This window comes from Mycetomoellerius zeteki, unplaced genomic scaffold (genome assembly GCF_001594055.1).
Source record: "Mycetomoellerius zeteki isolate Tzet28-1 unplaced genomic scaffold, Tzet1.0 scaffold98, whole genome shotgun sequence".
Lineage (NCBI taxonomy): Eukaryota > Metazoa > Arthropoda > Insecta > Hymenoptera > Formicidae > Mycetomoellerius > Mycetomoellerius zeteki.
Genome location: NW_017258021.1, coordinates 762,885 through 879,390, shown reverse-complemented (window position 1 = coordinate 879,390; position 116,506 = coordinate 762,885). Strand labels below are relative to the sequence as shown.

Sequence of the window (116,506 nt, the reverse complement as noted above, 5' to 3'; positions counted from 1 at the left end):
TCAGAAAATTCATTCTCCAAGAAATTTAGAAAACGGTCCCCATTTAATCTTGCAGGTAAAAAAAACGGTCCCACTAAAACGTCGTTCCAAATTCCAAGCCAGACATTAACAGAAAACTCTTGCTGAAATTTGTATTCTCTAACAGACCTGGGATTTTGATGAGCCCATAATTCCTTTGATTAATTATTCCACCTCTGGTAAATGTTGCCTCATCTGACCACATTATTTTAGATGGAAATAAAATATCATTGTGGCATGTCTGAAGGTACCAGTTACAAAAGTTCAATCTGTTCCAATGATCTTGAGGTAATAAATTTTGCACTTTTTGAATGTGGTAGGGATAGCGATTATCTCCTTTTACAGTTCGCCAAATTGTTTGTGGTGACACTCCCAATACAGCCGACGCATTCCGAACGCTGGTCTCAGGATGATTGTCAAAATGTTGTAAAATACGATTCCCTGCCTGCAAATCTCTTCGTAACGCTGCTTGAAATCGGTTGTTTTCTTGTCGAATTGAAAATGTTCCAGTCTCTCGCAATCTATTAAATGTCAACATAAACACTCTTCGGTTTGGCACTCTTCTGTTTGGAAATCGTCGTGCATATTCTCGCACCGCCTTTAAAGCATTACCGTTGCAGAAACCGTATACAAAAACCATATCAGCATATTCACTATTAGAATACGTACGCGGCATATTGCAAAAGACAAAATTCATCTACTGTTAAAGGCTTTCAAAGAGCGACTGACAAATTCATAACAGAAAGTGGAAAATGTAATCAAATATGTCGGTGCTAGATATGGCAAGAAATGTAAACATTTTTTTTCGATTTCTCTGAAACGGAGCAAAAACGAGCATATGTCTATAGGACTTTTTTTCTTAGTTTTTTACTCCTCTACACGCTCCCGAAGTTTTGCCATTTAATTTGGAAACACCCTGTATATTCTGTAAGGCGATGTCGATTATAGTTTACTTCCTCAGTCATGAATTATGGAGCTTACATAACTTTAACACGATATAACGCGGCGTAACGTCGTCCGACTTTACCTCCTTGCGTACAATTTCTTCTCACGCAACACTTAGGGAGAGTAAATTCGCTCTCTTTCCCAACGGTTAAATTTTTTTTCCCTACAAAAAATTTTTGCGATAATTTACGGCACGTTGCAAAGTAAGCTTTCTGTGTTTACTAATATCTTTGTAAGTGCAAAAGACTAATCCCGGAGAAAATTGAAATGCTGGATATACGTAAAAATGAGAATAACAGAACGCATTCACAAATGATATGAGTGTATAAATTGTAATAACCATCATATGTAAGAGTTTTTTAGTATGTACCCATAAAACTATAGCGACCAATTATAACAATTAGTATTACATTTTAGAACGCTGAACTATGATTAGATAAGCTTATAGCCTTATGGTTTCGATCAAAATTTTTTTTAGATGCATATAATAATCTTAAGATACAAATTTTCCTATTATGATGCGTATAACTTAAAATTGTTTAATGCTCGTTCAATCTCGTGATCAATCTTGGTGTATAACATCTGAAAAAGAGTCAACTGACGAATTTTTATATCAGAAAGCCAGATGTTACACGTATCTGCGGAGTGCTAAAAGTCCCTCCAAGATGAAGCCATGTAGCTCTCTATATTCGAGAAGCCGTTTTTCAAAGAAAGTCTCGGCGCTATGAAACGAACCACGAGACTTTCAGCCCTTCATAAGTAGCAGTAAAGTCCACCTATCAACAAGCCGCCGCGGGTGTTCGTTAAGCGCGCGCGTCTGTGTACGTCGAGATAGGAAAAGGATGGTAAATATTATCTACGGTGAGAACGAACCGACACTCTCGCTGCCGTCTACCCCTCATTCAAGTCTGGTGGTATCTTATGATATTGAGGGGGATCGGAGCATGCGTGCTAGGGATTACTCACTTTCGCCAGGTCGACCACCCCTGGAACGTATGACGGTAACGTATTTTCGAAGGGCACGCAGTTTACTCTGTTTTCCACGTGATTGAAACGAACCATCCTCTCACCGGAAAAATAACGACCGAAACAATCGCCCCTATATTATACCTACTTCACCAACTAAATCGTCGATGTTTGTTTTCATCGATGAAACCTATAAATTATTTATGACGAAATCACTCATACAATTTGTTTCTTATAATAATATGTAATTATAAAATTTGCAAATATTATCAAAAATTCTTTAAAGAATAATAATAAGTGTCTAAAAAATGTATAAATTATACGAAATAAAATACAATATAAATAAATCATATATTATATACTGAGCGTTTCGAAAATCGTGGTACAACCAGTAAGAAGATGATTGATCATGGAAAAGTAAGTCGAAAATATAGAGTAAAATTTTTCCGTATAGATATTTTCAATCAATTTTTCAATTAATAAAATTAATACATTATTGAAACTTATTTTTTAAAGTATAGGAGACTGACATAGAAATAACAGTGAATAATTAGATTGAGTGAACCAAGCAGATTGTGGCTAGTCAAGTGACTAGCCTGCTTGGTTCACTCAATCTAATTATTCACTGTTATTTCTACGTCAGTCTCCTATACTTTAAAAAATGCAATCATGAAGTTGGCCTCCCCAAATTTGTTTTTTGAATAATTTTTAAAATGAAAATGTGCAAACGAAAATTCTAAATGTGCATATATGTGCAAACGATGAGTAATCGCGAATGAGCTATAGAAACTTTATTTTTTTTTATGTTGGGGGGGCTAACTTCACGACGGTAGTCAAGTGCGCGTGTACTTAATAGGCTTTCTACAATAACCTACTACCTAAGTTTTAAGTCTTAGCCATAAGAAATTGACCAATCATAATCAATTCTTCTCACATTCGACTCTGATGGATTAATTTCTTACGGCTTAAAACGTAAAGTTTAGATAATGGCTTATTACAGAAATCTTATGATGAATACTCAAACTTAATTCTTTTCGAAAACAGAATTTTATACGGAAAAATTTTATTGTATATTTTTTATTTACTTTTATATGAGGAATCACCTCTTTTCTATCGTATATCACGATTTTGTTTAGCATCTTGGATATTAACATATGTATATAAAACTGCCTAAGCTATGTGAGCTATCTTATTCAAAAGTGATACAATTTAAAAAATTAAGTATAAGAAAAGAACAAAAACGACTTTTTGACAGAAAATTATTGACTAATCAAATATTTGATTACTAATAAAAATATTTTTTAAATAAAATTTAATGCTATATTTATCATCTTCGATAATTACAATCCTCAAAAATTCACCCTTCTAAGTTATGACAATTTTGATGTTCTTTTACGAAGTTAAATTAGTTCACTTTTGATGATTGATGAGATAATGTTTACTTGACTCATTCATAATAACTCGAAAATCACATTTTTTAAGTTGTGTCACTTTTGAAATGATGGAATGATATATAATTTATAAGACAATAAATCAAGACACATAAATGATAATACTCTCGCATATGATTTAAAATTAAATATGCTTGGGCGAGCAAGTTACGTAGCAAAAAATAAACGTTTTTGATAGATGTCTCTTCATAAATAGATTGAATCTATTCCGGAATTATACGCTTCAATGAATCGATATATTTGAAAAGAGTGGTTTTCCTCTTCAGTCCGTTTTACGCTACTCTAAGACACGTATTGTACTGCCGATCCTTGTTCCCGACAGAGCATCTAAAGTGATCAATCAGAGAGGTTTCCATGAATGTGCACTCGGCGCATTCATTCAATGTACTTTGCTCCTACTATACTGACGCGCGACGGCCGCAAACTAAGCTCACGCCTTCTCAGTTTCTCAGCCGCAAGGCGACACAATAACGAGATCCGGATTGTTTACAGTGATGAAACGTACACGCTGTATGCGTCATGGCGACGGGTCTAAATCGGGATGAGAGGACAACGGAGCCGTTGTACGCGATTTGGAAACAGGCGCTCGGTCTCCCCTGTTACCCTCTCTCACGCCTCTCTCAGGGCGTAATAATCCTTTCTACAATGAGCGCGTGCGACACGTGTGTGTACACGGATAACCCTGTCGTCTCTGTAGTGTCTCACGCTCTACAAAAAACCCGAGACTATCAATCTTAATTACACTGATCGGTGATCATTCTACGCCGAATGGGCACGATACCTCGTGTAAGCGTATGCAAAAAGTACAGCGCAAAAAGTAATGGGATAGTTGGAAATTTAACGGGGGCCGTCACGTCTCGTTTTGAGAGTCAATATTGCGTTATACGAGTTTCGTTAATATGGCTCTTTTAATTAAACTTTTCATTGTTGAAAACGTTAAAATCAAGGGGCGGTGAATACAATGGCTAGGAAAGCTTTATGATCTCGTATTGCTGCTTATTTATGACATCGTTATTTCTCGCGTCAATTTATACAAAAAAATATATAGGGTAAAAGACCATATTACTGACAGTGTATACATTACTGTCAATCAAAATTAAAATGCATTTTGAGGTGGAAAAAATCTTACATTGTTTTATTAATTTTTAATAGAATTTGTAATATATCTAATTATTATTACAATAGTTAACTGAAAATGAAAACCAATCCTTTAATTACAAATAAAACTTAAAGTTCGAGAAACGCATTTTTCTGCAGAATTATATCCATTTTTATTAGTGAAGTTGTTACAAAGATGAGCAATTGTAGAAAAATTTGATCAGTAAGTCAAACAAAAACTCATTTTTCTGATGAAATAATGTTGAAATAAAAAGAAAAAAATTAAATATTGAAAAAATTTATTAATTTGTATAATTCATTAATGCCAGTAATATATTCACTTTTTTGTATTTTTCCTAATACTCTCAACAGTATTATAGTCATCAATCACGAAGTGAGCATAATACTGGCGTCTCGTAAAGACAGATAATACAACTTCAATGTGTTAATATCGACGTGTGTGTGTCTTTAGATACCTAAGACTCAAGGTTGCTCGAATCATCGAATATTTTCGAAGATATTATTATTGTAACACTATTATTCCAATACTAAATATGTTAGATATTATTTTAATACACCGGATATTATATTCTCAAATATTATTCTTAAAATATTATTCTCGGATATTATTCTCAAAATTAAAATCGTTAAAAAAAATAAAATGTAGGCTATCTACGTTATTACTTACTACTATTATTACTTAAAAAAATGTATTTTATGAAAAAAACGTAGTTTCCAGATGATTAATTTTATGTTCCATTTATTAATATGAATTATATTATTTTAATATACATATTTTAATATGTATACATATGTATATTATTTCAATAAAAACATTTAAAAATATTTCAAAAGTTAAAATTATTTAATTACTTATTATCTAAAACACAAAGAGGGACCAAGTTTACAGGTACAATAATTTAATATGAAAAACTGTCAGTAATGCATTCATCTGCTTGCTAGTATTACAAACAACGAAATTTTAAGGCTACTAGTATTATTAGGTGCAACTAAGTTTGGTCTTTATTTTATTAAATAAAAAAAACAGTTAATTTTATTTAAACTCTTTTATTTTATTTGCAAAGTTCATAACTGAAATAATTAAAAAAAAGTATTTTTAATACTTTTAAATTATCATTAATTGTATAAATATACTAAATCAAATATTACTAAACGCTTAATATGCTAGTAATATGATCTTTTACTAATAAAAAAATATTTTTTTGTTTTATTTAATGATTGAATCGATCATGATATGAAAAGATTCTATTTTTATCACTTTTAACGTTTTGTATAAAAAGTATCATGTACGCGAAAAATTCTTTGTTCTATATATTTTCGAATTAATTGAATAACGTGAAGTAAAATGAATATAATAGGTACTATCCAATTATTTTCAAGGATGGTTTTTATTATTCCGTAATTCTTCGAAGATCATTAAAGTGTTCTATAACAGATATGCTTTGCAGATATCGCGTTATAACATCTCTTGAAGTAAAAATCCGTTTCAATTAGGAAACTTGTTAAAATAAACTGTGCGTGTTAATAATTAAGATTCTTAACGATTTTACCTTTTAATAATATACGTTACGTTTGCATTGCACTTATCCTATATCCGAAATTTATTCACTGCATACTTAACCCTTTGAGAGCGAATTAAATGACTCAGTCGTGAACGCGATCATTTCACAATCGGATATGCTCCGAGTGCTCCGTCGAATATATATGAAGTTACGAGTTACGACATTTAGCGCAATATTCTTTTTACGAAATTAAACTTGATTTTAAAAAGAAAAAAATGATATTGTCGCAACGTAGACGTAATACTTTAGAAAAACATTTGCATGGTTTATCACGTACCTGAGCGTTAAGCAAATATTTCTTGTACCAAATAAATTCTAAAATGTAAACAAGTGTGTGCAGACCGTTCGGCGCCAGATAGGTTCACTGCACTCTACATTTCGTCAATATTTTTGTATTGTCCCATGAGACCCCCGTAGATCCCGCATACAGTCGTTCGATCTGTCTGCCATTCTATGCGAATTTATCTATCTAACGTTGCGCACAATTCCACGTATTCGGCAAAAATGTTGACCCATTGAAAATCCAGTAAAAAGTTTAGTAGAGATCTCTTATCAGTTGCACTTTCAAAATTAAATATAATTGTGGAGATAAACTGCTGATGTAAAAGCTTTATTTTTCCATAATATTTCCGAATATTATATAGAATTTTTTTAATTATTTCTGTATCTATATATAATATAATAAATAATAATAATGTGTATATAATGTGTGAGTGCAAAAAGTATACAGGGGAGATCTTATCTTTTAAATATCTTATTTTTAAAAAGAAAATATTAATTAGAAATCTGCAAAGAATAAAATAGACTGTATATTTTTCATAATTATTTTATCTAAAAGGAATAATTAAAATATATTATCTTAAGAATAATTGAAAATGAAAAATTGTATTATTTGGACGCACAAAAAGTATTCCTACAGTGCAGTGAAAGAAATTTAGCTTCTAATTGTAAGATCAGAAGCATGCGAAGTCTTTTTGTTCATGTTATAATACAACCAGAAAAAAGTTTCTTCGATTAAAAAAAATTTATTTGAACCAAAGAAATTTGTGCATTACTATATACTTACAATTTAAAAAAAGTGTCTTTGATATAAACGTCATTTTTTGAAATCAAATAAATTTGTCTTTGATTTGAATGTCATTTCTTGAAATCAAGTAAATTTGTATTTTCCTCAAAGAAATTTTCACTTCGACTTAAAAAAAATCAAAGAAAAAAACGATTTCTTCAATTTAAGCAAAATTTTCCTCTGGGTGTAGGAGAGAACGTAGATTATATAAAATTGCTGATTAATTTAGTTCATCTTTTTACAAATAAGACATTTTTTATAAGAACTTCCTCTGTATATGAATACTTCGGTTATCAACTGTACACGGAGAGAATTTTTTTTTAGAGTTTACTCTGAAAATATGATAATCGTGGGACAACATTGTATTTCGAAGAGTTTTAATGTAAATCTCTCTCATTCATTAATAAAACTACAATAAAGTATAAAATAAGTTTGATTAATTTTACTAAAGTGCATAGTAAAAATCTTTAAAATATTGTATTGTATCACAACTACTATATTTTAGGGGTAAATTTTAAAACAAAATTCTCTCCGTACACATTTACTGTATATAAATGTGTATATACTATATATACTATATATATGTATATATGCTATACATAGTAAATAGTTATTATTTATGCGTGATGCATAAATTCACTGAAGAAATTTTTCTTCTGGAAAATCGAATAAACCGCTAATTTTTATACACTCATTCTTATTCATCATTTTAGTGGTACTTATCAATTTCTACTACATTGACCTTGTAAAGTAGAATTCTTCAGCGGTTTACCTGCGCGCTGCGGTATGTAACACTATATAGATGGCAATTCAAAGAAACAAGATAACGTTTCAACCATAAAGTTTATACATTTTAACTTCGTATACTTAATATCACTTTTTTCTTAATGAATACACTTAAAATCAATCTTTCTCTCCTGAACGAATATTTAATATAAGACATTTAGGAGGTACTCATAATAAATTCGAAGTTTTGCAATAGAAATTCGAAGGTTTGTACCTCTTTTTCTGGTTGATAGAATCTTTGTTCAATTCGAATAATTAATTAGATAGTGGAATTTTTTATCAATTCGGAGTCACTTTTTAAATTGTAATATCGGAAAATTAATATTCTTCACGAGCTATAAATAAAGCAAAAAGAAAAAGTTTTTTGCAAATTAAACTATTCAAATTAAATATAAAATTAAATATAAATATCTCTCTCTTTCTCTTAACGTCAGCTTAAAAATTTATACGTAATTTATTTCTTCTTGAATAAATTCTAATTTAAGATATTTATAAATATTTACAGATATTTATAGTTAAGATATTTACAGAATACTAAAAAAAACTATTGAAACTTTTATTAAAACTTGACTCCAGATTCATAAAAAATCCACGATTAAATTAGATTTCTCTGTGACGCTCTGTATAAACGTAATGTGATTCACACATACCTCTCTTGTGAAGGAATCCCGAGGCGTCCGGTGACGTTCTACGGCGATACGCGGATACAGTCAAATTCTCAAATACTGCGCGAACACTCTCAAATCACCACTGCGAACGATTCCATCGACAATAATCCGACAAGCAACAACAACGACGGCGCGGTGGATCACAAATATCGCAATACGCGCGTATTTACATTCCGCGACTTTTACACGACTGTTATCGGACGACAACTGTGTCGAGGGGGATGCCTGTAGGCCACGACTCACGTGTCCGCGATCACGCCGTTACACTGGCGCGGTTTGTGACTTTTTCGAAATTTGAAACAACGCACTATTTACTCACTGCACTATCAGACATACAATACCACCGTCCTCGGGCGTTCGCGGAGATCGAGATTCAATCGAAGTGTCCTACGGCGAATGATTGCAGTTTCGTAGCGGTGTTTACTTCCCTCGTTCTTGACTTTTTAATTTCTTCTTTTTCTTCTTCTTCCTTTCGATCGAGATGTCGCGAGGTGTCGGAATCGTGCGTACGTAACGCACCAGGTCGGAACACGGGCGCTGCTGCTCCGCAATTGTCAAGAGCTCCGAAGTAGTCCGGAGATGGACCAACGCAGCTGCGGATCTCGCGCTGCGTTTCTCGCGCGGAGAAGGAGACGCCGAGGGAGTGGAGGAGAGTGGGGGACGGAGACGGAGGGCGAACCGATAAGAACTCGCGTGGCGAGCGTGGCCGATCGTCCCGCGAAATCCCGCGAGTCACGTTCGCGATGTCCAGGCACGGAAGGGAACACCGAAAACGCGTACGAGAGTACCGGCAGGTGTACCTCGGCGGACGTCCACGCTCGCTCTGAAAGGGTGCTCGGCGGCTTTGATCTCGTGCGCATCCGCGCCGCGCATTACGCTCACATCATTGGCCCGACGAATCGACACCGATCTCCCACCATTGACCCCGGGCCGGCAGGGATTCTCCTCCGACTCCGACGGGATTCTGCGATGACTGCGATGCCTACCTAGGGCCTAGGGATGCCTGAGGACGCTCCATGATATCTGAGTATCGATACTCCGATTCCAATGCCGTTAACGAGCGTCGCCGGCATCGATGTCTTACTTCCGACATTTAGACAGACTAATTCTTTTCTCTTTATGAATCGCTCCAGTATACGAACGCCGCTATTAAAAGAGTATCGTCGTTTTATGACGAGCCGTCTACTGTCGAGCGATAAATACTTGGATTCGTAATGCAGGAACATTTCTTACGACGGGGTCTCGTAAATGGAAATTCTTTTATTATTGTGGAATTACACGGAGAGGTTTTTCGCCGAAAAATATTCTCTCGGCTGTCTAGTTATCCTACTATTATTCATTCGCCTTCCTCTATTATTCTTCTGTACCAGTCAGCATCGGACGTAAAATGCGCGATGTAATATAAATTTATTTAGCACAGATGTTTCTGCTTGAAAATTAATTATAAATAGACTTTTTGTCTCAAGTTATTTCCAAAACTAAGATTTTACTTTGACTGTTTTTCGTGCTTACGTATATAATTTTGTTAAGGTAAATTAATAAGTTTTTTAACTAATTTCGAAAGCAGAATGAAAATAGAACTTTGAATTAATTTCTCTATTTCGCTAAAAGAATTAAAAAAACAGCAGCAAGATTATAAAAGCTATTAAATGCAAATGCAATATAATAAGAAAACGGGAAATTAAAAAAACTATAATAAATAAATACATAAGTATATAATATCTTCCATAATAACGTAAGCGTAATGTAAAAAAATGTTTTAAATATTATTAATAGTTAATATCAGCGCGAAAAGTGCTTGATCAATGAAGTAATAAATAAAAATTTTTAATATTCATTTTTTAAATAAGTTCATTTAAAAATACAAAAATAAATGTAAAAAAAAATGTGTCAGCAAAACAATTTATACAAAAAAATTGTGATAAGAAAATTATCTAACTTTGAATAAGTCTGAGTAGTTCCGTGTTAGCGACGTTGAGGAAGAAAAGTAGACAAATGGGAGACATTGCAGAGACGTAGCACCTAAGGCGAGAAAGAAGAAGTGATGTTCGTACTATTAACCCGGGGTGGTAGAAGAGAGACCTTTGCTGCTCCAGGATCTTCGTTGAGCGCCATTACGCCGAGAATAAGAAATAATTGCATGGTACAGAGGGTCAAAGTCGTGAGAGCGACCTGCTGCTTGTGATCCGCCACAATACCGGCAACCTTTAATCTTGTCTCGTCCCTATTTCTCTCCTTCAGTTCACGACTCATCTATCTTATATCCTTGTGTACTGACCGTAAATACGGAAGCTCCAAACCGATTTTATCGCGACGGACTGAGCCGAAATCAATTGCTTCCTTATATACCGCGATAAATTGGAAGGTTCGATGATGGTGTTACCTCTCTAAGACCTGTTAACTTTTCAATATATAGTTTTATATAAATCATTTCGCTGAATCACGACCACAGAAAGTATATCTATTAAACGTCCTTCCTCTTATCATCAGAAGTTCATCACTGTTAAGATTGATCAACATTATGTAACTATTACGATGATTTCTGATAGTGAATTTATTCGTTTATGGAACTGATTATTAGACATTCGATTTTTATGCAAATATTTTTTGCAGACATAAAATATGCAAATTTGCACAAATATGTAAATATCCACAATATGCGCAAATAAATATTCATTTTTAAAATACGTTTTTAATGACACAAATTTCTATTTTTATGTTAGTTTTCTAAATCTGTTTTCTAAAAAATATGAAATTGAATAAGAATCTGATGTCTACTGATTATTAAAACTATTAACTATATAGTTGTGCCGCAATTCCTAAAACCTTATTTAACATTTGAGTAAATAAATTATTTTTTCTCATAAATTCTATAATGTTAGCTGCACTGCAGTTCTTAAAAACTTCTTTAACAAGTTAGAATAAATACAAAATTTTCTTTTTTCAAAAATTCTATACACGCGCATATGTTATAGTATATATATATTATGTATATATTATGTATATATTTTCATTTTATTCAGTAATACATTTTATAGATTTATTTCTTATTGTATAGTAAATTAATATCACAAATAAGATATAGATATTTTTAATGTCGTATATCGACGTTAATATAAATATTGACAACAATAACTACGTTAAAAATACAGGTATTAATTTATCTGTTGTAAAGTATGGATGCTAGTATGCTTATCTACTGTAAATATTTGAATGTATTTGCAGCAATTTACGCTCCGTTGGTAAAGAAATAGCATTCGAATATAGACATATCAGTTGGTAAAGAGAAAGTTTCGATTATCGATATTTGAAATACTGAAGAGTATCGACATTTGGTATTTTGTACCGACTGAGTAAATTCTTGGACATGTGACAAATTAAATATTATTCTATACATAAATAATTTGTATTCATGGAATAGGATTATATAATTTGAATACTATTAGAAAGATTTTTATTTATCATATGATTAAAACACATTTGTCCATCGTGCAATCAGATTACAAGAGATGGTGCTGATCATCTTATTTAGTACGTATTGTTATTTTATTGGTATTTTATTTTATGTCTTTATTGAAGCAACATCTTACATATGAGCGTAATTGAAGAAATTTATTCATTTTTTAAATAATTTATAGTTATTTAATATATGTGTAAATTACGTTTTAATTAACATAAATATAAACACAACTTTTTAAATAAAAATTATTTCATAAATATATTTTCCATACAGCCATAAATTAATATTCATATATTATTAATCCATATTAATTATATCACAAAAAAAGAACGAGAAGATATAAAGAAATGTAATCAAAATAAGTTATTTTAAATGGAGACTACTCATATTACATATATATATTATTGCTAAACTTAAACTGAGGTTTATGAATCATGAATTAATGCACATAGCTGAAAGCTTTATACAGCTAGGCTCAATAAAAGCGCAGTTCCGCGTTTTACCCAGAAGTCCGAACCTTGTGTTCCAGCTTTGAGATCTACAGCAACTACGAACGCAGATCTCATTTGGTCGCCGCTCCTCTGGGGGTAATAATAACAAGGACAGCTGTAGAACTCTGCGAAAGTTAAGCGAATGTTGGTTGTAATTGAAAGTCTGTTTCTTCTAGCAACCAGTGGCGTATTTGCGCGCGAAGGAAATCTGCAGAACGCAGTAAAATGATTTTGATATTTGCATGGTTTTACCTTTGACTTTCTTTTTAACTTGCTCGACAGGTCGAAAATGAATCACCGGCATGTTGTATACAAGTTGTATGGGTGCGGGCTCGATAAGAATGCCATTCTCTTTATCCCAGCCAGCACCTTCCAGAAAAATAGATCGTACGTATACACCCTCCTAAAGTAACATTATACAATTAATAAACTAAAATGTACAATTGTTCATAAGTATTTACGATTATTAATATGATTATTAAGTTACTAATTGTAATATCACAATTAGTAAATGTAATATACCTTTTGCAACGAGTTTATCAATTTTCTACAATGCATGTAAAGAACGATTTTGCTGAAGTATCTATATAAAAAATTAGTTAAAAATATATATATCTGAAAATATTAAAATAATTATGTATTAAGATACTCAAGCTGGTTGCTAGAATATCAAAATTGTTTGCGACATTGCTTATTACGTTTGAATTTCCTGTATTCAGTTCCATAATTATTTTGATAACCAAGTTACTTTCGAATCTGTATTTAGTTAAATTTTTAGATACTTTAATAAAATCGTTCTTTCTGTGTGGAAAGAATCTATGGAAAGAATATAAAACACAGCGAATGTTATTTATAATAAAACAATTTTTCGCTAATTTTACACAATAACATACTCTCTAAATTCTTTGGAGTGAAATCTTGTTCCAAAGAGTGAAATTTCACTTTTCAAAGTGAGATTCACTCTAAAAATTTTAGAGAATAATTAATACATTTTATTGCTTATTCAAAAATAATCGTAGCTAAGAAGAATAGAATTTTCATTTCAAACTTTTTTTCTAAGCCGGACAATTACAACTTACAATGAACAGCTTATATGTATAAATGTATTATCCAATAAATACTGTTATTCAAGCAAGGAGTATAAGCTTCTTATAGTAAAATAGTGCTCGATATTAGTCGTCCTAGAGACTGGTCCGATGAGCAATTAGTCTAATCGCTTGTAGTTACCACTGGCGGCTCGATTATAGCAGACTCATCCGTTGAGAAGACAGTAAATTCCCACGACAACGAATCGATAGATACGTTCCACAACCTCGCCGAAGTTTGTAGTACCGCAGTAAGGAATCCGGTTGGAAATGTATACGCAGCTAACCAGAAGAGCAATGGCGGATGAGTAGTTTGAGCCCAATTGGCGAAGTGCTCGACTCGATTGATTAGATCCCTCGTCCAGGCGCCAAGCAGTTTCAAAGACGGATACGTGGTCAGCCATAGAGACGGTACTCTCCCATTGTATATGCATGTGAAGATTTCTTCTAACTCTCGCGACATCAACACTGATCCCTTAATTCCACGTTGAAGGTCCTTAAGACTATCGTTAATTTTTATCAACAATGCGTTATATCGTCCAATCTCTTGAAGAAGCACCACTTCCAGCGGTGTTTTATGTGGCCCTATCAGTTTCTCCGTTGTTTCATAATCGATTGTTTTCGGTATTTTTGAGAGAATATCGCTCGCAAGTTGCATTACCTGCGAGACACGAAAAGATTGAAATAACTCCATTGACCCAATATGAGATAACTCAAAAAAATTAATAAAATTACGATAACAGAATATCCATAAAAGCACACACAGAAATATCAAGAGTATTTGCATTAATTCAATAATATAAAATCTAGCACATGCTTATACGGAATGATTTACTGAAATAAAACATCTAACTAAAAATTACATCCAGCTGAAAACTTAACTAGACATATGAAAATAATTTTGTTAGATTAAAATAATTGTGCAGAACTCTTAAGCTAATTGCTAAAATGGCAAAACTTTTTACGGCATTGCTCTCATCATGCTTAAATTTCCAACAAAATTATTTTCAGATCTGTGTCTATCTAAATTTTTAGATATTTCAGCACAATCGTTCTTTCCGTGTACTTACTCTCTTTCATGCTACTATTTTATTTTTCGATCGACCCGGAAAGACATAAGCTTTAAAATCGATAACTCCATTTATTTACCTTTTTCTCCTTATCCTCGTCCATTTCGATGCTGACCGTCTGTACTTGAAGACTCATTAGAGTTTGAAACATGTTTCTGGCTTCCATTATTAGACAAGTGATATCCGCGTTTGGATGCTGACCAAACGCTTCTGGCCTGTCGATATTCGGCAGAATCGCGATAAAGTCGCGGTAGGACTCTAAGGAGCCGTCGCGAGGCACGTAATAGGTGGGCAGTGATGACAAACGATAATGGGGGGTAGTCAGGACGTCTTCTGTGAAATATTGCTGGATGTATGTCATCAACAACCGGCGATCCCAGTCGTCGGTCACATGACCACCATAACAGACACCTGCTATGAGATATTTCAAAGATTCCCATGGTGTAACTGGATATTCATCGAGGTAAACTTGCAGCAGGTTCTCGGAAACCTGGAACAGATATTCCGCTATTATAACGATTGTGCTTCTCTATCATCGGGCGTTTCTTTGACGAGACGAATTTAAACGTTACGAGAAACGTTATGGCTGGAAATTCCTGAGATACCGTCTTTCTAAATAGATTGCAAATAAATAAAAACCTTTCTACGTTCGCGCTACTCGCAACTTTTGCTCGAAAATACCTCGAAATCGGAATCGTTAAAGCTGTAGACCACGTTCCAACCGAGTTGCTGGAATTTCTTCCGTTCTAGAAGAATAGAGTGAAAGAAGATCAGCGTGAACAGCAGCTTTTTATATTTAGACTTTTCTTGGCACGAGTCGAACTGCGTTTCGGTGATTAAACTGTAAAGGCGCTTCATGTTCGCTTTTAATCCTTTTGGTGGTTCGGTAGTAATTTTTATCCCGGCTTGAAGGATCGATATAGGAAACTGAGGAGTCGGGCTTGAACTAAGCCATAATCTGTAAAAGAATTAAACGCTCACTTTCGAAACATTTGCATTATTACATCTAGTAGAGTTAATAAATAATTAGATTTTGTAATTACATTTTTTATAATAAATTTTGTTAACAGTTTTTATTTTATTCATTTTGCTATACATAAAATAAATTTAAAATTCTTAGTACTTTTCTTGATTTCTTTCGGTATTACTATATTGCGTGAAAAATAGCGTGAAGAATATAAGACAGTATTTCATAACTTTGGCATACCTAAATCTTGGATGTAAAGTTTGGCTGGAACTGAGCGTTTCCACGATTTTATCGAGCTTGGGCATCCAACTGAGCGAGAGGTGGCAATTCGCAAGAAATACCCAAGACCCTTCTTTGGCACCAATCTCTATCATGCTGTGTAGAGAATGAAATAATATGAAAATCACTGAATGAAATTTTATACCAAATACTGATCCTTACTGTGGACATTAATATTATTAAGATGTCATGCTTAAAACCTTTTTAAATTTTAGTTCACACTAAGAAGTAAAATACAACATCTTCAAGTCTTTTAACTCAAGTATCTTAAGTACAGGTATAAATATGTTGTACAATGTATGAGCTTTTTATAATTAACCTCGTAGCAATAGGAGCCTGTCCCTGACCGAGCGATAACGTTAAGAAATTAGAAGTCATGCCCTGATTGTCCGCTAATTGCATCAGTACACCGGTAGGATCCACACCGGGCGAAAGAATGAATATCAATGATGTCCGCGCTACAGAATCATCTAACGCTGCTTTTAGATCAAGCACAGGAGGTTCTACGAAACTCTGACCGAGATTGCGTACGATATAGGTCATGATACAGAAAGATATTCTGTCAGGTCGACAGCTGCGGATGAATAACATTTTCTGAAATTCGGTGCACCCATCCTCCCATTCGCCGACCAGCGGTGTAGCTTCCGGCTCTGTGCTAATGTACCTGTAGATGTTAAACGAGTTTATAAGAGAATATATATATTACATAAAAATATATTTTTGACAGATAGTAACATATTTATATTGAAATAAATAATTATAAGTATGTATAACTTTTTTGTACTTTTGTCAGAATAAGAAAAAAAGAAATTGGTATATTTGTACATATCCTGTGGATGTTGAATGGATTTATAAATATTTTCATGTTTTAATATAGAATATTTTAATATAACATATTTTCTGTCAAAAATATTTTTAATGAACAGTAACATGGATATAAAAAAAATAAATAATTAATGTATTAATATATACATATAATGTCATTTTTCTTATTTACTTTTATCGTCCGAATAAAAAAGGAATTGTCATATACGTAATTTAATTCTAATTTTTCTAACTGATTCTTCCTCAATAAAATTTAAAACTCCCTTTTATGTCCGTATTCGTAGTCAGACCTTATATTTAAGGCTTCCTTAAATTTATCTTTAGATATTCAGTAGCTAATAAAATAATTCGTAGAGCATCTGAAGATAAATTTAAGGAAGTCTTAAATATAAGGCCTGACCCAGTGAGAAATGACAATGGAATCGACGTCGAATCGATGTCGATTTGACATCGATTCGACGTCGATTCCATTATCATTTCTCACTGGGGACTATGAATACGGTCAAATATCTTAAGTATCTTAAGATAATTGACATATCAACATTCTTTTCGTGACTTTATTAGTACAGTTATGTGCAATTTAAACATACAAAGCTAAAAGAAGAGTATTGTGAAAATGGTCCGTCAAAAAAAGCTAAAACGTTGAAATAACGTGATGAAATAACAATGTGACATTGTACGACGTTGTACGCACCAATTGTGCCAATCTCGCGAGAGCTGCTCGAAAGAAGAAACGAGTCCGTGAAATCCAGGCAGCTTGTCGAGTTCCGTGATGTTGTCCCAAGTTTCATCCGGCAGCCACGGCACGGGTTTGTCCGGCTGATTTTCTCGGTCCAGTACGATCCCGCCGCGGAGCAGAAACGCGTATTCTCCTGGGATGATCTTACCTTGCGCATCCAATATCTTGACACACATGTGGAAAGAGAAGAGTAGTTTGTGCTGCTCGAACAGACCTCGGCACGTGTTCCTATTCGCAAAAATAAAATCCGTTAGATCAGTTTGTTTTTCTCTAAAACTGCACATTTCTCCTTCTATTTCGAAATATTCGCAAAATAGAAGGTTTGTAATGGCGTCACATTACATTGAAAAAAACATGTGCGCGCGCATCTCGAACTCAACGTTTTCCCAACATTGATTTATGATACTGTATAAAAGATAAGAGATTAATAAAAACAAGATACATTTTTCATTAAAAAAGTTTTCTCACCCAGATTATACATTACGTTATTATACATTCTCATTTAAATTAACGTTAAAAAATTCTTTTGAAAAATTATCGTTGGGAACGATATTGTACATGATTTTATGGAAAAGAGTGTTATGTATCCTATAATTATTATTTTCTAATGCAAATTGATGACAATCAAACAGTAAAAAAAGACAAAATATTCAGAAATTTTAATTGCAATTTTTTATTATTAATGAAAAAAATGGAGAATTAAGATTTTATAATAAAAAAAATTAAAAATTTCTGTACTCATTTACCTGTAGACTGCATATGTATGATAATCATTTAAGCTGTTGATTCTCTCGAACAAGTTTATTTTTTGGGGGCTTTTGTCAATGGAAAGCATAAACAGTGCGTTATACGCGTCGAGGGAGAACTGATACATGGGATCGATAATGTTCATGTCGTTCAAGATGAAAAAAAGAATCGAGGCTCGCTTCGAGCACGGTTGATATCCTTTTCTCGCTAGATCTATCTCTTTTTCTGTCTTTTCAGCAACAGCCAGAGATTCTTGAATGGAGATAGACGTTTCCTTTGATGTTTGGAGGGTATTCAACAAATCTAAGTCATCTAAAAGAGTTTCTCCCGCTACGCTCAGCAAACTAATAGAAAATGAATTGACATATTTTGTTATCTTTGCTAATGTAAACAGTATTAAGAGTTGAAAACAACTAATATATTACATTAGTTTATAAGTTTTTATATGTAAGAACAGAGTGGGACATTTTAATCATCCCAAGGGAATATCTCAGAAACTAAAAGAGATACAAGAAAAAGTTTCATATGAAAGTTGTAGGTTTTCTTAGGGGAAAGAAGGTGGATATAACGGGTTTTAGATAGGAGACACTATCAAGGCCAGGTCAGGGTCAACATGAATTTTTTTAATGGAAACCCCAATTTTTTATTACATATTCTTGTAGCACACCTCGAGAGCTTTCCAAACGCGCTATAATAAAATATTTTTTCATTATATTATTGTATATTAGGCGATTAAAATGCCCCATCCTGTATAAAGTCTGTTTTCGAAAGGTAATTTTCGGTGCTAAGTCCAAATCTGCTATCGAAATATTTTTATCAGGTCCGGTTTTTGAGATAAAATAGATATATATAAGACAGATATAAGATTTCACAGATAAAGATATAAGATAATTATACATATATAACGTTTCTTAATTATCATCAAATCCTAGTAAAAATGTTTGCCTTGCTCATCACTTATCACACTCAAATTATTCGGAAAAAAAAACTGATATACTATATCCTACATTTAACCCGACGGAATAAGATTAAAATTTAACGCCCTAAAATACGTTAAAAAAAGTTAATTTTTTTTCTTTTCCTGCACTAAAAATTATTCAAAATTTGTAAACTAATGTTATGTGCAGAATAAAATACATTGCGCGCACGCGTGTCTGCACTTCTAAGCGGAAAACGTTTGAACTTAAAGCTTATGGCAATTTCATCGATCTTACTGAAGTATTTTATCCTCTAGTTCTTTGAGGGTCTTTTTATTGGATGCGATTGTGAGAACCAGATTGTCTTTCTGTTCTTCGAGTTGCGGCTTCTCTTTCCTGACTACAATTGCTAGGAGCTGCGCTTCGAGCCCTACACGCAGGACACAGTTATATTCTCTAATCTTGTTCCATCTTTCTCTAAAGTATACGGTAAGACTATTAGTTACCCTGCTCCTTAATGGTAAAGTTGCATAATGTCGTTTTAGTTGAAATCTCTGGAGCATAGTGGGGATTCGAGAGTTTCGTAGTTATAAACAGGCGGAATTGTTCATTGTAAGTGATCATTTTATCGTTAAATCGGATCATCACCTGATTATCTGCAGACATAGAATAACGGAAATGAAACAAAATTTATGCTGTATCTGCGTTTTATGGTTACTCTTTTCTATAATGAATTAATTATATTTGAGTTAAATGTAAAAAATGAAATTGATTTTCTTGTATTATTTTTCTTTTTATATAAATAGAAATTTTATATCAATAATCATTACTAATAGATTATTAGTAATATATATATATCACTATCCTTTAATTTTAACGATTAACTAAATTTTTTAATTTTCTGCTTTAAACTTTTTTGTACAAATGTAATGATTGCATTACATTTGTACAAAAAAGTACATTTATTTGTACATTCTTGCAATTGTGCAAGAATGTAATTGTATGATACCATCATTAAAATTCTACCTGATTTAATGAAAGCTTTTTGAAGAATCGGATTCAAACCAGGATCGAGAGTTTCGGTGATATTTTCGAGCAATACGGGGTGTCCGAACTGAATTGCTTTTTCTAGAACTCTCATAAAGTCCGCTTGACCAAAGTCGATTACTTTCAGTGACTGCAATTGTAATTGTTACATTAAAATGACAAAGTAAATTCTCTGATTTCACCCGTTTAAAATCGTTTTTCTCTGTCTCTCATATTAGATATTTAATTTATCCATTAAATCCAACATTAATGACGTGCATATTGCTGGAGGGCCTAGTTAGTTTCTTTGACAGATATCGGTATCGCGAATACCGGGCATTTACGTTTTTCGCTTCCATATTTTTGATCCACTTCACTGCCTGACATTGCGGATCGATTACGAGAGGCCAACGTGTTCCCCGTGTCACTATGATGCCGTTCTCTATGCTGAATCCATCGGATGGTAATCCTTGAATGTTCCACTCTCTGATTGTCGACGGATCAGCTAGGAACTTTTTCACATCTAAATTTGGCGATGTTGGTATTCCTCTGTTATAAACCTTAACCGTACGATAAATTACATTAATCATTTATTCAAATTATCATTTGAAACACTAATCGCTTCTATAATATAATAAAACTAAAAGTGAGATAGATTAAATATATTTTAATCCGGAAAAGAATTATCTGATCAGAGATCAAGTTATATCTGGTCACAGATAGGCTCAGACATGACTTCTCATGCAGTTTTGATCATATATGCTTATTTATATTATATATATACATATTAAACATTATACATAGCGTATAATCTGATCTTTGATGCCTCATGTCCGCACAGATTGGGTCATATATGTTCATATATGGTTACATTGTAACTATATAAGGGTGTAATCCGATCTTCAATATCTTATCTCTTTGAGCAGATCAGTCACATATATTCAAATATGAGATGTAATCTGATCTTCGATGGCTCAGATCGAGCCATATTTGTAATTGAATTTCTTTGAAACAATCTAGATCTAATTATATCTGTTTAAATATAATTACATTTGTACTCGAATACCAAAATACTTTGCATCGATTCCTTCATATTTTTTAATCATACATATATTACTGGTACGTATTATTGATTAGCGAATTATGGAATAAATTCTGATCGGAATTATTCAATTATTCTCTAGATTTCTATTGTGTTTTTTTAGAGAAAACAATAATTCCAATCGGAATCCATTCTAACTTGTTCCATGATAGATGCCCAGATACATATGGTAAATAATTATAACTAATCTCGGTAAAAAATTTGCTATATTAGTCATATATATAATCATATGTGACTATATAAAATTCTATAATATAATAAAATTCTATAATAAAAAATATAAATAAAATTATACGTAATCCATTACATAATTATATACATTTTATATAATGCTGTCTAATTCTTGTATATAATTATACAAATAAATTTCTTATTATGTATTTACATATAAATGTACATAACATTTTGTATATACATTTTAATACATGTTATACATGAGAAAAGTTATTCCAGATGTTATTCGACATATGTGAAAATCAGTAGAAGCTATAAATATTTTGATTCATTTGTGAAAGGAATATATTTAACATATTCCATCTTTTTAACATTATTTTTGACCAGATATATCAGCTATACATTCATTAACACTCAGTGTTTATGAATAGTCGCAGTAGCAGTTTCTATACGATATATCGCAGAGATTAAGCAGCGTTAGATGTAGTTTCGAGTGACCGCTTGGAACCATCATATATGAAATTAATTACCAAATTTAGGGAGAAACGTTTTTTTAATCGTAATTTTATTGTGTGTATTGTGAAATATGATGCTAATCAATAATTATTTTAACAATATTAAAACTGAATTAATTATATATAAAAAATTATTTTACCGGGGTTAGATATATGTATTATATATTTATATTCAGATAGAGACAATTTATAAATCTGGCCAGATTTGTTAAACCAAATATGATCATATCTTGGCAGATCTAATTCTTTTTTTCCCGGAAAGTTATAAGACATAAATATAAAAAACAAAAATTAAATCTCTATTTTTTAATTAATAATACTTATTGCAAAAATGACCGAAGTTGCATATAGTATATGCCATTAATTTGAAAATTTTACGTAAAAAAATTTTTATATGATTTGATGAAGAATTACGAAGAAAAAAAGGAAAACGAATTTTCAATTTACCTCCTTAGACCAAATGCCTATTAGTTCCTGTCTGTAATTGGATACAAACGGACCGAGGTAAGACACGAATCCGGTGGATATCAAGCAATCACCCGGCAGCCAGTCGAAAGACTCGGTTAATGACGCTACAGTATTTTCCCATAGAATTCGTTCATCAGACAAGCGGTCCACCAACATCCCGGCTCGCTCTAATTTCAGCTTTAATAGTTTAGCCTGAGAGAAAAGAGAATGTAATTATAAAATTACATTCACATGAAATGCATTTCAGCGAATGCAAACAGAAACGTTTGATAAAAGTAAAAGAAAAATACAAGTGTTAAAATATTTATTAAATACATATTTCTTTTATTAATATCACGGCTGATTAATTTTATCAACAGCATGTTAAAACTTATTATTAAACAACATACATATTAAAAATTGTTATTGCGAACATCAAAGATCAAAATTTCATTGTAGAAATAACTTCGTAATTAATCTGCGCTACATCGCGGAATAGACCTCGTTCTCTCATCATCAATATGGATTCGCCGGATTCGCTCGAAGGAATACATCTTGTCGATGGAAATGCGAGTAAATGCAAGCTTCTGCAGTTACTAAAGCACAAGTTTGTTAACTATAAGTGTTACCGGTGGACGGAGTCGGATTGGACCAAGCCGACTTCCTTCACCAGACCGTGCTCTCGGCTTTATGCGAGGTCATTTCCGGTGTTCTAAAGCAAGTGTAAGAAAACATGGGTGTACTCGCCAGCCTAATCAAATCCTCCTTTTCTTTCATCTTCGCGTCGTACATTCGTTGTAATTTCTCGAGCTGCTCGCGTGAGTTCTGCAGCTGTTGCATTGCCTCCTTTAAGGCCATTTCCTTCTGTTTCAGCGACTCCAACGCGATCTGTAGTTTTTCCCGTTTTGGCGCTACGATTCTGCAATACATTGTGAAAGTCTAATCAAATTTTCTACAATGGCAGAATGACGCAGTGCAGCGGATGAAATTAATCAATTAAATAATAGTAATATGTTACTTTAAAGATCTGTTTTATGTATTACATAAATATGTTACTCTTTCAAAGAAATTTAATACCGCAGGTACTAAATAGTCGTGATAATTAATTATCTATTTTAAATATTAAAAGCACTGTTGTTACCGTAAAATCAATTAGAATAACTTTAACTCTAATTTAAAAAATGTCTAAATAGCATGTATATCCAAAATCAGAACATAAGACATTTTAAAATAATGTCTTTAAAACATTTTTTAATTTTAATCTTATATCCTGATTTTAACATACGTGCTGTTTCGGCGTCAAAGTTATCAAAATTTGGACCAAAGTTATCCCATTTTATGATAAGGATTTTTAATATTCAAAATAAGTAATTAATCACTAATCAATTTAATATTTACAGTATTAGATTTCTCTAATGGAAAGTCATACATATAAAAATAAAGAAAAGAGAAGTTCGACAGACACATACGTTATGAACTTGCTTCTTGATTTGGATAAGTTACCTGTATAACTTGCCGTAATTTTCCATAGCTATCACCCACATGCAAAGTGACTTAGCTGCAGCAGACACCACACCGACCTTTATAGGATCGAATTCAGGATTGGACGTGTACTTGGCTATTGTTCGTAGAACTCTGTCCGATATATGATCTTTGTCGAAGTCACGAAGCTAGAAATCAGATCAGAGCGAGTTAGTTGGAAATGAATGAGCTTGTCAGTCGCAACATTGTCGTTCACCGTATTAATGAAGTTCACGTCACTAAGTTGGCGCTTTGCTTCCGCCCACGAGGGTTCCGAGTTTTTTAGGATCATCACCGCCTCCATCACCATTTCGACTTTCGGCGGCGGACGCGTGAAAGATTTTATTTCAGCTAAATCTTTCTTGCTTAAAGTTTCCAACGCCTAAAATAATTTGTCATTTCTTTATCACGTAATGTTCTACTTAAAATCTTATTGTTTCAACTCTTAAACACCGCACTATATGGAAATAACACACTGCGGTATTACATACCCACTTAATTCGATTGCTTATAATTTTCATAAAAATAAACATCCTGTAAAAAAATTTGTTTCAATCAAAATACTAGGTATTACGAAAGATAATAGTACCTAGAAAATTTATATCTTTATTTATTATTAAAAAAGACATGGACTCGTATTTAGAACGCGTTTTTATCGATAAATGCGTGATTTTATTTCTATAATTCTGTAGTACATGTAACGTGAACTTAAATGTGCGCTAACATCGTTATAAGCGCGTTTTAAATATGGACAATAAGCAACGGAAAGTATTGGAACAGCTTTGAAAAAAGAAAGCCGGGTATACCATATTAAAAAGAAATTTAAGGGATAAATAAGCTTTTTAGATACATTCAGTTCTTTGATAAAATTCTTTATAAAAAATAACTTTCTATGAAAAAGAAGACAGTTATCTCTTTTCATTCTCATATTCTCAACCGAAGAGATACATTCTTTTGACAATAAAAATTTAATTATCGACCAAAATCCTTTTATTCTTGGTCGCCTATAATCCAAAGTCATTGTTATCTTAACATTACGTATTCATAGCATTATAATATCAAGAAAACTGAATCGCTTAATTAAACATCACATAAATTAATAGTTAAATATGAGAAAAAAAATTAGAGAAGAAAATTTTAATATATTGTTTAAAATTGAATGATGTTTTTAGAAGAGAGATAATTCAATAATGACCTTGATGGCCTCGTCCAAGGCAGGTTCGACAGTCTCCAGATCAGCCCTTGCAAGCTGCTCGAGCTTTTTAAATTCTTTTTGCTCCTCGGCGATACGAAGTGATTTGGCGGTGATCTGTTTTTGTGTTTCATCAGCGTCACGGCTTTGGTTTGCTACGCGCATTGCAAGCGTAGTACGGTTAAAAGCGGCGAACGATGCAGGCGGATACCGTATGATTAATTAAGTGCACGAGGAAAGTTAGAACCAGGGAGAGCGTTAAAAGCAATAAGTTTTTATAGATTAATCTGATAAACGCCGTTGATAATATATCACTGTCGCGTGCGCCGTGTACCTATCGTTACGAGGAATTCTTCGCACTCCCTCGTAGATTTATGAACTTGCTGCTGAGTGACTTCGAGCTCCGCCGCCATTTCTTTAACTTTCACCCGGGTATCGTCGATCTTCGAGAGGCCGCCGTGAAGTTTGTTCGCTTGATCTGTTAAATCTTGTCTCTTTTTCTTTAACATCCTGCGTGATTCGAATACCACCTCTATTTTATTTTTATCGAAAAAATACTGAGAAAACCGCAATAAATATTGTTTATATCAGATGTAATTATGTTGTTTTAATATCGGATTTAAAATGTCGGAAATGTCTGACAGTGTTATCGACATAATGGTGTATGGACAATTAGTTTCATGATTGTAATATATATGCACATTTATAATACTATAAATAGCATTTATAATATTATAAATAGCATTTACACGGAAAGAACGATTTTACTAAGATATCTAAAAAATTAACTAGATACAAATCTGAAAATTTTGTTGGATAATTAAAATAATTATGTAAGACACTCAAGATAATTTCTAAAATGTCTAAATTTTTTATCGCGTTGCTCATTGTGCTTGAATTTCCTACATTTATTTTCATGGCTCAATAAAATTATTTTCAGATTCGTATATCTAGCTAAATTTTTAAATATTTGTGTAAAATCATTCAACCGTCTACTGTATGAAGACGTAATTTAACGAATGTATCCTTACAAACTACTGTTTTGAAGTTACCGTCGCGAAAGTAATTGTCCGGACAATTACAGTATCAATGATTTCTTTAAATCATTGTTCCGATATATGTTCAAAATTATGATTTTGTGCACGCATAATAATTTATATTTATATTTGAGCAACTAATTGTGGAACTAATGTTGTCTGCACACTCTAGTTTAAAAAATGGCTTGAAAAAAATCATCGATATTATAGTGCACTGTCCGGACAATTAGTTACATCACTGTATATATATATATATATATTTATGTGTATATAGTATATGTTTGTGTATACGTATATATATACACATATATTCATATATCGCATTTGTTCAATACTCACTCTTTATAACCGACTACCAGCTCGATAAAATTCACGGGAGTCACGTAATTGTAACGCTTCATTTCAGCGGCCATTCTGTGAGAGAACTGGGACACGGTGTCGTGGATCAAAGAGAATGATGCTGCAATTCCATCGCGCATTCGGTCCTGCAACGGTGGCAATGGAATGGCCGTCGCGGATTGTCGCGGTTCCTGCAGAAAAGTGCATCCTCGTAACGTTCGCGTCCGTTACAGTCGCATAAATTTTTTAACCAGCTGTATCCTATATCTCTATCGTTACTTCGTGCTTGCTGGACGTAATAAAATGGTTCCGTATAAAATATGTTCATTTTATGCCAGGATTAATATGATACTCATTCGCTTCATCGTCTAATATTCTCCAAATTAAAGCCAACTGCATTTAATACATGATTATTTCAGATGCGTGATTATCTATTCCATTCGAAATTTTTATTCGGATTATGACGAGAAAGTATCTTCGTTTTGTGATATTAAAAAAGGGACGTAATAGCTCCAAGAGTCATAAATGCATTAAGACTAAAAGCTGCATGAATAATAAATAATCTAGAAATGAGACGCCGTTTAAGAAGAAATTCTTACAAAGAAATGAAAGAAACTCATTACGGTAGTTATACATATATTAAAAATATATGAAATTTTATGGATTTATTGATGATGGATTAAACATTTGTTTGATGTTGATTAAAGTATTTGCCTAATTGCGACAATATACTTCTGCGTATTTTTTTCGCGCATCGTGTACTTTTTGATACAATTTTATTTGCGAAACCTGATACAAAACTTTCCTGGGCATCTTGGCGAATTATGAATATCAAAAGCATTTTTGAGGTATCCAAGCGACCAATCTCAGCCTCGGCCGATGCGATGGAAAGAAATGCGCCAGACGTCCGCAGACGTCATCAGGGGCAAACCGTAGATGGGAAAATAATCGGATTCGCTGAAATGGTCGGCAAGAAGAACGGGGAGCAGGGGAGAAGAAAGATAGGGGTGGGAGGAGGAGAAGAAGATTGGTGGTAGGAAACGTGCGTTGATCGTAAGAATCGAATCGAATGGAATCGATCGCGCGGAAAGGGGAAGGGCGTACCTACCACTTTATTTTCGCCGGTGATAGTGAGCGTCAGATTGAGATTCATGAGGAACTTGTTGCCAACTTCGAGGAGAGCTTCTCTCGGCCATTCCAAGAACCAATCGATGGTCGTGCAATTGATCAGGGAAGGGTACTGCCGTAATCTGTTCCTGAAGGCATCGCCGATCGGGCTCATGCACAGGATCAAATGCATATTGGCACGCGCCCTCTCGATCAGGAAGGAATATACCGTCTCAGTCGTTGGTGTCTTCCCATTCTTCGTTACTTCCTTTGATAGTCTATTTTTAATCTGGGAAACGTAATATATCCTGGAATAATACCCTTCTGTACTATTTTCACAGTTTCGTAGTTGAATTATTGTTAGACAAATGGAATTTATATCATTATTAGAACATTTAAACTGTCTGAATTGTACATTATATATGTGCCGTATTAAATATTTTCACTCTTAAATTATCCTTAATATGTGCAGCTATTCGTATCATTTATGTGAATTTATCTACACTTTTTATTTACATACGCTTATAATTATTTAAAAAAGTATTATCTCTGATATCATTAAAAAATTTGTAGGAAAAATGTATTTTTCTGTATTTGTTTTAAAAATAATTTAATATAAATTAAATATAAAAATATTATTACATATAATATTTTAAATATAATCTTCCAATTTTTATTAAAAAAATATTTAAAAAAATTTTATAAGATTACATTGCTTTATAAAATGATCAATCCAATAATTCGATTAAAAATGTTTTAAAAGTATTGATTTCTAACATACGATAATCTCGGTGATCTATAATGGACTATATTGTGTTAATAAACAGAGCAATATGTATTTACGCACCATTATATTAAATATGGTATTTGTATAATTAACATTCTTGTGATTTTAATAATACAAAAATTTTCCAAGCACTTTTAACGTATTTTTCATGATACAAGATAAGCAAGAAGAATACGAGACAGAATAATTAAATGAGATATAAATTTCATATGGAATTGGAAATGGCACTTCCGTTATCCTTTTAATTTCGCTGATTCTCTTTTCTAAGAGAAAACGCCCTAATAGAGTAACATCACGGATTATATACAGATGCAGATGAAATGACAGTGGCCGTGGAGCGTATTAACCGACTTACGTCCTCCATTTCGTCGCTCTTGTAGAGATTAGCCACTTCGCCAGTACTCAGCATATTGTTGACAATTTCCAGAAACTGCTCCTCGACTACTTGAGTATCGCTGAAGAGGAAACTGGTCGGTTTGTTCTCCACCCCGGTTATTGAGTATAGAGTCTTGAGATCCTCGCGAAATTCCGGCGTCCTATATTGCGCCGTAACGGCAATTTGATAGGTGGACAAATCGCACATGTAACTGCTGATACGCGAAAGTGATTGTCTGCCGCTACCACCGATTCCAACCAGAAGAACATTACCGCAAGGCTGCAAAAAAACCAATCTCAAATTTATAACGCTATTTAAATTAAGAATCAATTACCGAATTTAATAAAAAATATCGTGATACATATATATGTATAAAATATATAAAATTGTAATATCATCACTGTACTTTTAACAAGATATCGTCAGATAAAATGTTACCGTTATAAGGCACGTCACGTGAATTACTAACCTGCGATATTACACGAACAATACGACATACATGTTCAATCGCATCGCGAAACAGAACGAGATCGAGGTGCACTACGTCAGGAGAAACATTGTACTCATCCATCTGTTCTTCCACGTAGCGCCTTATAGAACCAATATCAGGAAGGTCTTCGTATATATCCCAAGCATTCATGAAATTGCCTGTAGACATTCATTTCAAAATGTCTTGATTTCCAAAACATAATAAAGCTAATAATAAAATAATAATAATAATATAATAAACGAACAAAATAATAATAAACCAATAATCCGACATACATTAAACATTAATATTAATAGATAGCTAATGAACAGAGTTAATGTTAAAGGTAGGGGTATTGTGCGCGTTTACCGAAAATGGGACATCTTTTTTCCGGACAGACATTATGGAAGGTCAACTCGAAGTACTTTCCGAGCTGATCGTTCAGCTGAGTCACGAACCACTCTCTGTCCCTGAAAGAAATTGCTCAGCATTTTTTTCTCCTGTATTCCAAGCCAAATTAAGTTAATACCCCTTGAGCGCTTACTTCTCGTCAATAAGGCGATCGCAGAAAACTCGGAAACTCTCGTGGACCCACAATCGTAGGAAGGTCTGTCTCGAATACTGATAGTCCTTATGGCTGCGCAGCAACCCCTGGAAGATCTGTCGAGGATCGATAATTTTTGTATCTGCTGTTGTATCTACTTTCGTGCGATTATCGCCAATTGCTTGTCGATTTTTAATCGTGATACGATGTTTACCTTCGAAATATCTCGCAAGTTAAATAAGTAATGCATCTTTGTTGGAGTAGGAAGCATCTTCTGGATCACATTATTATATAGATCGATCGAAGCGAACGTTATCTCATTTGCTGAAATAGATAAGAAAACATTTTATGTAATTGTCAAAATGCAATTATGTTCAACCGTAGTTATTTTGAGCTTACATATTCCTTTTACTTCAGTGTAAAATTCAGAAAGTTGTTGTTTCAATATCGTGCCATAAATTCTTATAATCTGCTTTTCATTTGGAAAAGTCATGTTAATGACATTGAATTTCGTAACTAATCGATTCGTGATGACATTGCGGCCTCCACCAGGTGGTCCCATGGCAGTTATTAATTGTATCCTCTCAATGTATCTTCTCATTTGCTTCTGGCGATCGTACCTGTCGATTTTATATATTTGTATAAAACAGACTTTTCATTTTTACATATTTCTTGCGTTGCGCTTTTTTACTTTTTTTCAGGTCTTTTGTCTTTTTTCTCATTTTCTTATAATTTGCATATTATAATATTACCAAAATCCATAATCGATCCACTGCCGAATCAATTCCAATGGTGGTTGCGATCCGTATTTTTCTTTCATGGGCATATTAAAATCATCCATGAAAACAATCATAGTCTTACCACTCGTAGGAACATAAACTCCTTTCTTTCGTTTCTCCAGCCTGTTTTCTATTGCATTCTGAACCAAGAGAGTCAATGTAAAACGTTCATTCAATATTTAAGACTATTATCCATTCAATATACGTTCAGAGCCTTACCTGTACGTTACCGGATGTAGTTTGGGCCGACATATTTACAAGCAGAACAGCGTATTTTGTGTCGTCTAGAAGCTCAAGTACCGAGTGGATAGTGGACGTTTTTCCTGTACCCACCGGACCTACTACGAGCACCGGAAAACCATTCGATAGAAGAGAACTTACGATGTAATCGTATCGTATCGTGTCTACAGTAGGTACTATTATCTTGTAGAATGGTAAGCTATATATTGAGTCAAGGATATATTAGATTTCGACAGGAAATGATATAACTATCAGCGCTTAGCAATTTTTAAATTGATGGGCATAATTAAATACGATTAATTTAACTTAAAATCGTTCCTTTACTTCAAAAGTGATACAACTAAAAAATTAAGTTTTTCAGAAAAGAGGAAAAACTATTATTCAATTTAACAGAAAATTATTAACAAATCAAATAATATTGGTAAAAAGAATATATTCTTAAAAACGTGATCAAATATCATTTTTGTCATTTTCGTTTCACAACTTTCAAATAACCTTTTTTAAGTGTGTTGTGACGATTTTAATATCCTACAAATAATTATAATAAATTTGGAATTCACCAAAAGTAACATAATTCGAAATATTACTGACAGTTTATTTTGGTCAGCTAAAAGACTAAATTTAAAATAAAACATTTCCTTTTTCAAACTTTGATCACCAAAACTATTTTAATTCTAAAACATTCTATGTAGAAAACTCTTCCTTTTCTTTAAAAACCTTAAGAACCGACACAAGTGTTACTTGCAAACGAACTGTGAAGTTAACTTAGTTTACTTTTGATGACTGATAGAATAATTTTTAAACTTCATTCATTCATAATAATAACTTGAAAATTTTTTAATTGTATCAATTTTAAAGTAAAGGAATACGACTTAAAATATAGAAATTACATCAAATTCACAAAATATTCTAATTTTGATCTAATTCTAAAGTTAAATTTATATCATAATTAAACGATTTAACACTATAAGTTACAATCGATCAAAAATATTAAAAAAGATTACAATTTATTATATATCTTTTAATGAAATAAAAAACAATTCACACTTTTTTAGATTAAATTAGAATTTCATGACATATTAATTGAATATTATCATTTACCCGGCTTGAAATTTCCACGCGGGCGGTAATTTTTCTTCCCATAAAATAAAAGTCCGCAGACGTGCATCCACGTAATATTCGTAGACTGTGTCCCGTAACGGAAAGAAATTTTCAATTTCTCTTATGAATTTATCCATTTTCTGGCGACCGTCCTCATTGACCGAGGCGCACAGTGACCATATCATGCTGCAATGTAGAACTGCATGTAGCTATTTAGTACTCTCAAACACTATTACCATATCATTAACTTAGAACTTATAGTTTAATATGACTTGCAAACCACCGGAGAGAACTGCAATATCAGTGTCACTTAGAAATGTCCAGGAGCAACTGCTAATATTCGAACTCGTGCTTGGATGGTGGTTGCGAATTTGTAATTTTGTTTCATCGAAGTGGGATTGTTGCATCCCACGTAGTTCGCCATCAAGATGCGTTTATTTAAAAGAAATTTAAGAGGCTAAACGTACCAAAAGAAAAACCATATTTTACACATGTTGGAGAAAACATCGCGATCCTCGCCTAATTCCACACCGTTTTGCGGAGTCGCAAGTACTTCGAGAAGTTTGCAAAGCGACTGAACGGCATTTAATTCGGTGACAGGCACGACTTCCTCGCAATTCCGTCGCTTAAATCTTAGAGTGACATTGACGTGACTCTCGAACAGCCGATTCATCTAATTGAAAAGTAATGGAATTGTTACGCTTCACTGGATCATAACTATAATTTTCAATCAATTTTAGGAAGGTGTCTCTTACTTCATCGACGAAGTCTGATTTAGCGCTATACTTTTGCAACCACGAATCGACATAAGGTCGCCAACCGAAGTTCTTGTAATCATTATAAATCATGCCCGCTCTGGAGATCGACGCAGGAGAGGCGGCGGCCAAGTCTTGCACCTCGAAGAGCAACGTGACTTGATCGGGCATAACGATTCGATCGTTATTTACCAGGGTTAGTACCTTATAACGCAATGCTTTTATTTTCAGGAAAAGCACTAGTTAACCTTATGCAATTTCACCCCAAGAAAAAAGAGAGGAGAAGCAAAGGATGAACGAAGTATACCTTGTTGTCATCCATGACACTGTTCATGTTCTCAATCCAATCAACGTCCACGGGTCCGTCAAAGAGGATCCACTTTTCGTCGGGGGTATCCTCTATCAAAAGAGCGTTGAATTTTATAGCATGTTTCCCAGGCATAACTCGCGTTAGCGAAACAAGCTTCTATTTTAATGATTTTGCTTATATTCTTTCTTCTTTCCATTTTATTTTCATTATATAATCATAATTATAAAATCCCAAGGGTGATACTTTTATATTACCTAATTGATGTGTATGATGCAATACTAATATTTTATTCTGTGCATTTTTATTCCATATTTGTAACGAATATCTCTTATAAAATTTGCGAATTTGCATAAATGGCGTTTTTCTCTTTCAGAATTTATATTTAAAATATATCTTCTACATAAGCAATTCTGAATTATGAAATGAATGGAAGGTACTTTCTATTTAATGATATAAATTAACGCAAACATTGTTTTATCTTTCTTATAGCATTCAATGAATAACAAAGATAGAACAACACTTATGTCGATTTGTCATCAAATGGAAAACTTCCAAATATATATCACTTTACTTAAAAAATGACACAACTGAAAAATTAAGTTTCTTAGGAAAGGAAAAAGTTATTTTCCAACTTAACAGAAAATTATTAACTAATCAAATAATATTTACAAAAAAATATATTCTTAATATGATCAAGAATCACTTTCTAGAAACTGACAAGAATCACAGTAATAACTAATAAAAAATCACGTTTCTTTAATTGTGCCACCTTTGAAGTAAAGAAGCGATATCTTAATAGGTAGATCTTTAATATTATAGGTACATCTTAAATATCTTTAATAATCTTTTGTATAAATTATTGGATACATGGTTTCTCAGTGTCTAACATACTTATTACATTACACATATTACATCGCAATCAATCAAGTGCTTTACCGGAACAAGTTTTCCGCATGATGGACGATATCACTCCGTCGAGCCATTCTCCAGTGAAAAGATTGTACTCGCCGTAGAGTTCACCGAGACTCAGTGCCTTAGGATTAATGGGATGTACGTGAACGGTGTTAAAACCCGGCTTTCCATCGCTCTTCATTGTCGTCATCGTATTCTGTAAAATCTTCCACGTTGCGGTTTTTGCGGTGTTTGACGTACCGACGATCATCGTTGAGTGACGCGAGCTCTTCGTTTCGTATAGTTCTATAACTTTCGTCACCATCATGGGAATTGGCTGCAATCAGGATAATGTAGGCGATTGATTAATCCTAAGGTAACCAGCTAAATGACTTATCCAGTGATTAATTCGAATAATTTCTATAATTATGTTTTTGCTAACGTTGAAGATTAAATTAAAGATTAGAATTGTGATGATCCGAGAAGGATATTAGTTTAACATACACAAATTGATATTTGTAAGCGTTGGATCAGCGTAAAAAATTTCTCGATAAATGCTCGATAAATGTCCTTAGGGCTGACATAAAAATGCGTTGGTCGCTTCCAGCAAGCGAGAGTTACGTTATATATATCCTTCCTAAGTAGATTACCTGCAGCTTCAACTTGATTGCCTCGCTGGTTATATAACTGATAATTTCCTCGTAATCCACGGTCGGTACGTCTACGTTGGGGAAAAGATCTATGGTGATATCGAGGAATAGTGGTAGGTCATCCGAGGTAAGCTTGGCAACATTCATATCTTTCATGGCGAGGATAATTATCTAGATAACATTCAACTTGGCTAATGCAAGTTCTTGATAAATGTTCGCATAGCACAAGAAACTGTTGCGTTTCTTTATAAAGGTTTCAGGTAAATATAGTAGCATAAAACATAACAAATAACTTGAATTTATATTATTCTTCTTCTTCAATATCTGAGCAACATTTTGTTGCTTTTGGGATAATAGATAGTAAAATTCTTGCAAAAGATTAAATTCATTCGAATAGTCACCTCTTCATCAGACAAATTGGAATACAGTCGTTTCTTTTTGCCAGCATATCGGGTCAGCGTTACTATACCTCTCAAACCGAAATCGTAATGATATTGCTTACTAAGCTGCTGCTGGGCGAGTGAGTACAAAGTAAAAATCTACAAAGGAAAGTATTATGTAGAATTTTCAGGAAATCTGATATCGAAGTAATATTGAAATTACTTTAAATAAGTACAAAAAATGACTTAGAAGTTATTATTGAATTATTTAGTCTATTTAACTTTATTTAATATTTATATAATATATTTAATATTTGACTATCAAAAATAGTTTCATAAATATTTATTGATATTATATATATTGTATTATTATTATTATTATTTATAATTTACAAAATTGAAAGGTTTTCTACAAAAACCAAAAAAGTCCATTTAAAAAAAATCTGGATTATGGCGCCAAATCATTTTCTATTAACAGCTTTATATCGTGAACAATTTTGTTCCGGTAGAAATTAAACAGAAAACGGGAATTATAAAGCCGTCCACACTTGCAGCAGAACATCGCAACTGTAACACCGTTGAGTAACATCCATCGTAACATCAGTGTACACCGCGTAACATCTGACGCGATATCGTCGTGTGTTAAATATTCGGTGCGATGTTACGGGATCCACACATTGCGTCAGTGTTACGCGACGACGTTGCCGTTACAGGAACTTTACACGTTAAATAATACTGTCAGTACCCAGCAAATGCTGACAATGTTAATGATGATCGTGTGTGATGAATTGATGTAGAACATTGATAGTGAGCCGAATTTCTTCATTCTCTAGCATTAGTTGCATCACAACAATACTGATGTTCAAGAATCAAATTTAGATCACCATTAATTAAAAAAATTCGTTGATACTGATAATATTAGTGACCGTGAAATTCCGCGTTATAATATTTTTTTGTAAGTGTGGACACTGCTTAAGGGTTTAATATTTGCAAAAAATGTTTTTGTTAAGAACAATTTGTAAAATTTTGTAAATAAGAAATAAAACATTACTGTTTTATATACTTTAAATAATGTTTCCTTCTTTACATTTATGAATTATTGCTGTTATAAGAGATATAGGATAAATAGATAATAATATTAATAGACAATATTAAATTTCTGCAAAAACCAAACAAATCCAGAATTATTTTTTTAATGGGTCATAAAATATGTATGAAAATCTATAATTTTGTTTTTATACCCATTGTATGTTCGGAAGAAAATTAATATATTTATATAATGAACGGTTTAAAGATGTGAGCTTTTTATTTCATGAAAATTTAATTTTTTAAACTTGTTTGATTTTTATAAAAAAAACCTTCAATTTTCTATGTTAAAATTAAAAGTTGTTTAAAATTTCAAGTACTTTTCTGGCTAACGTGCGTATGTCTCGAAAACCTTCGCCGAATAGGTTGATTTCAGCAATCATGCAACTATCCGGCACCATCATCGAGATTGGTCGAAACATAGACTTTAAATTGTCTGGAAGCTCGGTACGTCCGGCGTAACCAGGATTCATTGTGATGAAGATGCCGCAGGTGTGTACTAGAGGTATAGCAGTGCCGTCGAGAATGAACCTCGTAAGTCTCTGGGCGAGAGCGGTCAGTATCGATAAAATCTGTTGCGCCACTACTGATAACACTTCGACATTAATTCTGCGATTAAGAAAAAGGTATTTGTAATCTTTCTCTATCTGTCTTTTCATCTGCAGTTTTTTTCATTCGTCTCATGGTAAGAAAGCTATTCGAGAAACTAATTAACTTTATGTAACGAAAAATAAGAGTCCTTCACAGAAATCCAATACTAGCCAATTTGATACTGAAAGGTGATGATTAATTATTTATTTTAAATATTAAAGCTGAACAACGATACAAAATAAGTAGATACTTAATTACTACCTTCCAGTATTAAGTTTCTGTAAGGGATGAAATAGATAATTTTTATACGTTCTACAATAATTAAAGTAAATATATAATTTATCTTTTTTAGTACACGCATTATCAGATTTTCAAAATCATGCGTTTTAAAAAAGTTCGATAAGGTTTATGTCATTTCGTTTGCGAAAATATCCATTCAAGGACTTCGAGAATATTCACCGATTGAATTCGTCGAAGCATCCCCAGGCGCCAGTTTGCGACAGTCCAGAAAATAATCTGCCCATACTTTTGTAGTCCAGCCCTTCTGAACAATTTTGCACGATTACGTTAAAACCCAGCGCTTTTCCCAGGTCTTTTACGGTCTCAGTTTTTCCGGTACCCGCAGGTCCCTTTGGGCTACCACCGCGATACAAATGAAGAGCAGTTGTCAACGTGATGTAACATCTGCATGAGACATAAATGCAAAAAGTTATTTTCATTACTTAATATGCGATAATACGTGACATATATGCGGGAAGTGAAATTAACAAACGTGAGCGCTTTAAATACTCACATAATTTACGATTACCAAACCGTATAATTGTTACATTACTTTGTACGTATTTTAATGTATTATAATGTTACGTTTTATAAATGTTCAAGCGATAACGTAAATGTATATATTGTCGCGTTTTATTAAACACAGGGATTATGTTTCTTGCCCGTATGGGCACGACGAGGATCTTCATGTAATTTACGGCGAATTGGCGGAATATCCCGACCATCAGATCCGTATTCCGAGAACACAGCTGCAATTCTGGCATTCGATTCGAGGAATACATCAGAGGATGTGCATATGCTCCGACACGGTTTGGGATTTAATGCGTCTATTCGAAACACAGAATAGTTTATCCACCTTCGAAGAAGGGAAACGGGAAGTATAAAAGGCACGGAAAAGATTGAGAGTCTCTCCTACATGGTCGGAACGCCGTGGAAAGTGGAGCGCGTTGTCTTCTTTCCGCAAGACAAATCTTTAGGACCGCGAGAGTGGATAAACGTATCGAGATGGCAATCGTCTATAAATTAAGGCAACAAGAGCGGTAGCCTTTTATCACGATTAAATCGATACCACGTTAAGCAGCAAAGAGCAGGATGTCGCTTGTTCTGCGTATATGTTTACCCTTTGATGTACAGCGCGCCAAGTGTCCTCCTTTCAAAGCTGCTCTTGAGATCGCATCGCATTGTCATTACACCGCATATTACATCGAGGGCTGCATCGAATTATATGGCTATGCGTATCCGCGATATTACGGGTCGCATCGATTGAAATTGCATCTGCGCGAACTCTACGCACAAAAGGCATTTTGCGGTGAGCATTTCGCAAAATGTACATTCTTTTGTTGAATACGATTAATTTTAAACATACCATAAGTATTCTTGACAACATTATACGATAATTTAATTTTTTAAATATTTGTTATAAATTTTTTAAATAGATATCTCCTACACGCGTAATCATTAAGAAGTACATAAAAATTGGATCAAAGCGTTTAACTAAATAGATATTTATGAAACTTTCTCCAAATGTTTTACTGAGTCACAGAATTATACTAGTGAAAGAATTTTATGTAAAGAGATAATCGGGAGAACCAATATAGTGACTTAGAACACAGGACTGTGTCACAACCTTTTGGACAATGTTTCTTTTCGGCAATTCCATTTATCGATTCTTTAATCTTGCGAACTTCGTAGAGTGTTCTCTTAGTCATTTAAATGGTTTGCAGTCTTTTGGTTAACATTTTCCAAATTCCGAGAAGGGTGATCTAATTTTATTTGTGCCTTCATCATCTCTACATAAAATCCTTCCACAAATATGATTCTACGATCTAGAAGAACATTTGGTGAAAGTTTCATGAAAATCAAATTAGTTGAACATTTTGAATCGAATCATTTTTGTATACTTTTTTATTAATTTTATTGATTTTATTTATTATTACAAAATAACACAATATTTAATTTAATTTATTGCGTACGAATAAGTTTTGCATGAAAATGAGAATATAAATACATAAATGACGATCAGGCAACAGTATTATTATTATTATATAATGCCAGATATTTTATACAAAATATTTATATAAAATATGAGAGACAGAAAAGAAAAATCGAAGAATAATAAAAAAGATATCTGTCTTTCTGATATTTTTAATGATTGCATTACTTTCTCTTATAATTCGGTATATATCATCAGATTTAACCCTAGCTATACACACTCTTTTTTTTACCCTTGACATACACACTCTGGTCTTTCGGACCCCATTCATATTTGTTACCGTAAAAATGAACATATTTCAATTAATTTTATTTTCAATCGATGGAGAATTGATTAAGGAATAAGTCCATGATGTGTCAAAATCGATAGAATTAAGGAGCTTCAAGATATATATAGATTCAAAGAAAAAGAAAAGTTCAAAAATATGAAAAAATCTCGATTTAGCAAATTGCACTGGGATTTTTGGGACTCCAGTGTGTATAGCTTATAGGATTAAGATCTACCGAGTATATTTAAGTTCTTTTGAAATAAGAATCAGATTTAAGTTTTTCTAGGTATAAAGAGCACCTCGCAGCTTGTTTGAATTAAACGATCATTGCATTGCTTCTACCACATGTGACATTGTTCGCTAAGATACAACTACGTGAAATATGATGCGTGATAAGTATATCATGAGTTTACGACCTTAATCATGTAACATGAACTATTTGGTGCGATCAGTATCGCGAGAAGTTCCCTCATTAAAATACAACGGCGCACTTAAAACTTTACCTAATCGGACATATGTAGAACGGTGTCAAGCAATCGCCGTAATCGTCAGCCTTGCTGATCTAACCAGGGTTGTATTACACCACCAATGTGTCGAACAGTAAGCATTACCCACGCCGTCGTGTGTTACCCACGCGCGTGACAGACGAAATTACGGCTGGCCACGATCTGGTGCCAACTACGTGACTAACTATAGCGCACGAGCGATAACTACTGAGAAACTTCTGTTTCAACATTGCTAAACGTGGCGGAGTACGGCGACCGACTAAATACGTCTCAACGCAACGTCACAAAGTAATTTTGCAAATGGTTCCGCAATCGAGTGCATGTACGTATGCCATTACTTGTACTTACCATACAAATTCACTTGGACGACTTATACTTTTACAGAGTATAATATTCATTGTATAAAAAGTTTGAGTGAATTGGCGATATCGTGTACTTCGATAAAATCATTTATCTTTTTTAATAATAATTTAACGAAAAGTACCATTCTATTTTCAGTTAAAATTGCACAATATTTTACTCTCATCTAATCAAATATTAAAGAACTTTGCCATTTTGGGCTTTTCGCATATATGGTAATAATGAATCGCATACCGATCAATAGAGGAATGATAGACTACTGAATATCTAATTCTGCTGAAAAGACTGCCAGAATTAACAAATCAATTTTTTAAGATTATATAAAGATCATCGCTATTTTTAAAATAGAATAGAATTATTTTTTTATATAATATGATTTCTCTAATTATTTTGCATATAAAAGTATTAAAGTAATGTTATAAAAAAATTAATAATTTACGAGATATTTTATATTTTATTCTGGCATCTTGACATCTTGAAATGAAATATGAAATATCTCGTACACTATATTCATTTTTTTGTTATTATATCTTAATACACCAAATAACGGAATAAATCAATTGGTATAAAGAATTAAAACTTATAAAGAATTTAAACAAGTTGCTTTTTAAAAATTGCATACTGCAAAATGTATAATTTCTTTGAAAAGCAACTATGTATTTTCTTTTAAACCAATTGATTTATCTTATTGTTTTATGCATGAATGTATTAAGATACAGTTTATACCAAAAAATTAATAAAAGTTTACGAGATATTTCATATTTCATGTCAAAATGTGCCAATGTGTCTAATGTTTCAAAGAGTATATCTCTGTACAGCGTCAACTTAGAGTATTATAAAACATTTTAATCTTCTAACAATATAATCTTTTATTTTTACTGAGTTTTGTTACGTATAGAGCCAGATCCTATCTAAAAAAGGATAAGGTTTTTTGTGTATGTAAAGATCGTTCAGTTTTACATCAAACAGTTAAGTTGCATAAAAAATCAAACTTGAAAAAATAAATTGATACTACTTTTTAAAAAATTTACTTGTTAGAAAGAAATAAAGTGAAGATAACTAAAATAACAATTGTAAAACAAACATCTGTTTAACTTTTTCCAATTAAATGAAATATTTAGAGAAACATACCGATCCGTGAGGGGAGTTATTACAAGTCTTCCGGTGTTACCCAGATATTCGTGTCCGTATGTGAAACGAGTGTTTGTTTGTCGAACAATGCAATCTTCGATATCCGTTTCCCAATAAAATCTTAGCTGCGACTGCCACTCGAAATCAGTCACATCTTTACAATCTGGAAAATTTGGAAAGTTTGCTATTGCCTTTTCTCGATTTCCCGTTCATTTTTCATTTGGATTAACGTAAAGAACATATAAGAATAAACAAGTACTAGAAATGTTACATAAGCCGAATTATTGTTTTATAATATTAAGGAGTAACACCTATGTAAAATTTTCAAAAAATCGATAATTTTTTTCCTTTTAAAATACACTTTAGAGTCTCAAAAATGAAGTGTAAGTGGTTTTATTGCGATACATAATTTTTTCCGAAAGTTATAGGCTCCTAAAAATTCAATTGTTAACTTAAAAGTATTCACATTCAAAACTTTAAACACGTTTTTCTCAAAACAGTATTTTTTGAGTTGGCTAGTAGTAGGACTTCAAACAATTTTTAACCTATTTACTTCAAATTTTAACAGTATTTAACAAATCATATTTTCTAAAAAAATACGTAGAATTTTTTTTATAAGTTACAAATTCAGCTGATTTTACTCGACTATTTTTTTACAAAAATTAAACTTTTTGTTTGTACTTCCGTCATTTTATCAAAAATCAATATTTTCAAAAACGGCTACGTATTTCTGTAGATATTTGAGTAAAAAAAATAAAAATATTTGTTTTTTTGTTCTAAATAAAAAATTACGACACTTGTGCTGCTAGCCGCGGAACACCATGCTATTTCGACTCTATTACGCTGCTGCAGATCCGCCATTTTGATAAATAAAATTCTGAAAAAATTATTTTTTGTACTTTTTTATGTGTTTAATAAAATTATAAAACTCATTTTTTAATAGCGCGCGCGCGCATGATTCATTAAATAAAAAAAAATTCCCAAACGTAGACCTTATTTACAGCCGATTACATAGATGTTACCCCTTAATGTTGCTGAAAGTATAATAATCTAATTTCTTCTTTTTTAATTTAGATTACAAAACGGAAAGAAAGACTTGGAATGCCGCGATTTTTGAAAAAGAAATTTTAACGTTCAAATTGTAAATGCATTATTATTATCTTACATGGAAAGAACGATTTTTTGTTGAAGTATCCAAAAATTTAACTAGATACACAGATGGATACACATCTGAAAATAATTTTGTTAAACCATTAAAATAATTTCGTAGGAATTTGAAGTATAATGAGCAATGTTATAGAAAGTTTTGACATTTTAGCACGCAATTTAAGCACTCTATATAATTAGTTTAATGGTTCAAACAAAATTATATCCACATCTGTATCTAGCTAAATATTTAGATACTTCAGCAAAACCGTTCTTTCCGCAAGAACTAGCGAAAAAGAATCAACGTATAAAAAAGTTAATATGTGTTAAAAAGAGCAAGAACTTTTCGAAGTATATTTTTGCCGATTTAATATTAAAAAAAAAAAACAAATCCACTCTGTCACATAAGTATATTTTTTACAGTATTCTTTTTCGAGGTATCGATATACAAATTTACGAGAGAGAACGCGCCAGCGTTTCCTCACTGCGGTGCATCATATCGCCAACGATATAATGCCAGGACGTGATGCGGTTGCGTCGCATGGTTCTATAAAGTCCGTAATTTGTTGGTTACATCCGCGTGTACACATTGAGTATACGTTGGTGAAACAAACGCATAGTGAACAAATATTGCACAAAGATAAAAGATATGATCGTGAAGATAAAGCATACGAATTGAATTTGATACTCACTCATTTTGTACATTTTTTCGATGACATCTCTCGCGTGTATCTCGATAACGACAATAGCCTTGAGTTTTAATCGATCCAATCTGCTCAGATTACCTCGTATAGCTTCAGAGTATTTGTCTAACGCCTGATTCTGCCTCTTCCTCAGCTTTCGCAATGGCTTCTTTGAGTCCATCATTCTTAAGTGCGTGGGTAAATCAAACAAAACTAATTAGACTTAATGAAATATCTAATGTATAATTTTGTGGCAGCACTACCTTTATACAGGATGCACACAATGAATATCTCCAGTATTTTGAAATAATCAGAAATAAAAACGAACATAGACACACGTTTCGGGGTATTTTATAGTAAAGAGTAACTAAATAATTTTTTATAAAAAATTACCAAATTTTCACATGAGTACCTATATAATGGAGGAAGGATATCGAGCAGGTATTCCACTTTATGCCAAGTGCGCTAAAGTATGTCATTAATTATGATACTGAGAATAACTACAATTCATTTGCATAAAACATTCACGTTCGGTATCTTGATAGAATAAACTATTGCCTTTGATATATAATACTTCCAGAAGAAGAAATCCAAAGGAGTAATATCAAGAGAACGAGATGACCAGGAAACGTACCTGGAGTTCTAAAGCTGCTCATGCTGAAGTTAATAATATTTTCATAAGAAACTTTTTCAGTTATCTTTTACAATAAAAATACGTATGTGTATTTATTTTTATTTCTTATCATTTTTCAAAATACTGAAAGTTCATTATATGTACACCCTATATAATTTATCCAATCGTTTTTTTTTTTTTTTATAAAAGCCTTTAAAACCTCTAGAGAAAAAATTATATTTATATCTTTTTTCAAAGATATTGTTAAAGTAATGTAAATATTGTCGCCTTCTCTCTACAAAATTATTAACATAAGGTTTCTCATGTTCTTGTAAAGTTCAACGCGTCAACTGAAATAAGAGTAAGATGACGACATAGCATTGCAATACACTTTTAGCAATATTGTTTCGCGCCATCCGACGCATCTAGCGCGTCCCTATTTTTTCCGACCACGTGCGCCGTCTTTCGCGTTCTTTTTCCAAGATACTCATGCAAAAGAAAGATATGTATGTTGGGCCTCGCGTAACATAAGCATTACAGGAGACACCCGGGACGGGAGGGATTTTATTCGGGAGGTAGGGATACCGTTGTAGGTATGGGTTAAATTATTCGCGGTACGGCTAGTATATGCAAATGAGAGAGGAACAGCGCTGCTGCCCGAGGTGCCGTCGTCGGATCGCACGACGAGACGTAGAATATGCAAAATTTCTCTTATTAGAGTTGCCGTGTCTCCTGTCTCCCTCGGCCATCCTTCTACCGTGCAGGAAGGCCCTTTCTCGCCCATATACATCACCATCTCGCCGTCCCGTTTCCTCTGACTCGTCTCGGTGTCCATCAGAACCGCCCTCACGTTTATCCCGTTTCCACCCTTTCCGAGCCGCCGCGTCGTGGCCTTCGGCCGACTCGGTTCGAGCTTCAAGCTCGAGTCAGCTCCAACGGCCCTGTCCACCTCACGTTCCATAACTAACGTAGCTAAATTTCTCATAGGCAACGGGCACTCACTTGCAGTGGAGCAGGGTGCGCGTGCAGTCGCTCGTCCATTGGATTTGAGTGGACGTAATGCTCGGCTGGCCTGCCCATTCTTTCACCCACCTGTCGCGTTTCGTGAGCATTTTTCGCAGCGCTGTCCGACATTGCCTCAACACTTCGCGCAGGTTCACTCTCATCGCGGCCTCTGCAATTGCCACCGTTTTATTCACGAACGCTTCCCGCTGCAAATTCCCACCCTCTCACCTACTGGTCTCTCCCTCACCCTCCACCCCTTCGCGCTATTTCGTTCGCGCATTTTTATTTCTCGCTAACAGAAATCGAAGCTGCACGCCCCAGGATAATTTACGGCGAGCGAGAGCCAATGTCGGGATTGAGCATAAATTATGGTCAATTTTCCACGTTGGCTTTTATTTACGCAGCGAATGTACTCTGTTGTAAATGCCACTCGGTGCCGAGCATACCACAGGATACTGTAAATATTTGATGAAACCGCGTTCACACGTCGCTGATCTTTCTTCTAGTTTTCTGCGACGTGCATATAAAAGAAGTTTGTCGCTTCCATATTTCAAGTGGTGGAAATGCCATTTTCGATTTTGCAAAAAGCAATTTACGATCTTATAAATTTTCACGTACATATTTCCTCAACGTGTGCACGCGTTCACGCGTGTAGATTCCAATGAAGTAACAAGAAATAGGATTTATGAGGATAATACTTAAACTTATAGAACAGTAACTACTATGTGTCATAGAAGATAATCGGATTTTAAGATTAAGTTGAGATGGGTTCCAAGTCGTTTTTAACATTCTTGATCAAATATTTGACATATTGATTTGTTATTCATTCCCTAAGAAAGTTATTATAGAAACGAACTCACCGAGATCGCATAGCCAATACTCGACTTGTCCCTCCAAGAAAACCGGCTCGGTAAACTCAATGTACTCTTCATTGTTTGAGTACATACCATCAGCCACATGTTTCCCAGTCAGCGACTGAAAGAGTTTCGATATCAAGGGTCTTGAGGACTGCTCTGTGTTTATGCAGAGAAAACAAGAATAAGAGGATGGCGGTGGTGAATACCTTGCCGAGCTTCAAGGACTTGATGTTCACGAAGAGTTTCCTGATGTTTGGCTGCATGAGGTCCGGTCGTTTAGAATGGGCCAGGATCTCCAACGTATCGTCGTTCGAGACGAAGTAGAGTCTTGGAAATACGCGTCTCTTGGTCTCCAGGTACTGCTCGAGCGCCAGTTGCAACGCCTCCAACTTGTCGTTGAGTTTGTTCAGGACTTCCAGCAAGCCAGCTAACAGGATCGCCGTGATGGAGAGCGGAGAAAAAATGCAAATGCTTTCAATAGAATAGATTTACATTATTTTACAGTACGCGTACGCGTCGCTCGATTTTTTATCCTCTCTCTCTCTCTCTCTCTCTCTCTCTCTCTCTCTCTCTCTCTCTCTCTCTCTCTCTATCGCCTTCTCTATTTTTAGCACCAAAAACGGACAGACGTTTTGTACGTATCCATTTACATTAATACTCACAAGTCAGACTCGGTTCTAGCTTAATTTTAATTCTAGTTCAACGCTTAGTATGATCGTGCACGGTAAATATATAAAATGCCTGATTTAATAATCCTTCTTGTGTGATTAATTAATTACGTTTCACACATGTACATACAATTAACACAAACGCTTTTTTGTAAAAATATAGTGTTGAACTTTAAATAGAGAATGGAGAACATTCCTAATGCTGCAAGAATTTTTATCTTCTTGTATACCAATTGCATTTTTATTAACTTCTTAAATATTTATTAAATTAACTATGCATAATTCAATAAATAATTAATTAATAAATTTTAAAGTTGAAGGTAAAGGTATATAGAAGTAGAAATATGTAAAACAGAAATAAATGACAATGGAGGATAGAACTCTGGCGATAATTCAAGCGTTACATTAATTAGGTCAATTAGAAAATATGATATGTAAAGTACTTCAATAACGTAAATTGAATAGTCTATTGAATATTCTAGATATCAGAATTATAATACCGCTAAGTAGTGATTGCTTAAAATTCTTACAAATTTTGAAAGTATAAATGTATATTTGTCAAAAATTTTATTGCAAGTACATAATTAAATTGGACAAACACTGTTGTGTAAATTTTTCTCTTCAAAGAATTAAACTGCGCTGCGTAAACTCGTCAAATTTTTATTCGTGTGCACGCGATAAAATATACAATCCGTATAAGTATTTTAAAAAATTCAATTAAGATAATGTCATGTTATAATGAACAAGTTCTTTCTCGAAATTTCTCTGTTTCTCTGATACATACGTGGTATATGAGTGGCTGGCAAAGCTAAACCGTGGGAAGCCATCCTTGACGTATGCTCAGCCAACTCGCTTGTCACTTTGTCAAAATCGTCCGTCTCCTTTGGAAGTTGTTTCTTGATATCCTCGGTGGTGAATACATTGTCAAGATACATGTATCCTCTCTGTACTACCAACAACATTTCCAAAACTTCGCCGATCGTCGACAGCGTCTGCTCCCAGTACTCGACTTCCTGGGCAAATGGTTCTACGAACCTGAGAAAATTCAATATAGCTTACTTAATTTAGTATCATTAGAAATGTAAACGCGAAAATTCATTTAGCAAGTGTAATGCACCTCGTTGACTTCATGGACGAAAGTTGCACCTGATGATCTTCCAAAGTCTGAATTAAATCGCCTATAGCTTTCAATCTATATATTCCTCTGTCTTTGTATGAGATCATTGTAATCGGCATCGCTTCCCAAGTTTCCTTAATATGTTGGAGTCCCTGAAATGTTCGTCATATTAAATTTGTACGATCATTTTGCAAAATACTTTACAATTAATATATTATAACGATTCTTGTCATTAGCGGCGACTTACGACTTCAATGGCAAGCTCCATCGTAGCCGCGTTAGAAATTTCGCTAATCTGCTCTGCAAAATTATGCATTTGCATTCTAATAATCGCATCTAGGGTAAAGTCCTCTGACGTCTCATCGAAATCTTGAGAGATCGTATCTTTAACCCGTTTCCAATGTCTCGGTTTTATCGCCGGATTCTTCAGTACCGTTATTAGCGGTAATGCATGTCGAAATTTACCGACCCTCGACCTAAATATACGCTCTTTAGTGTAGTAATAAGTTGTATAAAAAGAATCATTGTGTCTGTTGTTTTTATTAATATACATACGTATACTGTTTTAAAAGATTTAAACGCGATTTAATTACAGGGTAATATTATTTCTTAATAATATCAGTTTTATTTTAAATTTAAAATTTTTTTCAATTATCAAGTAAGACTGACAAGTTGAAAAATATAGCTTTTCTTCTTTTCAAGAACACTTAATTTTTTTAGTTATGTCACTTTTAAAGTAAGGAAGCGATATATATATATAGGTATTTTAAAAGATATTAAAAACAAAAAATATAAAAAACATTCATCATTGATTTGATCTAATTGGTATAACATCAGTTAATATGAAATAATATTAATTAAATATTAATTAAAATTGAATTAAAAAATAAAATAATCTTTTTTTTATTTCGAACTTACAGTAACTGTTTATAAATGTTCCTCTATATGAAAAACGTTTTTTTTTCTATTATATATATATATTAAATAAAGAATATATTTTATATTTTTTCCTTTTATTTTTATATGTTTAGTAAAATAAGTTAAATTTTAGAATGCTAAAAATTACATAGCCATTTACAGAATGTGTACTTCGTTAGTTTCAAAAAGTATTGTTGAAAGGAGTGGTACAAATATGCTTGGCAGTTCACGTAAACCTTGTGCTTTAGCAGTGCAAAGGTTAATAAACGCTGCTGTGTAACACGTGGACATATTCTGTCCTTTGCGTTATTTCTTGCGAGGTACTGCATTGGTCTAAATATGTTGCTTATGAAAAAAAAAACAAAGAAGAGAACAAAAACGCGTAATTGTTTTTACTAGTGTTGTTTAATTGATGATACATACATATGATAGGTTTACCTTCCAAATCAATAAACTTTTTTTTGGATTTCTCGCAAATGCTACAAAAAAAAATATCCAGCAAAAAGGTCCACTCGCTACAACGTTTGATATTTGATGTTCCAACCAATCATCAACAATTATTGTCGATTACGTCCCTGTGCACGAGCCCTCTCATCTTGCTGTCATTTTGAAAAATGGCTATCCATCGTACGAGTGCAGTTTATATACGCGGCTGACTGGTTTCTAGTTTTCGCGAACCGATAAATTGACATCCTGCTAAAGGATGGCTCGCAAACACTACTTTGCGCCTCGTGAAAAATGCACGAGGGCGGCACATATTTACCGCGCGTTCGAAATTGGATTACAACTGGGTCGCACCTGGTATTCTCGACGATCTCCCAATTCTTTTCTTTGAGCTCCCTGCAGAGTTTCGTGAGTTTCCGTAGAAGGATATTAGCGGTTGTGTCCATCTCTTCCAATTCTATCGTCCAGAAATTTCCGGTTTTGTAGCGTTCCCAAGCGTCGTTCCATTCGTCCGTCAATTGCCACACCAATTCGATCACTGCTACATCCTTCGCAAGTAGAAAAGCGTCGAAAAGTCGAATAAGCACGTGAAAGTGCACGAAGATGGTATATACGAACGACATTTACTTTATCGAGTTGCTCTAGTTCTTGTGAATCCGGGTAATTTATGCCAAAAATTGTCAGCTGCGATTTTAACAGACTTTCCCTGTCTCTCAAGGAATGTATTTCCTTCCAGAAGACAGTTATCCAATTTAAAGCGTCTGTAATAGCAACGTAATAATACCTTAAGATAACTGCACTACAGATAAAATAAAACAACATGAACAATCTCGATGAACAATATACACCAGGTTAAAATCAGTTAATTTTTTTTCATGACCAAGTTGCTGCATTAATTCACTTAACGCTTGTAACCAAGCATACACGGGATTACCATAATGGTTGCTCGTGTGTTTATAAAGGCAAAGTTCAGGTGAAAAAAACCGATCCGGAATCGACAAACGCATTTCAAACAGTTGGACGTGGTGCAAAAAGCGTGCTATGAATAAATAGCACGTTTGCAATCTGCAATAGGAAAGGTACTCGTTGGAATTTCTGTTCTATTTTTTGAAATGTTCACGATGATATTTCAAATTATAGCTATTACTGCGTTTCTTTTTCAAGCGTTTAACTCATTATAACAAATAAATTGTAAAATATTCTTATCAAAGTTTTTGTCTAATATACTGTATACTTTGTGTTTTATATCCTTTTCTTCTTATATATCATTTTCTTATTAAATTTACAAATAAAATATTATAAAATAATAAATATTTTTATTTAATATATTAAAGTTTAAAATGGTGAATAATATTTTACGTCATTCATTGCCATGTAAATCCATTATAGATTGCAAGATATTGCTCTAATGCAAGATATACACTGTCTCGAGGGGAGCGCTCGAAAAGATATGGTAGTTGATTTATGCAGCGACTCGGCTCTATCTCACGACAAACGTGAATTTACACATTGGATAAGAATATGTAAACCAATTTACCTTTTGAATTCCAGTCGGATGTGAAAGGTCCCATATCGTTAAATTTGCGCATTAAGGAATATATATCTTCTTCAAACATCGTTGAATCAGTCAGCAATATTTGTTTAAATTCTTCCTACGATTGTATTAAGACAATAATTAATAGTTAAAGAGATTACCCTTATTATATAAATATTTACATGTGTAAAATTTGAGATTTCTAATATCTTAAGATCATGTCTAATAGCGAATTCGACGGACTGCACTAGTGCGCACTGAGTGCGAACTTTTTCAGTGCCACGCATTTGGCTTGTGCGCACTGTATCAGTGCGTTAAGATTGTCGTATTTGGAAAATGAAAACTGACCTAGTAGTGCTGAATTTATATTTGGACCAACCGAATAAACTGAACGAGTTCAAGAAATGTTGCACTGACGTTTCTGATAGTGCAATTTGGCATAACACTAAAGTAATTCTGCACTCGCACCATGTCAGGGCACTACTGGAGCATACCCATACAGCACAGAATTTGGAGCAATATCGTTGCAAAATCTCTGCAATATTGTTGCAACTTTTGTGTAACTTTGTGCTGTAAGAGTAGTCAGGGCATGCGTGCCGAATTCGCCATAAGATTTTTCTTTATGTATTAACGTGTTTTACAATGTACTGATCCGAAAGCAATCACCTGATTTTTTTTTTTACGCAAACGATCACTTAGGGTGCGTTTTTACATCTCAATTAAAATTACTTATTAATAACATATTGTATATTACTGATTGTTTTTCGATTTTTTTAAATATTTCAGAATATTATAGATATGGATTAAATTAGAATTTTCAAATCAAACAAAAATTAAACTGAATATAAAAACATTTATAAGTAGCTTATTATGACAGTATTATTAAAAAAATAAAAATTTTAATTAACATCTTTTTAATATCTTTTTATTGTAAGTTTTCGGTAGAATTGCATATTTCAAAGTTTGTAAAGAATAATTATTAAAAAAGAAAAAATAATATGTTAAATAATACCCATACGAAATAATATTTTACAACAATTGATATATTTTCGCCGTTGGAGTATGAAAATACTCTAGGATTTATTCCCAAGTTAAACGTTGAATTTTATATCATTAAAAATTATAAGTAAAGCAGCAAGAAATTTGCATTCTGCTTTTTACTTTTTTTTATTAACTAACTTTAACTTTGTAAATACCCAAATGTTCTTACTATGTAAAACTAATTTTTTTAATTATATAAGAATTTCTAATGCGCGATGAAGTAACGTCAAAAAATTGGGAAAGTATTAATTGACATCTCATTTTCCCTTTTAGGTAGCGTTGACACCGACGTCGACGCAACTCAATTTTTTATTACGAAGTTTCAAGAAGTTTTCTTTTATACCAGGAGAATATCGTACCTTTTTTTCAAGCAAAGTAACTTCGCACGTGGCAAGTAACTCCAAGTAAGCTGTCCAGGAGCGGTCGATGTCTTTTAATTTTCTCTTGAACTCGTAAGTCAGAGGCACTTCGTATTTTTCTGGAAATAATAAATTATACGTTCTTCTATGGTGTACTATAAGAATGCATAATTATTCATAATTACATGGATGTAAATAAATTAAGACAATTAATGTTCCTTCAGAATTCATTTGTAATTAAACTTGAAATGTGAAATTGTAACCCATGTTTTTAGTAATGCAGCTAATACGTTTACAAAACGCTACTTGCAAATTGTGTTGCACATTCTTGAGCAATAATACATGGATCTTAACCGATTTTAGCGGCTCGACCTTCTTATTTAGCACAGAGAAACACTTAGAGGTTTACCCAAAGTTTGGCATTGCTCCTGGATCTTGGGGAACTCTTCCTCCTCTTTCAGAATCTCGGCGGTGAGCCTCTCGAACAATTGCAGCGCGGATTGCATGCTGATGAGATCCGTCGGTTCCTTCGTTATTCTGCAAACGAATGAATTCACGTACGATTCAGTTCGAAATTCAAAAAGGCCCCGTGACAGGATTTATGGGAGTAACGCCTCGCGAGCAACGCCCCTCCAATGTTCCGCTCAGCTTGAGGAAATTTACATTAATAGTATCGATCGAGGACTGAAAACGAATATAACTGACGGATTCAATTATGCAATAGAGCGGAATATATGATCACGCGGACACTCTAGGAAAGAATTTTCAGCATAGTAATGAGCATAGAAATAATATACGAACTACAGTTAATTCTTTTGAATTGAAAAGCGGGGAATAAATTTATGTGCGTGTTTCTCTCTCTTTAGTTTCAGATGAGTATTTAAATATGAATTTCATTAATAATTTATGCGGCTCTCAAATAATTGTCTGTAAAAAAGACTTTATGTGACTTTAACATGCTTTAAATTCCTTTTATCATATCGCAAAAAAACTATTACCTAAAACCTAAAGTTATACGAGTAAAAATCTCTGAGATATAAAATGATTTTTTCCCGCAATCCTTTTTCCAGATTGCATTTTTTTTAAATCCTAAACGCCATCTTCTTTCCGCTTTGAATAACAACCCATGCGGGCAACTAACTTTGTGGAATTTTCAGCGATGTAATGATAAACGTGGTCGACCATTGCATCGGTCATGCGTAATAAAAGTGTGGTGAGTTTCTGTTGCCAGATTGAACAATGTTCGATGATAGTGGCTTTCAATCCATCAAAATTTATATCTAGAAAATGCACTGTCGCCATCGTTTCCTGTAGTTGGATGTTATTCATCACCTCGAGGTATTTACTTATATCCGCGTCGAAGGATGCCGCTGTTGGTTTCAACTTTTCATATCTAATTTACAAAATAAATAATAAACAAAATAGTTTTATACAAAAACTTAAATTGCATATTTATGCAAATTAAAATCATGTAATATATAAAAATGAATTACTAATCCCCTTCTTTGTTCCTTGTTATTTTAAAAAAGTTTATAAAAAATTAAATTATTTTTAAATAAATATAACTGCAAACTGTAGCAGTTGTTTACATAAATCAAGTAATAGCAGTTAAATTCAAATAACAGCTTTTGGATAAGCTTTCTGAAGCGTTATACAAGCAAAAGGCCATTATAAATATATTTTTTTATGCTTGTTATGTTACCTTTGTATGTATAAATCTTTATTCACTTCCCACACGTCTTTGAAAGATTCCCAAGTCTTGATATAACTTTGCACTTGAACAAAGCAGTAACTTGCTTCTGCAAATTGATAGATTAATATAGCATAAAATTAAAGGTAATATTAAATAAAAATTGAGTTAATATCGAATTGAAATTACATATTAATAGTGTACGTAACAAGGTATTTCCTCATTGAATCTTAGAAAATTAAATTAAAGTAGGAATTCTAAATTGAGATCAATTTCTGATAAAAATTATCTAAAGCAATTTTAATTAAAAGATTATATTAATAACTTTGTTACGATAATCAATATAAATGCAATTGAAAATAGAACTATGAAGGAAAATATGGGAAGCTTCATGATACAGCACCATCATTGAGTCTTTGTTGGAATTCAATCAATTCTTTGTCCACTTTATATAACTTCGAAAAAGGTAAACTCTTATCTGAAAGCATTTTAAACTTCTTAACTAGCCGCGAGACATCTTTCAAAGGCTCCAGTAAAATATTCAAAATGTTTCCTATCACTGTAGCTATCTCCAAGAGGTTCGGCATGAAGCTTATCTAGATAAATCCATAAACTACTTAGAGCTTCTGCTCGTGTTTCCTGTGTTTTTTTTTCGTAATAAGTAACTACAAAATAATTAGCTGAAGTATTTTTGTTATATCGTCAGATTGAAAAATGTTAAATTATTATTATCACTCTACATACACAAGAACTTTATAATGAAACAATGTAATACTGTTGCATGGCATGTTATACATGTTATGCATAGTTATGGACATACTTTGTTATCGATAATATCCGCTTGCATTAATACAAGAGGTGAGGGTCCTGTCGTGTCAGTACCATGAAGAGCTTCAAACATGATGGTCAAAGAATTCTTCAAACACAATCTGATGGCTTCCTCAATTACCGTATCGATTTTCATTAAATAATCTTTCCATTCTGCTCGGCTCTGAGAAGAAAGAAACAATAATGAAGTTAAATATAGCAATCTATCGAGCGGTTATACAGAAATTATTACTTTTTATACAAAGAATTTAATTCTAGTTCATATAAAATAAACTAGAATGATTGTATATGTGTGTACCTATGGACACGCAGGCATGTTAAGAGAAAATTTGATGCGTTTATCTCAAACGTGTTGAAATTGAAAAAATATTTAATTCATGTAGAAATTTTTTTAAACATTAAAATTTCAACTTTTATAATAATTTTTTTTATACAGAATTAATAATTTTTAGTTTATATAATATTATTATATTATTTAAAAAACATAATATTCAATAATTGATTACACAGGTCAACAAGGTTTTGTTGTTGGGAAGCTGTGGGTCATTTCCGACGTAATTTTCTGCGTAGAATCCGAATCTGAAATCAGAATTGGCCTATCACGTCAGGATTTTGAGATATTTGAGGATATATACTCGAAAAATGCGTTTTTTTGCTATTTTCGAAGTTATGATCATTAGAGTTTTCCACGTCTAGTGAAGAAAGAAAAACCGATATTTGTCAATAAACAAACAACTTATTATTTTTTTTATACACACCTGCAAAATATCCTTTTTTATGCATTCAGGTGCTTCGTTTATCGAGCGAATTTCGAGCATCCTAAAACTTTCAGCGAGAAAGTTGTTCATTCGGATATGAACAAATGTTCTGGAAAGTTTCATTTTCATTGCATTAATAAGTTTAAAACTAATGATTTGTTTAAAGTTGGTAGACGCCTTGCACTCAGAGCCGCAGCGCACAAGACGCGCTGTCCGTTATTCAAGGTCCTAATATATAAACAGTCACAATTGTGACTGTTTGCTGTCTTAACAATGGCCCCGCGTAAGTGTTTAAATGATCCTAACAGTTTTTGTTATATTTGTGGTCGTTTCACGTTTGTTAAGAACAGGAACGAAAAAGACGGGAAAAACGGTTACGCAAGTGGGTTAAAATGCCCGTAACTTGGCGAAAAAAAATCGTAGGTAGTCGATCAATATCTCATTTTGAAGGGTAAGAATATTACTAAATGATGCAAATAGCACAAAAGACCCAAAAAATTGGTTGCGTCCTGTACATAACCTCTAAAGTAGCATAAAAACGCATTTTTCGAGTATATATCCCCTAATATCTCAAAATCCTGACGTGATGGGCCAATTCTGGTTTCAGATTCGGATTCTACGCAGAAAATTACTTCGGAAATGACCCACAGCTTCCCGACAACATCCAAGACCCCCTTTTTTGTAGACCTGTGTTATTTTTTATCGATTAATTTTTTTATTTCAAATAATTTAATATCCAATAATATTGAAAACAAAAATAATAGATTAGGTTAATTGGAATCAGCGATACACAATGTACAAATTATTTGTAAAAATATTTTTTAATGATTCAAAAATAACAGAGCACAAAAGCAAACTAATAACATTAACTTATTTAATTTATTAATAATTATAAAAAAATAATAGATAATTATTTTAAAAATAATAAATAACATAATAACATTCTATTTCAGAAAAAAAAATTTGTTCAGCGAGGTTGTAACTCTTCGAGACTTTTTAAATTAACCGAGGAGCTACGTGCACATGGTAGCAGTCACGTTACGGAGCGACATATCGTAACACGAATCTGCCATAAGTACACTCCTTACTTCTCCAACTTTAGTTACACAAGAATTGCTTTGTGTAACCCGAGGGTGCGCAATGTACTCTGTTTTCTCCTCGGATATTTTTTGTCGAAGTTATTCGGCCATTTTTACATTTGCGTAGTTTTTAGGGGGAAAAATTCTGACACAACTCGTCAAAAATTTGCGAACTAGCAAGCTTTACAGCACTTGTTCAGGAGTTTGCAGAAAACATTTAAAAAATTATGCAATCTGCCATAAATTTTTTAAGTTGATTTAGTAAGAAATTTGTTCAGGACGTAGACACAGGATGCAAAAATAGATAGTAAATAAATAAGTAAAGATAGATAGCAAAGAGGTAGCATAAATAGTAAGTGCAAAGATAAGTGCGAACCTCTCTTAAATTGAAAGTCATTTTTAGATATATCAAAATCTTGCGGACCACATAATGTTTTTGTATTTTCTGCTACGAGCCGATGTGGGTTGCCACAAAAAATTAATTGGCGGACCGCGGGTTACACATGCTTTATACCATACGATATTATTAAAATAAAAATTGTATTTGTATTTCTCTCTCTAAAGTTATAAAAAGTTATAAAAAGATGGCATATTTGATCATACTTCGTACAGTTATGCCAAGAAAGCTGTACCTCTTGTATTACATTCTTGAAGCCCTCATAAATCTCCATGACGTTCAGAAATACCATATCGAGTCTTTGAGTCATAACTTGGAACGCCTCGTCTCTGGAAAGTAGAGAAAGTTCGACCGATGTGCGCTCGCCAAGCGTTAAGTTTCAGTCACGCGCCTGAATTTGCGACAGCACAAGGCGAAATGGAAATCTTACCTTACGTGCAAAAGTTCCTTCTCCAATGCAGACAATGTGTATGTGTAATTAACCCTTATCTTAATCATTGGAGCATCGCAGATGTTCTCGCAGATTCTTACAATTTCCGAATTCGAGTTCTTGTAAATATCGATGAAGTCTTGGAACTAAAAGGACAAATTAATTCGATTTTTTTACTATCAAATTTACATACTATAAAATTGTATCAATAAGGCCGGTTGCACTAACGTTATTTTAATTTTAAGCGAGGCTTAAAACTCTCTTTGTCGTTGTCTCTTTTCGGCTTTAAAACGAGACAGAGAGAGTTTTAAGTCTCGCTTAAAGTCAAAGTAACATTGGTGCAACCGGGCCTATGAAGAGTAAATTGCGTTTAGGTTTCGTCGATTCTGAAGTTGTAGAGCATGTAGTTTCTTTTTTTTTTGGACATTTCCTTCCTTTTTAATATTTATTCTCTCTCTTTTTATATTCTTTAACTATAAACCTTTAAATATACAATTTCATTGAAAATTGGCAATAGAAATTATATTAATTAAAATTTTTATTTCTTTTTAGAAATACTGTGATAATAAGCTACTTAATGTGCTTATTCCGTTTAATATTCGTTTGATTTCTACTTACTTTTTTTTAAGAAAATTGTGACTAAATCCACATTCATCATAATGTTCTTAAATGCCAATAAATCGGAAAATAATATAAATTTAAAACATCTAAATTTACCCATCATTTTTTCGATGTTTTACCATCGATGTCACAAGCTAAAATATTTTGATGTTTCATCGATATCTTGTATTCAATGGCTGTGTTGAATTTGTTCCAAAATTCAATGCCAGAGACGCTAGATGGTCAGATAGTTATAATAATTTGTATTTAATTCAAAGTGTTAAAAATATAACATTATTAAATATTTTACTTATTATCTCAAATGTTTACATGATTTACTAATAAATATATTTTATAATCAATTAGTTTTACCCTATAAGCGCAAAATTTTCCTATATTATATAAATATTATTAAAAAATTAAAATAATATTATAATATTTCGAGAATTATATTATATAACATTTTTAATATTATGCCTCTTATAGAGTAGTTATATAAATTACATTATAAATTAAAATTTTATTGCAAAGAAAGAAAAAGAAACACCGATGTTTAAGAAACATTGATGTTGTACAGCTGATATTTCTCTACCATCGATAGCATGTTTCGAGATCATTGTTGTCGATGTTAAACATCAAGAGGTCATTCTTGTCAATGCACGTCCCTAATATGAGCCATAGTTTCCCATCCCTACACACATCTGATTTTGACCATTTTATTGTAATAAATTACTATTGTTACTCAAAATAATGTGTTGTATATTACTAACAAACACTTTTCTTTTAACTATAATACATTACTTAGATTTGCTTTCTCAAACCGAAGGACATTAATATGAAATTATGAAATGATCAAAAATTTACTTGTCTGCTCTTGAATTAGATTTTTCCTTTTTCTATTGTAATACTTGTTTAATTTAAATAAAACTTAAGGAGAAGTACTTATGTTATAAAAGAGATATTTTGCATTTTTTTTTTTTCCCATTGTTTCTTTTGCCACAAATACATAAACGGAACGCAATGCCAACTTACCTCTTGTGCCAACGAGACTCGGTCTCCCCTACTCCATGTATTTACATGATGATTATTTCGTTATATTTTCGTGGGACACAAGACTTCGTAATTAAATGTTCAAATGCAAGTGAGCGAGCTTCTCTTAGAGAGTCCAAAATTAAATTTTACCGCGCGGTTACCGTACATATTACATGAATCTATATGGTCTTCGCACATGGACTTAAGAGACTTTAAGCGTACATTGGCCGTTTCGTTGAAACAATTCTCGATGTACGAGTCCACGTAATCCGTGTTCCACGTCAGCTTGGTTAAGCCGGGATTGATCTTCCGGTCGAGCTGCCGAATTAATTCGCGAAACAGCGCACGTTCTGTCAGCGACAATGCTGAAAAATAGAAGTTTCGCTACGTTGCAAGAATATTTTGCTACCATCGCGTGTGACTGCAAATACGAAGAATGTCGCTTTTATCGCGCGCATTACGGGCATATACCCTGTTTGAATCGTGTCATCATGATATTTGCATAAGCACTTACATTTTAGCTGGGGGACTTTTTATTACAGCTTAGGAAAAATAAATTTAGCTGTTCTATATTCACTGTACACGTATATCCAGATGTAAGTTATAGAATGCAATGTCACACATATGAAATAATTTCCAAAATTTGTTAAGTTCTTCAATGAATCACGGTTGCATGCATTAAAAAAATTTGATTAATTGTAGAGATAACAAAAATAATTTTTTTAATTACATGTTGAATATTAACATATTTATTTTATATTTTCATAATTAAATATGATATATACTTGTCAAGGAAGTTTTTAAAAACAAACAGGTCTACAAAATTTAATTCTTTTGTTGTTTGAGAAAGAAGAATAGTTTTCCATAGTTTTTTTTTAATGTGTTGAATCTATAAATGAAACTGTTTCTATCACGTTAGACAAAAATGAGATTGAAACACGTGTTTTTGGAAAAATTCGTAGCTGATGAAACCGATCTGAGAAAGATTTCAAAAAGGTCTTAAATTAATAATTGGATATTTTACTTTAACATAAAAATATCAAATCTTCTACAGCCAGCGTCGAATCTCTGACGCTTTATTTTTAGAGATGAATTGTTGCACAGAGAGAGAGAGAGAGAGTATCATAAAACGATTGCCCTATACAGTTCCAGTGCGAAATACCATTGTAAATAGTAAAAATTTCAATAGTGAATTTAATACATGGGACTGAAGATGCTCCTTTGTAATAAAAATGGTTTTTTTTCATTTGTTTAAACAATTTTTGAAACACAACGATTTTTCAAAAAATTGACTCCGTAATTCTATTACAAAATAATTATATAAGTTGCGTCTATTATAAAACTTTTTACTAAATATAAAATTTTATGTAACTGCATAAAAATTTTATACACGGGAATTGCACAGAGCAATCGATACACTTGACATTGTGCGACTACATCCACTCCTAAAAATAAAACGCCAGAGATTCGATGCCATCTGTACAAGATTCGATATTTTTATATTAAAAAACAATATTAAAGCATTAATTTGAACTCTTTTCGAAATATTTTGCTCGTCGAATTCATTAGCTATGAATTTTAAAAAATATCCAAGAACGCATTTTTCAGGCGCTTCAACCTCATTTTTTTCAAAAATTTTTCTTACTATGATAAAATATTGTCACTTACGGAATCGACACATAAAAAATTATGGAAAACTATTATCCTATTCCAAATAGCAAAAATCATGCAGGTTTGTGTAACTGAGAAATATTATTTTTCTTATCTTTACATCATTGAATTTTATGATAAAATTGCTATCATGTTTAAAATAATTAAAATTTTATGCATTTATTAACATATCATTGCTCTTAACAAAAATTCTTATCATTAAGAGCAATAATTTTTTTTAGAAAGTGAAGAAGTAATATCTTCTTCTACAGAATGTATTTCATATGATAATTGAATATTGAAAGCAAACCTTCAATAATCTTGTTGTACGCCAACGTGACGGCGAGGACGCTTTCGCAGATAAAGCGTAACGTATCCCACTTGTCGTATATCTGTCGTATGTGCACGGGTATGTTGAATCTCAAGCTGATCCAATAGAAACACTCGCGATAGAGATTCAGAATATTAGGATCGATGTTACACTCCAGCAAGCCGGGTTTGCTGTCACTTCGTCGCATCAGACAGCGATCGAGTCGCGCGCGCGGGTTATCGCCAACATCGTGCAACCATTTTATGTGCAGTTCCTTCATGGAGTCCTCGATGGATCTGATCACGATATCTTCTTGATGATAAATCTCTTCGCTCATACCGCAATAGGGCATCCACTCGGCCTTCTCCAGCAGCTTTCGCATCGATAATAGACGGTCACCTTTCAAACGAAGATTCAACGCTCTACCGGCGTAGTACGGGGTGATCGACGAATATTCTTCCTTCTCATTCAGAACCTCCTGCTTTGTCCGTTGAATATCTTCGGCTAAGATCTGCCATACCTTGGAAATTATTAGTTTTAAATTTTACTGATTGCTCCAACAATTTAAAATATGACTTCAGTAATTTAGAAATCTCTAAAAAGATTTATTTAAAATTTGATTATTTAGGCAACATAACAATACAAACTGATAAAAAGATAAGTTTCACATATATAAATTTTTCAGTAAATTTTAAATTCTTTTTCTTGTATAGAATTATAAAAAGCTAATAAGATAATAAATTGTATACATAAAATGCTTTTGCAAATTTTCTTCATGCTTCTCGAGATGAAAAAAAATTATTTACTAATTAAATTAACAAATAAAAATAATTCAGAAAACAAGCTGACGTTTTTTATAATTTTGACATCTTAAGATGTCATTTTGATGTCAAATAATGTCAGCTTGTTTTCTGGGAAATTATTATATTGCTATTTCTTCATTTAAGTTTCTGTAATATCCTCAAAAGTTTATTTTTAAAATGAGACCATAAATGCATAATTAATTATATCTAAAAAATAATTTTTATTTACGAATTATTGAGTCCTTCTTACACTGCTATTTTTGCTATCAAATAGGAACTTTAAATTCTTGCGATTCAAGTAATTGTAGAAGCTCCGTAAATTCTCTATTCCTTCTTGAATATTATTAACGTTCATGAAGACTATGGCTATCAAGTTTTCGATCATTATCTCTAAGTCCTTCATTTCGGTACGAAATATGATCATATCATCATGCCACGTAGATTCGTGAACAGTGAAAATCTTGTATGAAATCGCTTCGATTTTACTCATAGAATCATAAAAGAGTCTTTCGATCTTTTGGCATACCCTTTCATGCTCTTCCCCATTTGTACCACTGAATTTAGGACTTAAAATTTGAGTGGTCTCATCCAATCTGCGTTGAAAAGTCATATTGTTACTTGCAGCTACTATTACGAAAATATTAATGTTTGTTTGAGCAAATTCCAACTCTGGAATAATCTAATATCTAATTACACTGGTCGACAATAATTTTATTAAATGAGTAATTTTGGTTGATTCTCTCTCTCTCTCTCTCTTTCTCTCTTATGTATTTTCTGATGCTGATTCTGAAAATAAGATTAGAGTTTATCTTATGAGCTTCAATTTCTTCTAACCGTCATATCTCTTTTTAAAAACTAAAAGCTTAAATATGTTGCTAACAACAGCTCATTGTATATCAATCTTATTATCATTGTGTATAAGGTTTTTTTTTAAATTAAAGTAATTTATTTTTCTTTGATAACTTTTATAATGAACAGCAAATGTTAATTATGTTAATTATTACAGCTATTAATTATGAATCACTTATTTATACATATAGTAGAAGGGATAAGTCGAAAAATTTTTTATTTTCTCGTAAATGCAGTAAACAGATTGTAAATCAGCTAAAGAAATATTATTAGAGACACTCTAATAGATCAATTTAATAAATGATTGAATTTTGACAACAAATGAATTATCGAAAAATATTAAAATTTACAAAATTTTTAAATGCATGTTACTCAAAAGCTCTGTCTTCCATAAATTTGACAAATAGATTTGAAATCAGGGAATAAAACACTATAAGATTCTTATTATATCAGTTTAACATAAGAAAAATAAAATTTTGTCGACCAACGTTATTTTTATCTATTATTATTCTATATATTCAAAGTTTTGTATAAAAAAGTTTAGTTAGATAAAACTAATTATAACTATGTAACATTTAACGGTATATTTTATAGAACAACAGTCCCATAAAAAAAGAAGTAAAATTATTACTTCACATTTATTCAACCGTAAAAAAAGGATAAAGTGGACTATTTTGTATACACCGCAGCAAATTAAAAAAAACGTTGTTTATAAATGAAAAACAAAAATAAAAGTTAAAAGATGAGGTAGTGTATGCAGTTTTATCGTTGGTTATATGCTGTGCAGTATTTGTAAAATACCTTGCAAAATCAATCATTGCTTGACAAATCTCGATCATATCTTGACACCTGCCGATGAAAACGTTGATGTAACGAAATATGCTCTTCGTGTCTAAGTCCCAGGAGTGGTGCGTGAGATTGATGTGAGCGCTCACGATCTAGAACAGAAAAGAATTTATTTTATTAAATATTAATAAATATACTAAATCGATCGATCAGTGATGCAAATTAAAATTTTGGTTTTAAGTGTTGACACTCAAATAAAATATATTTTGCTAAGTATTTGGATTCTATTCTAATAAAGATATAAAGTAGAAACTGATCAAAACGGAAGGTTTGTTGTGTCAATTCATGAACAGCGAAAATCTTGTGCAAATTCGTTTCGATTTTACTTTGTCAACAAAAGTCGAAAAAATGTTCGTAAAGACATTTTATTATTATTATCCACTTTTACACGAAGTATTACACAAAAAGTAAAAATGCGAAAAACCGGAAGGACTGAATACGCGCGTTAGCGATCCGTGAAATCCGCTATGTAACGCGATTGCACGGATTTCTGCACAAAAGTCTAAGAAGTCGTGTCACCTATCCCTTCGGGCACATGGCGTGCTAACCCCTAGCGCAACTCGAGAACAAGTAGTCGAGAGAGCCGTCGCGTCACATCGTTTCCCAATTCCCATCTCTATTCTGGCTTATCTACCCACGGGAAAAGCGTAAGTCGGTGTTATATTGCGATCTCAACTTAAAGCGAAAGCTCTTTTTCGCCACTTTGTACTTATAAGAAGCGTCCTTCGAGTCATGCATAGGCATTCCATCTCTCTCGCTAAGTTAATTCTATCAAGTGTTACCGCAAGTAATTATTTGTTTGACTTTAAATTCATAGAAAATTGCTGCCTCGCTTCGCGCTTTGAATTATCATATCTAATCACAATTACCACTAAAATCACTTTGTAACTTCCGTATTAACGGAGAAATTCATCCTCGGGTTGTCCAACAAGGACTCTAAGTAGCTAAAGTAGCCGTGCACACATAATTTAATGGGAGTTTAACTCACCTACTGGAAGGTGAATTTGCAGACAGCATAAAGCACTATGTTTTATACGCACATCATATATAAGGTCACAAAACGGCCTTTGAACTTACACGTACTTTACAAAGATGTACTTTTCCTTATTAATTATTAAAATAAATACGTGTACAAAATCTGAGAATACTTCTTCATCGTTATAATTATTACAGAAAGACTTATTAAATTACTTAAAGTTATAGTAAAATTCGGCTAAAAATATTTTTCCTTTTATGCAAAAATTCAAAGAGAAGTTTTAACTTAAATTGAACTTTGATAGCGTGTAATAATTAAAGCGTAAGGTATATAATAATTAAATGTTGAAAAGATATGTGACTTGCTGTACGCAGCGAGTAATTTATCTTACTTTACAATTTTATATAATATTACAATAAGCTAGAATATATGATATTTCATAAAATGTTTTATGTTTTTGCAAGAATATTTTTCAAGACTTATATGATGTTCTTATATTTTTACATGTAGAATATATACATTATATTCTTATATGTAAAATGTATTATTACAAGATGTTTTCAACGAGTCTTACTTTATGATAGAGAGTCTTATAATTCTCACACAGTTTGATACACTCGTCAAAGATCTTCATACTCTTTCTGGTTTTCCCCGCAAATACATCTGCCAGATTGATAAATCCTTTGCACATGACGACAATCTGGTTGCTGAGCGCGGTGAAGAGATTGCTTATCCTCTCGCGGGTATTGTAGAAAGGGGAATTCAGCCAAATCGTCCTGAAGAGATGCATCATTTTTGGCAGATATTGAGCCACGCTCGCAGGAGTTGTACAAGTCTTCAACTCGGCGAGAGTGTCCTCCAGAATGCTCAAGAACTCAATGTTCGATTTCGCTTCGACCATACCATGCTCGATCTCGTCCTTCAACATCAGGAACTGACGTATATAAGTGGACTGCGCAGCCAATAATATGTTGATAATAAGCTCCACCGTTTCTCTATGTAGTTGATAATTCAAACCGCAGAGATTGTCGTCTGGCGTAAAGAAAAAGAAGCATATATTTAAACAAATTAATACAGCAACGTCTGTGTACAATCTTCCCAAAATTTCTACACTTACAGAAAAACATGGCAACTATAAAAATGTCAACTATATATACAAATTTTATATGTAGAATTAATGTAATACATAGTTAAATAAATTATTTTAGTTTTATTAACAATAATAGTTTATTCAACTAAATACATTAATTTTATAAATGAAACTTGCATTGTTGTTACCTTTATATATACTATCCTTATGTCATTCCCTCTGAATATAGATTTAAATTCACAATTTGCTTATCTATAAATAAAATTCACATAAAACAAATACAATGTAAACGTGTAAAAATTTAACATTTATATACGAGTTATGAATATTGTGTGATCAAATGCTACAGATAATGTTAAGTTTCTTCTTAACTCTATGAGTTACAAAGAGGGATTCCATTAAAATGTCACATTAAAGGAAACTTTTGTTCCTCCTAAGAAATTTCCGGACATATATTATCGGGAAACGATTCTATCCTCTCTGTTTTCTTCTCGCAGCCACTACGTCTTTTCCTAGTAGTAAGCACTTACATCGATAAGTCCAGAAGTCATATTCGTCGTCGAGGCACAGTAACTCATGCGGGCTTGCTTGTTCCTGATCAGAGAGAGCTATTTTGATTTGGGTGTTCCAATAGGCCACCACACCCTCCAGCCTCTTCACCAACTCCTTATCGGCGCTACCCTCCTCCGTGGTGAACTCCCTACTCTCCAGAGGTACATATATCACGGTTAAGCCCAGCATTTTGTACGTGAGGTCCGTTAAATTGCACAAGAAGGTGTCCAGTTGGGTGCAGAAGTCCGCTTTCACACATGTGTTTGGTGCGATTAAGGAAAAGAAAATCCAGGAACGTGATACGACATCGGACCTCGTTATCGCTGTTCCCAATACTACTACTATTTTTTATACCGTTCAAGCTGTCCAGGCGTCTATCACATAGAATTGTAGTATGTATCCTCGCGATACGTCCGCTGATGGAGATTTATTGAGTTGAATTGTCCGCTGTATATCGAAAGTGATTGACTACACTACATCGTCATTGTCACATCAATTTACAACTGAAGCGTGCAGCTGTAAATCTTAGCGAATACAAAAATTGGAAAAAGAACATGATCGTTTTGCACTTGAAGTGAACCATATGTCAAACTTAATGATTAATGTAAAAAAAAAACATCATATCGCTTCCATACTTTAAAAGTGACATAACTCAAAGAATTGAATTTCTCTCAAAAAAAAGAAAAATTATTTTTTAAAGTGAGAGAAAATTTTTGACTAACCAAATAATAAGACAAAAAGAATATATTTTTAACTTATAATATCAAATGTTATTTCTATTATTTTCGTTTCACAGTCATTAAAAAATTACGTTTTTAATGATTTTTTAAAACTCCTTTTTTTACATATAATGATTTTGATAATTTTTTAATTATTTTTTAATTAAAATTAAATTCAAATTTAATGAGATAAGAATAATGTTCATTTAACTCATTCCTCGTAATAACTCGAAAACTCACGTTTTTAATATGTTAAATTTTAACTAAAGAAGCAATATCATCTATTTTTTTTATCTTTGCACAAAAAGGACGGTTTTGCTGAAGTAAAAATTTAGCTAAATCTAAAAATCATCTTATTGGACCATCAAAATAATTATATAGAACACTGAAGCTAGGATGTCAAAAGTTTTTGCAGCATTGCTCATCATACTTGAGTTTTCCACTTAATTATTATATTTTAATAGTTCAAATTATTTTCAGATCTGTATTTAGCTAAGTTTTTAGATATTTCAACGAAATCTCAGCAAAAATCGTTCTTTCCGTATGAAGTCTACGTGTTTTGTAAACTTCGTTAAAGCTATCACTAATTTATTGACATGTACGTTTTATAAGCATTGCGTTGATCTCGCATTAATCATCACGGCTATAAGAACAATAGTTTGAGGCATAATTCAAGAATGAATCCGCGATCGCTACGTATACATTTAGGAGGATAAAAAGCGCGACGCGTGAGCGGAGTTGTTGGGCGTCCTAATACAATTAGCAAAGAGACGCTTCGATCCAGTTAAAATCCGCTCAGGATCCATTAGAAAATAATGAAGTGGCTCCCGTACGAATGCAATGCAATCGTTTCTAACTCGACGGCGAAGTAATCCCGTTCGCGTACGTGGGCAAACATCGACGCTGGATTTACCAGCGGCGGTGAGTTGTGCAGTGCATTTAGCCGAAAATTATGGTAATAATAACTTTCGTGCAATTCCCAGGCGTCCCCACTTTCCCGTCCCGTCCCCCGCGGGACCAGGCCGGAACTTTGCGTCGTGCGTTGCGGTAACGGGATTGCAGCGCTAAAGTTGGAAATTCACTTGGTAATGTCATCACGTTAGATTGTTATGACCTTAAGCCGGAGCAACTATGGACGATCGCGATGATCGCCCTTGGCATTGTAAGACTGGCCCGTCGTGGCTCCTTTGTCACCGCTGTCGATTGAAACTACAGCCACTTATCGATCGTCTTTAGCGTATATGCGAGATTATTCGCTAGCAGTCGACACGATTGACCTAAATTACGACTAAACCATGAAATTTTTATTATCTATTACACCGGTTGATCAGAAACATTAGATATCAATTTTGTTAGAAAAAATAGATACAAAAATTTAAATAATCAATTAAAAACCTTGTAGTATTTAATCCTACATTACTCAATCAGTAGTTTTTTAATGTAAATTATTCGCACGAGATGTTTCTGACACCTCAATATTATACTTCAATTTTCATTGTTTTTTTTATAATTTACAAAATTAAATAAATATTAATAATATACATTTAATTTTATATATTCTTTACAAAGAAAGGATGGTTTTAATGAAGCATCTAAAACTGTACTAGTAACTAGATATAAATTTGAAAATAATTTTGTTGCCAGCAAAATGATTATAAAGAACGCTCAAATTGATTATTAGGTAGTCAAAGCTTTTTACAACATTATCGTCATGCTTAAATATCCTACATAATTATTAGTCCAACAAAATTATTTTCAAATCTGTATCTGTCTAAATTTTTAGATACTTCAGCAAAATGGTTCTTTCCAAGTAGATAAATACAAAATTTTTTAAATTGTTTTACAATTAAGAACGAATTTATAAAGCCAGGAAGGTCTTGGATACAAAGAATGAAAGGTTAAAGAAGAATTCAAGCGTTAATATGAAAGCAGTATAAATTTAGAGAATAGAACGTACTAATTACACATGTTATCCAGAGGAAAACAAGAAGACTAGAATTTACGCAATAAAATAGACTACGGCAGAATGTTCGAAAACTCAATTGGTTCGATTGGATTGAAATTGCTTCGCAAAAATCGATCATATATCAGAACAGATATATATCGGATTGAATCATGGATCCGAGCGAGAGATAAAACGCGTGATGTCTCTCTTGGGCGCCTTTCGCTGGTGAAGCTTTTTAAACGTACCTTTAAATCCGCGAAAAACTTTAAATCACCACCCACTACAAAATCAACTGGTCGCGAGCGTTTCGCGCGCGCGCAACGGGATTTGAAAGTTAAACAGAATTTACATTATACGGTGAAGTCCAACCTCAAGTGGGTCACTCGGGGAGTTGCCGAGAAGACCGACGGGATATCGTGTCTGGACCCAATTAAAGTTCTGTAACTCGCGATCTGTACACGTACATTATTTACTGAGATGAAATGAAAAAAAAAAGAGAAAGAGAAGCAAAAAATGAAGAAACTTCGCCAAATTTTCCTGTTGGCCTATCGTTATATAGTCAGTTCATTCGTTCTACGGATTCGTGCTGTTTGGCCCGATACCTCACGAAACTTTTCGCGTTAGTAACTCGAGTTAATTGGGTACTTTGATGGCAATGTGATAACAGAGACGGAGGGCAAAAGGATACTGTCGGGCCAGGTTTCGATTGCGAAGAAGATCGGTGCGAACATGTTCTGGATGATGCCTAGTATATAGCTCTCCACCTTGTCGTTCATCGACCCGAAGAGAATGCGTTCGCGAAAGTTCTCCGGGTAGAGAATCTCGTTGGGCTGTCTCACGAAGTAGGTTAGCTCGTGCACAGGCACCGTAGGAAATGAAAATTCTGTGGTCAGACTGCCGTTCACGTGATAAATGCAGAGGACCGGAATGCTCGGTTCGTGGAAGAACTCGCGAATGTCCATGTCACATTTCCACGTCCAATCGTCGTCCGTCAGACCGCTCAGAGTCGTCATATCCTTAACACACTGAACCTGAGAAAAGGCATCGAATTTTTATGAATACTTACTTCTAATCCGAACTAATAAATCAATTTTTATTTTTCAATGACATCGTATATTATTTCTAGAAGTAGTACAGTATGCGCCAAAAAAATGCGACTCTCATAACTAACACTTAAGTTGTCAGTTTAATTAAATAAAGTGAGTGGAGACGGGGGCAAATTTGATTATATCACAAATATTTTGTCCTTCTACCAAATATTTATTCGATATGATTTCCTTTAATTGCAATCACTGCGTTACTGTGTCACACTCAGCAGACATAATAGTGATTAAAAGAGAGTCGCATTTTTTTTAGCGCATACTGTATATTATCTCAATGTAGAATGTAATTGAAATTTTAAAGTAATTATTTGAATGTAATTATTTGCTTGTAACTGATATAATTAAAGGATACTGTATTTATGCACATGTCCTTATGGAATAAATATTAGAATAAATACTATATATATATAAAAGTTAAATCATTAACTATATCTTTTCGAACGTACATGGAAAGAATAATCTTGCTAAAATTATTTACAGATCTAAAAATAATTTTTGTTAGAGAGATCATCAAAATAATGAAAGTTTTTTTAATTTAAACATAACGAACAATGCTGCAAAATTTTTAAGCATTTTAGCAACTAGCTTAAGCGTTCTATATAATTATTTTGATAGCTCAACGAAATCATTTTTAGATCTATATTTACCTAAATTTTTTAGTATTTCTGCGGCAAAATCGTTCTTTCCGTATATAAACTGTAATTCAATCTTAAAATTACATATCATAGTTTGTTTGAAATAATTTTAGATTGTTAATCTAAGAAAAATACTCAAACTTACCAATTCATCTAATTCATTCGCCTCATATATAGGACGTAGCACCTCTTTTTTATCTGCAACAATATTCATCCCGTTCGATAATCTCTATCGTAGATCGCAAGATGATGCCGCGGTTGCACAGCGAGATTCTATCTCTCTGTGCATTTGACGACATTTATTGTTGGAAAGGCGATCTCGTAACTAATATAAAGGGCATTGGACAGAGGAAACAAATTCTAAAGGACGCGTTGGCCGTTCGTTAGTCGTCAATTGGAACGGCGCAATGTGCCCTCCTAAATTCGCCATCCCGGTTAAATAGAAGACATTCGTTTCAAGAGGATCTCTCATTCGTCCCTATCATTCCTCAGGCCTTCTCCACGTCTCAGTTCCATCGCTAGGCCATCGCCGCCACCCATGTCTTTACTCTTGACAATCTAATAGGAACTATAAATCGCGAGTAGCTAATAAATCGAAGGAAGAGGAAACACGTCGCGTCGCGATCGAGATGCTACCGTAGGCCACGTTGGGGCAATTTATCCCGCTATGATGGCGAACATTATGCAGATACGACGATGTCTTCTTTGGCGACTTGCAACGACTTATCGGTCTCAGATATATATTTCTCTCAAAAATCGTTGTTCTTAAAAAAATTATTAGAATTATTTAGCATGAAATAGGGAGATAAGTTGTGGATATATTTATGCCAAATTTTAGGATTTAAGTTAATAATGAAAAATAATGGACAACATTGAAGGGACGATTCTGTTGAAGTCCCTAAAAATTTAGCTAGATCTGAAAATTTTGTTGGAATCGTCAAAATCATTTTGTAAAATGTTCAAACTAGTTACTAGAATGTCCAAACTTTTTATAGCATTACTCATCGTGCTTGAGATTCTTACGTAATTATTTTGATGATTCAATAAAATTATTTTCAAATCTATATCTACATATAACTAAATTTTTAGATACTCCAGCAAAATCAATCTTTCTGTAGCAAAATCAATCTTTCACCCAAGCAGAACAACAAGTTACTATAACGTAAAAATAACGTTAAAATGAATGGTAACTGATTGAAAAATAACTTTTAGTAATTATTTAGGAGCCACTCTGATGTCATTTTAACATCATGATGACTTGTGTTCTGCTTGTTATTCATAACTTCTTCATTATTTTAATATTAAAATAATTGTTTATCTCACAGACGTGTCATTTAGAATTACTATACAAGGAAAATATAAATCCAATTTATATAAATCTCAAATATTATAAATACCAGATATTTTCTAAGACGAATATACTTAAAATATGAATATATAAGGACAATAAAGGGCTATTTCTCATCTTTTTAAATGCACTGTCAAAGTGTACAGTTACTTTGTCGCATGAATAATTAAAATCATCCGACTCTGTGAATTAATGTGAGATCAGACAAAGCATTTTACCGCAGCTAACTCGTGATGAAATCGCCGTCCTCGATCATACGTAACGTTAATTGTTTGCGGATTAAGGGTTTGTAGATCCTACCGTGTTTGAATAGGAAGAATTGTGAGTAATAACGTTAGTTTGCGTCAGGGCAGATAGATGCAGGCAGCTCGCATATAGATTATCGGTTTATCCAGTTTACCTACTTTTGAATCGTGCAAGTACCATGAGAACTCGTGAGAGGACGAATTAGGTTCATCTTCCAACACACGGCGGGTACGATTGAGGTCGAAGGGTAAATTACCATAATCCTGGAGACAAATTAGGAACCTGCAACAGCGCGGAACCTGCGAATGACCGATTAATCGTTGCAAGTGGCCGGCTTATGTATGATATGTCATAATTATTGAAATTGTTGAAATTGAAATGAAAATTGGCTCATTAATATCAAGTATTCTTGATGCATAATCATACATCTGTTACATCTGTTTCGTCTTTAAAGTTATCACGGAATTTATGGTTACCAAATGCACTCGTGGGAGCATACAAAACAGCCATTGTAATTGCAAATTGGACGCGGCCATCGTCGAATCCGTGTCGAAATTTGAATGTGCGTCCCTGTCGAGCGACTTGCTTCAAATTAGCCGCATTATGGCTAACGTGGTCGTTATTATTGCTGCCTTGTTAATATTTGCAGAAGTATCGAGGAAATTATGTCCGCTGTAATGACTGGTGCAAACTAGAAAATGAATTAAATAAGCCAATCCTGCTTAATTAATCAGCGCCGCGCTGTATAATGAAGTATTCAAAAATGTATCAGTTGCATGTATCAATCGCAGATATCGCGCACAGAGCGGTAATGGAATAAACATGTCGCGATTTGTGGAAATTGGAAATTGAGGTATTTGGAAAAGATGGAGGTCGAAATAAAAAAGCGGGTAACAAACAGATCGAGTTGAGAATTGTGAAAAACGAAAGTATTTAATATTCCTTTCACGAAAGTGTGTTGCTTGTTCCGTAATCGATTTTGCGGTATCTTCGGATTTAACGGCGGAATTGGAGTGCGCGATGAGGTCGTACGAGACAGAGGTTGAAAACGACGGGCCCGAAAGTGTCGAAAATAGGACAGGCGGAGCGAAGAAGCGAAGTCGGGAAAGGAGCGGAAAATCGAGAAAGTTGAAACGGAGAAGTGGGTGCGTTTAATATTTTTCTCGTAAATCTTACCGAGCCTTTCCGCTTCATCGCTGGACTCGGCGTCCAAGTACTCTCGGCGTGGGTCCGGGGGCGGCTTATCTTTAACTTTATTTCTCCGTCTTTGCATTTTATTGACGGGGTGGCCTGCCGGCGTCGTCACCTCTCTCACACGAGTCTGTGCAGCTGATTTATGCGCCCGGTCCGACTGTTACGGCAGCGAATCTTTCAGCGTTTTCGCCGTAGATATCCTGAAGCACCACCGCGAAGTTGCCCGTGAGCAAGAGGAGTGGTCTCGGCAGTAGATCGGCTTTTGGAGACCGATCGTTCGTTGTCGAAGGGGTTCTCAATATCTCGAAAAAAGTATCGTCTTCAGTCGCTGTTTAAATTATTAGATATAGACTATATACAAAAATGATTGGTAGTATATAGAATATTTGTAAAATATTTTCACCATTTCTCTGTGAATAATCATTGTAAAATTTTGTTTTTGATTTAATAACTTAAATTAAAAAATGTTAATAAATTTAATTTAATTTAATAATCTGTACCAATTCATTTTGTCAAGAATGATGTTTTATACAAGATATCGCATTATTAATCCAGGCCTAATCACCCAATTTTTTTTAAGTAAACGACCTACTTTATTTTTATATTCCAATTAATATCATCATTATTAATAACATAAGTCCGTATTCAGAATGCTTATTATGATGTTAGTGCGCATTTAGCACATACGTACTTCACACGTTACATATATTATAAAATTTCAGAAATAAAAGTACGCATTTATCATATAAAAGCATCAGTACGGAACATATTGTACATTATTAATAATTTTCCAATTAATTAATATTTGAGAAAATTATGAATATAGATTTAATTAAAATTTTCTGAAAAAACAATAAAAACCAGATATTAAACGGCATAAGCACGATTAAGTAGTTTATTATGACATTATTTCTAAAAAAATTAAGATTTTAATTAATATATCATTTTTTGTTGCGGATTTCTTATGGAATTGCATATATAAAGGTTCATAAAGAAGAGTTTTTAGAATAGAAGGAAGATATATTAAACAATACTTATATGTATAAAACAAAATTTTACAGAGTTCACATTTTTTTGCTGTTAGATAGAAACAAGTGACAATTAATTTCACATATTTTTTGTGCTTATTTAACTTCTTAATATATTTAAATTTTAAATATACATATTTATAAACATATACATTTATCTCTATTATTATTATTATGTATAAGTTATCTCTTCCAATAAATTGAAGCTTTGCAGAGCTAATGAAAACTTTCCACCTCGTTGCACACATTACACGTTCTGGTGAGCAAATCGCAAAACTTCAGTTTATTAGGTTCATTGTGGCCGTTTATTCGTTAAAATTACGTGCATTACCTCATTTCGAAGTAGCTGCCTCATTTGCAATCATATGCATTTTGTACGTGAATAATTATTGCACTTGTTATAAGACGTATTAATACGGGATGATCTCTTTTAATAATGAAAATCGACTTTTGTTATCCTCGATGTCAAGATCGATTTCAGAAACATGAAAGTAGGTAGTAAAACATAAAATTAAAATAGCTTTAATTAGAAAAAAGTGCAATTTGCAGGAAATAATATTATCATTATTATATGGCGTTTAGTTTGAACATTCGATACATAAAATTTAAATATTAATATTATTATACATATCACATATTTTAGAGATTTTTAGATATTAGATATTAGATTTAGATTTAGATATTAGATTGTTAATGAAAGAAAGTATCATACTGCATCTATTCATGAATTATGATTTGTTGATAAGTTATATGAATAGAAACATATTCGCTATAATTATTAATATTGCTAATTGCAATTTTTAATAAAATTGTTGACTTTTAAATAAATGCATTTCTAAAATTCGATATTATTATCTATGTTTCTTTCATTCAACTTAATTGTTATCTATCATCCGGTTTCTTTCAGCATTTACATATTTATTGTTATTTCAAAAGTCAATAATAAATTTTATTTGCAAATAAAGCAAAAACGTTTGTAGTTGGCGAATATAAAAGAAAGAGGCCAGTATATTATATTGACGCTTTCGATTTTCTACTTCATTACGTATTTTAATATCACGTAAGATTTTCTTTGTTTCATTTCATAACATTGAAAATGAAAAATGAATTAAAAAGGTCAGAAATATAATTTCTGCATACAATAATAAAATGTTTTTAATGTCGCTATAAATATAAATGTGGAGTATTTCGTAATTTTTTTTTTTAAACAAAATCATGAACAATACTAGAGTAGTAATATAAAATATCATATATTAAATTGACAATATTTAATAATATTAATTCTATACCATTTTTAACTCTTCATGGTCACACTTCTAAAAAGCCACACTATGGTTACTCTGAGTGAAAATGACCTGAACTCATCTTTAAAGTGTTACCAAATCGACAATATTATTATAGTTGCAATAATTAAAAAAAAATACAGTATATAATTTTATTCTTTAAGAAAATGGAATAGTGGCGTTTTTGTGAAAAATTTAATGTTAACACTAAAAATCGTAAACATATATTAGAATTTAGCGTAAAAGACGACGTTCGAGTTATTTTGACCCAGTGTAACCATAAAGGGTTAATCGTTTTTCCTAAAATTTAAAGTTTAAATGTGCATCAGCTTTATTTTTTGAATAAACAAAAAATTCGCGTTTGTGTTTCTCGTTTATGTTTTAGTGTTTTTACTATATTTCAACTATAACTCTTTAACGAAGTGATGACATGTTACTGTGTGCACATGAAAATAATCATAAAACATCGATTCAAATCACAAAGGCCGCGTGTATCGGCGAAATATCCTGACTTGGCTGTATGAGTCGTGTTCACTGGTACGTGATTCTGCGTAGGGCATAGAGCGTCCATCGCAGATATCCGGTTAGATCGACGGACACGAGCGAAAGGAGAAATTGCACAGGTTGGTTATGGAGGGGGCAGGTCGATGGAACGAGATTAAAAGAGGCGAAGCTACAAGATTAAAAGGCAAAGCGGGACCTACTCCGAATTGAACGGCGTCGGTTGGCTGCTCGCGGAGACATTTATATTCCCGGGAAATCGTTATTGACCGATCAGAGAACCCGAATGGCTTTGTCGCGCCGATTCTCCCTTTCTTTATTTCGTGCACCCTTTCTCTGGGAAAGAACGAGATAGCGCGTGAAAATCGACATCTGTCCTGCCAAGGGTTTTTGTCGCAATATCCTTGCGCACACTCGCTACGAATCGCAATCAAAAAGCGTAACCGTTATTCAATCATACATATTTCGTGAAATAAATCGATAATATTCTACAGTTTTTCCACATGATATCTTTTAACGTGCAACATATAAGAAAGTAAAAAGAAGATTTAATTAATTCTACAAGTAATACAAGTTATATAGACTCAGCCACACTTAGAATGCAATTTTAATTATAAATAAAAGCATGGGTCAATATTTTCGAAATTAGACGAGAGATTCACAATAGGAAACATTTCGGGTTCTTCGTCACAATTTTCGCCAATAGCTTAGCAGTAGTAATAGCTGTCTGAAGTTCTGTTAGAAATATGGTCCAAAACGCCAAAACATACCTATAGACCATGCAGACCGGAAAACGGAAATTGAAGTAGAACAGTTTTGAGACGAGTTTTGCCAGGAAGAACTAGTTATGAAACACGGTACATTGGAGTTAGCGTGGATCGAGGACTTACGTAAAACTTAATCGAATAAAACAAATACATATTTAAATGTGTTTGCTGGTAAAACGTTTTAACAAGATTATTATATTGCAATTTTTGTATTTAAACAGTATTTAATTTTTATATTTAAACAATATTAAAATATAGGAAAATTTAGTTGAAAAATTAAATTTGTTAAAACATTTTTATAATTTTATTGTTTTTTATAGTTTTGCATTTTTTAAAGTAATTTTGTTAAAGATTTGTGTCTCTTTATTGATCGCAATTGGTTTAATAATATTGCTATTATAGTAAAAATGATAATTTTAGAAACTTTCAACTGAATTATAATTATAATTATAATAATAACTTTTTGAAAATTAATATTAACTCATTCTTTATACTTTTCAAATAGCATTTATTTTTCAATAGCATTTCTTTTGTTTTATTTAAAATTATTTGTAATTAATATTTGGAATAAATTATTAATTTATAAAAGCTTTCGTGAATTTGATGCGTATGTGTCTTTATTTGCATCAAATAATATGGAATAATATGTGGAACACAGTTTGATTTATTATAATTGCTTACAGTCTGTAGTATTTGTGATATAGGAATAAGAGGATATCGATTTCTGGCAGTTATACATAACATGAAAGTTAGGCGTGGATGCAATTGGACCGATGTAATAGGTTTGTCTGTTTAAATTATAGAAGATAAAGTTGCGGGTTGAGTATCTCATACATACAGATAAATTGTATTCTTCCCATTAACTCGGTCTGCGGCACATGAAAAATAATTAAAAAGCATTCCCGACAAAGTGTATCTCCGTTATTGTTTGGCGAATTAATTAACATCCCGATATTTCTACTTCAAAACGAAACTAGGTCGAATATCGAAGTAAAAGCAACCATAGTTATCGTATATATGCATGCTAATTGAACGACGAACAATTTAGAATGGTACGGTATATGGCAGAATGCTTCTAGTTGATTGCGATCGCAAATACTCTTTATCAAATTTCTTCATAAGCGAGAACATCTTTAACATTTCTTGTCATCGTGATGAACGTTTTACGAAAAAATTAATTTAGATCCTCCAAATGCACTTAAATAATAAAAAATAATTTTATTTACCATTCAAGTATCAAATTTATCTATGAAAAAGTTTAGTTCTACAATTTTAAACACATAATTACATTAAACTAAACTAAAATAATTAAATTTATGTATCAATAGGATACATTTATATAATGCTGATGTCAAGTCCGTTAATATTGTTATGTAAAAATATATATTTAATTAAAGTTATATTGCAAGATAATAGAGGAAGGAAGGGAAGAGGTTATAGAATACTACTTTGTTTTATTGAAATAACTGAAAATTGAAATATATATATATAACTGAAATAACAGATATTCATGTGACATAACTGCTTTTAGTACAAGTTTGCTTTATATTTCAGAAACGGTTGAGCTTTCGACTTATGTTTACTAAGGCTTTCTTACTCACAAGGGAAGTTTCACAACTGTCCGGAACCGATTTGATTCTCCATGAAATATGTTGTTAAACACGAAAATCTAAAAGACACGTATTTTTTTATACGTGCACTAATTCATGTTTAAGGAGTGAAACATCCCTTTGAAAAAAAAAACGGTATTTCTATTTCGAGCCGAATAGCGTCGGAAGTATAAAAGATGAAAAAAAATTTTTTAAACAAAAGTTGTACGGTTTCAAGAGTACTTCAATGCTGTGAAGAAACAAATTTTTTTTAATATTTTGTTAACAATTGTTAAACAAATTGGTTCCGGACAGTTGTGAAACTTCCCTTGTCAGTATGGTGGTGTGTACTATCTATCATATAAATGTTGAATGGTATTTTTTATCATCCTGTATTTAAAGTGTATTAAAATTGATTATTGCTGGAACATAAGTCGAAAACTTAACCGTTTCTAAGATATAAACAATTTTGTAGTTGGTTGCTAAAATATCAAAACTTTTTGCAACGTTGCTGATCATATGCTCGAGTATTTTAGAATGATTTTGGTTCAATAAAATTATTTTCAGATTTGTATATCTAACCAAATTTTTTAAATTTTAAATATTTCAACAAAGCTATTTTTCCATGTATTTCTTCAAAAGAAATCAAAAAGTTTATGTATATATATAAGTTTCCCGTCGGGCGACAAATAACACGCTACATCGATAATGAGAAATTTATTGAAGTGCGAAAAAGCGTGCTATCGTGCTTGTCGATACATTTTGTGTTATCGCGGTTTTATATCGTGTACATTCTCCGACGGCACTTACAGCAATACCAGCGCACCGCCTCGCACGGGATTTCGAATTTCGATTTAGCGTACTTCCGTGAAAGAGCGAGTAATAGGTGTGCCTACGTACCGTGGCAAACCTCGCAGGTCCACGGTTGTTTGTCGACGAGCGGTGGCGTTCTCGCGAACGCTTTTCTTCAGCAATCGATTGCTCGCCGGACGAGCGCGAGAGATTTTCTCGAGTGCTTTCGCTGTCTCGTGCACGTTTGGGCTCTGGCGTCGGTTCGATCAGACACGAAAGGGGAACTAACTGCTTTTTCTCGCTCGTACGCGCGCGTCCGTGCTCTGATGAAAAGCCGATTTAATCGTTCGCATCCCGCCCCGCGAACCTGCTCTCTGAAAAATTACTACTCGAATAACGGGCAACGTTTAAAAGGCGAATAAAATTGTTAATTTGTTAAAAAAGGTTGTTAATCTTTATATGAGTAATAAATTGTTAATCCTTATATTGGTAAAAGATTATTAATCTTTATATCACGTAGCAATCAATATTCTATAAACTATCTGATTTATATGTTTCTATAACTAACTATTTTTAAATAACAAATAAGTAAAGTAATATTGGAAACGATTTATGATTGATTTTATTGTTAATAAATAAGTTACATTTCTTGTTGTGTGTGATAACATTTAAAAAGCAAAGTTTATTTAAATAATAACATAATAATACATTATTATCTTCTATTGCATCCTTTTGCTTATTATTTATAATATTCGCTTAATATTCGTAGTATGCACGATTTACGAAGACAATACTGCTACATGCTCAAAAAACTGTCAGATGATCTGTCACGCGCTCCATTTCGCATATTTAATACTATAAGTTGAAATAAGGTAAAACGTATCATATACAAGCATAACTATCCATCATACAGGCTGTCGCGTATCATTTGATAGATCGTTTACTGAATATCTTTCAGGGATAATATTCCTTAAATGCAAAGAAGGTTGACTCAGTTCCAATAAATTCATCCATGGATGTATGCAACTGTTATTGCCATGCATAGTACCTGATAATAAAATCCAATAGGATATTTCGTTTAATTGTCTAATTCTACAGAACGTTATTGGAGACAGAATTGTGTGCACTAGAAATGCATGATAGAATTAATTAGAATCCAAAATTTAGAATTAAATTTATCACCCCTATAGTTTTACACACAAATACATGTAATGCAGAACTACAAATAATTTATTCTTTACAGTGTTTTAAAATACTTATTAGTATTAATGTTATTACATTGTCAATTTAATTTGTGATATTATGTACTCCAGCTTCAGTTTTAGACCGTTTTAAGACTGACAAATAATCAACGCGTAGTTTGTTCAAATTAAAAATTATTAAGACTTACGTAAAATTATTCGGTACCAAAACTCTATTTGATCGAGTGTGACGTTCTTCACTTATTTGTGTTGATTATTTCTTGGTTTATTTTTCACACGTTATTGAAAATTACTTATATTTTGTAAAAAAACACGAATTGCTTTTTTTATAAAATAATATGTAACATTTTCCACATCTTAAGATGTTTGTATTATTCGTTATATTTCGTACCGATATTTTTCTCTCGATCTGATAGAAGGAAAATTTCGTGGGACGTCAAAAAAATGTTTTCCGTTACGTTACGAACGTGACGAGCACTTTTTTCTGCCTGACGTGTGTCAAAATTTCTCTTATGACCGCGGAAAGATATTTTCCCGGAGATGTTAAGCCAGTAATGTGCCGGACGGTGCATAAAGCACATCGTTTTATGCCACGTTGAAAGTGCCTGCGCCACGGGGTTGATACGGTAACGAAGGTGGAAAGACCGAAAGAACTTTGCGATCGTAGGAAATTGTGCCTGTGTAGAAAAGTTTGCACGCTGCCACGCCGGCGTCACGCGTAAATTCGCCATTATTGAATTCGACGGTGAAAATTTCGTCAGAGCTCGCTCTTTAAAAGATCGTGGATTACCCTTCCGAAGGTTGCAGAAAAGTTTAAATAGGTACGCCGTGCCGTGGTTTAAAAATAAATAACGTCAGGAAACTCTGGTCAAGTGATTTCCCGAGTTTCTTGGCGCGACATTTACCGTTGATATTAAGCAAATAAAAATCGAAAGTGCAATTTTGTTATTTAGTCGAGTTAAAATTTGCGAGAAAAGACACAAATACGTAAAATGTATCTATCTAGAGCAGGGATTCCCAAAATAAATCGCCACCGACTAGTAGGTTGCAAGCCGACTTTTAGTGGGATGCGAAAAATTTTAGGATGTTAAATTATATTTCATTGTATTAAGTACATGTGTTAAATTGGCTTTTCAGCGATGGTAGGAATTCAAACTAAATTGCGAAGTAGATTATAGTTATCAAATTCATTGCGCTTGAAAATAACTCGTATCATTTTTTACATAGGTATATCTCATATATCTGAAAAATATATTAATAAAAGTGTATTTAATAAAAAATTAAAATAAAAAGGGAAATAAAATTAAGTATAAATAAGTAATTAATTCCCACCCCTTTCGTCACTTTTCTATATCCGCTAAAGCTAGATAGATCGTGGAGTTTAATATTCTAAAAAGTGAGTTACGATTTACAAAAGTTTGGGAAACCCTGATCTGGGGAGAGGAGCATTATATATTATGTTTAATGATGATTAACTCTAGAGAGCTATCATACGTTACGTGCAAGCATTATTAAGCTCTAAGCTATACCTTTAGTGGTCATCAGGAAGTCCAATCTACTATGTTGGAAACTAGGACAAACTTTTAAAAATTCAGTTATTTATCAGTTTATTGGACCTTCTGGCGGTCAGTGTTATAACAGAGAGCATGATAAGTGACATCAATTTTTAAGCAGTTTTGTATTATTATATTAGTTTTGTGTTATTATACCGGTAAAGACTAACAACGCTTAAAGATAAATTTCTGAGATCATTTTAAGATAAAAATTCTAATACTAAAATATCAAGATTATAATAATTTTTGAATTATAAGCATTTAAAGTTAGCGAATCATACTTATTGCCTAAAGTTTGCACGTTCAGGTGTGGTTGGCATTTTGCGTTGTACCACACTTGAATACGCGAACTTTAGGTTGTATGATTTGCTAACTTTAAATGCTTAGAATTCAGAAACTTATAAATTATAGCCTCGACATTTGGGTATTAGGATTTTCATTTCAAAATAATCTCAGTTGTTACAGTGTTTACTAGATACTCTGTATGTATTTATTTATGGAAGAAACGGTTTTGCTAAAGTATTTAAAAATTTAGCTGCAGATCTGAAAATAATTTTATTGGACTAACAAACTAATTATGTAGGATGTTTAAACTGGTTATCAGAATATCAAAACTTTCTGCAGTATTACTTATCATGCTTGTATTTTCTACATAATTATTTAGATGATTCAACAAAATCATTTTCAAATCTCTACTTAAATTTTTAGATACTTCAGTAAAATCATTCTTTTTGTGTTGATAAAGTGTTATGAGGAGACATTAGATTACATACTCTATATGAATGAAATTTGATAATGTGTTTATTTTTTCTTTTCTTTTCTTTTAAGATTAATTAAATTATCCGTATTTATAAAAATTTAAATTATAAATATTTATAAAAAATTTAGATTATAAATATATCAATTAATTTAATTCGTATTATTCCAGTAGTTTAATTGCGTTTATAAAGTCCGGAAAACCAAATTCGGCACGCAGTTTGAAGGACTACAAATTATATATATATGCAAGTTATAGCATATATATAATTCACATTAAAAATTATTTAAAGCATTAAAAGATCTAGCTTTGATCGGTATATAACATAGATTGTGTTCTCACATGTACAGTTTAAAATAAGATTCTTATTGTTTATAAATATATATTAAAAGCGTGAAATATATAAAAATCTTGTGTTACATTAATTACATTAGAGAAAAAGTTTTATTGCATTAATTGGAATTCAGGTAAATTCAACCAGAGAAAGGCATAAATCAAACATTTATCTATAGTTAAATCTATATGTACACCAAACATTCTAGTCAAGATAACCAGAAATTTAATTACAATGACCAGAATTCTAATTTATAATCAAAATTCGATTTGTACTTCTTATTAGTACAATCAGAACTGTTTCTCAGTGTAACAGTGGACTATTTTTTCGAACCAAAATTTACGTATCAACAGCAATATACGTCAATATCGATTTTTTCATTAAAATGCTACTTTGATAATTATTCTTTTTTGTGGAGGATGTGTCATTTTGCGTTCTCTTAAGCTGTCGATTTCCATTGCAAACGTTTCCTATGGATTATCCATAGATATCGATGTATTTATGAGCAGGTCATTCGTTACGGATTCACAGAGAAACTCTCCATAACGGCACAACGTGCGAGGGAAAGGTGCAAAGAGATAAAAGGGATGAAAATGTCAAAAGGAACGAGGGGTTGAAATCTTGTCACTTTTAGCGATGGTGGGCGGACGCGAAGCGCAGGATGCAACGAAATAAATCCTCCCGGGATCTGCGTGATATCTCTCTTCGTTGCGGCGCGTTTCTTGCTGGCGTATGTGACAGTTTAAATTGAGTCCGCGTTATACTTTTTCCACCCTGCGCGGTTTTCTAACATACCTAGTCTCGCTTGTGGTACCGCAGAATCAAATAGAAGGAGCTGCAACGCCGTTCAATTGTTCACGGTGAGATTACTGTAAAGCCTGGTATTATTATTTTATTAAATGCTGATCTGATGGAATTACTTAGAATCGCCACTCAGAGAAACACGTGTTTCTCATCGGGATACAATGTCTCTGATAAGCTTGCATAAGAATTGCAGCAACGAGGCGATTCTCCTTTCCTCGGAATTACGTGTTATCGTGTAGCCATTCGACGCAGTTGGACGGAACACGGAATATATATTAGATATCCGGATATTCCCATCTTGTGCTATCAAATATCAGCAATCCGAATCGATATTCGTTTATATTGTACAATTGCAGTCTCCGTATATGGGAATAGTATCGATTTTAGAAACGTACGCTGTTTATATTAATTTTTCGAAAAAAATACAAACACCAGAGATATACAAATAGATTCCTACACAATAAAAAAATTTGTGTATTTGTTATTTGGAAACGGTCCACTCACGTTTGTGTTAACAGTTTGTGTTGAATTTTTTAACATATTCGAGTGTTAATACAATATAATGTGATTATGTTACTTGAAGATTTTTTGTGAAATTGATATTCAATGTTTTTTAGTGTCAAAATGACAAAATTTATGAGTAAGTGAACAAGTAACATAAAAATAATGTGTTTTAAAACGTAAATTTTAAGATAAATGAATGAAATATGTGTTAATTTAATATATCATGAATGTTAATTTTCTGAAAAAAAATGTTCCCACGGTTTGTTTACAAACTGTGTCGATGTTACCTTTCTTTGTATTTATTCTCTTACAAAATATTTGTGTTACCTTCTAACATATTCATCTTGTGTAAAATTAATTCAAAAATTTGAATGGATCGTTTGGAACATGCGATTTATGTTAAATTCAACACATTTTTTTTCAACCGTGTATTCACACCTTATTTTTATCGATAATTGCGAGCATTCAGCATACAGTACTTTACGTTTCTACATAGACTATACAGAATTTAAAAAACAAATCCACGCATTTTCAATAAAAGTAAAATACATATATGGATTATAAGATATAAATCAGAATATAAATATTTTTCACAATAAATCCTTTACGGTGTTTTAAAGATGCTCATTAACATCAATAATATTAAGTTGCTTGTCAACTCAATTTATGATATTATGTACTCCAGTTTTAGTCTATAGCTATGTTTCAAAACACAAATAATTAGTGAATAGTTTGCTTGAACTGAAAATTGTAAGATTCACACAAAAAGATATTATTAAGCACCAAGACACCCTTTGACTAAATAGGCGTTTTATTTGTGTTGAATATTTTCAGTCAATTTTCACCTAACATTGTTCAAAACATAAATACTTCGTAATTATACGTAGTAAGAACAATTCTGCTAAAATATCTAAAAATTAAGCTAAATACATATTTGAAAATAATTTTGATCATCAAAACATTACGAAAAACTTTCAAGCTTGATGAGCAAAAAGTTTTAACAACCAGTTTAAACATCCTACATAATTATTTTAATGACATAACAAGATTATTTCAGATAGATTGAGCTAAATTTTTAAATCTCATCAAAACCGTTTGTTCCATGTAAAAACTCCGCTTATGCTCTGAATTATAATCCTTCTTGCAATTCGATTCATTATTTGAAAAAACATTTGACATACAGCCGCAATTTTCTATTCACTTGCGCAAGACATGCAATAACCGTGCTTCTGCTATTATGTCATTGCGTTTTGCGCGGTTTATATTTTGCGTATCGTCCGTGTTTACAGATTCCGATCTTTCACAGCTATGGCTGTTTGCAAAATTCATACGCGGGCTCTCACACAACACCGTGTACGATCGGCCTCAGCCTCTCCGCCTTATTCCTCTGGAAATCGATGACGCGAGTTTGAATCGTAGTTGTTAGCATACGCTGCTTCGTCGTTCTCTCGAATCGGCGCATCGTTCAATTCCTACAAAGTCTCATCTATTTCCGAACACGTCACGCGCCATCCTGCCCGCAAGGATGGAGGATTCCGGATGGAACGAGTGGCAGCGCTTCGTGATCCTGAAATAAATCTGGTCGAGGACCGTTAAATATAGAGCGACTGATGTTCCGACAATCGTGCATCGACACGACGATGTCGCGCTTTAACGAGAAGTGTTGATCGCCGCGCGATTAAACGTCTCATCTTCGACGTAATTTTTATCGTCGTTGGAAATGAAATGAGATCTCCGTCCCAAGAGACTTTCCCCGCACGGATGCGCCGAAGGAGAACGAAGCGATTTATGACCGCCACACGATTCTGTATTCAGTCATCATACTCAGACCTCTATCTTACGGATCGCATCGATTGGTAACGGCTTCTTCGCAAAAGGAGTTCGACGGTATTTTGTCGGTGGCGTGTTATCGACGTTTGTGTATCTCCGACCCCTTATTTATCACCCACAACTATTCTCGGGAGTAGAATTCCTTGTTAAGCGTATCTAACCGGGTGATCGATTATCCGAAGCGTCATCAAGAGATTTCACGCCGATTTTCAAATTGTAACAATCGGAATTGTGTTCATTAAATCTCGGTGTTCTAAAGAACTTTCCTTAAGGGAGATTAAAACTTTTTTATTGAATATATCTGCCAGTAATTGTTAGTATTTGTTTGTTATATAGATATTTATTTTAAATTTGTGCGAGAATTATAGTGTATAGATGTTCGCATGGATTACGTTAACGTAATAGCATACAATTAAAACTGATGTTGCATCGTTATAACATGTCAATGTCAAATATCTGGAGTTACCCCAATAGATCGATTTTCTGTCTATACATATAATACCGAAACAGAATATATAAAAATGTATTTTATTAACCCGGAAATATATTTGTAAATAATCACATAAGGTGTTTCACATCCCAATTAAAATTACTTATATTATTGGTTGATATTATTGATTGTTTTCCAATTTTTTAATATTTGAAAATATAGATACAGAATCAATCACAATTTTTTGAAAAAAGTAAGCAAAAACCAAATAAATACATATTAAATGAAATAAAAACGTTAATTAACAATATTTTTGAAAAATAAAGTTTTTAATTAAAATAACACTTTTTTATTGTGATTTTTTAAATCTATAATAAAACTACATATTTAAAGGTTTATAAAGAATAGTTATTAAAACAGAAAGAAAATATGTTAATCAATATTCATACAAAAAATATTTTACAACATACATTTTCAACGCTAAGACATAAAAACATCCCAAATGATTCCTAGGTTATATTTATTATGTATCCAAGAATTAAAAGTTTTCACACGAAAATGAATTTGCACGAAATAGACGAAACGAATAGATGAAGTGTTGGACAGAAGTCTGGAAACATTTTGGAAAAAGGAGATTGCGCAGCGATTAAAATTAATCGAAGGAGAAATGACATTTCTACCATTCGATTAAAAAGGGTGGATTAACGCGCGATCGGTTATTCAAATCTATTTTCCGAATCACGTGCCCGATGGTACAGCTGGCTCGACGCACTCTCTCGAAACGAGTGTAAGCAGCGAGATTGAGTTTTGCGGAATCGCTCCTCGTTTACCGCGCAAAATCTCCATCAAATTCCATCAAGTTCGGCGATCGAGCGCAACGACTCGATGGCAACGTTATACCGCCGAAGACGAGGGGACTCGTTCGCTCGTTCGCTCGCTCAGTCTATTTGTCACCGATTGATTTGATTCGCGGACGGTCGCGCGCTACCAGCCCCGCTCGATCTGCCAGAGATTAGGTCCGGCGGCATTCCCAAAATCCAGACGGCCGTAGAGCTATCCGGGCAATGCGACCTATCGAATCCGATCGAGTGCCTGCATTTCTCACGGCAGTAAAATCGAGCATCGATAGTGCGGCCACGCCAACCTGAAGTACGCGAGCAAATGTTTTATGCGTATCACTACTGGTATGTACATACGTGACATCGGTGGTAATGAAAGTACGGAACAATACTGCAAAATCCTTTATTAAGGATTTTACTTTTTCTATCTTTTTTTTCTTTTTCTGTAATATTTATCTCTTGTGGCTGCTATTTATTATTTTTCCTTCAAATTTTCGTTATTTTTTTATCTCTCGATACGTTTTAACCTTTATTCTACAATATTCGAGATTATCGCTGTATTTATTTCTCCGCGCGATAAAAATAATCGTATATTTTTAACCGTGGTCTGTAATTCGAAGATTTAGGAATATTTATATATATATAGAAGAGGAGAGAGAGAGAGAGAAGGGGGATGTACGCTCATCATCAAGATGTGATGCAATATCCTTTGTTTTACAATCTGTCCCATTCAGTTTCTCTTTTCACCCTTTAACTTCCATCCGCCAGACTCACTTCCTTGTTCTGTTGTACTCTTTTGTCATTCTTTTCTTTAATATACCTCCATCGCTTTGTCTTCTCCTCTGTTTTTGTCTCTTTCCTCGCACCAGCATTGTATATTGTCTCTCTTAAAGTCTCACAATCTCCGGCAATGTAGTTTCTCTCATAAAAACATAGGAATGTTACGATACGCCGATCTATCAAGTCTCTTCTTCATTTGTCGGAAACATTTTTATTACGTTTCGCTTCTAAGTCGCGCCATAAAGGAAATAACAATTTTCTCTCTGTATTTAGATATTATTTCATGATCGTTTCGGTCAGAAGTAATGTATGGGAAAAAAGACAAGTGTGACCCGAGAAAGAAGTTGATAGAATTATCTTACTTTTTACAGGTGGCAAAAAAGCAACGGCTACATGCGGGGTCGTGCGTTAAATTAACCGCATCAGATTAATGTAATCAAGATCGCGTTCGGGAACCTTACCCAAAGGGTACCGAAAGCGGAATTAAATTTGAGTTGGATGAAACGAGCCGCGAAGGACATGAACTGGAAATGCCGGTGCACGCTACTTTTTGCGCGTTGCGAGACACTCGCAAGTTAGATTAATCACGAGCGTTGCGTAAAAATGTAAATATAACGAGTACACAAAGGATGAACATGCCACATTCGTAATAATATTTTTAATTTTTCTTGCATTATCTACTAAAACTTGGATATTTGGATTAGTTACAAACTTCTATATTACACTAGTACGCTAACACCTAGTGAATTCACGGTAAAATGTGATGCTGGCAGCTATATTTACTGCAGTGGAATAAAATACCACATATACTGAATGTTTAAGATCGTTGTGAAAGATGATATGTAATATGCATTAAGAATATATGCGGTTTAATCTAAACAAATGAAAGATAATATATATTGTTGATTTTAAACAAAAATATTACCTACGACGTGTTGCATACTTGGTAATACTTGTTGCACGTTAAAATTTTACATCTTGTGTATGATTTTTATCTCGCACTAAATATGGCGTGCGACATGACTTTATTATAAAGACATTATATATATATATATATATCACATAAATGTACAATAGAAATTGTAGAAATATGTTCATAAACCTACAGAAAGAGCGATTTTGAAATATTTAAGAAATTAACTAAATACAGATCTGAAATAATTTTGTTAGATCAAAATAATCAAATTATGTAGAAAAAACTTAATCATGATGAGCGATGCTGTAAAAAAATTTTAATATTTTGGCAATCAGTTTGTGTGATCTACGTAATTATTTTGATAGTTCAATAAAATTACTTTCAGATTTGTATCTAGATAATTTTTAGATACTTTAGTAAAACTGTTTTTTCCATAATAATTTATAGTATCGGAGATTTAGTGCCTTGTTAGACAATCGTTCTCGATAAACATCCGTACGCAATTGTAAATTTAGGTCATTAAACTTTACTATCCGCACTATGAAGCTTCAGGCATTATCGTGTGCGTTTATGTACAGATAATTACTCCACTCAAGATTTAAGATCTTCGATAAAGAGAAGAGACCATTAAGTAACGTATTAGGTAGGGAATTAACTAAACACGCGGTGTTGGTATTACATGGATGCTCGTATTCAACTGTCCGCATGTTTATTACGTTGAATATTGGGTACGTATCTGCAAGACGAAGAGAAGGGCGATTAGCGCAATCGAGGAATAGAGTGTCCCATTTACAATGGCTTTCATGGCTACGAGACAGCCTCGAGTGTCGAGGCTCTCGTAGATGGGATCGTCCTCAGGATTTGGCAGCTGAAGGGGATCATGATAGCAAGACCCCTTTATGTCGATTCGACAACAGCTCCAGGGTACCACTGGCGTCACATGATCGTCCTCCACTGCAGCATACCTGCATCAAATTCCGTGTAAGATGCGCTCGCATACCGACAGTGCGATGCGACGTACCGTAATATGAATGCCGCGGTACTTTGACCATGAATTACGATTTTTCCATATTCCACTATGCATGAGCGTATATCGTTTTCATCCTTTATACCGGTAAGATATTTTACAATGTGTAAGGTAATTTAATGTCAAGCAAAGCGATATTTCGTGTCACAAACAATATAACTTTTTCAGAATCGACATTTTGGAAATATGTACACATTATTTCGAAGTTTTTATTCTTTAAATGAGCATTTTCATGAACATTAAATGAACAAAATTGAATTACTCTTTAATCATAAGCGTAGCCAGGGAGAAGGAGTTGGAGATTTAAATCTTTTCGAAATTTTTAATTTCTTTTTTCATTTTTTATTATAAACAGTTTCATAATTCTTTAATTTTATAAATTTTATATTGAATGATCTTTGTCTTACTCATTCCTCTATTTTTTTACATACTTTTTTAAATATCACATTTTTAATAATATTCAGCAATAGGTATTTATTATATAACTAGCTTTTTACTTTTTTCTTAATCTTTTTAAAATTTTTTTCCCTAGGAAAGTGATTATAAATATTTTGTAAGTATTAATAATAACAATAGCAATATTAAAGAATACAAATTTCGTTTTTAATTGTGTGTGTAATTTGCTTATATCTTTTTTTAGAAAAAAAATGTTATTATTCACTAAAATAATAACATTTTTTACAATTCAGAACAAAAAGGATACATTTTAATTACTGAAAAAATAATTCATCCAGTATCGACACTAAATCTCATATATCCAAAAAACAATTTATTGTAAAAAAAAACTGCTGTTTATGTGATAGTAGAATTGATAACATCTCACTCCGCGAAAAAATTCTGGATACAGCTATATATCTTCGGCTACAAAAATCCTTGTCATTTTTAATTAAATTGATAAGATTCGATTTTCGAATCACAATTAAAAAAATCAAATCACAATATGTTTTTCATTAATACTTAGAAAGAGTTATAACTTGGAGATGAAGTTTTCTTTTCTTGGTAGGGAGAACATGTTCTTTCAGCGTGACCAGTGCGAATTCCGCGAACGTAAATACCTCTTCTTCTCTTGGGGTTGGTGCACTTGCTAATTTGAACTTGTCCGCGGACACATCGGCGAAGTGCGGAATGAGCTGGCAGTCATGTCGTATGTCCGTGTCCCGTGTTCTCTATCCCGACGCTTCCTCGGCGAAAGTTCTGGGAAACTTTCTCGTCCGAAAACACTTCGTCACACCGTCACACAAGGGCAGCCACATTCGTGCATGACATATGTAACGGTAAGCAAGAGTTCTCCACTCATCTGCGGTCCGTCGCGTTTATTGACCATGCCGCCTAATTCCCAGTTAAATGCTCTTGAAACTTGCAGATATTTCATGATATCGATTTAACTGTCGACCCGTGTATGTATTTTCAAGCTTTGATTTAATCAACTTGTTTAGATCATGTCATGATTTGATGTCTGTGCGATTCCGCAAAGGATTTTTGTATATTATGCAAACTATAATATATGTGTATACAAAATTATTTCTTTATCTGAAAAATTTAAAGATCAGTTACTCATAAATTATATGCAGATGAATTATTCTTATTATAAAAAATATCTGTACATTTTAAAAATAATTTTAATATCCACTAACTCTAATATTATTGCGAAAAAGATTCTTTGATGTATACATTCAGATATCACGCCAAGAGAAAAATGTTTTTTGAGATGTGCAAATAGTTACATTATAATATTATTATCATTATTATCAAATATTATTATTAATGTTATAACATCATTACAATATATATACACATATCATGTCTTCTTTTCTTCTTTAAAAAGAGATATAATTTGTTTTTAACAGAAGCGGCATTGGAAAAAAAAACCAATAAAATAGATGTCAACGTCACGCTTCGGATTTAAAAAATCGATTTGGTTTGTAAACTCTAAATTATTCATTCATGAAAGAACAATATTTTATCGTAGACATTTCAATAGTCAGCCTGCGGTTTAATCCACAGGTCCGGTAGTCCGGTGTATCAGGAAATTCATGCGCCATCGACGCGTTATTGGCGCTATGGACGAATTTTCAGGTCTCCTGATGCCCAGATATTGGAATACTGAAACGAGTTAATCCTTAAGCCGATAGAGTACGCGAATCACGTCGCAATCCCGTATAGGAGGGCTCGTTATGTATGTCGCGTCGGTGAAACCTGGTATTAGTTTTATTAATAACGCGCATTATAGCTATTTCCATTACCGATTACACGCGCTTTAACTTTGAGCCTGTCGCCCAAGCCGCTTTACATACGCTCCCTCATATTAGCCAATTTAATTGATGGAAAGCTTATTAGATCCTTGCGTTTAGAGATTTGCGAAATGTAAATATGAAAATAAGAGAAATCCATTCTTCTTTTCCTATATAAGTATACGTTCTCTTATTAGATAAGTGTTACGTGTAGATAGTTTCATCTAGAGTTGATAATTTTAGGAAGGAATTATATTTATCGAACAATAGATAAAATATTGGAACTCTCGAAATTAAAACAAAGCAAAGTTTGCAAGGTAAGTAAGACTAAAAGAAGTGCGTTACTTAGTGCACAATAATTCATAATGACAAATACTATATCCACTTCTTGATTATATACGAAAACACACATTACTTACATAATGTAACAATCGATCGAATGTTTTGGTTTAATTTTAAGCCATCTTCAACAATATTACTGTAATTATTCTGCAATTAATGCGTGCTCTTGATGTATGTAGTGTGAGTGCAGCATCTCCCAATTTTCATGATTGAGAAATGTATGTGTTCACTAATTGTCAATCTATGAAAACTAAAAAATATAAAAGTTAATTTGACAACTTCTTTCAAACATTAATTTGTATAAATTATATTTATTATCATTATATAATTTCAAAAATACTGGAATAGCTTTCATTAATAAAGAAATGAGCCATTTTTAATGGCTACGTTTTTCCTAAATTTTTCAAATTATACATTGTGTATATTTCAATATTAATAAATTACAAAAAGTTTTACCACGCTGAGAATTTAATTTTTATATTTTGCCTCGGTGGTAGAACTGGTAAAACGCCCGCAATTCGAGAGATTCAGATTCGAATCCCGGCTGAAGAAATATTTTTTACAATAAATTATTTACAATGTTTTAGAGATGCTTATTAGATGCATTAATATTAAATTGTTTAGCATGTCAATTTAGTTTGTAATATTATGTACTCCACTTTCAGTACTAATTATAAGACTATATGTTTCAAGATAAACAATCGATAAACAATATAATCAGCGCGCAGTTTGTTTGAACTGGAAGTACTTCTGGATAAATTGTGATAAATTCACACAATATATTATTAGGCACTAAGATCTGCCTTGACTGAATATGATCTTTTTCACTTACTCATGTGTTTTTTTATCCGAGAAGTAACGTGAGAGACTTTACCTAAAGAATTTCAATTAACTGATAACATTGGTATGATCTACAAGTGATCGCACACTTTAATGCCCATACTCACTCTCGTAAAACTGGTGAAATAGAAAACACTTCGCAGTGGGCGTTTACACGCCTTCACACTGTGCAAAATGTAAGAGCGCGAGTCCGTGAAAACATAACTTACAGAAGAAGGCGGCTCGCGCGTCCTAGAAATTAGGGAGCAACGTAGCAGCGTAGAATCGGTGAGGCTGGGTAGTTCTATATGTTTTCCAAGCATTTTCAGTGGTTGATATTCCGCAAAGTATTCACTACAACACGGAATAGTAGCGCGACTATAAACCGACTCGCGACGATGCGTTTCGGTGTGAAAGTAACGCGCGACATCAGAAACAGCTTCTCGTCAGAGCAAATTTCCTTGGGATGGCCGCAGGAACGTTTCGCTACGCCATTGGAGCACTTTGCTCTCGAAAATGTCCGACGTTTTAAACGCCGCGTCTTTTTCAAGTACACCAGTATTCGGAAAGAAATGCAATGCAGAACCCAGGAACGTCCCCCATCTCATTCACCGACTGCGATGCTTCACCATGAAGCTGGAGCATGCCACGGGATTTTAGGAGTTTCCTGCTCGATTACACATTCATCGCGAAGATCTTTCAAGGAATACAAATATTTTATCCTGATATTTCTTAAAAATGGAAAATATAGAAAAGACAAAACTGAATTTAACGGAAAATGATCAGATTTCATGTTAAATTTCTTTAAGTCTCAAATTAAATTTTGAATTGCCCTATTTTAAAATTATCAAAAACGTTAAAATAATTATGACATTTTATTAAAGCATAAATAAAAAATGAATTAAATAAAATAGAATTTGAAATGAAATAATACGTATAATAATTGATTAAGTTCTGGTATTATTGGAAAAATTAGCATTTATTTTCTACTGAAAATTAGCAACATTTTTGCTGGCATGAATTATAAATGCGTTCTTCATTTTCAAATTTAGAGAAACTCTTTTTCACAGCTATATGCTCTTTAATATAATTATCAATATATTTATGCTTTTGTCATCAAAACATTTTTATAATATTTATTGCTTTTATATTTCTTTGCCAATACATCAATAAAGATTGAATCGCTAACATTGAATTAATTGACTACCGTATTACGATTTCACGATGAAGCGCGCGGCAATTTAGACGACAAACGGTGCCAGATTATTAAGCGCCAATTATTCGAGGATAATTACTTGACAATTACTCGAGAGTCTAGAACTCGGCAAATCTAGAAGCCGGAGGTCGCGCTGTAACGTATAGATCATGTCGTCGTCGCACAAATCGATTCCGCGGCATTGCACATCCACATGCAATTGGTCTATCGCTTTCAAATTCCGTATCTCTTCGTGCCTAAAGATCATGCCTCGTTTTGTGATTCAGATTTTACGGGAATTTATTGAAATATCTTGTGCAGATACATGACTATGACACCGTCTCGCAAAGCAAAATTCAGTGATCCTTTTAATATTATAAGAAAACAATGTTTGCTGCTACGGGCAAATAATAAACTAGAAAGACTACTCTATAGATTAGACTAGAAATAAAAACTACACAATTTAGGTTATCGAGATACAACAAACTATGCAGCGGCTGATACTTTCTGTGATTTCGCGACATTCCAATTATGTTGTAACTATTAATTAGGTAGGTTTCAAGCAAAATTTTCATCAGTAATTTCCGCAGTGCTCTGGCGCATTGCGAGCGTCAGCCTGCTAGTTGATTTGCATATTATTTCGCAGGAGCGTATCGTTATGCACCATTTTCACCACCTGGCTGCAATACGATTATGTGTCAAATTAAAGGTACATCGATGAAAAGATTCTTTAAAATTTCTGTACTCTTAATATACGTTAATTATTAATTTAATATACGTTAACTATGCACTTAATTTTAAAACTACTAGTTATTATAAAACATTTAATATGCTAGGTCGTGCTTTCATTACAAAATAAACAAAACATTAGAAAATATTTTAATTTTTCGTGTAAAATGTATTTCAAATTTTATTGTTCTTATGCAAAGATCAATATATTATACATTTTTTTTTCTATTGCTATGACACAAAACGTATAGGCATAGCATATCATAGCACAAGACTAATAATCAGCCAGCATAAAGTTGCTATATTGATTTTCGTAACATGCTTATTGATCCATACGATCTTATGTTATCTATGTTATGCTTATACATTTCGTGTACTATAATAGCCTCTAAAGTTGTAAATTGTTCCATCCGGAACAAGTTAGTGTAAACGATAATAGTTATAAGAAATAATCTTTTAAAAAAAATAAAAAATAAAATAAAATGTGTATAAGAAAGCGGAAACGTCATAAAATATAATTTGTTCGTGTTATTAAATATCTATGTATCTTAATTCTTTCCCTCCTTGGTCTTTCTAAAGTGATCTGAAAAATCGGAGTAGAGTTTCGGCGGTGCAGTGGTGCACGGGCAGTTTTGGTGAAAAGTTTGCGCTTCAAGATTTTCCTCAGAAACTGTTTCACAGTGTAAGGAGTTTTTGCAACTTCACTGTTACGCGAGAAAAACGTTGGAACGTTTTGCGATTAAAGCGTTCCGAGTTTTGAAACTTACTCCCTTCTAGCAATCGACGAATTTGAGACACGAGACGCTCGTACGTCGAAACGCTGGGATTCGTTATAAAACAGCGAATAGTTGTCGTGGAAAGACAGGTCGCTGACCACACGAAGAGTTGTAAGTTCATCCATGATCTAAATCTAAAGTACCGCATTTAACGAGCTTCCATTAAATTCTGCAGTTACACGGATTTCTTAATCTAAGATAAACACTTTAATGCTTTCTAATATTAATAATTTTAATGTCTTTTAATCTTAATGATAATCTTACATAATATAAAGAATAAAATTTTTATGTGAATGCATGTTAAATTTAAAACAACATTTAAAAAAAATTTAATATATATTTTAAAAGTTAAACTTTATAGCGCCTACAAGTAGTTAATTTTTTATATGCATTTTGAACTAATTTATAATTGCGTAATCTTTTTAGAAATAAAGACCACAATGTTTGTTATGGGGAATTAAACCCGTTTAATTATTTTTCTGCAGTATATCCTATAAAATTATTACATTAAATAATATTACACTATTACTGTTTTTTCACAGTATTTCGTACAGGAATATTTTTTTAATATTAAAGCGTTATATGACCGTTTTTCTGAATTACAAAAGAACGATTTTGATGAAGTATCTAAAAATTTAGCTAGATGCATGCACATTTGAAACTAATTTTATTGGACTATCAAAATAATCATCTATTACGCTCTAACTTAGAATGTCGAAACTTTTTGCAGGATTGCTCATTATGCTTGAATAATTCCTATATAATTATTTAAATAATCCGACAAAATTATTTTTAAATCTATATTTATACGTAAATTTTTAGATATTTCAGTAAAATTGTTCTTTTCATATACATTCTGTTATTTTCAGCTTTATTATACTGTCGTTATTGCGTAATTGAGATATGTAACCACATTATACTTATAATGTATAGCAAAATACCCATTTTTTAAAAAATGAGAAAGAATATATATCAAACCAATACGCATTACATATATTACATTCATGCACTTACATGATTCGTGCAAACAATGAAATTAAAAGGAATAATACACATTAAAATTACATTAATATAAAGTACGTGTAAGCATACATATACACGGGATTTATGGAAAACTTTGCAGCTCTCTAATCTGTCATTGTTATAACAGTCTATGTATTTATGTCTATGTATTTCGTTCAGTTTACCTCGCCTTCATCTTTTATTTATTGTGTACACGGGCGCGCGCGCATGTATGTAATATGGAGTAATTCTTTCCATTTTATTGTTTATATTTTAATAACATAAGGTATCGGACGCATATCGAAGCGTCGATAGTTCGATAATCTCCATTCGCTTGTCGTAAGATACATTAACGAGAGTATGTATAATTAAAGTAAATGAGCCTCTTCTATTTCCCGATCGTTCTGAGCTCGAAACCATCCGGAAATTCTAACAAATCAATTAATCTTCGGTAATCTCCGCTTTTTGTTCTCTCCAAGGTATATTTTCGAAACTTATATAAATTGTCAGAAATAAAGAAAAAAACACAATGGTCTAAACATTATCTCGAATGCAAGCATTTATATTCTTATATTATTGTTTCGATGAGCAGCTATTTATCTCATATGTCTTTTATTTTATAGTATTAGCTATACTTACAGTTTTTAATCACTGTCAGATAAAATATGACTTTAAAGAAGAGATTACATTTTGATTCTTTTCTATGGATTGATCAAATTGTAAAACAGCATTGCAATAAAATAAAATTTTTCATAAAGCATTTATTTAGGTAGATACGAATTGATTTAATTGATGTCTCAATTTTTTATCGTTACAAAGCGAGCGCTTTCATAGTAAATGAGAATACAAATGTATCTCTTTTAGTTTAGCAATAAAATAAAATTTTTCATAAAGCTTGAATATTTTGATAGATATGAATTGAATCATTTAACCGACACCTAATTTTTTTATTGTTACAAAGCGAGTGTTGCTCCGTAATAAATGAAAATATAAAAGTAACTTTATTAGTAATAAAATAAAACTTTCCACGAAGCTTGTACCTTTGTAGATACGAATTGAATAACTTAATCGATACATTAATTTTTTATCATTATACCACAAGTTTCATAGCAAATGAAGATAATAATAATTGTATCTCTTTTACGTATCCATACACTTTTTTTATAGCTTTAGTTGAAATAACAATGCATAATTATCCTCTTTTCTTCTCTGCTATATTTCCTTGTCTCGTTGATTCATGTACACGGTTAATTCTGTTTCTATATTTGATTGCATGGCGTGCAGTTAATTGCATTCATGCTTCCGTGTCATTGAATCCTTAACGAATGTTTCAATCGAGCTGCGATACATCTCTACGCTCAGTGTTTGTCGTAACGAACATAATGAATTTACCAAAAATGTGTCTGCTGCTTTAATTTCTGATTTGTCGTCAAGCTGAGTGGATACTATCCACGTTAAAACATTTAAGCTGGAATTATCAAGCTCGTCGAGCGAGGCTTGCGGCAATTAACGGTAAATTGCATTGAGTTCATCGCTCTCAGATTTCACGGTTAAATCCATGTACAAATGTTTGTTTTATGGAGACAAAGTCTATTTATCTAGCGGCTTGTTGGAAAGAGGTGTCGTAATGCAAAGTGAATATAAGCATGTAAATATAAATTACGAGAATATATTATATTTCTACGTGAGATTATAAAATATTTCTATTTAAAGATAAAGAGAAAAGACGGAAAAAGAGAGCATCTTATCAGAATCTTAAACAATTAAAAAATATAGATAATTATTTATAAGTAGTTGAGTCCAAAAATGCTCAAAAATAATTGTAATCAACAATATTAAAGTATCATTTTAATCCAATTAAACAGCTTTCTGAAGCATTTAAAAATTATAATACTTTAGGATCAAATATTTTAATACATTTAAAGTATATAACTTTTAATAAAAATGTTGAGATTAATTATAATTTGTTATAATTTTTAATTTTCCATATTATACGTTCTTTAATTTAACACTCTAGGAAAGCAGACAGTTCTTAACTTAAAATTACATGGAATAAAATTTTGAAATAAAATTTACATCCTTTGTCGTTTTATTTGTAAAAATGCAGAAGCTAAATTTATATAATTTAGAAACGTACGTGTAGATATAAAATTAGTTTCTAAAATATTATACAATAATTTTTTAGTTATTTTATATAATAAAATAACCTAGCGTTTACTGTTTCTGAAATAAGTAAACTTTGAAATATAGATCGTCGTAGTAGCTAACAATGTCATACATTTTGCATATGGGTTCATTATTTGCGATGTCATTTGCTTCGATTTTTGGAAAGAATGATATATGATTTTGAAAAAATATTATTATTAGTTTTTTATCATTAATATTTGTGGTTTCGAGAACATTGCGTATTGTAAGCAATACTGCTCATTCATGTCTGACATGAAGGGGGTAATCAAGCGAGAAGCTTTTCAAGGGAACATATTCCAAGTTTCGTGTTGGCACTTTCTCGAACTTGTATCCCGTTCGTCCTCGAGCGTTAGTAAGTTAGTAACAGGTTAAATGGACAACACGAATGGGACGATCTATTTTGAAGAAGCGACCGAGAGTGAACTTTCGCTCCAAATCGCATAGCAGTACTTTATAAGACAATACCTGCGTCAGTCCCGAGAGAAATCTCGCCCGTCTTCAGATTAATATTTTATCGTCGAGATAAATAAACCACTCCACTGACTAAATGTGTTGATAATTAGCTCAAATTGAGCGTAATAATTGCTCGGATTCAGTTAATTTTTGCTGCACAGCACTATAAACGGATTTACCAATTATTAACGTATATTCAACTTTTTAAAGGTCATTCCACTTGAGCAGGCGCGCATTTATTTATGAATTAAACTAGCGACTGGAGTAAATTTTTACGTATAATTAGCGCGTAATTGTAACATTTAATCATAGATTCAAGTTTTAAAAATTTAGCGAGACTATTCACGTCGCTCATTAGTAATCATCAAATTTTTATTGAAAAACAGAAATATTCAAAATAAAAGTAAATAAAAAACAATCATTGATTAAAATCACGACAACAATGTAAGCGATTTTCTACTTCCATGTGAATGGAATATCAGAAACTATTATTGTATGCACGACACTAAATGTGAAGCGGAAAAAGCGCGAGGCCTGATTGTACTGACAATCAAGCTTACTAAACCTGACTTTGAAATTTGCTGTCAGTTTTATAAACTATATAGGTTCATCCATAAATTCCCATTTAACTCCCATTCACTGCAAGCAAAAAGTATATTTATGCGCGCATACATTGAATTAAAAATATGGAATAAAGACGTTGTACATAAGTCCGAAAAGTCACAATATGTAAAAGATGATTTTTGTCAAAATTATAGTTCCGTCAAAATTAATTCAATGTTCGGTTTGGTTCTCTAGTTAGTTTCCGAAACTGTCAAAATGATGATTTTCTGTGTAACTCGTATGTCCAGTAAATACAAGGATAATGCTGCGCAATGTTTACATGTTTAACATTTCAACATATATATTGAGAGTGTTCCGTTTCTGACAACAGATCCGGAATTTCCTCGTTCCTACAACGGAACTATCCTTAGCAAGGTATTTCCATGGCAGTCAGTAAGCTATGCATATACAGATATGTGTCTGTACTTGTACGGGGTGTTCCGCTAGTAATACGAATCTCCTCGGTTGTCTTGTAACCGTATCATTTCTGCGGGATACATCAGGAACAATTGTACACGGTGCATCATCATCTGGTTGATTTGTAGCCCGGAAATATCGCTTTTATTATCTCATTAACCGCGACAAGATCCATGTGAATAGCGAGAAATACATATGCTACATGCCACCCTGTATATTGGGTGACGCGCGCGCGCACGTTGTTAGTCATGACCATAGTGATACATGTACCCGAAACAAGACAGAAACTATACAGGCCAGCGAATGCATGCGTAGGCACTTGGCACAATTCGGTCCAGAAAGTACGGGACGGATGCCGCGCACCGCAACTCCATACATCTGCTCTCTCAGTCAAAACAGTCATTGCGTAAATAAACTATATTAGGATTAGTATTCGCAACACTATGCTCTTGTAATACGCTCGTTTTTACCTTTCTCGTGAGATTTAGCTGATGATCTAATTTTTAAAAATGGAATATTCTTTTCTGCTTTTAAAAGAAGCAAATCGTGTCGCTTTATTAAAAATTGCAAATCCTTTATCCAGACATACATTTTAAATAGGTAAAAATAACTTTTTTTTGTAAATGTGTTATATATATTTATTTTAAGAATGACTAAAACTGCACGTGTCCATTAAGTATACATATGTGTTGCGGCAATATAAAAACTAAAAACATGAAAACGTACTTTTAAAATAGTTGTACAAGTTGTATAAAAACTTGAAATTCGTAAATAAAAAAATATGAATATTTTCTATTTTGAAAAGAGCGACTTGTTATTTTGTATGTTCTTTATACGAAACCGACGTGACAAGTTTATTAAGCGTTCTGTTTTACTTTTACGCACGGTCTCAGAATCTATCGAGTGTTGGAAATTGTATAACAGGAATTATAATGTGCAATTAGTATTTATTTTTGCAATTTGTATAATTAATCAACGACTGCTGGAAAATCCATGGTAAAGCTCAAGCGGCCAATTAGCGCACATAAATTCAGAGCTACTTCCGCTGATAGTAACGACCGTGAGTATTTCCACGCGTGAATTTTCGCTCGCGACCGTTTGCGCGCAACTCATGAGTCCTTATAAAAAGAACCACTCTGATTAATCACGTGGACGGCTATCTCCATTCGTTATTTTCCTCTATACACAACCGTAATATCCCATTCAAACGATACGCAGAAGCCAAGTTTATAACCGCGATAAATCCAATGTACGTTTGCTAGCGGCCGTCGAAACGAGCGGAATAATCAATTACCGCAGGATCATTAATTAACTCGCAAAAGTGCAACGGCGGAAGAGACGGAATGTTGGTTGCAATCGGGGGTGAACGTTAGCAGAAGAGAGAACGAGAAAGAGACAAACAAAGAGAGAGAGAGAGAGAGAGAGAGAGAGAGAGAGAGAGAGAGAGCGTGTATTGTATACGTATTGCAATTTCGTCGGAGAGCGAGGGTGCGGTGGTGATTCGTCCGATTTTTCTTGCCTCCTTTTTCCCTACGTTGCTTGTTTTTGTTTTTAATCTCGCTGTACAACAGGCATGCCCGGCTGGTTAACAACGACCAATGAAAACCGTTTCATTATGCTCGTATTTCGGTTGGCCGTGTTGCCCAGCTAACCAGCCAATTTATCGCGTTTGTTTACGCTCGCGTCCAGCCCGGTGATTTCGCCGGACGCGGGAAATCCGCGGGAAATCATCGGTAAATATACCCCGACACATAACCGGGGCAACACACTTGATGTTTCTACAATATTGTTTAAGGGATTTGTGGAACTGTCGGTGAAACGCTGCTGTAACTAAACGAATTGGCCACCGCGCCGTCGGTCGTATTGATCATTTCATGAGCACGTAAGACGGATTTCCGGTAAAATGATTCTAATAGTTTGATAAGTAGATGAAGCAGATGATGGCAAAAATTAGACAAATTACTTCGAAACAATTTCATCAAACTGTTACAATCACAAGAATACCTCTGTCTTCCTTTTTTTAAATCTTTTACTAAAGGGAATTAAAATGTCGGTCTAATTTTATATACTTTCACTTGAAAAGATATATGCATACAATATATATAACATTATACATATTTATCAATCAACACTTATCAAATACACAATAATTTTTTATGACAGACACATCCTCTTCGGATTAATTTTAATAGTTTGATGAGTAGGTATAAAGAAGGATGGTGATAAAAATGGGAGAAATTATCTCGAAACGATTTTATCAAACTGTTTCAATCTTAAGAATAGAATCACTATGAGAGTTATTGTAACAGTGGGATGACTGTGATATGTTTGATCGGTGTTTATAGTGTGTCTGGTATATAATGTGTGCAATTATTCTCGTTAAATGAAAATATATAGAATTAGACATTTTCAATTTCTTTGATATAATAATTTAAAAACAATGATCGAAGGATCGATTCAAACTGAAATGTCACTATGACATGAAAATGGCGTCAAAATGACCTCAAAATAATTATTAAAAGTTACTTTTCGATCAATCACGGTTCATATGAAGTAATTATTATTAATTGCTTTTTATATGTTTGATAAAAATAACCTCCAAAATTTGTTTTTCATGCAAATATATTGCAATATGACAGTCATCTCACTGTTATAACGACCCTTCCTGTTTTTCCCTTTTTTTATATCTTTTATCAAAAACAACTGAAAATGTCTGTATATGGTAAGTCTATCCATTTTCATTTGAAGAATGATTGCATACGTTACTATACTAGACATATTGACCAACACTGATCAAATACGCGATTTTTGATTATGACAAATATATCTTTTCCAGTTTTATTTTATTAATTTGATAACCAGATGAAAAGAAAGATAATGGCAAAGATAGGAGAAATTATTTCAGAACAATTTTGTTTTATCAAACTGTTACACAATCTTTAGAATATCCTACTGAAAAAAATTTCTGGTTGAAAATGGACGAATCAAAATTTTCTGGTTAAATTTATTAGAATTCTAGTTGATTAGATTATCTTGTGATGATAGAGATATTCAGAATTCTGATTATTTCAACTAGAATTCTAATAGATTTAACCAGAAAATTCTGATTCGTTCATTTTCCACCAGAATTACTATTTAATCCAACCAGACCATTTTTCTCAGTGCAACCAAAATAACGTATCACAATAATGTAAAAATAACATTAATATATAAATCGTGACTGATAGAAAAGTAACTTTTAATAATCATTTTGATGTCATCGTGACATTTTGTTGTGCTTGAATCGGTCTTTCTAAAAGAAAGGTTTCTAAATATTTATACCAAAAGAAATTGAAAATGTCTCTAATTCTACGTATTTTCACTTGAAGAGAACAATTGCATACATTACGCGTACCAGACACACTGTGAACACCGATCAAACACGCGAGCTTTCATTATGACAGATATAGCATCTCCACTTTGACAATAGTCTCAAGAACGACGCGTCGGTCGCAAGAAAATACATTAAACATGTTTGCCTCTTTGTAACATCCTTTTTATAGCTTTTACAGATACGCCGTTCACGGGCATTGTCGCGATCGATCACCATTTCAGGATCAGGACAATGCCGCTTCCTGGTGTATCGGTTTAACGAAGAAACTTCCTCCAAAAACACCGGTTCCCAGAACCTCCATTGTTACAGGAACGCAATCGTACTTCCAGACCTGTGATTACTTCCCGTCACGAACAGAGAGCGACTATTCTCGCCACTTCTGATCAAATATTATATCTCTCGTTCTTGGTGGCCTGTAATTGCAATGTCGCGACGCCTGTTACATTTTGGCCACACGTATAAGCACAAGGGTTCGCCCACGCGTACTTAGGATAGGAAGATAATTTACGATCACTCACATCCGATCTCGCGCTTCGCCTCCATCCTCTTCGAGTTTCTTATCCGAACGTCGAATAAAGATGCGAGAGCGACCACGTGCTTTTTACGATCCAGTGTCATCCGCATTTTATTTCACCCCCACCCTCACTCTATTAGGTCGCAATATTGCATGAGATGTGCGTAAATTCACCGTTTCTCAGGAAAGTGCGCGCTCGTGAATTTTTTGGCAAGTAAAAAGGAACATTCGTGAAAAATAAAATTATACGTAAAAATAAAAAATGTAGAGTAATAAATAAATGTGTAAAGTATAATGATGTATAAATATATATACGTTATATTATTAAAACTTATAATTTATCTGCCAAGAATGTGATGCATTTCAATTTGTCACTCAGTTTGTTGATGGATCTAATTTAATATTCCGCATAGTATATTTACTCCATAAATATTCATGTTGGTAAATGTTGCTTTTATTCTAAATTATTATCATAGATTAGTATTCATTCTCTACAACGAGCTTTTGAGTTTATTCTTTGCAATAAAATATTTTCGTGCATGATAGAAATATAAAAATTGTTGCAAAAAAGCGTCGTCCTTTTATTGTATATCGAAATCCAACTTTACCATTCCAAACGGAAAGTGTTTGAACGTGACTATAATTTTCAGATTCTCTCTAGCGTGCGATGAGATCTCAAACAGTTTCTGTATCTTCTTAAGAGAATACCAGCATTTCCATTTCAACATACCGTAGTAATACTCTATTGATTCTTATTTATAACTAGTACAGTTACATATTTTGCGCGTACGAAGGTTCAAAATTTATTGTTTCAGGTATATAAGATATTTGTCGACATTTATGAAATCATTTCAATTATAGTATTCAAATAATTATAAAAATATACAGGGTGTTTCCAAATTAAATGGCAAAACTTCGGGAGCGTGTAGAGGAGTAAAAAACTAAGAAAAAAAAGTCCTATAGACATATGCTCGTTTTTGCTCCGTTTCAGAGAAATCGAAAAAAAATGTTTACATTTCTTGCCATATCTAGCACCGACATATTTGATTACATTTTCCACTTTCTGTTATGAATTTGTCAGTCGCTCTTTGAAAGCCTTTAACAGTAGATGAATTTTGTCTTTTGCAATATGCCGCGTACGTATTCTAATAGTGAATATGCTGATATGGTTTTTGTATACGGTTTCTGCAACGGTAATGCTTTAAAGGCGGTGCGAGAATATGCACGACGATTTCCAAACAGAAGAGTGCCAAACCGAAGAGTGTTTATGTTGACATTTAATAGATTGCGAGAGACTGGAACATTTTCAATTCGACAAGAAAACAACCGATTTCAAGCAGCGTTACGAAGAGATTTGCAGGCAGGGAATCGTATTTTACAACATTTTGACAATCATCCTGAGACCAGCGTTCGGAATGCGTCGGCTGTATTGGGAGTGTCACCACAAACAATTTGGCGAACTGTAAAAGGAGATAATCGCTATCCCTACCACATTCAAAAAGTGCAAAATTTATTACCTCAAGATCATTGGAACAGATTGAACTTTTGTAACTGGTACCTTCAGACATGCCACAATGATATTTTATTTCCATCTAAAATAATGTGGTCAGATGAGGCAACATTTACCAGAGGTGGAATAATTAATCAAAGGAATTATGATATATGGGCTCATCAAAATCCCAGGTCTGTTAGAGAATACAAATTTCAGCAAGAGTTTTCTGTTAATGTCTGGCTTGGAATTTGGAACGACGTTTTAGTGGGACCGTTTTTTTTACCTGCAAGATTAAATGGGGACCGTTTTCTAAATTTCTTGGAGAATGAATTTTCTGACTATTTAGAAAACATCCCATTACAACAACGTACTGAAATGTGGTTTCAATTAGATGGATGCCCTGCTCATTACAGCAGAGTCGCTAGAACCTGGTTAGATAGAAAATTCCCACAACGATGGATTGGACGTGGAGGAGCAGTACATTGGGCAACTCGTTCGCCCGACTTAACGCCATTAGATTTCTATGCATGGGGTACTCTGAAGCAAGAAGTTTATTCTTCGCCTATTCAATCAGAGCAACATTTGAGAAATCGTATCGTAGCTGCAGCGAACAGAATATCGCAAGAACAGTGCCTGGCTGCTACAAGAGCCGTGTTTGACAGATGCAATGCTTGTATTGCTGCAAGAGGTGCACATTTCGAACAAAATCTTCATTAAAAAGTTTATAAATAAAATAATTAAAATAATAAATTAAATATATTTTTTTCTTTTTTCGTGATTTCCTGCGAAACAAAGCAAAAAGGAGCATATGTCTATAGGACTTTTTTTCTTAGTTTTTTACTCCTCTACACGCTCCCGAAGTTTTGCCATTTAATTTGGAAACACCCTGTATATAAGAATGATATATATGTAATTATGTATAAATAAAATTACAATTGTACAAAAGTACAATAGAATATAATTTAGCAGTTTGTTTATCTATAATAATGGTATTACATTTTAATTATTTCAAGTTATTTCGTCATGAATAATGTTTCTGCGAATGTAAAATTTGATATAATTTATTGTGAAAACATCACTTTTAAAAATACTTGTCTCTTTCCATTCTTCTTAATTGTAATTATTGTAATAATTGTTAAAGGAAAAATTTTTATTAGATTTGGAATGAAATATCAGCTAATATTATGCATTCGATCTGCTCTAGTCACCATTTAACACACAGATCCGATAGCTAACCCGAATCGATCGATGTTGGCTCAATTTAAGCGAACCGTTTGTTCCCTTTGTTTGTTTGAGTTGCTGACTGCGTTGGTCGTTGCGTTTGCAATATCTTGTACACACACTATCGTCAATACCCCGAGGAAATCTCCATTGGTTTGTTTAAGGTTTAGCCTCACAACAGGATTTCACACTTTGCTTTATTCGACTACATCTGCGATACTCGAATGGACAAAAACGCCTTTTTTCTCGATTATATTGTCGTTCAACGATGCTTCCTCTCGATATATTATTTGACAGCACATACACACATATAGACGCGTTTTTGTTTGTTATAATAAAATAAACCGGTAGAATATTTATTGTATTTTTACTGTTATTCATGTCACGCTCGATTTATGTATATGTTTCTTGCAGACTATAGAACTGCAAAATAAATTTTACAAAAGCGCAATTAAATAATGTGTACGTGTTACAATATTATGACAAAAAATTTAACGCATAAAATAAAATTGTTGAAAGAAAATACATCTAGATATATAGGGGACAAACTAATTACATATCACATCCCTTCGTAAGAAAAATGAGTTGAAATATGTCGAATTTCGTATTACTACGGATTAAATTCTAAATATGTCGGGCTTTAATCAGAAAAAATAATACAAGTTGAATTGAAATTCCCCTAAAGAAAAATGACACAAGGAGAAAATGACATAAATCAAAATAGGGGTTTTTTTAAGTGGTAATGTAATACCATAATGAAACTGACATCTGCATTACTTCTAGAGAATTTAAAACAAGTACTGATTAGCTTTAATAAGAAGAGGAAACACAGTGGATTGTCATCATAAATTTTAATTTCCTTCAACATTGTAAAAACAAAAAATTGTATTGAAACAAAACAAAATGCATTTTAAAGTTAAAAATTAATTAAAAATTAATACTTTTTCGTGACAATAACAAAATTAAAAAAAATATTTACTGCCAGTGTCACAACGTCATGGAAACCTTCGTTATTTTTTTTTGCTGACAGCGAAATTCGGAAAATAGATTCATATTCAGTAAGCAAAAATATTATGCATTAAAAATTACTAAAATTGTAAAAACTTTGTATCGCAGACTAGTATAATTAATTTTAAAATCTGATCAATTTCCCTTCCTCTCTTTTGAAGAATTTCTTTTTACTTGAATCACTTTTCTTAAAGAGTGCAGTAATAATTTACGATTATAAATATTCGCACGTACAACGTAAATCGATATACGTATTCTCAATTACGGAATCCTTATCCTTTGTGAATATCACTGGAAATACCGTTTCCCGGTCTGATCGTTTGTGCTATAGTGGTTCTCGGCGAATGAATCTCTCTACGCGGGCGCACCTAGGATGCTCACATAAGCAATGAGCACTCAGTCTGCGTTGAAATTTGTTGCGGCCTTAATACGATCGTGCTCGTCGGCGTTCTCACGTTTCTGTATAATACGGGGCGAATTCGATGAAGCGCCCGCGCCTCGTTCGTCACACGATGAGATGGGCGGCGTGCGTGGAGTTGCTACTCACAGGGAAGAGCTCCAACATGGCATTATCTCCGCACGGACGAGAACGTTGAAATTCGGTAGTTAAATACCCGAGTCTTTCCAACCACTCTCCTTCCATCTTCGCGTTTCCCTCTGTTTCGTTAGGCGGTGCAAGACGTGTTTGGTCGCGGAACAGTGCGCTAATGTAAACGGTTTAATTCGCGTAACGAATATTATTCGTCTTAATTACGGAGACGCTTGCCGCGTTACTCTCTATCTTCCATTCCTTCTCTCTGTCTTCCTCTTCGTCTTTCTCCTCTTCCTCTTTGTTCTGTTTCCCGCTTCTATCTTTGTATAGTTGTATGCAAGTTATCCTTTTGTCGAAAATAACGTCACTCTTGTAACAAAGACGTAATGAACCGAGAACTTTATATGAAGCTTCATTTTAGAGTCTTAAGCTTTTTTGACAATTGTGAGATCGTTACCCAAAATTATATATATACGTTTAATCATTTCACTTTTCCCTCTCTAAGCGCGTTTTAACAATTTGCGAAAATTTCATCTTATTCTCTGCATTGTGTGCCTCAGAATTTTGAATTCCGGAACAACCGAGAGATTATGTTTCACAGCATACGCAGCTTTCCGCACTACTCTCGTACAATCCTCGACAGCCTCGACGTGCACGCGCGTGTGTTAATCGCTCCCTATTCTTCCAGCCTCCATTCTACGTCGATTAGTTCCATCATATGATGAGATCGAGCTTGAAACAGGACGAATAGGTAGCAGGAAATGCTTTTATAGCGGCGCACGAAGAGCAAAAAACAGAAAAACGGAGGATGTATAACAATATTAATACAGAGATTCATTAAACCCTTGTGTATACTAATGACAATAATAACAACGTTTTTCAACAAATGAAGCAATTTACTTTTCGTTAAATTGGTTGCACGATATAGTATCAAAAAAGATAGCATCAGAGGAAAAATAAAAACGACTTCTCTATATTTAATAGTGATTATGTGCAATCAGTAGAAATTTCTTTTATTCTTCTATAATAATACAATAATAATAACTGATAAGTATAAAGGTTTTCGATTAAAGAACGATAAATTCTGCAATTGAAGGTCTGCCTGAAGCATTTGTGCTTCTACAAACCAGAAATAAAATCGCGAAATTAAAATCACTCAAAGTGTAACATTAAATTTTGCAGTTTTAAGAATGTGTCATGTATTTTTTAATGAAATTAAAAAATTATGAAAAAGTTACAGATTTTTATATTGCATTTGTGTAAAAGAAAAATATAAAAAAGTTTTACGGCAATTTAGAACTTGAAAATAATTATTTCAATACGAAGTGAACATATTTTTCAAAAATACTAAAGATAAAATAAAAAAAATTTTTATTTAAACTATAATATTTTATTGTGATAAATATATATATATATATATTAATCTCTTTTATTCTTATTATTGAATTATTTTACATATGTATATATAACATTTATTTTTATACAGAAAGCATAAATTTCCAATTCCAGTTACTTTTTGCAGTGACTATACACCTGATAATACACCTGATACATCCTTACCTGTTAGATCCCTTTATGTCCTATATGGACAGCTGCGAAGGATTAAGACATTAAGTCCTTGCATTCATCATGCTCGCATGCACACGTCAATGATCCTGATCCGTCGATGGAGATGAGCATTCTCATTTTGTTTGCATAATATATACAGTAGCATGGCGAGATCTATCGTTTCCTCCGGAATAGTACGAGTATGGTTGCATTTCACGGCCCATGCCGCGCAATCCCGTATAAACGTACCAACGGCGTGACTCTCGTCGACATCCCCTTTCAGTGGAGAATCTCGAAACGCGTACTCGCACGGCGATACGCGTAAAAAGCAACAACACTTCCCATTTCTCCATTGAGAGGGATATACCTGCGGCGCTCGTGAAAGATAAGGGCGAAGGTTATGATACTGCGGGTGATATTTCAACACATATATCGGTCCTTACGATTTTACTGATTACAAAAATGTTTTAGGTATATGTGTGGAACTGTCTACATATATACGTGTGCGCTACAATAAATTTTCAAGTTGTATTTTGTATTCTTTACGATTAGCGTTTGTCGTATGAATCAAATTTTTTCTTTAACAAATAATTTAAATACAATTCTTTCATTATATTAATATTATTTATTATAATTTTATTATACATATTATATAAATAAATATTAAATAAGGTACCTGAGCCGAATAAGGCTCATCTAATTTATTTTATTTTTTAAAAATTCTATTTATGGGGATATGGAAATAAACTAAGTGAGAATCAAATCTTCATTTCATTCACTCCTAAAAATAAAATATATTATTTATATAAAATATATGTAAATGAACGAAAAAAAAATTTTATTAAACTCTGACATTGGGCCTTATTACATGCATATGAATATAATAAAGCCCAAATAAAAAATAAATTAAAAATAACAAAGAAAGTAAACATTTTCTTTCTAAATCAGTTTTAAAATGATTATTAATCATAGAAAGGAAATTCCTTAGGACTTACTCTACTTTCAAATATTACAATTATCTTTAATTTTGTTTGTAATTAACTCTTCAATCTTTGAAAATTTTTAGCAATTTGAATGCAATTTTGGCTTCTTAAAAGATAGTAGCATTGAAAATCGTTCTCTGGCGTAAACTTCACATAACAAACAAATAATAATAGCTATAGTAAAAATCACATAAATGAGCCTTGTTTAATAAGTACATGTTTAAAAAAAAATACTTATTTTTGTTTGTTTCCCATAGTTGTTTTCCATAGTTAGGAAGTTGAATAATATAATGAATTATAATAAATTATGAAACATTGTACACTTGTAAATTTTGCAGCGGATTGTTATAAAAATGACTCATACTAGCTTCATGCACACAAGTTTTTGTTGTGTTGCTATCGATTCCAATTCTTTAATCCTTTTTTATCTATTTCCTATGACACAGCTTTTAAGTATATAGTACAGGCGTAAAGCGAGTTTTAAAGTAATAAATTTAAAAGTGGGCCTTATTTAGTGTCTAAACCTTATTCGGCTCAGGTACCTTACATTTTATTATATAATTATATACGTTTATTATATAATATTAATATATTAATATTATTATATCTATTTATTTATTATAAATGTACAATACATTAATATAAGCTATATATGCTTTTAATATAAATATGATATCATTTCACATTAAAGCGTTTTAAAATTATGTAATTATATAATTAATGAATAATGATTCTGTAAAAAATAATTAATTGTTAATAATCGGATGAAGAAATGACGCTAATACTCAAATAAATCTTGTAACGAAACTCGATTATCTAAATCGCATTGACATCAATGAAGCATTAGTAATCGCTTCATCTCCTTTTGCGTTGCATTAAGATCTTTATTTAAATCCTAATCGCGTGCTTTTAAGCGGTATTTGCTTGTCGCGTAGTAATTCAGTTTGCTTCAGCATGACTTGGGCTTCATTGTTCACTCGCTTGGTTGCCGGGTATGAGGCTCCAATGCGCTGATGGTAAAGTTTCGAATGGTATCACCCTCGGCGGTTGCCATTGGTTGTCCGCATCCACCGAGGAACTTCGATTATTCCCAACTTCGTCCTAGCGGTGCCGACCGATCCATCTCGACGTACCATCGACATAAATTAGCAGATAGAGGAAATTTTAAGATATCACATTCAGCGATGTCTGCCCTTCTACTCTTTACAGTCCCGTCGGCGTTCTTTTTCTGTCTCTATCTGTTTTATCTCGAGTGTCAGGGTGTAAATCGTGGTGGAGTGTTTACGTTCGCATGAATCGAGGGAAAAAGCTCTCGATAAGAGGAGATCCAGCACGCTATTCATCAAATTACGTCGATTCACAATTCAATTTATTACGATAAATATTATTTAAGTTTTTCGAATACAGTTCTGTTCTTTTCGCTATGAGCGGCAAGAGAAAAGGAATATTATTTATTTTATATTATATTATGCGTATTTAATTACACACTGGTTATTTGATTTAATTCTTTATCGAGAAAAGTTAATTACTTATACAAAATGCAGAGATGCAATTGATATAATAACATTGAGAAGTCAGTTATTTCAAAATGCAATACGTAATTACACTTTTGCAATAAAGTGTTTGTACATATCATATTATCATAATAAATAAAAAGGCAAGTAAAAATTTTATAGCTTTCAATAAGTTACACGAGCACTTCGTGAAAGTTGTATGAATGGGTGATATTTACAACATTTCCGTAAAGTGGAGGATCGAAAGATAGCTGTAAACACATAGATACGTCAAAATTGATTGTAGATTCGATCTCATTGCATTGCAATAAAACTTCTGATAGAATGGTATTATACTAGTATTTTCCGAAAAAAGAAAATTATTAAAACGTGTCGGAGTAATTAAATAAATTGAGAGAAATATATTTAATTTAACGCTGCACAAAAATGATGGAATTCCGAAATTGCGAAATTTTTCACGGTAAAGCCTTACACCGTAAAAATTAAATTACATAGCGACTAACTCATTTTATCCTTTTTCAACAACATCTGAATAACGAATTTCTGCTATTTAGCGGCATTTTATAATGGAAATAAAATTGAATTAAATTAAATTAAAAATAAAATAAAAAATCCCTGTCATACAAATTCAATATATCCAAACAAAATACTCCTTAATTCGTAACTTCTAAATATAGTTAATATCTTGTCTGATATTAACTATAAAAATTTTATCTTTATGTTAAATACAAGTTTTAACTTTTTATTGATGCTTTATTGATCCTGTTTGATGATATTTCTGATAAAAGTGTTAGTTTTATTAAATTTTATTAAAAAGCAAAAGTAATATAAATTACATTATGTAAATAAATTAATAAAGACAAGATTGATAATAAATAGTTGCAGAGAGAGACAGAAAGAGAATGAGAGAGAGAGAGAGAGAGATATTCATAAGCGTAGCCAAGGGGGACAGAGGAGCTGTGTTCTTCAAATCTTAGGACAAAAATCAGAAGGACAAAAATAATTACAAAAAACTATACATTTATAGACTATTCTTAATGAATATTATCAAAAAATTAATTTTAGAAATAAAGTGAACTAACAATAAATATGTGTAAAGTAAATTAATATGTGTAGTAAATTAAATATGTATAATTTACCTGCTAGTAATTAATTAAACATAATATTAAATAAAATAAGTCCAATAGTCCATACCATTCGACTACTCTTCCTCCGGGTTCAAAAATCTTAATTCTTTTTTTAATTTAGCCTCCCCTCTTTAAATAAAATCCTGGCTACGCTCATGTCTCTATTACCATCTTCATACGATTATCAGATGCTATATTCCGTTCGATGATCATTTTAGCATCAAGCGATAGTGGTAGGTGTTATAGATTTAATGCCACGTAAGATCGCCTCTTGCTGCTTAAAGCCCACGTATCACCATGTGCATGTGTACCGAACGTGACGCAAACAAGATCAACGTGTAATCGGTTGTCAGACATTTGTATGCGTGACGCGGCCGAAATCGCGCGTGCATGAAGTCCAGATTATATTCCATGCTTGAGATAATTCTCAAGTTGGATATCAATTCTGATCAGCGAATACGAGGGCGCTTGGCACGGTATTGTTGTTAACTTACTACTTAACGCATTTTGTATAATGTCACGCGCGTATAAATATCTATAATTAATTGATGTATGCGAACTATTAGCTCTTCGGGTACGTCACATATACTTCGCGATATTGCGTATGCGATTATATTTATATTTTTTTATATTAATTCAATTATAACGTGATTTACGATGATAAATGCGACGACAAATAAATGCGAATATAAACAGCGTTTTGCATTTGTACCACGTAAGTTAATCGCGGTACCGTAATGGCGTATCACGTAGTAAATAAAAGATGATTTTAACGACCGACAATCCGGCCATTCCACAATATTTGCATATTTGGATAAAACAGATTGATCGTGGCTTATCGATGGTAATAACGACATTTATAATGGCTGTAATTAACCGTAGCTTATTTGAGCGGGTGATTCTGCTAAAATTTAAATATAAATATATTGTATTTCTCAGCCGATTTACAATTTTCGTTCTGTGCAAAACAACTAATTTCAAAATAAAGTGAACATGTATTATGCATAAATGCAACAAACAATCCATGACAATATTTATCGTCTCTCGCAATAACCTGCGATAAATAATTAAATTGTTTTAGCAAACTTAGTATATTTTTCACGGAATAATCTGCGACAATAAATAATCAAATTATTTTAACAAACTTAGTACATTTTCCCTGATAAAAATATATAATAAATAATTACATTGTTTTAGTAACAGGTTTTGTAAATTTTTCTGCGGACAATTTACAAACATTAAATTCCGTTCATTAAAATTCTTTCTTCTCGCACAATTCAAAATAAAATTCATCACTGCGAAAAACATAAATTATAATCTCAGGGCTTAGGAAAAATTCGATATTTTCATTTATCATTCCAATTATCAAATTATAATAAAAATAATAAAAGTTTCCTTATTTTATACACTATCTCTATTTTTACATATCAAATAAAGTTGATTCACAATGTTAACAAGTGATAATGATAAATAAATTAAGTGTATGTATGTAAATAAATTAATCACATGTACAAGTTTAATGACTGTGAAAAAGAAAGTCAAGATGATACACTTTTATCTGCATACGAACCGACAGATCATAATGGAGCTCTAAAGTGGCCTTTACTACATCAAGATTAACTTGGAAACCAAAATAGGTGCCGAGGTGCGGAAGACGTTTGTTTCCTCGTGATAGACGCTGCGAGGATGGTTGCACGCGAATACGTGGCCGTCCGTGAATTGCGAGGGTGCAGATGTTACGTGATACCCTACCAACTGCGATCCCTTCGCATGGTGCTAACTGGAACTCACTGCATTAAAGTTTATCCCGGTTCTTTCTTATCATAATCGCATTTGTGGATAATGGGGTAGGGATAATTTGTTATCGCGGAATGTCATGGAGCAGAAACTTTCTAAATTACTTCGTTCTTCGAAAACTTTTCTTCTCCAGTCGCTTGTCTTTCTCGCTCTCTCACTCCCGGTGTCTGTCGTCTTTCCTCGCTTTTCTCCCCTTTTTGTTTCCTCTCTCACTCGCTCGCTCTATCGTTTCATCTCGCCGCTTTCATCCTCTCCTCGTTTCACTATCCGACTACAAGAGCGTGGGAAAAATACGGGCATAGTTGAGTACTCACGTATGGAACGCGCATGGATATTTTTCTGACCATTACTTTCGCCCGTTTCTACTGCCGCTATACTGCTATTGCAGACTGTATCCTCTTCGACCTCTCGCCAAGTACCTTCTTACATCTTTAAGAAGGATGGATCCAGTTCGAATGCGCTACATTCTTAATGTTTCGCGATATGTCGTAAGATACCTACTTGTTTACGTCGGCTACGTTTCACTCGGTTACACATTCCGCTCGTAAATAGGGGATAATTCACTGAACACGATTCCACAGGAAATATTTTGCCGTCCTAGAAATAAAATGCTACGATGAAAGTTCGCCAGAACGCGATGCTTTCCAATCATTTTATTCCAATCGTACACAAGTACACAACACCCTGCATACTAAGAATCTTACACTGCATTTGATTAAGCGATATTAAATTCTCAATTTATTAATTATAAAGTCGCTCTCTCTCTCTCTCTCTCTCTCTCTCTCTCTCTCTCTCTCTCTTTAATTTAATTTTATTAATTTTAATTTTAATTTAATTTTGTTAGTTTACTTATTTTTATTTTGAAAAATATATGTTTAGAAAACGTATGTAACTTGTTCTAGAATGCTTAACAAATTAATTAACGATTACAATCCCTCTCTCTCTCTTTCTCCTCCCCCTCCCCCTCTCAGATTAAGCATCCAACTTTGATTCACACAGCACACCACGTCGTACTTCCAATAATTTCAAAGACATTAGAAAGAATCGTATCGGATTAAATAATACACTGAAAAAAAAGATTGGCTGCTGCAGCAAATTTTTGGTTGCGTTAGCCTATCAAAATCC

At 32.9% G+C, this 116,506-nt stretch overlaps 3 protein-coding genes across 3 annotated transcripts; all 3 read right to left on the bottom strand.

Moving 5' to 3' along the window:
- Positions 1 to 12,502: 12,502 nt before the first annotated feature.
- On the bottom strand, positions 12,503 to 65,643 carry kl-2 (dynein heavy chain 2, axonemal kl-2). Its single transcript, XM_018461023.1, has 63 exons — positions 65,371 to 65,643; positions 64,325 to 64,782; positions 62,730 to 62,866; positions 61,330 to 61,672; positions 60,277 to 60,796; positions 58,545 to 58,681; positions 56,685 to 56,830; positions 56,490 to 56,583; positions 54,013 to 54,183; positions 53,596 to 53,788; positions 53,205 to 53,301; positions 52,644 to 52,895; positions 51,912 to 52,039; positions 51,503 to 51,621; positions 50,106 to 50,220; positions 49,196 to 49,329; positions 48,923 to 49,116; positions 47,454 to 47,682; positions 47,207 to 47,358; positions 46,874 to 47,124; positions 45,628 to 45,848; positions 45,425 to 45,539; positions 44,562 to 44,733; positions 42,956 to 43,131; positions 41,118 to 41,280; positions 37,040 to 37,264; positions 36,310 to 36,598; positions 34,925 to 35,062; positions 34,524 to 34,694; positions 33,919 to 34,210; positions 32,980 to 33,071; positions 32,673 to 32,876; positions 32,385 to 32,590; positions 31,918 to 32,103; positions 30,796 to 31,015; positions 30,550 to 30,716; positions 30,197 to 30,417; positions 30,012 to 30,121; positions 29,798 to 29,913; positions 29,623 to 29,723; positions 29,284 to 29,432; positions 28,764 to 29,063; positions 27,623 to 27,910; positions 26,515 to 26,705; positions 25,473 to 25,648; positions 25,142 to 25,293; positions 24,164 to 24,328; positions 23,929 to 24,095; positions 23,173 to 23,344; positions 22,426 to 22,638; positions 20,532 to 20,747; positions 20,188 to 20,338; positions 19,668 to 19,817; positions 19,459 to 19,591; positions 18,244 to 18,588; positions 17,453 to 17,725; positions 16,253 to 16,597; positions 15,895 to 16,029; positions 15,369 to 15,645; positions 14,767 to 15,177; positions 13,760 to 14,278; positions 12,785 to 12,935; positions 12,503 to 12,657 (listed from the first exon to the last, which is right to left on the bottom strand). Exons 1-63 carry the CDS (start codon positions 65,579 to 65,581, stop codon positions 12,503 to 12,505), a joined length of 12,900 nt encoding a protein of 4,299 aa, XP_018316525.1. The 5' UTR covers positions 65,582 to 65,643.
- A 3,033-nt stretch (positions 65,644 to 68,676) lies between these two features.
- On the bottom strand, positions 68,677 to 72,800 carry LOC108730831 (uncharacterized). Its single transcript, XM_018460758.1, has 4 exons — positions 72,565 to 72,800; positions 71,547 to 71,722; positions 69,940 to 70,023; positions 68,677 to 69,087 (listed from the first exon to the last, which is right to left on the bottom strand). Exons 1-4 carry the CDS (start codon positions 72,659 to 72,661, stop codon positions 68,677 to 68,679), a joined length of 768 nt encoding a protein of 255 aa, XP_018316260.1. The 5' UTR covers positions 72,662 to 72,800.
- Positions 72,801 to 86,940: 14,140 nt separating this feature from the next.
- LOC108730830 (uncharacterized) lies at positions 86,941 to 89,561 on the bottom strand. Its single transcript, XM_073512055.1, is given in 3 exon segments — positions 86,941 to 87,027; positions 89,231 to 89,456; positions 89,551 to 89,561. Coding segments are annotated over 3 exon segments (324 nt in total).
- Positions 89,562 to 116,506: the final 26,945 nt, after the last annotated feature.

Excerpts from the sequence above, each read along its gene's own strand:
- kl-2 (XM_018461023.1), bottom strand. The coding sequence starts at position 65,581 with ATGCTGGGCTTAACCGTGATATATGTACCTCTGGAGAGTAGGGAGTTC. Across the intron at positions 32,104-32,384 it reads AAAATATGGTTTTTCTTTTG|CATGATATGGTCACTGTGCG; the intron begins GTACGTTTAGCC and ends TCTACATTGCAG. Across the intron at positions 29,064-29,283 it reads TTCGCGATGCGATTGAACAT|CCTTGCGGTAATGTTCTTCT; the intron begins GTATGTCGTATT and ends GTTTTTTTGCAG.
- LOC108730831 (XM_018460758.1), bottom strand. The coding sequence starts at position 72,661 with ATGCAAAGACGGAGAAATAAAGTTAAAGATAAGCCGCCCCCGGACCCA. Across the intron at positions 70,024-71,546 it reads GGTACTTGCACGATTCAAAA|AGATTATCGAACGGGATGAA; the intron begins GTAGGTAAACTG and ends GATCTACGATAG. Across the intron at positions 69,088-69,939 it reads CGAATGAATTAGATGAATTG|GTTCAGTGTGTTAAGGATAT; the intron begins GTAAGTTTGAGT and ends GCCTTTTCTCAG.